General features: G+C 38.4%; 6 protein-coding genes across 6 annotated transcripts; 4 read left to right on the forward strand and 2 right to left on the reverse strand.

Moving 5' to 3' along the window:
- Positions 1-23,426: 23,426 nt before the first annotated feature.
- Positions 23,427-62,333, forward strand: LOC306771625 (A-type voltage-gated potassium channel KCND2-like; the record flags this gene model as incomplete). Its single annotated transcript, XM_079260875.1, has 6 exons — positions 23,427-24,538; positions 57,281-57,443; positions 57,914-58,012; positions 58,946-59,044; positions 60,142-60,362; positions 62,159-62,333. 6 exons carry the CDS (start codon positions 23,427-23,429, stop codon positions 62,331-62,333), a joined length of 1,869 nt encoding a protein of 622 aa, XP_079117001.1.
- A 6,456-nt stretch (positions 62,334-68,789) lies between these two features.
- Positions 68,790-70,552, reverse strand: parietopsin (the record flags this gene model as incomplete). Its single annotated transcript, XM_079257126.1, is given in 6 exon segments — positions 68,790-68,913; positions 68,915-68,937; positions 69,044-69,289; positions 69,429-69,757; positions 70,038-70,410; positions 70,499-70,552. Coding segments are annotated over 6 exon segments (1,149 nt in total).
- A 733-nt stretch (positions 70,553-71,285) lies between these two features.
- Positions 71,286-79,346, reverse strand: nt5dc3 (5'-nucleotidase domain containing 3). The gene is made up of 14 exons (XM_079260210.1): positions 78,993-79,346; positions 78,034-78,206; positions 77,660-77,734; positions 77,497-77,552; positions 77,205-77,295; positions 76,962-77,099; positions 76,161-76,221; positions 75,863-75,965; positions 74,877-74,978; positions 74,604-74,685; positions 74,394-74,480; positions 72,696-72,836; positions 72,479-72,543; positions 71,286-72,376 (listed from the first exon to the last, which is right to left on the reverse strand). The coding sequence occupies exons 1-14, from the start codon at positions 79,270-79,272 to the stop codon at positions 72,118-72,120; spliced, it is 1,713 nt and encodes a 570-aa protein (XP_079116336.1). The 5' UTR covers positions 79,273-79,346; the 3' UTR covers positions 71,286-72,117.
- Positions 79,347-82,267: 2,921 nt separating this feature from the next.
- Positions 82,268-88,179, forward strand: hsp90b1 (heat shock protein 90, beta (grp94), member 1). The gene is made up of 18 exons (XM_079249728.1): positions 82,268-82,407; positions 82,883-82,985; positions 83,230-83,371; positions 83,477-83,593; positions 83,695-84,026; positions 84,638-84,749; positions 84,862-84,987; positions 85,176-85,292; positions 85,407-85,544; positions 85,668-85,745; positions 85,849-85,914; positions 86,182-86,451; positions 86,543-86,788; positions 86,936-87,072; positions 87,178-87,256; positions 87,356-87,511; positions 87,678-87,788; positions 87,885-88,179. Exons 1-18 carry the CDS (start codon positions 82,359-82,361, stop codon positions 87,909-87,911), a joined length of 2,406 nt encoding a protein of 801 aa, XP_079105854.1. The 5' UTR covers positions 82,268-82,358; the 3' UTR covers positions 87,912-88,179.
- Positions 88,180-91,143: 2,964 nt separating this feature from the next.
- prkar2b (protein kinase cAMP-dependent type II regulatory subunit beta) lies at positions 91,144-98,871 on the forward strand (the record flags this gene model as incomplete). The annotated part of the gene is given in 12 exon segments (XM_079255391.1): positions 91,144-91,283; positions 91,285-91,631; positions 92,629-92,664; positions 93,967-94,019; positions 94,165-94,248; positions 94,448-94,554; positions 94,662-94,815; positions 96,689-96,790; positions 96,879-96,953; positions 97,046-97,114; positions 97,246-97,381; positions 98,738-98,871. Coding segments are annotated over 12 exon segments (1,437 nt in total).
- A 1,688-nt stretch (positions 98,872-100,559) lies between these two features.
- hbp1 (HMG-box transcription factor 1) lies at positions 100,560-107,256 on the forward strand. The gene is made up of 11 exons (XM_079254945.1): positions 100,560-100,598; positions 101,861-102,017; positions 102,118-102,295; positions 102,706-102,826; positions 102,946-103,060; positions 103,503-103,621; positions 103,930-104,086; positions 104,295-104,439; positions 104,662-104,949; positions 106,190-106,331; positions 106,427-107,256. Exons 2-11 carry the CDS (start codon positions 101,945-101,947, stop codon positions 106,442-106,444), a joined length of 1,356 nt encoding a protein of 451 aa, XP_079111071.1. The 5' UTR covers positions 100,560-100,598; positions 101,861-101,944; the 3' UTR covers positions 106,445-107,256.
- The last annotated feature ends 33,611 nt before the right edge of the window (positions 107,257-140,867 follow it).

Raw genomic sequence — 140,867 nt, forward strand, 5'->3', positions numbered from 1 at the left:
TAATCCTGTAGGATCAGGCAGGGAATACAAGTGGTTTCTGTTGCGGCACCCTCACAGGGAGGGGTGGGACCCTGCTGAGGAACAAACCAACCAGGAGGAAGGGCGGTTCAAGCCCTCGCTCATGTGCGTTCCCATGCATATGTGTGTGTAATCACATCGTGACCTGTGTGTGCATTGTGGTGATGTGCAAGCCTCAGAATGAGCCAACCATCCAGTCTCCACACACTGACACACTCCACCAGCACTAGTTCCATTCTTCACAGAGAGGAGCCTATAATTAGGTGCTAATTTTCTCTAGTTCCACTGTGACACGATGCTGGGGGCCATGGTGAGGCAAGACAGAGCGAGAGGGTGCATCTGATGAACAGAGATGAGAGCTCAACTCCTGACCATCTGGCCAAGTGGCTGGAGCGGCCCGCTGCTGTCTGTGCTGGCGTTGGGACCGGGACAGGGCCCACCCACGTCAGTCTGTCCTCCCCATCCTGCTCCTCCGGACCGGGACTCAGGCGTCTGTCCACCACAACATGTTTATCTCGAGTGGCTGCCAAACAAATCATGGAAGATATAGTTCCTCCCCATGCAGGCAGCACTGATCAAGCAGGCGAGATAGAGAAGAAGAAGGGAGGAGGCGGGAGGAGAGGGCAAAGAGAGTGTGGGAGGAAGAGAGTGAGAAAGATGGATTAGAGGAAGAGAATGGGATTTAAAGATGCTGGATGAGAAAATGGGAGGCAGACCTACACACACGTGCGCGCACACAAACACAACTGAGACAACCTGACAAACAGTCTGCAAATGAATCAATCACTGCCCCAAATTCATTTAAAAAATGCGAAGAAGTTAACCTTCAAAGCTATCTTTAATGTTGGAGCTAGTGAAATAGATGATGAGTCATTAATTTTGTTATAAATGGATATGCTTTTGTTTCCCACGTCTCTCTTATCCCTGTCCTCACTCTGTCCCTTTGTCCCACACACATGCGTGCACACAAACTCACATGCATGCACACAGACACACACTAAGAAATAGGGATTATATTAAGAGTAAAATTGTGTAAAAGCATGGCCCCATAAGCTTTTGAAGGTTGTGCTCTCAGGGCAAAAATCTCATTCTCTTGCTTGCCCCTATCATGCTGACTCCTGCTCTCCATCCACTCTGATCCAGCCTCTCCTCCTTCCTTCCCGCCTTCTCTTCCCCCAATTTAATTTTTCCCTCCCTCTCTTTAAACTCCAATCAATCTAAGCCTCTGTAGATCCAATGCTGGGTTTTTTCATGTCTCATGTCTTCTGATGCCACAAGCTTTTCTCCAGAGCTCGCTTCTTCCACCTCTGACCTTTATATGGTAACGCAGCCTGTTTGCTCAGCTCATATGGAAATGCTTATAGATTGTGTCACAAGACTTTGACATCTGCTGAGGAGGGTAAAAAAAAAAAGAAAGAAAAACTTTAATGGCTGAACAAACAGACAAACAAACACGCTAAACCAATATTTACACAAACTAATGGCAGCTTGGCTGGGTTAATGAAGGGATGTGTAGAAGGAGTGAAAGGAGGGATTGTTGGACTGTAGGAATTTATCCATTCAATTTCAATCCACGCCTGAGGGCTCTGGTGTGTAATTGCTTCATGCATAGTTGATACACTGCATAATCAACTAAACACATTAGATTTTTCTGTGTTTTTGCAGAAACCTGCACAATGAAGGCCAATGGTAAAGTTGGATTGAGTGTCAGGTAGTGGAAAAACTCATTCATATCTTAGTGTTCATCTCTTTCCTTTGAAATAGGCAGATTCATATGGGACAAGTGAATGGTATTCTGTCCTGTGGTTTAAATGGGACCATGTTGTGTTTTATTCATATAGAACATAGATTAAAAATTTATGTCATGGTGTTTTTGCTGTATGCTTTCTTTTGTGTTTCCCGCTTCCCATGTACTCTGTCCTGATTAAAAATCAGATGGTCAATGGTCGCAAATTGGTTCCTTTCATGCAGACATGTAAAAAAAAAAAAAAAAACACAATGCAAATGGATGAATGGAACTCCCACTGGGCTCCAGCAGATTGTGTTCATGCAGCATGCAAATGCATGAAGCATGAAGCTGATCCAATGTACCTCACCTCAGTTGCTAAACATACTTCTCTATAGAGAGGGATGGATTTCTGTTGATGGAAGCTTCGGACGAGAGATGCATGCCAAAGACCTCCGACCAAAGACAGCACTTTCACACAAACATTTTTTTCAATACAAACACACACGTGCATATAAGCTTGACTGGCCAATCCTGCTTACAGGCTTGCACAGCCAGGGAACACCACACATGAAAAGAAACAGCATGATGTGAAATGGTATGGTTTCATGAGGTGAATGAGTCGCAACAGCCTGAGGCAGGAGAATTGACAGCAAGGAAAGTTGTCCTTCTATATGAGAAAGGTACGTTCACGCTTCTTTTGTGGAGCAGCAGGGACCTGTCAGGGGCAAAGTCCCCATGTTTCCTTCTTTAATTGGAGCATGTCCCTCTGCCCTGTCCCTAACACGCTATGGTAGAAGCAGGATGCTGTTCTAATGGATGGCCCCCATGTGGAGCGCTTGTCCTTGATGTAGTCGGTTGATGGCAGCCCATGGTGAGTGTAGACTACAGATTAGAGGCAAATCAGAAGATTTGTTTGTCCTCTCCAAGCGGGGTGGGACATTCAAGGAGAGAAACCGGCCATGTGCTATGATGGAGTGGCTCAGACCGCAACGACAGATGTGTGCTCGAGTGACTGATGCGTTCTGGGTGAGCAGGCTGTGCTGGGTCACCGACACCTGGAGAACGAACATTAGCCCTTCCAAGATATGGCTGAGCATACTGATGCTGTGTTTGTTTTGATCAATATCCAAATAGTGAACAACTGAGCCAAAGGCAGCTTTTTTTGTGATAACACGTCTGGTGAAGATTTAGGAGGAGATAACGATGTTGTAATTACCTGTGCTAAATCGGAACTGTGGATGCTCAATGAGCTATAAACAAGGTTGCTCTGTGCCCCTTGGGGTAATTGTTTCTGGGGCCCACAACAGCCTGGTCCAGTGCTGGTGAGATTGGAAGGGGTGGTATCCTGTAATTTCTCAGACCACTGAAGCATGACTTGTGCGGGGGCTGAAACTCAGGCTGATTTGAAATGGAAGCATAAGTTTTTGTTCCCTGTTGCTGTACGCTTCAAAGTCACCAGTCTCAATCAGCTTTTAGCCTCAGGGTGATATGTGGACCTGTGGGTTATTGGGTACCACTTGCATGGCTTTTTCATATTTCAGTGAGTGGGCCAGTTCCAATTACCTAATATTAATTTGGTCACAGCCACAGAGCTCAAGTGAAATATGTAAGAATATGCATACAGGTGGTTTATCTGTGTTTCACTGTACAAAAATAGCCCACATGAGCAGAATTACAACCTTTCTGATGCTCCTTGCAGATGGGCCGTCTGTTCAAATTAGCATAATGGAATTCAGGTCACACTCACAGAAACTCACTAATTCATCACAGCATCAGGCCAAGCTAAATAATGCTATGGCCCTTGAGCTTTGAAAGGGCGATGCAATTCCAAATATACAAGCAGACTGACTGTGTACAGCCTAAACAAGATGAGAACATAATGGCTGACCGTTGATGCAAGCAGGAAGCATTGCGTGGTGGTACAGTGTGTCCACCGATGCAGGACTGACCAGAAAAAAGGCTACAAAACAACAGGTTATCCTTCTGATCTTTCTGGCTTACTCCTCCTTCCACATCCTGACATGAAAGGGAAGTTCAAATCTTCGGTCCTAATGCTGTGATTCACAACCCTACATTGCATTTTGTCATCTGTATCTGACTGACTGGCAGGGGTTCTTTAACAGATAAGCCACAGGTTTTTTTTGTTTTTTTTTGTTTTTTTTTAGCAGGGTTTGATAATGACACAGCCACCCCATTTTTGAGTGTAGCAGAGGAACACTGAAGTGTTTTTAAAATCAAAAAATGAAAGTGAATAACAGGAAATGTGCCACAGCGAGTGGATGCTGGGAATGTCATTACTGACTCATGAATGACAGAATGTAATATAACACATTACTGCGGTGTGTGAAAGTCACAAAGTGTACATAGATTGAAATGCCCACACAGATGGACATGCACACACAAATGGTTTCATCAGGATTATTTTAAAATGCATGCATCACAGACATTATGTCTCCTCAGCATGCTCCCATCTGTGTTTAATAAGTTAGTGCCTACATTAATAAAATATTTAGCTATTTTCAAATGCTTATCTGCAAAAGTTTATCTCTGGTTATATTTTTCATATTGATGTTATATTCCAAGAGACAAAAACTAGAAGTTGGACTTTATGTTTGTGCAGAGACAGGTGAAGGAAGCGGTGAGGGTTGTTTATGTGTGAGTAGTAGTAGTAGTAACTTTATTTCGAGCAGATGAACAAAACCAATACCAAGATGTACATATACATAACCAAAAAAAAAAAATATATATATAAGCTCGAAAAGGAGTGGGAAGAAGAAAAACTTATTAAATCCCACCCCTAGATAACACAAATCAAAACCTTACAATACAAAGGATGCACGACACAATACCAACAATGGTCATGAGTAATACCAAACAATAGTAACGACATGGCTTAATACCAACATTAGTTAAGAAGACTTAATACCAACAATGTTAAGTTCACTATTACCAACAATGGTAAGGGACAATAATAAATAACTTAGTATTGTTATAACTCATCTTCACTCAAAAACAATATGTAAATAGACTGTAATATAAATAGACTGTAATACAATCATAAAGATTGTATTAAGCAATTTCTCTAAGTGGTGTTTATGTTAATAACAAATTCATTAACTTGTGTGTATTGTCCCTTAAAAAGGTTGGCTATTAATATGAACCTGCTGTTATTGGAGACAGCTCCCAACAACAGGAACACGCTCTGTTTTTGAGTCTATACTGTGCATTAAAATAACAAGGTTTTGGTGAGTCAGCTGCCAGTAGGGGGCGCCCTCTGGACAACCGATCCACTACTTGCCAGCCCTGATCTGATATTTAAAATGTGCATGACCATTCATGTATGGAAATGTAACTATTAACATCATCACCACTACATACATAATCACAACAATACTGTAGTCTTGAATGAATGAAAGAATACTTGAGCATCACACTTATAACAACATTATACTTATAAATAACCCTACATATATTCCTCTGCATTATATTTCATCAATACCATTGCTTTATACTTAGCTTTAAATTGATAAATAGAAGAGCATTGCTTAAGTTCTCTCCCCAACCCGTTCCAGAGTCTAACCCCGCAGACAGTCACACACATACTCTTTCTGGTGGTTCTAACAGGTGGATATTTGAAATTATTACATTCTCGTAAATTATGTTCTCCTTCTCTTACTTTGAACATAATTTTTGCATGAAACCATGTGCTTCAATGTAAACATAAGCTTCTGTGGGAGAAGACTAGTGACCTCTTTACAAGCAGCACCAGCATCACTTTATTCATAAGTTCAGATGCAGCCAGTTTAGATTTAATTAGGATAATGAAGCCACGGTATTGGACTGCCAGTGCAAGGCCACTGGGGATGCAATGATGTAACACTTGGCTATCTATGATAACATTCAGTGATATGATGACATGCACATGTATGTGACTTGATTTGTTGAGCAGTTTCCTTCTTGTATTGCTCTCCTCTATATCTCAGCTTGCCACCATCTTCTCATTCTTCCTTTGGTTTTTATGGCAGGTGGCATACAATGTTTTGATTTATTACAACCACCATCTGATCTGGTGTGTGTATCAGGATACCTAGCTACTACTAACTAGCTACATTATTCAAAAATGGAGAAACTCAATTCAGACCCTCTACATCAACCTTGTTCTTTTTCTACTACCCATGTAGCAGCTGACCAATATAACTTTATGGGTGGCGAACAGATGTAATTATAATAATCATCATCATGAAACACCTGTGAAGTTATGAACTTACAGACTCACAAGCCTTGATCCATTCGCCAAGACCTGTGTATTTTGACCATCTCAGATTTTTAAATATATTTGCAGCTTTTGCACTTATGCAATATTTAGATATTGCAAAAACTAAAATTTAGAAAAAAATTCTGGATGAATACTCTAGGATAGTCTAACATGCTCAAACAAAATGAATGGCTCATCAATAGGCTTGCAAAAAACCTGATGAGGGAGTTAATTAATCTGAATCAGGTGTGTGGAAGTAGGAACACATCTATAACATGCAGGGCTGTGGGTTCTGAGCACCTGGACCGAGAAACTCTGCCTTAACTAATTCAAAAACAGAAAAACAAACAAACAGGCAAAAACCTCTTTGGTTACATATTCTACAAGATAAGTTATTATCTCTTAATAATGAATGATTTCAGTCTCCATTTCAAGTTACTGCCATTCATATTTAAACAGATGACCACATCAGCCACAGCAGCGTGTTTAAACAAACATTTACTCGATCCCCTTCTTCATGCAGAAACAAGTGCATTGCATCCAGCCATGGACAGCAGTAGAACTAGAAGGTTTACTGTGTGCTAAAGTGTTAGCAGGAGATCCTTTATTGGCTATGTGTAAAGCTTTTATGGATCAGGCTCACTGATCCATAGCAAGGTGTTTCAGCACCTTGTACAGATCCTTGTTTGGAGGCCACCTTGAACTCTTTGTTCCTTAAATCACAGAACAACATTTGAACTATTTCTACAATGTGGCAGTGTTCTTTACTCAAAAGAGGACATTGCATTAAATGTGGGGGACTTTATGTGGTGTGCTTTTTAACTACAAGGTACACATTAAAGTAAGTTTATTAAAGAAATGTCTCCATAGGAATATGCAAGATCTCTAGGCAAAGAACAATTATTGTTATTATTATTTTTACCAGCAGTATAATCTCCTGGAAACCAAGGAGTATTTGTTTACTGTACTTGAGCAGATGCTTGACACATTTACCCCAATAAATAATCACGAGTTTTTATAGGTTTTTTTTTCTCTTTATCCCTTTAAACAATAAATAGAAAAGAATCACTTCTTTCAGTATGTGTTTGGATAGCTTGTATTGCTGTTGCACCCAAAGTGAAAGTCATCACACTATTGTGGGTACGTTTCCAAACTGGTGTTAAAACATTCACAAGGATAAGACTAAGACTATCCAGCACAGAACTTCCCAGTTTGCATCCCAAAGTCTGTCGTGCTAACGTCTCTTTCAAATGTAAATGATGCAGGCACACAGACAAGTCCACTTGATATGAAAATAATCTGCAATTATCAGACAAGGCCACTCTCTTCCATTTCTCCATGGTCAGATTTTCACACTCCTGTGCTGTTTCACAGTTTCTGTGGTTGACAGTGTCCATGTGGGTGCGCTGACTGTTTGCAGCAACAGCTCTGTACACGGTGAGCTGCAGTGAACCATGTGTTCTGACGGCTTTCTATTACAAATAGCATCAAGGTTTTCAGCTGCAGTAGCCCTTTTGTGGAATCAAACTACTAAGGTCTTTTTCTCATGGCCTTGGTGCCATAAACCTTGAAAAAATATAGAACCATCATTATTTACATGTAAAAATAAATCATAGATGTGACACAAACTATTTCATTTAACAGCTAAATTTTCATATTTCTAAAAGAGACCTTGAAATAAATAGATGATTTTTTTTGGTATATAATTAAAAGATTAATTGGAGGAAAATCATAGAAGAATTCAATTATTGATAAAAATATTTCTGATTATCTCTGAACATTACTTTACCCAAACATTCACAAGTCCATTGCTGCTTCTCTTTGTGCTACTGTGACCTTGTGTTTATCTGTTTAGTGTCTAAACAGATGCTTTATGTTTACATTTCTGTCAGCTAGTTTCTTACATCTCTGTCACTCACTCTGGTTCTTTTTGTCACCCATTTGTTCTCTATTTCTTCTTTTTGCAGTTTCTGGGATATTCCTTTGAGGGTTTCACCCTGATACCTTAATGCCTTCCTTGGTTGACCTGCAAGTTTCCCTATTGCAACTTTTTCATTTTGTTTCTACTTGCCCCAAATGGGAGAGTTAGCTGAAAATGAGCATCTTTTGCAACAGACCCTTGTTGAATTACCTTGTGGAAAAAGATTTTTAATCCTTTCCATTTTGAAAAACCTCACGGCTCTCTTGTTGCAGCCACATTTCCTGCCAATCGGTCAGGTGCAACAGCTTGTTTTAGATTTGTAAGCACGAAAAACTGCAGAATCATTTGCATATTTTGACAAGTGTAAGTATTTGCTTTCAAAATAAAAATATCATGGTGATTCCTAAAGACAGAAATCTTCAACAACAATAATTTAAATGATTTCTTCTCTTTAAATTAAAGCAGCTAAATCAGCATCCTTCTGTAATAAAAATGTAGGCCCTCTATTTAAGCCTTCCTAATCCAGATCTTTTGGCTGACACATGCTCCATTGAAAATGGGTCTTCTCAATTGGTCTTTTGTTGATTTATTAGGCAACATATTTACATGTCCCAAACCACAAGAGATCCACTACAAGATTAACCTGCTAGGTTAATCTCTGACACAAGTCAACACAGTCAGAAAAAGAGAGATCTGTTTTCTTGCCAAAAGACACCAAATCAAACTCCTTCCTGCCCTGATGCAGTCTCCCATAAACCTTATTAAAGGTTCATTCTCTCATTATTTGTCCTTCTACTTTTACCAGAGACAGATATGAGACAACACAAATCAAATATTGTTACTAAAGTGATAATAACATGGCATATAGTAACTCACAAAAATATCACTGAGACAAACTCTTTTAAATGTTACAAAATAATTAAATTATGATCAAATTCAAACAGAATCAATAAACAACTGAAATTATTCCAAAGTACACTGGTGATACACATAGCTGTGGAGGAATAAGAGTGCCAATATTCAATAATTAAATACATCATGAAATAATGACTTAAATGTGAATTTACTTAATTCAATAATTAAATCTATCATTAAATAATTACTTACATTGGAATTATATGTATCAATAAATAGTTAAATGTGTCATTTATTAAGATAATCATTAAATATAAAGGCAAATATTGACTTCAGTACTGCATTAATTCATTCAAATTAGAATTACATGTATGGATGTTATTAAATGTGTCTCTAATCTATGAAAGACTATTGTATCTAAAATGTCAAAATTATTTCACCATTAATTTATTTCATGATCAAATCCATTCCATGGCTTTTGGTGGAGACAAATAATTATTTAATGATTGAATAAATAATGTCACATTTAAGTGAAAATTTCACAACATGTTTAATTATTTAATAATGGCACTCTTACTCCTCCATACGTAGCAATACAAGTGACTAATGTTTTTTTTTTTCTTTCATTTAACCAGGTATTGTATTATGGATTTATCTTTAATCCTTTGGACTACTTTTTGTCATCATTCTTTAAAATGTTGTTATTTAGTTTTAGTGGTGCTTTGTACTTCTTTTTTCCCTCTTGTCAGGATAGATAATGATGTAACGGATGAAGTTGTAATGTAGGTCAACCTTGAACTTTATTAACAATATCAGATGCTTATTTGTCATATACATATTTTGTCTCCTCTGTCTATAACAGACATTGAGAAAAGCATTTTTTATATTACAAGGGAGGAGTTAGTGAGAGCTTACAATTATGCTATTATTCCCAGTGTGTCCTGTTAGGCTAAATACTTAAAATCCATCAGAGAAGACATAATTAATCTGGTTCGTTTGAATGGGATAATAAACCCTGTGTAATAGGCATTATACGGAGGTGATTGGCAGCCTGTCTTTTGGCCTCCAGGTGAGTGTCAGGAAAAGATGGAAAGCAAGAGAGAAGTATCATATGTGTTTGTGTGGTAATGTGCATGCCGGTGTATGTATGGACTGCACTGGTTGTGTGTTCCTGCTCGTGTTGGGGAGGAGGACAACTGTGGAGGGGTGAGGGGGTGCAATTCAGTTTTGTCTGCTGTGATCCAGTCCCAGCTGTGTCTCATTAACCGCTGTCATTTTAATCCTCTTAGTCAAATCCCATAATTTTGTCCATCAACAAAAACATAAGCAACAGGGCAATGATTAATCTATCCAGTTTCAACCATTCAGGGTGGAGGAAGTCAAGACAGATTCAACATCAGCATAGTTGCATCAACCCTCATGTTATGTAAAACAATCTAAAGGTCTTTGAACTACGTGATGCGAAGCTGCAGTTAATCTGTTTGGACTCTGCAGATTTCTAGGAACTGAAAGGATTTGTTGTTTCTAGCTTTACTGTGTTCATCTGCAGATTCTCTGGGGATGATGAGCAGTTCGATTATATTATGCCACTCTGGATTCCTGCAGTCAAATTCAGGTTTAGAGACGTGAATTTTCTTGAAAATCTATGTCTGATTTTTGTCTCAGCCTCTCCATGGCCCAGCAGTCCTCTCCCCTTCGTGATGAAAGCTATTTTCTTCTCTTTCCTTACACTGACAGCTGGTGTGTGCTCTTCACCAGCAACACTTCAGCTCAGACCAGCTCTAAGTATAGATCGCTCTCATTGAAAAAACCTATTTCAGTAGCTGTTGCTGCCATGAATAAATGCGCAAAATTATGCTGTGCTTTATTTCCAACGCATTTGCCTCCTCCCCAAATTAGTCCAATAATGCTGCAGTGCACAAGATCCTTGGGGCACATGAGATTGGACTTTCTTAGTGATGAGAAACTCGACATGATTGTCCAAATGTCAAGCTGTTCCCTGAGAGGAATTGCAACACACACAGAGCTTGTGGTTGGTTTTAATTGTGACATTTATGAGATATATGAGAACAACATTTGTTCTCCCGCTTTCCTGTGCCAAATCTTGCCAGAGGATTTCTTTCTTTCTTTCTTTTCCTTTTTTTTTTTTTACCCATGAGAGCGAGTTATCCATTAATTGTCGGTACAACTGGTGAATCGATCTGTCAGGTAGTATTTTCAAAAGCTGCAAATTACTTTCCCTGCAAGCTGTTGGACTAACTGGGAGACAGTTGCAGAATGTCTGTGCCCAGTTTATGGTAATTCCTCACTGTGTTGCCATAGCTTCTCATGATGACAATAAAGTTCAAATAAACACATTGCAATTACCATCTATTCCGCAGTGTATGGTTGCCTGTAGTGTCTGTCTCCACCAGGAGAGTTAGGACAAGCTTCACTGCTTTATTCTTTCTTATGTCATTCTGGGCTAAAAACAAGATTAAATTGGTTCTGCTCAACTATTTGCTGTCAGCTAAAAGTAGATGCTTCCGCCTCAGAGAAAAAGGTACTATGCAACCAAACAGTCACTTGGACAGACAATAGAAATGTGTGGCTACACATACACTTATGGTGGTAGGTGCACATTCATGCATGCATATACTAAAAAAGCAAAGCCAGAATGCAAAAAAAGGAAAAAGAAAACAAGTAAGAGAAAAAAAAAAAGAAAAGCTTGCATGTTTATGAAAACACACACGGTAAAACACACAGACCACACAGTCAAACATTAGTGGAGTGTCAGAAGTCTGTCATTACTCGTTTGGAAGATGTGAAGGCATAGGTCGGATATGTGACCTTTGTTGTGACTGTGAGGCGTGTTTCTCCCTCTTTGGAGAAGATGATTAATTTCTGTTATTTACATTACTGCCCTGAAGGCTTCTCAGTAGGCCTCACACATTTGTCATTTCCACTGCGCTGTTTTTCAAATGAAAATGAAATAGAATGTGCAGCCTCCTGGGTCTGCCTCGCTGAGACTCTTTAAAGTAGAGAAGATGCAGGGAAAAAAAAACTATTTGCTCATAATAAAACGGCCGTGTCAACATGGCGCCGCAGCACACACGCACGCAGCAGTCTTTCGGCTCTAGTAAACAACACACTCTCTCTATTCCCCCACTCCTCTTGCTTAATTAGTGCTCTGATTGGATGGGCACAGTCCATAAACCGACTGTAACTCTGGCAAAATTCAGCTGCGGATGCATGCACTGCTTCTTAAGATTGGTTAATGGTCTGCAGGATGCAGAGCAACCTCAGATGTCTGTCTGTGTATTCCCACACATGCAGCTAACAAACACACAACTTAGCAGAAAAAAACCCTGTGAATTTCTTTTCACTCTCGCTTGTTCTCGCTTCCTCCTCCTCCTCTAGTCCTACAGTTCAGGGCTCATTTGTTTCACCTCCTGGGAGAGTGGCAATGGAGTAAAAGAGAAGTGAAAGAGAGGAGCACGGAGTTAAAGAGAAAGTGAGAAAGACTTGAAGGTGTCCTGAGAGCACAGCTAATCCTCCGAGTGTCCCTTTTCGCATCCTAAGTAAGAATATCCTTTGTACACTAAGTAGAGACATTTCCCATGAGAAGACTAGTTGGACTCTTCATCCCACCCCATCCACAATCACTCACACAGCCCTGCAAAAAATACCAACAATCCACTGCACTGGGTTTCCCTAAAATGGTATGATTGGAAAACAGCAGCCTCTGATGAGCCATAAATGAGTTATGGTCATTTATGCTAATCGAAGCAATGCATACCTCGCTCCATGTTAAACAAACACTTTATTTTCCCAATGAGACTGGCTGGCATTTGCTCCCCTGGGTTGTATCACTACAGCTGGTCTATAGCTATGATCATAAGTTAGCATCTCCATAATGGGCTTGGCCCTCTAAGCAAGCTGACCGGTTAGGCCTGGGACTGCTTGACAGCAGTAATTACACACGTGAGCCATTCAAATGAGCATGATTAGCTAGTAACGAGATGGAGGAGTGAAAGGGGGTGATCAGACAACTGCAGGCTGATTCACCTGCCAGAGGGAAAAAACAGGTGAATATTTGAGTTGCTTGCTGCAGTAATAGTTGCTCTAAAATATATATCCTTGTAGTGGTAAGCACAACCATAATTAGGATCTGAAATTGCAATAAAATTGCTATTCTAATCTAGAGAGACAGCCCATCAAAGAAAAGAGAAAAGAGACATTTTTTTTTATTACAGTGTGTCTGCTATGGCAAATGAGATATTTAGAGATTGATTTAATTGCATTGGATGAGTTTGGGTCACTCACCTAGTGTTTATTTCAGTCTTGTGTTTAATTTAACCACATGCTTGTGTTGTCAGCAAAGCCCCCAGGCTCCTCTCAAAGCCCCAGGATTGCCCTCTGGCACTTCTTCCCTTTGCAGATAAAGAAGCACATGGCTTTGCATTTAAAAACACTGCAGTTTTAGATGGCAGGCTTATGCATAGAATGAAGGATTTATAATTATTTTAGTATCAAAAGACACACTTTCCATTAACTTGCAAAACTGCCATCATAGTATCCAACAAACAGCCCCAGGCATTTCTATATGCACAGCAGGCCAGACTCCAGGTCTGACAGTGTTTTTAAGGAGATGTCAGCGATGCTCCCTCTCCAAATGTTGTTACATTCAGATAGTCACGACTGAAACCAAAGCCCTTTGCAGTGACTTTTTTCAGCCGCTGCTGTAGCTTCTGTGGGTGTACAAATACTTAATCGCCTGTGAAACACACATTAAACATTTATTGACAAACTTCGTCAGGTTTCGTGTGATTGGGATATCTAAATAGAGGCAAGTGCATCATGGCAGCTGAGAAGTAACCCTGTTACGCCTTTAATGTTCCCGATGACTGACCTGTGACCCTCTGGGTGTGACTAACACTTTCCTGCAGAAAAGCAGATACAATCAGATGCAAGCGGAACATGACTCAGTGATTAGTGGCCTCAAAGGCTGGCAGTGAAGCAGGGCACAACTTGATGCTGATACTAAAACACACATTTGATAATGATCTTTCATTCAACTCCTGAAACTTTTACAGCAGGCTGCTTCTAGAAACTACAGTCATTAATGACTTATTAATGATGTACAGTATGCCTGCTTTGAAATTCAAATATTTTTGCAAGGGTTCAATTTGAAATCCATCACAAGTGTGGGGCTCATTACTAGAATGTAGGAGATGAATTATCGGAACAAGGCCCTTCGCCGCCTGTCTGTCATTACAACTGTGTCAGATGTGCTTTTTTGGAAGGGGTTGGGGGGCTCTTAAAGGGAGCACGGGGACTTATCTGCTCAGCTGTAAAATGATTTTCTGTCTCTTCAAAAGATATTGTAAGTGTGTGCGGGGGGTATCAGTGATCTGGGTGTAATTAAGATATGGGCTCACATCACACAGGGGCTTTGCACGTGGGAGACAAGCAGATAAAATTGAATGTGAAATAGTTGAGCTTAAAGGGGGACTTTGATTAATTACAAAACTCTCAGCGGACGAGCTCCCCCCTCTCATGCCGAGCTGCCATCCAATAGGAGCTACTCTGGAGCTGATGACCTCAACACCTCCGCTTTATCTTTAATAGGCAGGTTATCTCATTATTTGTCGCGACTCAGCTGTTCACTTGTAGCATTGCTCTTTCTGCAAGACTCAAACCCATTATTCTATTGGTATCAAGCCGCTCCATGTAAAGATTTTCTTTCAAAGGTAAGACAGTCATGTCCTCAATGGAATTTCTATTGAGTTTATGACTCACACCTACTTTCGCTTCATACAGTCTCATTGCTGAAGATGCTCGTTAAAAGGCTCTTTTACTGATGTATGACTGAAAATAACTTTGTATCAGTCTAAGACTGCAAGAATAGAGTAAGATAAATTTGCAATTAACATTTAGGTACAAACACAATTTTCAGTCAATCAGAGTGTTGAATGATAGGATCAATACTATTCAGCACATTTCCATGGACATTTAATTCCAGTTTTGGTTATAACTCAACTAGTCCATTTAATTGGTGCACTGTCCTTCTCGCAGTATACATGCTTGGATGAGAATCCATATATTGATTAAAGTATATCTGACTCTTCCACAGTAGGTGGCGATATACTTCCTCTGAGCTTATTGCATCATAGAGTTGAATAATTAGGAAAAAATTAAGCTACCAGCAAACTAGCACCATAATGAGTGGCGAACATTTCTCCGTACATGTATATGTACTCTGAGCTTTGCAAGTACATATACTATGAAAAGCCCCCCTTGTGGTTATTCTCTGTTGTGAATGGATTTTTGTTTTTATTCTCTTCCTTTCTACGTCTGTTTCCTAGTCAAAGCCTGCCAAGGGGAACTATGGAGCATGCACATGATTCCACATTAATACATGCTCAACTCCAATGTGAATTTCCCAGATGTGGGTTAATTCCAGTCCAAGAAAATAATTTTAGCATGATTCGATAGTTTTCATATAGAACAAACTCCATAGATTCTGTGACCCTGCATTGGAATTAAGAGGTATAAACAATGGATTGATGGATGAACATTTACCTACACACGTTTTTAAGTCTTATTTATGTAAGGATACTAACCTTTGTGAACCCAACAGCTCATTAATTGAAGTTATAAAAAAAAAAAGCCCAAAACAGAAAATAAAATGGTTGCACAGATTGCTTTTAATGACAGATAAGTTGTTTTACATAAGCTTTGTTCCATAAAGGGATATTGAATTGTATTTATGTGATTTTAAATACTTCAGAATTGTCTGTGCATAAAATGATGTGAAACTCAATCAGATGTCCCAATAACAGAAAAAAGCAACCCCATCAAGTAAACAGGACAATACACACTCACTCATTTTATATTGAGGAAAACCATTCAATATGACTTTTCCTTAAGTTGCTATAGTAACGGCTTTGCTTTCAGTTCTCGGTGAGTGGACTTGTGTAGCATTAAACGCTACTGTCTCAAGTAACTGTATCAGTCATGCACTTCCTCTTGGAGGAGTTTTTTTGTCCAGTTCCACAAACCACCTTCATCTGGAGGATGATGTCTTTCTCAGAGGAAACAACATAACTGAAGGATATATATCAGAAATGTTCACAGGAAACTTTTCCCCATTGACAAAAGACTTTTGCAGGCTCCTTTTTCTAACATTAACTTGACAAGTGTTAATCTATAACCTTTTGCTACACACTGAAATAATTAACAATCCTGCTCAATAAAGAGGTGGCCAAAAGTAAGAGTGTCCCTCATTTGTTTAATATGGTTAACTTGATCTACTTTTCGCACTATGCACATTTTTAAAGATTGTAGTCATGCAGGGAAATGGCAAATTCAAAAAGGTTCACAAACTTTGAAGCATTGCGGTTCTGTGTTGAGCAGAGCTTGTTACGCATTGAGTGAGAGATCTTTTGCTACAACCTCTCAGTTTCCAGTGTACATATAACTCTTCTCTCAGTTTGTGCAGTTCATAACCTCGTATTAAAAAGAATTGTACCATTTCTTTTTTATTACAGTATATTCTCTTTATGTCTCTTTTCCAAAATATCAAACCACTCCTTCAGCTGTTGCTGGAACAGCAAACAACCCCCCCCCCCCCCCCCCCCCCCCCTTTTTGACGCCAAATGCATTAATTTAGTCAAATTCTAAAATGCTTTCCAAACACCCCATGGAGAATTATTGTTTAATTAATAGTTTATAGTCTGGCAAGTTACATGACAAGCAGTGGAGAGACTGAAAAAATATTGAAATATGTTGAGAGAAGAAGCTTGTGGATTGATAAGCATGTGCATTATCTGTCAACACCTGCCTGCCTGCCTGTCTGTCTGTCTGTCTCGCTTCCAGCGACTCTGTGGCTTGTGTGGTTTAAAGTGAAGCAGAAATCATTTCACAAAAGCAGCTCAAAAAAGCTTCAGATTAGTGTGCTGATGCTTATCACAGTTTACTGTTCCTTCATTTCTTCCTCCGAGCCATGATGCTTATGATTGATAAGGCTTTCAAAAATGGTAAATTGATTTGCCTCCTCCTGTCAGGTTAATAGGCCATGCTCATATACATTCAACAGCAACCGTCAAGAGCTCAGTCTGCCTTTCAACATCTGCCTCCCTTGGCTTAATCACAAGATACCTGATTCAATGAAAAATCCCTGCTCCCTGGTTGTTGCTGTTCCCAGATGACAGATGACTCCTTCATCTGGGACAAAGGCCCAGATAGCAAGGAAATGGAGGGATATAAGACAGTGAGGGAAAGAGGAACAAATTTTGCAGTCCACATGTGCGTAACAGAGCTCACGGCTCTGCCTTCATGATGATATTTCACCCTGAACAAACAAGATGAGCCTCACAGAGAGAGGAAGGCATCGATCTACCCTGCTCCAATCATAATACATCTACTTTTCTCCAAGTTTACTTTTTGGCTTTCTATCAGGACTTTATAAATTATTTCAGGTGATAAATCGATGGACTGCTTTGCTCCTCTCCCTCTGCTGAGTGAAGGGAAACTTGATGGTGAGTGCGTGGATACATTCGTGTGCGTATTTGTGTGTCGTCTGCTTCAGAGGCATCATCTGCCATCTGGCCTCAAAGTAGAGGGGCCACATGGTGGGAAAGCAAATGTCACCGGTCAGGCCAGCCAATGCCAAGTCCCGACAAATGACGTCAGGAAAGGCCTACACTCTCACTGCCCAAACAAACAACTTTGCCAATGAGCTTGATCCCTTTGTGACCTTTTCTTTACCTTGTGTGTTGACTGCTTGTGATTATACCAACAATAATCTTGGAATTGTAGCTTATACAGTGTTGGATCACTGTGATGGTGAACCGGGAATTGACGGCATTGCTAAAAAAAAACAAGGAAAAATTCTCTTTAGGGAGCACAGAGACTTTAAGACTACAGCTGTGAGATTATCTAAAGAGACAACAGAAAGCAGATCCCAAATCCAGATTGAATAACTACTATATGTCTGTGCCAACAGTATTAAAGCCAAAGATATTTAAGTATCAGTCAGTTGAAATGGCAATGAAATTCAGATCATGATTCAGTGAAATGTTAGCTCACACTGGCCAAAAAAAATATTATTTTAAAGTAGATTAGATCATATTTTTTTTCTAATATCTTGGACTCCATCCCTTGCACTTCAGCATCAGTGTTGTAGAGATTTATGCGCAATGTCGATGAATGATGAACTCTGGATGTGCTGGTTAATGTCTGATCTGATTTCAAGCTGAACTCAATAGCCAACCTCTGTCTTAATCTTAATCATCATTTCATGACACGGAGGCAGCTGCTGCATAAAGGTTTTCCTACTTGTCACGTGTGAAGCATGCTTTATCTCAGTTTGGGATTTCAGCTGCACAGTCAGTACAAACCTGCTAAACAGCCTTGTGTTTAGATGCTCACACAGCATCTGCTCAGCACCTCTGCCATGAAAAGTGCATTCAACAGATGTAAACGATGTGATGTCCCTGCAAAGAATTACTATTTCAGCATGGCTTTGCCAATTGGGGCGCCATGCTGCCTGTAGCTTTTAATTACACACTGCAACAAACACACACACTGTGTTTTTCTGCACTGCAGCAAGGCCATAGGAAATAAAACAGACAAGGGAGAGAAAGTTGGGTTTAATGGCCTTGCTTTAGATTTCCCAGCTCACGCGCCCTTGTGCAGCCGTAGCTGAGGGACTCACTGCATATTGTGTAGTGTGTGTCTCAAATCACCGCATGCTGCAGTGTATGTGCTATAGGCACAAACACTCAGTGTCAGACACCTCCTTCTCCTTTCCACACCTCTTCACCAGATGACAAGAGTGACTTCTCTACAGACACATTGCGAGAGATAATTAAAAAAGCGCTAGTGGGTGGAACAATTAACCCATATCATCCTTTCCCAGAAAGCACAAGCAGAAAGATGGGCATAGTTTCTAATGGTAGTTATTGCTTCTGGTGCCACTACAGATTAATATGCTTTTAATGGCAAAAATGAATGCATACATAAAAAATAAATACATTCATAAAAGAATGGGGTGCCTTACAAATATCATAAACCATATACACTCATATTCCTATTTGCAGCCATATTTCAATTACACATTATCCAAACAGTCCAAACAAGGATGAAACTGGTCGCAGACTACTTAAGCACCAGCCTACCGCTCCGGGAGACTCCCCTTCTTTGCAGCACATAGCACATGAACACACATATAAATAGCTTTACACATAAGTGCATGCGTGTGTACACACTCACACACATGCAGACACAAACACACCAGCTGCTGTGTGCAATAAAGAACCATGAAGACATACTCTATTTTACACATCCGCAGGGGGTCAATAACTCATTAGAGCCGAGGAGAGGCTGAGGCAACTGAGGGAGATGACGTGGTGGGAGGTGGGCTGGATGTCTTTAGGCCATTCACCTGCGGATATCAGCGTGTCATTGTGCCCAGAGGTCACAGGGATGGTCCATGACTTCATTAGCAGCATTTCATAAAACACACCAAGGTGACTAGAAGGCTAACATGGGGTACTGCATATACTTTGCTGGTTTTATTCTGCTGTGGCATTTTTTTTCTCCTTAAATTCTGGGATTTTTATCACTCATCCTATTGGCTTTTTATTTCTTATCCTTTAATCGCCTGTCATGAACTTGCATCTTGTTGAAAAGCTCCATAAAAACAAAAAGTTTATTATGAGGTTAAAATAAACCCCTTCTAGCAACCCACAGCATTACAGAGCAGTGGCCTCCTGGATTATCTCTAAATACATTGTAGGCATTGAAGCAAGTACTGTGTATATATATGTATATATATATATATATATTGTCAATGATTCATGCTCATGTTATTTCTGGCTAAAACCTTTGAGATTGCTTCAGTCATTTAAACAAATTTGAGTTTCTCTATCGATGACCCGAATGAAATGGCGGCTGCCCCTTCGCTTCTTCCTTAACAAACCCTGGCACATCTCCAGTGAAGAGGACTCATTTGTTTAATCATCTCAATCACTGAGCAGGGCCTCACTAAATATAGAATACAGAAAACAGACTGCAGTGTGGGATGCATTAGTGTATGCGGTGGACAGTCTGCTACTGTCAACAGATCAAGTGCAAAAAAATATGGCTCTGTGTGAGCTCACATGAATGTCTAAAGGTTTATCAGACACACAGTGTGCATGCGTGCGTGTTTGTTTGTTTGTTTTGGGTGCTTGCCTTTGCGTTACAACACTGAGTACACTTAAGGACCTGTTTATAAAATTCATCCCCTTACACAACCAAATCCCAAAGGCTTCAGAGTCGGTTCATTGGTCAAGTTCAACATGCAAGCAATCACTATCTGGATGGACAGATCCAGAGCCTGATTGTATCATTATTATAACTACAAGCCGCTGCACAGTTTTTTTTTTTCTTTTTGAGATTTAAGCTTTAATGTTTGACCCGAGATCAACCTCTTCTACATCTGAGCGGATGTCCAGACAACATACCAGAGAAATGCCCAGATGAGGTGTTCAACCTTGGTAAGGACACACGCTAATTACTTGATCCAAAGACTAAATCCATAAACACACAGACGATGTAATTAAATCATCTGCACAGCTCTGCATCAACACCAATCATCTGAAATGACCTTGGAGAATTCCTTGAAAATTTGTGTTCACAAAGGATGTCAGTGATTCACATGATATCATATTATCCAACCCATCAGATCCCCGACCAGCAAACACAGGATAAAACTGTGTTTTTTCTTTTCACTTTAGCTTGACTGAAAATCTCATAGTCCAATACATTAGAAACAAAATATACAGCTGTGTACTCACTCCATTAAGCACATTTACTCACTTTACAAAGCATCACCCTACTTAAGCAGAAATAACATATTTTGACAAATTATTTAATTGAAAATGACATGACATGTAAAAATACTAAACAAGCCATCTCCTACCTTTTAAATGAAAGTACACCGGCTAGCTGTGGCCTGAAAAGCTTGCAGCTGGACTGCCATCCAGCTCAGCAGGCATGCTTATGTTTGGTGCCATTTGGCAACCGCTGGAATATTTAAATGCCCTGATGAATACATCGCCCCTGGGCCTGACTGCTCAAACTGAACACTGAGTGTGCTCTGACATGCTCAGCATACACTAATGGGACTTCTGACAGTGTTGTGCATTCATCCTACAAAAACACAGCAGCGTGCCAAAAGGGACCTAAAGCTGGGTGTGAATTTAGTGAACTGGCTGAAGATCTGCAGTGCAAAATCATCAATCAATCAATACTTTATTAGGTCCCCGAAGGGCAATTTGTGTGCAGCCGGTAGCATAAAAGTGCAATCAGTCAACAACAACAAACAATAAAAATAGTAAAATAATAAAATAAAAATAGTAAAATAATAAAATAATAATAAAATAATATAATAAAATAATAAAAGGCAAGTTAAATAACAGTGGAAACATGGTAAGATGAGAACATCACAGCACATAAAGCGACGCTAAAAGTAGCAAATTAACAACTATGATTTATTTAAAAATCCAATGGCTCTTGGGATGAAGGAGTTTCTGACTCTATTGGTTTTAAACTTAGGCACGCAATATCTCCTGCCTGAGCGCAATGGCTGAAACTGCCTGTGCAGAGGATGGGCAGGATCTGCAAGGATTTTCTTTGCCTTGCATACAGCCCTGCATTTGTAAAGGTCCCACAAATCACTTAACTGACAGCCAGTAATTTTACTGCACTCTTTAACTATGCTTTGTAAGCGGTTTCGATTTTTAAGATTTAACATGCCAAACCAGCAAAGAAAAGCAAAGGTAAGAGTTGACTCCACAAAACAGGAATAAAACATTTTCATAAAAACATTGTCGGCAAAGGTCTGACTGGTGCAGCATCTAATGTGTCCATCAGCAGCCACTTATACTGTCAAACTGTCCTTGGGCAAAACAGGGAGCCCATTCCAACTCATTTGTTGTAAATTACAGTACTTTAAATAAGAACAACAGCTGCAGCTCATTTTCCACACCTCGTCTTGACTAAGCATCCATTTTCACAAGGCTGAGAGGATGTGCGTGCTTGAGCACGACTGCGAAAGCGTGTGAGTTAAGCTGGAGCTCCAGTGTTGCATGTTTGGAATCTGTGGCCAGACGCGCTCAGAGGAGCCAGAAGCTGACTGATGCTGCAGTGCTGAAAGCTCAGGAGCTGTCCGTGGTGCTGAAAACCTAAAGTGGTTAAAATGGGACCTTAAGCTGTCTGTTATGTGGAGCTGAAGCCAAATATGCCTGCGTGCAGCAAACACATGCTTCACAGTGGTCACAGCTGTCTGAGATCCCCTCGGAGATGCCCGTGCTGTTACGTTATACAGAGCTCACGCGTTTCATTGATTATGGTTATGTTGGAAAATGTCAGTAGAGCTGTGTAACCCAATGATGCTGACCTTTTGTAGCCGTTCAACAGGATTACAGAACAACGACCTTCAAAAGAATAACAATAACAATAATGTTGGAAAAAAATATGCTGTAGATTATGTTTTTTGTTTAGAAAAAAAAAACATACACAGAGTTATGGTCGTTTTAACAAACGTGGCTTTTAAAAAAAACAAAAAAAAAAAACAAAACAAAACAAAAAAAAACTAGTTAGCGAGATTAAGGACAACTTAGATGGACTTCATTGACTTCCTGTGCCAAATCCAGTACTATCCCCATATGAAGAAACAAGCTCCCTCATTTCAGATGTCTTATGAAATGCTATCTGAGGCACCGTGCAGCTGTGTTGATTTATGCCGTGCGACAGGAGAAAACACACAAACATAACAGTGAAGTTAAGGTTGTGGCGATCCAGCCTACTTAGACTGCCTTTACGCATTGAGTAGTTCCCCCCACAGTGAAGCAGCAGAGGAATTTCTGGGTGCAGATAAGACCACTCCTCTCTCTGCATACGGTTTTCTCTCTCGTCTCTCCACAGTCGGAGCTTGGTGGTAGTGTAGGGGGAGGGTGGTCTTGCAGTCGACGAGAGGAACAAGAGTTTATTGAGGAGTAGCTGCAACGGGAGGGAAAAACCTATGCACGTGAGCCCTGCGGATGGTAAGAGGAGAGAGAAAGAAAGGCTTGAGCTTGAACAGATGACCGCTCTCTGCCGAGAGACCACCGCTTGAATTGTTTAACTTGTTGATGCACCGTTTTTCCCCCCCTCTCTGCCGTCTGGCTGCAGTGACAAATAGATGGAAGGCGGAATCGCAAGTGCTCTCCTCCGAGGATAGGTCTTCTATTGAACTCTCCGTGGATGCAGTTTAATGAGCAACCTTCTCTAAGGTGGGTGCTTTATTGTGCTTCGATTTTTTTTCTTCCTTAATCAAGGAAAATTCGGGGTGAATGTTAGGCTGAGGTTTGGAAATCTCATTGATATTCTGCCGCAAAGTAGGTTACAATAATTGAACAGTGGCATTGTTGGAAACGACTCGAGTGGTACTCACTAGAGCATTGTGCTGTATGAGGGGTTTGTGCGGGGTTTTTTTTTCTTAAAACTGAGTCAGTTGAACGAAGAAGCCTCTACAAATCAGTGTCTCTATCTGCTGTTCTTCCTGCAGATGCAATTCATCTCTGAGCCTTAGCACTGTGACAACCGGAGCAGGGTCTTATTAAACACTACAGGTCAGCATGGCAGCAGGTGTAGCGGCATGGCTTCCTTTCGCCCGAGCGGCAGCCATAGGATGGATGCCCGTGGCGAGCACCCCGATGCCCATCCCTCCTCAAGACAAGAGGAAAGCCCAGGACGGACTCATCATCCTCAACGTGAGTGGGACTAAGTTTCAGACGTGGCGAACCACTTTGGAGAGGTACCCGGACACTTTGCTGGGCAGCACGGAGAGAGACTTCTTTTTCCACGAGGAAACAAACGAATACTTTTTCGACCGCGACCCTGACATCTTCAGACACATCCTGAATTTCTACCGCACGGGGAAACTGCACTATCCGCGCCAAGAATGCATCTCTGCGTACGACGAGGAGCTCGCTTTCTTTGGCATCATCCCCGAGATTATTGGTGACTGCTGCTATGAGGAGTACAAAGACCGGAGGCGCGAAAATGCGGAGAGGCTTCAGGATGACGAGGAAATGGACATGAACAATGACGTCACGCCTGTGAATCTGACGTACCGGGAGTACCTGTGGCGGGCGTTTGAAAATCCTCACACCAGCACCTTAGCTCTGGTCTTTTACTATGTCACAGGATTCTTCATTGCCATATCAGTGATGGCCAACGTGGTGGAGACGGTTCCCTGTGGCACTTTGCCCAACAGGTCAAAGGAGGTTTCCTGTGGAGACCGTTACGCGCTGGCCTTCTTTTGTTTAGACACTGCGTGCGTCATGATTTTCACTTTTGAGTATCTCCTCCGTCTGATCGCAGCGCCCAGCCGCTACAAGTTTATGAAAAGTGTGATGAGCGTCATTGATGTGGTCGCCATCATGCCTTACTACATCGGCCTGGTCATGACCGACAATGACCAGGTGAGTGGAGCTTTCGTCACACTGAGAGTCTTCCGGGTGTTTCGGATTTTCAAGTTCTCCAGGCATTCCGCTGGGCTGCGCATTCTGGGCTACACCTTGAAGAGCTGCGCCTCCGAGCTGGGCTTCCTCCTTTTTTCGCTCACTATGGCCATCATTATCTTTGCTACGGTCATGTTTTATGCAGAGAAAGGCTCCCCATCAAGCAAGTTCACCAGCATCCCAGCAGCGTTTTGGTACACCATTGTCACCATGACAACACTGGGGTAGGTGGCAGCATAAGTCCCTGAAAACCCTTTAGGCTCCATAAACATTCAAATCACTGATACAGCCTCATCACTGTCTCATTGTGGCATATATATATATAAAATACACTTTCATTATGACTGTGATCCCTACAATTGTTTCCCCAAATTATATTAATGAGCAATCTGCCACAGGTGTGTCTTTACGTTAATGGGGCTCATAATCGACCTCGAGCGCCTTTCAGCCAATCAGAGGCCAGCTGCAGAGGCCTCTGTAGGCATCAATGAACCTATTCCTCCTCTTATTATGTTGAAGGTCAGACCTAGTACCTGTCCGTTTCCAAGGGTCTTCAGTGGATAGTTTGGAAAGGTTACAGAAATAAGCGGCACAAGTGTGTGTGTGAATGTGTGTGTGTGTGTGTGTGTGTGTGTGTGTGTGTGTGTGTGTGTGTGTGTGTGTGTGTGTGTGTATGTTGGGGGGTGGGATCAAAGGAAACAGTCCAACATCCCACATGCCGCATTTGACCACACTGCCAAACAGAGGCAAGTGCAGAGGTTTAATTAAAAGCAAACTTCAACGCTATAAACTGCAAATGCACACACACATAAGCGCGCGCGCGCACGCCCCCCTCAATCTCATTCATTTTCCTCTCTGCTCATCTTCATTTCAACGAGGTACAGTAAATATTTGAATGCTAATTTCATGCCTATGAATACCGTCAGCTGTTCCATGTGCTGATGTGGCATAAAATAATTAAACAGTGTTAAGAAGATTACATCACATTAATTCGTATTGATGAGCGCACTCAAGCGCTCAGCAGCTCGGTGTGGGTATTATTACTACCGCCGGGCTGTTATTACCATTATTCACTTCAGCGCAGCGCTCCGGAACGACACGTTTTCCAAGGTGCTGAGAAGTTTTTGTCATTGGAAGCATTTAGTTTTTTTTCATCAGCTCATATAAATAAACAGAAGACGGAGATTAAACGAGTCGAAGTCATGATCAGAAGGGTCCTGATTTCTTTTGAAATATTGGCTGTTTGCGTCTCTACTCACTGCTGCAACTGTAAACTGCGCACAGACGCTTTGTGTTTAGTGTAAACTCCCCTCCATTCTGACGGTGACACAGAAATGAGGTCTTGTTGAAATGATGTTTTAGCACCAAAAATCAAACATGCAAAACAAACTGCCACTGGCTCTGTGTGCATATCCTTAGCAATGTTTGACTTCAGGTGTGTGTACATGTGGCAAATGTGTGCTTGAGATGGGTGCAGCCAAATACTGTTCATGTAAATCTTTTCTTTAATCTGAGGTTAAACTGATCTTCACAAAGCAGAACAACAGATCCTGCATCCTTTTCTTGTTTTTGTCAGTCCTCACATCTGCATTGACGCAACTCAGCTCCTTTCAACTCTGCAGGCAACGTTTGCAGTTCTTGATTTTTATCACCATAATCATTCTTTTTATCAGGAATGTTCACTTTCACACCACAAATTCTCTGTCTGCTCTCATGCAGCCAGTGACAATGACTTGGTGGCTGTCCTGTCCTCTTAATGCTGCTCACTCAGTACCAGTCCAACGACAGCTCACCCTGGATATGACTAGTGAGAGCAGTACTAATAATATGCACGACCTGATGGCTGTAGCTTCCATCTTAATCCAGCTCTGGCCATGCTTTCTATTTAAATTAAAAGATAAAAGATGTTATAATATTTATCTTTTGGGTGCAAATAAATATTGCAGGATTCAGCTCCCCTTTGTGCTGGTTCAGATGGATTTGAAAAAGATGTTTTGTGTGGGAGAACAAAAGTGAAATGTCCTCGGTAATGGGGACGTCTCTGTCACTCCATTGTGAGCCATGACAGCCCGGCTGACAGATTTGCAACATGAACTGAAGCCTTCCAGTTGTGCAGAATGCTGCATAGTGGACCACCGGTGGAGAGGCAGAAAAGTCATCACAAAGAGGCAAAGTCAACCCTTTCTCATGATTCATCATCGTGTTTAAGTGTGCCTTTAAAGGATCATATCTCATTCAACCTGTGGAGCTGAAATAAAGGTTGCCATTGTCTGTAATAACAATGGTATGAGGAAAACATCTGTTGGACTTTCCTCCTGTAACCCTCAAATGCTGATTAGATCAGAGGAAATTAGCTATTTTGTTTGTTTTAGGGTCCTGAATGAAGGGAAAAAAGGACCCACGTCTAGCAAACAGTTATTTAGATAAGTACAAATTATTTGGCCTTTTTATTTAGTGGCAAATATGCTGTCAATAAACTAACAGGGGCGATGATGACTTAAACCTACATTTGAAAGCAAAGTGTTTGATCTTATTCTACAGCCTATCATGCTATATAGCTGTGTGCTATCATGATGCCTTTCCACTACATATATTTTCAATTTCCCCGGCTCAAACCTTGTGGAAGTAAAGACAGTGGCGGGCGTTTTCTCCCCTGCTGATGGCCCATTGATTGTGCTTAAGCAGACGTGCAGACATTGGTAGAGCAGGGGCTCCTGTTCAGAGACTCTTGGCAGGCAGCCTGAAAGAAAGGGAAGAGGGTGCCTGGTGACCAGTGGAGAATCAATAGCTCTGTGCAGCTGCGTGTCATGCCTCTGTGTCTTCTGCTCTACGCCACCAAACACGGGACAAGACCCACTTATCCCTCCCTATTTATCGAGCTTAATCTCTGTGGTTGCCTTTGGATGTCTAACAAAGAAAAATCTGCATCTGTTGAAATGGATCTGCATTCCCAAAATTGGCTGACTGGAAATAAAATGAGAGATATTTATCTGCGGCATGGCGGTCTGCTGTATCATTGAAAAACAGTGGTAAAGTATAATTTTGAGACTTGCTGCCCAATTAAAGAAGCAATAGATTTTAATTCAGAGACAATAGTGCACTTTGTTAAGGTGGAATCCAATGTTGCAGTGTTGTCCTCTTATTTTCTCTCGATGATCCACGCGGTCAGGGTGAATTAGCTGCAGAGGGAGTTTTTGGTGCTTCAGATCTTTTAAGTGATTTAAGGTGTAATGGAGTGCACTGCTGAGAGCAGCTGTGAAAACGGTGGAAGTCAAGCGCAACCCACTAGGGAAGAAGAGTGGGGAGGACAGGGTTTAGTCTGGAACAGACATACATTCGTTTCTCAAGACACAGACAAACATTAGGGTTGATAGACACGATGGGCCTCAGTTTCTGACAAGAACATCCTCAGTTTAAATGCTCACACTCGCCCCATCTATCCTTCATTTTCCTCATCCTTACTTTATTTCCACTGTAAAATTGCAGTGATTAACTGGCAGCTTTACTTTCTTATGATGTTTTCCCATCACATTTTCCTCTTTTTGCACTGCAGACAGTATCCCCCTGATAGAGGTGGGATCAGCTGTTTATCATCACATCATGTTTGAAGCTGTGGTGACACAACATGTGTGTGTGTGTGTTTATGACATATTTACTGAGCAGACACTTCTAATCAAAGCAAATTACAGTTGAGGAATATACTTTAAAGGTTTAGCATGGTTGTCACAACAAGCTTGCAAAAGATTTTTTAGTTCAAAAAGGTTTAAATATTTTTTGGGAGTGGTCATAATAACATAGTATTACAGACCTCAACTCTAGTCAGCGGTTGACCCGTAAAACCTAAATTCACATGCACATATATTCTTCATGCAGTCACTGCTCTTGAATACCGTATACGATCCCATGTGCACATATCTGTGACTCATTTTTTGAATTGTGTGGCAGACTTTCAAACCACTTCGTGGATCAAGGAAGTGTGTTGTGTGTGCTGCTGGAAGGCAAGGCAAGACAAGTGTATCTGTAGCCTATAGCACATTTCATGAACAAGACAATTCAAAGGGCTTCACTTAAAACATTAAAAGCAAAACAGCAGAGTGTAGGGGAAATATTAAAATGTACCTTAAGAACAAACTTTAAAAAGAGATAAAAAAAATAAATAAATAAAGACAAAAAGAGCTAAAATAGAAAAAGATAAAATGCAAGGAATGAAAGTGAATAGTGCCGTAGGGATCTAGTTGTTTGCATCCACAACACAGTTGATTATTCCCTCTGACCACTCACAGCATTCTGCAGTGTTTCCACATCACTTTAAAGGTCTTTAAAAAAAAAACTGGTCTGAGTTGATACAAAAAAAGAAAAAAAAGAAAAAAACATTTGTAACTGTTCAGTGCCATGTCCTTCAACTGATGCCACTGCTACTAATGGGAATAAACAATAACAACTGGGAACCATTGCCTTATCCTTGTCATCAGAAGTGCAGTATTATACAACGTGGGCATAAAAAACAGCTAAAAACAGAGAAATTTGCACATTTGCTCAATGAAGCATGCGGATATCTTTTGATCGGCAGTGACAGCCTGAGCAGTCCCAGAAAACATCATACAGAAGAGACGATTCTGACTTACCACTTGCTGGTTAGCTTCAAGACCAAGCTTTTATGCAAGTTACATAATCAGACTTTTTCATGAGAATAAACACTTACTCTTATTCAATTTACTTTAAAAACAAAGATTCTGTGCTTCTGCCCCCTCTCCACACAATGCTTCAGTAAATTCCTACAAATTATGGCATCTGCTTTTACTGTAACATATTTTGAGCCCCTCCCAGACTGTATTAAAGTTTATGATGTGACAATAACACAGCTGAAGACTTCAAATGTCCCTGTAAATTTACATACGTTATTTTTTTTATACTGTAGCGATAATGCCAAGAGGAGATATCATTGTAATTGCTGATTTGTTGTGACATTTACTGTGTGCATTGTCCTAAAGTGCAACAAACATGCCTGTACATGGCAGTCACTCATCAGAGGCTGAATTTATCACTAAGTCGTCTGTGCTGCAGCTCCGCCCACCAAATACAACTAGAAAGGCTTGACAAGTGAGCCCTATAAAACTCTCAGGATATGATATATTGAACATAGGAAGCAAGGTTAACACACAAGAGGGTCACAGAAGGATCCATAAACAACCACAAGTATAACCATTATCATGCTTGCCAGTTTTGACACCTCATCGTCATGGCAATCAAAGCCAAGAATCCAAAGTGCTAACTTGATAGTTCAGTTTGGTGCCAAGTTTTTTTTTGAACTAGCTCTTCACTTCATGTCAAAAATAATTGAAATGTACAGGAACAATCTGGAGGGCCTTTTACTGTTTCTGTACCCAAGAGATAAACGCATTCTTGATTTAGTTCTCATGTGGTTGGATAAGTTACTGTGCCCCTGGCAGGCAATGCAGAGAATTTTCACCCCTTTTTTTTTATTCTTGCAAAACACGACAGTCAGCGAGAACATTTGGTGTGTTTGATTATGTAGCGCAATGGGTGTAATTTTCACGTACAGTGGAATACATTACATCGCTTGGCATTGTGCACATTATACACACTTTGAAAATCAGCAATCCATTATGAGTGATGCGGTGTACTATGGTGTAAAACACAAGTGGTTGATGTGAGATGTGTAGGCTGCATTTTGCCTGTAGGCTCATGCTGCTCCCTCCCTCCCGCCACCCCACCAGGTGCTTTACTGGGGACAAGAGGTGATGCTAATGTGAGGATGGCATAATGGTCCTGAAGTGACAGGTGATTTAATGAGAGGAACTGAGATGTGTTCTGTACCAGCTCTTTTCTGTCCATGCAAATGACTGCGAAATGGAGGAGTGAGAGCGAGGGGCGGAAACAGGCAGCCATCCTCAGAGGAGATTAAGATCATTGCAAAAGACAGAATCTGGAAAAGAGAAAAGACACAGAGCTTCTGTTTTTCTGTTTAATTGAAAATACCAAGCGCCTGCATCGCTTTCATCCTCTCTGCTTGCTGGAACAGTTTTGCAGAAGCAGTCAGACATTGAAAAGGCTGTTATGGAGGTGTGGGTTGAATGATTGATTAATATTTTATGGCCAGTCATCTATTACAGATTTATTACATCATATGTTATAGGCAGAAACTTCAAAGATGTTCATTTGCTCCTTAAATTTGTTTTTAATGACATTATCTCTGTACGTTTTCTTTCTTTCTTTCTTTCTTTTTTTTAACTGAAGCATAATGTCTGCTAGAATGTGTGTTTGTGGTCAGTCAACCCTAAACTGAAAAACAGATTATAGCCTGGTGGTAGGTTGATGTGAGGTTGCTGTGTATGTGAACTGACTTTAAAAGCAGGCATGCATCACTGCGGATGGTCAGATTGATAAATAATCTATATGGCAAGGACAAAATGGCTGTCCTCCCATTTGATTCGATTTCTTTGACAACCTGTCTTCGAGGCGGCACCAGTAACACACACTCCACGTGTGGGATTTTCATTAATTCACTTCGAAAGTGCTGCATTATGCAGAGAAATAGACTAGCATGTTGTGCACATGGGCCTTGGTAGCGTGGTGTGAGGATGTAAAATATGGCATCAGTGTTTTTTTCCATAGCTCAGCATTTTTATATTCTTCTTTGTATTGCAAGCAATGTTGAAGATTAATGGAATTTTCCAGAACAAGATTAAAGTTACACCAAATGAATGCAGCATCACTGCATTAGGAAATGAGGAGATATGTGAGAAAACACATCACCTCGATTTCATTGTTGTTAGAAAGCATTTGCTCTGCTTGGCTCCACTTCCATCCAATCTAACAGCCTTGAAACCCTGACCCAGCTCGAGTGAATGGATGAAAAGGGGAAATATTACTTATTATGGGGCTGTGTCCCATCCTCAAAGTTGATGTGTTGTAAAAGATATCAGATGCAAAGTGTGTGGCACGAGATCAGTGGATCAAATTGCGTGCAGGTGATAAATCCAAGCCCAAGAGCTGTCTCCTCCTCTAGTGCCGCATGGCTTATTTACATACTCAGCATTTACATACAGATGAAAATGGCTTGTCTGGTCATGGAGATTGGTATGCAGACTCACATAATGCCTCATCATCACTTTGTTGAAATGTGCAAGAGCATTGCTAAATGGATTCTCTTCAGCTTTAGACTGCTGGTTTTCACTGTGCTTAGCACTCAATCAATTGAGTTATCATGTCAGGATCAATAAAGATGTCTTCTGCAAAGATATATATAAGTGACCAAAGATGCACTCAGAGAATTCAATACCACACATTTTAGTTTTAAACTGACACTGTTTAACACCAAGAGCAGGATTCATACAGTATAAGACTAAGACCTTTTATTAAAAGATAGCGGTATGAGGAGAGTTCTTGTAACGCAGCACACAGCATGAACCATGATTTATGAGTTTAATAGATTTGTGAATATATTCTCTATCACCGGCGTGATACATCTTTTTTCATGCCTTTCATAAACTACATTCATGTTCAAGTAAAAGACTGTTTTTAGAGGTAGAAAGCAAAACAATTTGTGACAAAGAGGTTACAAACATAACCACAGCAAAGAAGCAAAGTCTTTGTAATGACTAAATCATTCAGTTATTGTATTGATCCACTGATTAGTGATATGTAATACCACATCTTTTTTAAAATTATCCTGATCCAATATCAAGTAAAATTCAAGCCAGTACTGGCGATACCAACTTTTTACCAATACTTTGTACAAAAAGTCAATGTGTTTGGATCACTTTCAAATCAGGTTACACTGAAGGAAATAAAAAGACCAATTACCAGGAAAATGCTCACTTAAAATAGAAATGCCACAATATTTACATGTTTGTCAACCACTACATATTAAAGTGTTCAGTCATCTGTTAAATGAGAATGACTGATGGTGTTATCTATCAATGGTATCTATTAATTATTTTTCAGCTGTATTTTCATTTTATAAATCCCGATTATGGCTGTTTTACTGAGTATTTAATGAACCCCAGCCTCTGCAGGCATCCTTATCAACCAAATCCAGGCCTATTGCATTGATGTGAGCTGATCTCAAGGATACATATCGCTCCAAGCAGAAGTCATATAGCCATTTATTGTAGAGATTTCTTTCGAAATCATATTTAATAACGTTCATAACAAAACAGGATGCTTTAAGGCCCATTTATGCTCAACGCAGAAGACTGATATGCAGACAGGTTGACAATTTTTTCTCCCTTCAGTATTGGTTACTCAAGTAATTTGGTCTATTTTTTAAGGGGCTCAGTGTCCACCGCTTGACGCAGAAAACAGAGCAATACCAGAAGAACTCATGGAGGTAGTGTTGAGTTGCATAGCTATGTAACCAGAACAGCAACAAACTTTGTAGTTTTCTTCTTCAACTTCTTCTGGTGTTTTTGGATGGTTGGAAAAAGTTTAAAATGTGGTAGCGAAGAGCATTACCCACTTCTGGTTGAATTGACTGAAACCCTTTGCATAAACACTCTAAGTGTCCTGGCTGCGACCCAATGACTTGTCAAGGGATAACTATTGCAACGTAAAAGACACATGGAAGTATGAAGGCTGCGACGCATGACAAAGTTTGTAACTACAAAAGTTTAGTGTAATATTTTATTGTAAAAACACAAAACTTATTACATTATAATCTGACAGGTTTTGTGAAAACCTGGATTATGAAACAATTACGTTTTTGAATGAGGAAACTGTGCTTAGACAGAAAACAAACAAACAAAAAAATTAGATAGAAACTGTGCGTAGATGAGAGAAATCTCATGTACCAAGTAGGATTAAGTTTTACTTGATGGGAGAGACTGTGATGGTGAAGCTTGGAGGATGCTGTGATAAACCAAACAGGATACATCTTCTTGTTAGCAGCTTAACGCTCCGAGTATAGCAATGTATATAGCCTTTATAATTCAGTTTAAGTTTTCAGAAAACAGCAAGGCCATAGACGTAACCACTGAACATGTTGACCAAAACCAACACATTTAACAAATGTGTACAAATCTGAGTACAACAATGAATCCTTGACAAACCAACCGAAATGTTTCTATTTGACAAAAATTATTTACATAAAATGTATATCGCTCCAAATGTTTTTGTTCACCGTATCTGCATGCAGTACTCTGTGTTTCATGTTCCTACAATAAAACTTATTCCATTATAAATGATACATTTCACATTATTACAATCAAACTATCATGTCACAATATGATAAGTTTATTGTTTTCATAACATTTTAAACATGATAAGGTCCCAATTCTTCTTTTACTGTGGTCACTGCTCCACGTTTCCGTGTGAAACTGGCGACGCCTCCATATAAGTACGCAAAAGAGCATAAATTAACAATGATGAAGACTCTCGTTAAAATATTAACACAAAAACCTGATCCCGTCAAACAGATAAAAATCCCTTTCTGAACATTCAGCATCAGTTCCACACAACTCCACGTTGTCCCCCTCAATGCCTGGTTAGTGATTTGTACCTGAAAGTATCTGCCCGCTGCATCCAAAGGATCCTGTCTCAGCCTTACAGCACCTGTCCCTCTCCTCCTCTTCCTCTTTATAATTTCATTGTATGAAATTACACTACACTGTGCCTCAATTTACTTATTACAATAACAGGCGGAAGGGAACGGAGTTCCCATCAACTGGATGTATTTTAGACAAGATCCTAATATTTGAGTTACATTTTGTATTTAAGTTCATGATGAACTAAATGTTTACCTCAGATTGCAAAAATATTGATATTCTAACATAAAAATCAATTCTAAAGCATAAAGATCCGGTATCTGGAGTCTCAATATTTCAGTATTAATCCCTACATTAATGATACAAGTATTGATATTATTATATTGTTGATGAGCACAGAACATATTTTTATATATATATATATATATATATATATATATATATATATATATATATATATATATATATATATACTCCTGATGGTTATAAATATTATGTTTTTTTTTTTTAGATTATCCTTTTTTGGCTTCCATCAGTATTTTCACCACTCATGCTTGTTCTCACAGAAAACCTGAAATACTTCAGAGACAGAACATTTTGTATTCGTGCTGATGAACAGGAATGCTGTGTTTATGTTCACTAATCCAAACCAAAGAGTTTATAATGTGTAAAACAGTGACAAAACAGCAGCTGAAAAGTGCACACAAACTGCAATAAAATCCAAAGAACTCCTCAACATAAAGTCACTGAAATGAGGCTCAAAATTGATTGTTCTGCTGAACAGTCACAAGTAACTCCATGCTCACGACCTCTTCATGCTCCAAATGCAAGCTTTCTTTTCCTAAATGGGATGCCAAAATTGTTCCCTGGCTGTTTCATTTTATGCAGTGATGCCATGTTCATAAATTAGTTTAATTCAGTTACTATCAAAAAATAACAAAGGATCAGTAGACAACTAAATAAAAACAAATAAATAAAAATTTTTTGACAATGTTGTGAGACAGAGTTGTGGTTCTTGTTCAAATCCTTTCCTGATAAATCACAATGTGTTTACAGAAATCATGGTTTTAATACTAAAACAGATATGTTTTAATATTTCCATATATGATGTATTTTTAATAAGTCTAACTGTAAGGAGAGCCTTGCATGGAGTCATAACATGAATGTGACTATGAAAGATTTTATCAAGCTTATAACTTTCTTGTGCCCCACTTCCAGAAACGTTGAGGAATCTCTTCTGTAAAAGGAAACAAAGAGTAAAAACGTGAAGCACAATGCATTAAAAGTTAAAATGGAAACATTTCTTTCTCTTTGAAAAAAACATGATCATAATCTCTACACGTTTACGTTGTAACAGAAGAAGCAAAAGGCTAAAAAGTTACATAATAAACAGCAGTAAAAGAAATACAATTTTTTATATAACTAAACAGATTAATCGACAACAAGACAGTAACATGACTGGGTATGTGAAGAACATCACACAGAGTGGTTTTTCAAGCGTAAAGATGGGGAAGGTTTTCACCACTGTGTGACAAACATGTTTTTCATGTAAATTACAAGAATTTTGAGGCTTTCATCATCTTTCAGTTTGGCTGCTAAAACATGGCCTGCTCACAGTCCAGACCTGCAACCCAATGAAAACATTTGGTGCAATATTACATGCAAATTACAACAAAGAGGTCCCCAAACTGTTGAAAATCTGAAATTTTTTTGCCTCTGTCACTAAGTGCTCACAGCAAGGGAATTTATCTCAATAAAATGCCCTGAGATTATTCTTTTTTTTGCTGTGAATTGGGACTATTTGCATAATACTGAATTGAACTAAAAACCCTTTCAAACAGTATAAATGCAAATGCAAATGCATTTTCTCTTTCAAACAGCAATTGGCCTCCTCAGCTTCCAAAAACTCAAAGTGTTGTTACATTTACATTTCACAGCATTTCAATTCCTTGGGAAAAACTGTACGCGACTCAGCCAACCAGCCACATGATGGTATCCGCCTTCTCATCTGCAACTGTCCTCTTAATAATAAAGAAGGCATTGTGTCATTTCGTAAGAATATGATCAAAAACAGCACTTCATGCCCAAAACACATAATTTTGTCAAATAGCTTTAAACACAGCTTACTACAGGCAAAATGATCTTCCCATCTCATTAAGCGCTTTTGCACACAAATCACAGAACAAACCTTAAGTATTGTCACGTGTTACAGCAGATTTATTCATAAGCACAGAATAAATATTGATGCTGTTCTTTTGAGCTCAAGTGTTGTGAGTACTCATAGCCATCAGAAGTGTTTAGTGTTAAGGGCTTTTTACACACACATGACACACAATATATACACACAATGTATATATATATATATATATATATATTTATATTTATATATATATATATATATATATTTATATATATATATATATATATATATATATATATATATATATATATATATATATATATATATATATATATATATATATATATGTACACATACACACATACAGTATTACTCCACTCCCCAAGATGGCATGTAATGAGTGCCAGTTGAGAGAGAAGTAGTTCTTTCATTTTTAGATGCTGCTGTCATTACACTGAACCAGTGATCATTCTTATGCATCTGTCAAAGCTGAACCAGCCTTCCTGCCTCCTCTTTTACCTCAAAGTGCAGCTTTGCAGCACAGATGTGGGGCTAAAACTTGTGATAATCTCACCCATCACTGCGAAGAGTTTGGGAGGGGTGCATCTCTGTTTGCAACGATTATGTCTCTCATGCGCATGGGACAGCATAGCAAACACAATCTCTTGAAATGGTGCCAGCTTTTATAATACCAGAGTGTGAATATCCCACCCCCTGACGTTTGTCTCTTTATCAAAAACACCCCTCAGCCAACACATCAACATCTGTGATCAGCTGAGATTCAACGATTGTAGCTAACAGCTCTCATCATCATGTACTGTGTGAATGACAGAAAGAAAAGAGTTATGCAACTCATGCCTCTCTGACACTTCATCTGAAGAGTGACAAGATATCACCATAGGTGAGGATTTAAAAAGAAAATCATGTTGATTTTTAAAGCCTCCCAGCAAACATTGAGGTGAATTTGTTCATGCTAATATTGCATTTTTAATGATTCACTATTAATCCTGCTGCATCAATTCATTTTTTGCAAGGTAACATTTTTCTGTCTTGCGTCCTCTGAGTGCTGAAATCAATCTGAACTTTTATGTCCTGCAGGCAAACAATGTATTTCTTGTCATCGTGTTTCACAGAGAACAATGATACTTTGATGCCAACTCATTACCTGAAACTTTGTTCACAGTCATTCATGTTACTTAAACACAAGCAGGCTCGTGGTGAAGTCATTCATATTGATTCAGCCTTTTTGCAAACTTAAAACCCTGTTTTACTTGTTTGTTGTTTCATTTTTTGTGTCTAAACTGAGGAAATGTGTGCCAGTTTGCAGCACCAGCATGCCACAAAAACACCTCTTATGATCAATACTAGTCCCATTTGAATGAAACCTCACTTAAGAAGAAAGGATAGAGAGTTGTTGAAACTGCCAAACTGTGGGCTTTGGATCAAGCTGCCCACACGAGCCACACTTAACCCAATTTCCTTGTTGGGCCTTTGCCACAGGCTCCATATATCATTAGTTTTCTGTATGCTACATGAATGATAAGAGACCATGTCCCATTTCAGTTTAGGTAAAAGAGCTTCCTCCTGTCTGCCTGGCAGGGAGGTCCTGCTGAGATGAGGGATGTCAGGCTGTCACCCTGACGCATGGCAGCTGTTTCCTGCCTGCCCTAGCTTCTATAAATAGCAAAATATATCACCTAATGTAGGCCATTTGGTCAAACAGAAACTAAACAGGGCATGTGCTGGAGGCTATATTTCTCTTTCACCTCCATCTAATTCCTCATGTACAGGTGTATCACCCTCACAGCCTCAACTTCTAATTTTTTCTTCTTTAACTGTCTCATATTGATTAATGACATATTAAGTGGTAATTCTATAGTATCATTATTTTATGTCAGGTTCCGAAATTTCAACACCTTCAGCTGAGTTAAAGTCAATGTGAGATTCTGTAATGATAATAAAAATAAAATCAGACTCTCTGTCTACTTACTTTAGGCTGCTGGTTTTGACCCTGTTACATCCACATACTTGCGACCGTTTCATTGTATGTTTTGTTTTTATCTTGTTTTTCGATATATTTGTTTGTGTCTCGGATAAAACCATGATACTATCAAATAACCACAAACTGTATTAAAAAAAAAGAAAAAACACCAAACTATTGAAACAACACTTCACATGTGTCGAGAACTAAGTGTTAAATCCTCACAAACGGAAATTGTGATGATTATTTTTATTGTTCCCACACAGTAAATGCAGTGCAATTATGTGACAGGTGGAAAGTAGCACTTATTGGTAGTAGTCTTTCTTTTGAGTGTGTTTAAGTATAATTTAGTGTCCCACTGTGATGAACCAATGTGAGTTTTCTTATAAACACCTCACGGCAGGCTTTTTTAGAGATACTTCACTTAACAGCTTTGTGAATGGCAGCATGGGTCTGTCTGTCAGACCAGCAGTTTGGTTTGATTGAATTATCAAAACAAGTGCAGGTGGATTGCTGTGAAATTTTGTACAAGTGGTAAGTGTCTCATTTATCCATTTATTTTTTTAAGTGAGGTGAAGTAAAGTCTGTTCACATGAGAGTTCAACACACTCCCACTCCTGCTCACACTGTGTCTGGTTGAGTATATTGTCTTCCACTGTTTTGGAGTATTTATTACAAATAGTTTGTTTTGTTTTTTTGTATTTGCTGAGCTCTGAAATAAATTACCACTTTTTGGAACCATGTATGAAATGGACAATGACCAAGGTTGGATATGGGCAGGCTTGTGTTTTAAGGACTCTGCACTGGTTTGCATAGTGATGGTTGAATATTATTTTAAATTAACATGATGTTTAAATAAAAGTGCACAGAGACATGCCCATGGCTGCAGACTGCTTTAAAATCTTTGCGCTTGTGCAATTAGATTATATCATATGGTAGTGTTGCTCTACGTTACATAACTGCTGTAATATCACACTGACTGACTTTGATTGCATTGCTAAAGGACACATCATTAGACTAGTATGTTCTTTTCTCAAACAGCCTGACTCGCATTTTTCTTTTTCACAGAAAATCTACATTTGGGGTAACTTTGTTCAAAGTATAAGCATTGGATGAAGTTGCTGCCCTGCTAATGAGTTCCTCGTGACACTCACCATGCCGCAGGAGGGGCAGCGTTGGGTCAGGACAATTTGCAATAACTGTCCTGTGGCTGCACATGACAAATCTAGTCACAAGTTCTTTATACCTGAGACATTATTTCTTTTCATGCAGCTTAATTTCACAGCTCTGCAGCCAATAATTGATTTGATCGAGTGAAGTATATAACACAGGATAAATTAAGAATAATAAAAAAAAAATAAAAAAAAACTTTAGTAACCTTGAAAATAATAGGCTAATGCAGATTATAGGGAAAAAAACTCAAATACAGCTGTTATAAACTAAAATATATAAATAAATGGATATATTTCTCTACTGAAGTAAAGAGAGTGATTATTGTGCTGACCAGAAGCTCACAAGCCTTTGATCTAATAATAATGTTGAAATTCAGTAAAATTTCATTTGCAGTATATCCAGTTTATGTAATTTTTTATAAGCCTGCGTGAAGGTGAAAACATTGTCCCAGAGGGCGGAAGTTAGGTTAAAAACTACCAAGACCACGCTCGGTAAGCTCATTAAAATTGAAAGTAAAAAAAATGCAAACAAAATAAATCCTGTTCGTGTTTTGTAAGAGTCGTCAAACACAGAACAATTAGAATATCATTGATTCAAAATGGCAGTAATTTAAATTCTTCACTTGAAAGAAAGACAGCAGCCAATGCAGATTGAAATGTTTGTCTGGCTGCATTGTGGTGTGAATTCATCTCCCATCTACAGGATTTCCTGCCTGTGTGTCTCACTGCAGGTGTCCTACACAGGGTATCTCAACTGCTGAAGGATTGCATTTCCATTTGTGGATTTTTGTGTTTTTTTTCCTCAAGGTATTAGTGAAAAACTGTAAACAGTTGATGATTATTTGTATTTTTCCCCTCAGCCAATTGTCTATAATCCCTGTGAAGAAGCTTATGAGTTTGATTTCTGGCATACATGGCCTTATCTTGACTGAGCGGCCACAGGCAAATGGAATCTGTCTCGTTTAGTCTTCGGCCAACAGGCAAAGTCACGCAAGTGAGCCAAGCTGAGAAAAAGCTGTTCAGACAGTGAACAGTAATAAAATCAGACACTGCAATCAATTTCCAACCCAGCTCAGTCTCATTTACTTGCACATGCAGACCCACTGTAACATCCATAGACACACTGATGACACACAAATCATTTGCATTTCAAATGTATCTGCTGAACTCACATGTGGCAACATCAGAAGCTCCAGTGTTGTCCCTGTCCTCTGGGAGGGCACAAGATCACTTCAGCGTTTCTAGGGAGATACCGACTTTGTATTAAGCCTCACCTCTGATGTGAAATTCACTTAGCTCTAAACATTCAGCTGATCATTTGGACCAACAAAACTAATCTTGCATGAACTTCTCCACTTCACACACGATCTTGTGTACACATGTCGGTGACAGAAAACAAGTGCTGCAGTCGTTGTTCCAACTCCCATCGTCTTCCATGAAATGGCATCCATCAAAGTTAATGAGCTATAATCATCACCACAAATACTCTGTCACACATCCCACTGCTCGCTCCAGAGTACTCAACTCCCAGTCAATGGGATGTAAAGAGTGACAAGTGTGAGGAACATAGTTTTCCGTACCCTTTAGAGCTCCATGTAAAAATTGGAAAAAATCCAGGAAGTTAGCAATTTTTCTTGATCCTAATTCTCTTTGCTTAACAGTTTGGGTACTGCAGAGGAGAAGCATTTATTAGACGTGCATGGGACATGCAGTCGATACTAGTGACACTGTGTTTCACGCACCCATCAACGTTGTCACCTTGAGAAATATTTCTTATTAAAGTATGCCACTCACTAACGACGGATTTGCTGTGTGGTAGATAGATTTATTCCCAAGCTGCCAGTTCTGCTGGCTTCAAATCATATCGATGTGTATCTTGTGTGTCGACTCATCTCCAGACTGCATGCTGCTGCTGGTTCTCTGATTATACTCTACATCACACAGGTGCACACTCACACAAACACACGAGTCCTGTATCAGTGACTTCAGTGGACATAATACTACCTCCTCTCTCGTGCTCCATGTGAACTACCTAATTTTACCCATCATTGTTTATTTAAGTGTCCAATGTACTTTTTGGACCTTTTTTTTGTCTTTTAGATGCAGTGTAGCAGTGATTTGTGACTCTTTCACATGATTAGTAATGTTTTGTCACTAAAGAGTTATTTTTTTCATATCGTCAATGCATAAAGTGTTTAGGACTATGTGTTAGCATGAAAATTGATTTCAAGACATGCTCAAACCAATAAATGTATTGTTTTTTCAGTTTTCAATAAGGCAGAGCATGTGTATTTATATAGGACAATTCAACAACAGGGTGACTCAAAGTATGTCATAGAAACCGAAAATGAGAAACATAATTTAATATTAAAAAGATAGAATAAAAAGAACATTTAGCTGAGGTTAATTTTGTAAACTCCAATTTATTCCTTTAATTATAAATGTTACTGGTCTAAGATGAGGCTAAATCCACTTCTGAGAACCAAACTCCAATTATAACTGGTTTAGTGTACATAGAGTTAATAAACTGCTTTTATTTCCAACACAAATGACGAGCAAATAGATCATAATCAAGGTGCAGCTGTACACCTTGCTAGCTGGCTAGCAATTAGTCATGAATGGAGACTGAATATAATTACACAGCCTACTTGACTGGCAACAAGTTAAATATGCAGCTTAATTATGTGACCATCCATAAATATATCAGTCGGATGGGCTTTGTTTAATTGCATTGATCACTATATTGCATAAACTTGCATGTAAATGTTTCCTTACACGTGACATCAGGCATTTAAGTGTTCATTGTCACAAAAGCAGTGGAGATGTGGTGTGGACCCAATTGCAGAGATGAGGGAAGCCGGTACGCAGAACTCAGACAGATTTATTTTCCTCAGAGGAACCCAGGGAACTCAGAACAGACAAACCAAACTGAGGTACAAAATGATCCAGCAAACAATGAGTGAACATGAGTGGTATAAATACAGAGGAAAAACCGAACGAGAAACTGGTGAAACAAATGAACTAAATGAACCCAGGTGAACCAAATCAATGAACAGGAAATCTGAGAAGCTAACCAAGAACCAAGACAGGAAAAACTACAAAATAAAACAGGAAGCCCAAAAACAAAGCACAGAAAAACCCAAATCATGACAGTAGCAAATACATTCATATCCAGCTATCTGTCTACCTACCTGCTTTGGCTTTATTGTCCAACTGCTATTGTGACAGACCTACAGCTGCATTGAGCTATAATGCATTAATTTGACTTGGAATAGAAATCAAATTATATAATATTTGCCTAAAAATAGGATTGTTTACAACCAAAGCAGTCCAAAGTATTTCAACACAGTGACAACACCTTGAAAACCGAACCTGATGTTGCTGCACACAAAACATGATTTGCTCCATCCGGTCATCCCATCACAGTCAGATACATATTTTCTTTTCTCAGTGAGTGTGGCAAAATGCTGTTACATTTAACTATTTACTCCCAAGCTGTGTGAACACATTAAGGTCCCCACAACACGAGTGCTACATGGAATACACACTCACTCACAAACACACAGTAACACAGATTATTCTTTCAGTGCCAGGTATGGCAGAGCTCCAAGGAGTGTCCCTAATGTATTTGTGTGTTTGATAGGATGTTTTAGCTGTAGCATCCCCAGAAGACAATTTGTAGACCTCAACAGATGGAGAAGTCCAATTAGAAAGTGGGCAAATGAAATGGGGAAAAATAGGAGACAAACATTCCAATGCTTTGTCTCCCCCTAAGGACTTACAGCTAATGTTAGAATACCGCCACAAAACCCACATCACATTATCTGAAGGGGAAAACATAAAAACAAGAGAAAAAAAGTCTAATCTACTTGATATGACACAACTGGCTCAATCCACACAGTTCTTCGAAGGTATATGTCCCGCAAAGCAATTTCTTCACCATTAGCTCGGACCAAAAATGCAGAAGGAATGAAAAAGTGCTCAATTATAACAACCCTGTGGGATAATAGAAAGGAGGGTGTGCAAAAGTGTGATTAAACTGAATAACCTTTGTTCAGTCACAACTATTAATGGTGCATGTGAATGTCCTTTTACCCTGCCTGTCCTCGAAGTTTGAACACCATTATTCATCTGAAGGCCTGTCTTCTGAGGTGATAGAGATGTTGAAGTTATAAATAATGGGAATTGTGTTATTAAGTATGTTGACCCTGGGTTACTTTAATTTTAGCCTCAGCCTCCTGCTGTGGAAACAGACACTGCTATAAACCCTTTGATGACTAATAGATTACATGGATGCAAGACCAATTTTCACACACAAAGTGACCTTTTGGTTGCGCTGTTGTTGTTCTGACCATGGCCTTAAGTTATTATTTTCCATGTCCCTCTTTGATTAGACAAGAGAAGTCTTATGGAGTGAAATGGAAAAAAGTAATGATGTTCCCATGTGCATGAAGTGGCGTGGCGCAGGTGGGGTGGTAGTGGTGAATGTGGTAGCAGCTCTACCCCAGGGGCCATTCAGCAGCTGTTACCGGAGATGGAGCTCCCCCCAATTCTTCCCTACAGGTTCTTGCTGGTTCCTTACACTCTCTGTTATCTGGGCACGCTGCTGTCACCACTCTGGCTGCTGTCCACACTCTCTGAGAGAGTGCTGAGGACATTTTTATGCTTCGCCACTCTTTCTGTCTTTTTCCCCTCAGTTTCACCATGTGTCCCTTTAAACTCGCTGCTATCTTATTTTCTTAAACGGCTGGAAGCTTGATGTTTGTTTCATAGACTCTCTCAAAGGAATTTTTTTAAAAAATGCACTGGTGTAACAATTATTCTGCAAAGGATTCTGTCTCTACATAGTATTCAACACAAAATATACTGAATGTGAAGGTAGTATTTCTATGTTCAAGAAGTGAACCTGAAAACCAGGAACTGCAGTTCTTTGGCGTAAAAAGCTGATCTAAACAGTTTAAAGTTGCAGCTCAAACAGAATGGAAAAGTTTTCAGTAGTTGAGCATGAGAAAAAAATTTTCTTTACCCCAACATGCGGTATATCATCTTGAGACTTGCAGCTTTCTCCAGATACTGCACTACTTTAGATTCTTCCTCTGTCTTAACAGTGGAAATTTTAAAAATCAAATCAAATAACTAGACGCACATTGATGCTTAAATAATTAGACTGTTATATTATTTCATTGTTGACTTTAGAAATAGTCAGTTCACAAAACAATCTACAGACAGCTTTCCCGACCTAACCTAGCAAAAATATGCCCAAATAACAGCTTCCTCTAAAGCCCCATATTACACAATAATGGCACATAGTGCAGTTTAATGCAAATGCTGAATTTCTCCATTCAGTGGGGATTCAAATGGATCCATATTCATATGAATAACACACATAAACAAAAGATGGATGATATGTTTTTGTGTGGAGTAATCAGTTGATTTATTCAGTATTTTTAGACTTTCTATTTTAACTTGAAGTCACAGTTGGTTATGTTTAATCTAAAAAAAATAAAAAATTTAGAAATCATTGACTTTAACTGAAAAAAAAAGAAATTTCTCATCATAACAGTATTTATAATACATGATTTCCCAGACAATGACATTCATAGAGATTTAGTTGTTTCACATAACTTCCATATTCAAGCATAGCATAAGCATCTTTTATTCTCGTATTGTATTCTAAACAAGTATTTCCAGCATCAGTGATGTAGTGGATTCATTCATCCCTTCATGCACACGTCGGTCTGCCTCCACAGCTGAGCTGACCCCAGGCAATACCTCAAAGAGAGGAGGATTATAAACACAGCGCAAGGTCAAATAATCAAGGAAATTGTTCTACATCCTTTAAAAAAAAAAAATCCATGACCCAGACCTAAGACCAATGAGTTCATAGAAGATGAAGAGTTGAACGTGTAATGACTTTGGAAAATTTAACCTCACTGCTGAAGAATCCAAATCCACTTAGATTCTGCTGGGATGAAAAATCAGCTGCTGCCAATAAGTAACACAAAAGCACACTTAGATTCTTGGCCTGTGCAAAATGGAGATTACTTAAATGTAGACCATCCAATGATAATATTCTATATTCCCAATGTTTAAAATGTAAAACGTAAATAAATCAAAGAAAAGTCTTCCTCAGTGAAAATATGTAGTTAACACACAGAGAGTGGTGGTTCACACTTTATGGCCTGTTTTTATGTTTGTCTTCAGGAATTCCATTTAGTAAGACTGCATGGATTTAAATGAGCTGCTAATATACTTCTGGACCATTTCACTCAGAAGCCATCAAAGTGAGGAAGACTACTTGACGAGCTCATAGAAGAAATCCAATTCAGTAATGCATCTGTTAACTAGATTAACACATTACAAAAGGTATTAAACCATAAAAAACATTCAAATTTCGAATTAGTGTGTCGAAAGAGCTGATTCAGGAGGAAATGTATATTTAGATTGGTCCATATCAAACACTGCAGCTTTACAATACTGCATCAAAATTTGTACTAACACTTTTTCCTGGAATGCATGTTTTGTCGCATTTGTAATTGTGTGTTCAACTTAGATGACACTGTCACAATAACGTGATGACGGCGGCTCCTATAGCAAGGGTTGTCTCTGCTGACCTCTTCAAAACAGAGTAGGAGGGGATTTGGCTCTAATTTGTGAACTTTCATCCTGCAGATTGCTTGTTTGACTTGTTTTCCACTATTCCTTTGCTTTTCCTCCACCTCTCTCACTCTTGATACATTATTTTTCTATTTGCTTTCAGTGGTCATGGTAAGATGTTACATGATTAGTGTATTTGTTGGATATACACATTACAGCTCACACACTAAGGGGTAAAATAATGGTTCTTGTTGCAACTCGAAGCCAAAATGATGACATGATGGTAACATGACTAAAAGCAGAAAAATGTAGAAAAAGACTGGGCTGTGACTGTACAGCTGTAGGTGCCTAAAACTTAATGAGGAAGAAAAAAACAAGATAAAAACCACCAAAAAATATTCAAATAAAGTGAAGTCTTACAAATGAGAGGGATCAGAGGAGAGACTAACCTGGAGACTGAAGGTCCAAATACGGACTTTTCACCTGAGTACACCTCTTTCATGATAACGTCATGAAACATCTTGAAGCTGTTCTTTTTTGTGACATTTTCCTAAACTTTATGTTAAAGAAAGGTCAAGTTTTACATGTTTCTGTATGACAGTTCTTTTTCTTTTACTTGACGTAAACTTGGAATAGTTGTCACATTTTTATATGAAAACATTTGCATAGTTTAGCTTTTGAATGTGCTGCCTGTCTTTGTCTTCTGTAATAGGAAATTAGGAAGCAGTTCATGGTTGCAAAGATGAAGACATCATGTCCAGCCTTGTTAACCCTTTATGGGGCAAGAAATTATTTTTGATCACTTTGTTTTCTTTCATATTCAGCATGAAACTTTTTTTTTTTTGTTAATGTAACAACAGAATAGAGGAAGGACAATATTAGGTTAAATTTTCTAATTTCATGGTGTTTCATTGAGTGCCCTATAAAGGGTTAAACGGTGATAGGCTGCTGCAATTATTTTTTTTACATTTACATTTGATTTCTGAAACTGTTGATAAATAAAAGGGGTTTTGTATTTTGCAATACATTTTCATACAATTTTGAAACTTGCAACAGAAAGATTGAAAAAAAAGATCAAATTTGCCTGATTTACAACTCAAGAAAATGCAACTTGAAAGCCTCTTTCATTAATCCCTCTCTGGTAAATTCCTGCTTCTTTCAAACCTCACATTTCCAGGCTTTATCTTATAAATTTAAAGTCTTCTAGCCTGAGCACAGATAACCCTGATGACAACTCTGACATAATCTGGGGTAGTACTTCATAAAGCTCCTCAGGATCAACAGTAGACGTTGCGCAGATGTCTTTACGAATTATATGTAAGTAGCTCTCCTCTTTATAAGGAAACTGATCTTCATCTGTAAAGTTGGTGGAATGAAAATAACTCACACTGACCTAGATGACAAACAGCCATTAAATGGTATACTTGGGTTAAAAACCTTGTAAATGTTCTTTATGGTAGGTGTGGGTTGTCATGCTAACTGATGGGCTGTAACCGGCCAGACTGTAGTCTGCTATTTAAAAAAGCAGGTTTCCAGATACTGCAGCTCATGAATGCACATGCTGCAGACTCAGAGTTAAGGGGCCATTTGGTCGAGGAAGCTGATATCCAGTGGCTGCTCTGTGTGGAATCACACATCAAAGTTAATCTTGCACCGTCTGTTCTGGTGCTGCAAAGCACTAATCTGCTGTCAGTGTGATGAGGCTCCTGGACCAGTTCCCCTTTCCAGCACAGAACCTCTAATCCTCAAGACCTTTCACATGTTTTCACTTTTCCCAACAACTTCAGCCACGAGGTTGACCTTGAATACTCATCTGGTCAGTAATAGCCGAGCATTAGAACAACTTCTTTTGTGCATTATGCATCTGTCACTTTGTTTGCTTGAGTGACCATGGCAACCGCTCCTATTACATTACATTTCTTTTAGCCAGTGATCAACTCAAAAATTCAGTTTTCACCTTTGACTCAGCTTTGGGCCTTTACATTTCAGAGGTGAGGCAAGTGACTTCCTGCTAAATCAAAGCTTTCTGTGTTCAAGAAAATGTCATTGCTCTCTCGCTTGCGTGGCGATTAACCTATGATGAATACATAATGACTTCATTAGCATAATCGCTTCAGTGTCTGATGATTATATTTTATTATCATGTTCTGGTATAATCCATAGCTTCGGCACCCCTTCATGCTTCCATTTCCTCTTTCATGTTCCTTTACCCTTCCCATTCAGCCACACAGTGCTGTAATTGCATTATCAAAGTATTATACCAATGTTATGGGAGTGTATTTTTAGCCCTTGGCTTTCTGTATTAATGTAAGCAGGATGGACAGAACTCTAAGTATAGACTGCCAAACTGGACTCAAAGCAACATTTGAGCCAGTTGTTTCATCACACATCACTGATGACTTGCATCCAGACTTCTCTCTCACTCATATAGATGATTTTTCTCCATTTGGTTGTGTGCTGCTTAACACGCTATTTTCTCCGTCTGTGCAGACACTTAACACCTGCAAACCCTCTAATAACACAGAACAGCCATTCATCCAGTGATTAAAAAAGTACCACAAGGAATTGCTTGTAATCATGATGACAAGAAGATGAAGTAAAGGTGACTTAGAATCTTATAGCAGGGGAATGGAGTGGGATTTTTAGGATTTTTTTTTTTTTTGTATTTTTGCATAGGACAGCAGTTGTTTCCCAAGTGTCAGCAGGTGTAGCCTCAGAGACTGGAGAGCAGCAGAAAGAAAAGAAAAATGTCAAGCAGGGATGTGCTAGCTGTGCATGATAATAGAAAAGAGGATAGTTTAAAAAAAAAAAAGAAAAGAAATGAAAAAGAATGAAGCGTTTCATCTCCAGCTCGTCGTTAGAGGCAAGCAGGTCCAGGCAGAGGAAGGGTGAGTCAAAGTCAGGAACGGAAGAGCGCTGGAGAGGAAAGGCTTTTTATCATCCCTGACTCTTAAGAAGATCTCCCAAATGAGAACGGGCGTGCATGCTAATGTCAAGGCTGCGATGATAACTAGCCGCCTGGTTTTGCAGGGTTAGGGTTAAGCTGGGATTTGGAGGGCTGAGGGGAATATATGTTTGAAATGTGAGCGGAAGCTGAGGTGCTTTTGCCTGAGCTATACGTGCTGGATTATTCTATATGATTTATCTGTGTCTGCCCGGATAAACGAGAGTAATTTTACCAGTCTTTATTGAGTCTGTGTGGTTCCTAAGATGCCTGTGTGAACGGTAAGCCAGGAGATCAAAGCTTCATTGACAGTACTCCACCACAAAGTCTTCATTTACTTTTCATTTAGATGCACTGCCACTGACTGGCGAGAGCTCCGTGGCTGTTTCCATGGACCCCACATGCCAACCCTCAACTGCACCCATCCCCTATCATAAATCTACAGAGACTGGATCTCAGCTGGATTGTGAGAAGCAAAGTAAAAAAAACCCCACACATCTCTCACATCTGTTCCACATTGTTTTACTGCAGTTTAACATCCAATCAGAGCAACAAGCCCTTTTGCCCACAGAGACTGTGATGCTCACCTATCTCAAGGTTGTCCTCCCCTCCAGCTATTGTTCACAGTCACTCACACTCCAGTGCTCTGTTTTTCCGACCGCACGCATTACAACAGCCAATGCGCCCCTTTGGCTCTCTCCTATCTCTGCTCTCCCATCTCCCTATTATGTTGTGTAGTTCTGCCAGCCTCTCCTTCTCTCCCTTATCACCTACAGTGAAAATCTAGCGGGCTAATCCCAGCGCCCGTGGGATTCCCCTCTCTATAATGATGTGGTATATCTGAGGGATAGCATCAGAGCAACGTCCTATCAGCCCACAAACTCTTAATCCCATCAGTCTTTGGTGTCCAAACCCAAGAGAAGCAGCATTTTGGATGTTGTGCTCCTGGCCTAAAGCCAGAGATGCAGAGCAGAACATCAAGGATGATATTTTGTTTGGGGATCATGTTGGAGATCATGCTCATTTATTGTGTTTCAGTCTGCTGAAGCCTTGTGGTCGATCTCGCAGCATTGCAGTGCTATATACTGTACTCTGGCTGGGCCGCTGCACTGAAAAAATTTTGCAGGGTACTTGCACTCTGGTATTACAAAGATTTTATGTGCACTTTTTTACAGTCTGTTCACCGCAGGGATAGATAAAGACAGAATGTGCTTAATATTTCAACATACTGATCATTATACAGAGCAGATTTGTTACATTAATAAAACAAAAAGATAATTCACGATAGCGCTTTTCTTAGTTTTCCCTCACCCTTGTTTATCTGCAAGTGCAGACGTTCATCCTGCACTTTCCTCACTCGATGGTCAGACTCGCTGACTGTTGGCATTCAGCCTTTTCCTCATGTTTTTCTGAACTGAAATTTTTATGAAGGTTCTTAATATGACAAAACCACACTCACAACCTCTCGTGTAGCGCTCCATAAATCTTGCAGTCTTCCCAAATACAACCGCAGAAAATTTATATCTTCTTGTCATTCATGTTTGTACGCCTCTATGGCAAGAGGGCGGTATAATCCATTTTCCTCAAATTCTGAATTCATAGTTCATAGCATGATGGAGTTCAGAGGGAAAATTACTTTTTTTGGTTCCATCTATTATTTAACTGTCAGCACGGATGAATATTGTGCTCTTTCAGCCTTACGGAGAAGGTAGAGGGAATCAGATTGCTGTGCAGCACTGCTCCATGTGCTCCTTGTCATGAATTAGAAAAAAAGGGGCATTTCCCTGTTGGTCAGTGTGTCACTACAAGGGTCTGTGTTAAATATGTTGGAAAAATGCTAATATATGTCCGCTCTAACACTCTTTGATCTCTTGCAGCAGCTTTACATAACATCTCTTCAAGGGTATGCCACCCTTTTCAGCCTGCACTACTATCACTGAACAGTTTTAACACCTCTCTTTGTCGTCATCAACTTCTGGTACAGTCAGAGACAGTATCAGAGCTCCAGAATAATTGACAGGTTTTGGGTCTCACAGGTTTAGAGGGCTTGTCTGTGCTGGTGAAGCTACTGAGCTGTGAAACTGGGCTAGAGAATTACCTCAGGAAGGATGATAGGGAGGCGTGTGCAATGGGATGGCTGGTGAAGGTCAAACAGAAAATCATGTGTTCACAGAATTATCAAAGACACACTGAGGACACTTGACATAGACAGGCATTTAGTGCTCTCAAGTTTTTGAAAGATAAAAATGAAAAAGAAGATTTAAAATGGTCAAAATGTTTGGCATGGATGTATTTTCTTCATGAAGTACTCTTTAATATAGATGTCTTTTTTTTGTAGTATAGAGTTCACTGTGACTCAACAAATGCAACATATGCACTTCTGCACAGTTATCTGGGAAAAATGCTAAGGAGACTGGAGTTAAATTGATGGAAGAAGGTGAAATTGAAATTAATTTGAGATTCAGATGATTAAGATTTCAGACCTCAGTAATTACTGCAATGAAACAACATGCTTAGATGGTGTATAAGATAGGACACTGTGCCCAATTCATCTTCATTCTAATCAGCTGATTGATGAAAAAAGTTAATGTATTAATTAAACAAGTTTCATCCCACTGCTTCTCACTGAAATATGAAAGTGGGGTAGATCAAAATGTAGTTTTGATAAAAGAGATATTCACTATCATTACTTTGATGGATTTAATTGGATGTCCCGCACACTCTAGTGGCTTTGGTGTCTTTATCACGATACATTTAGCTCTATATAGTTTTTTTTATTTGTATTTGAATACCTTGTACTTGTTAATTTGGCAGTGATGCATGCTCTAATACTAAAAAGTTTTTACTGCAGTGAGAGGCAAAATATAGCAGTAAAACAAAAAAAAAATGCACAAAGAAAAGGGGAAAAAACATCATGTCACAAATTAAAAAAATTCAGAAAACGTGTCAGTATTTGATGCACTCCGTGGCTAAAAAAAAATGCCTTCAGGTTTGCTCTGTCAATTCTCAACATAAAATGTAGAGATATGCAGCACACATGCACTCAAAAGGTCCAATAGGAACAATGATACAATTGATATATTAGCTGTCTTTTCTAAAATCTTTTTTAGATTCCTATTTGATGTACGGAATAAAGAAAGCAGACATCAGAATTTCACGCTGCCCGTTACACCATATAAGCCACCCAGTGCCCTTATCACAAGTTGTTTACAGCGGGAAAAACTTAAACTGCTGAAGTTTAGGCTCCAGTGGGAGTTCACTTATGAGTTCATCCTCCCTCTGCTGGGATGAGAGAAGTGTCACAAAAGAATACATTTGTGAAATAACTGAGGAAAAACAAAGAAAATAATATAAAGAATTAATGAGAGACTAAATGTAAAATATAAAGAGAAATTTCAAGAGTGAGAAAATCTGAAAATATTTATTTTTGCATAATTTACTATATTGCTTTATTTTCTTATGTTTTATTACTTTATTTTGTTTTGTTCATTTTTCAATTTCTATGCTTTCACTACTATGCCTTTACTCCTTCCATGTTGCTTGTTTTATGTTTCTCTTGCTTTTGTGGTTTCACATTTTCTGTTACTTTTGCTAGTTCCTTACGGCGTTGGTTGAAGTCTGTGAAGCTAACCACTAAGCGATGCCTACCATCGACTTGTTAGTCCACGGATCAGTTTTGAATCCTTGTGCGCAACGCTTCTTTATGTGTGCATTCAGGGTTTAGGTCTTTCATGTTGCTGCAACATTGCATGCTGATACCACTGCACACGAGGCCAATTCCACAGACTTCACATGTTGTCTCCAATTTTACATGCTTCCAAATTCTTGGCAAAGGAAAGGAAGAATTAACATGCATCATGGGATGAATGTTAAACATCTAGTAGAAAATTTTTTTAGAAAAAATTTTTACTTGCTGCAGTTATAACCCCATGCAGTGGGAAACAAATCAGCAATTTAGTGGTCAGAAGAAGGAAAGTAATGAGAAATTAAATAAATGTAAAAAAAAAAAAAAAAAGGGAATAATTGAAAGCAAACAGTGTTTAAATAAGAAATGTCTTAATTTCTCATTATATTTCTCACATTTATTGTTTTCTCTGTGAACAAATATATTCTTACCTGTGGCACTCCTATCATTTTATACACTCCACTTTTTAGTTCAAATTTACATAAGTGGCCTTTTTTTTTATTGCAATTCAATCCCAAATAAAAAATATGGTCTCCCTCCTTTTGAAAGAGTTGTGTTTTCTATAAAATCTTTCACCTCAGCCACTATACCTCTAAATGTTAACCACCCCTTTTTTTTTTTTTTTTTTTTAGTAATGCACATTATGGTCACCTCTACTGGAGGTGAGCTGGTTACACAGTAAAAAAAAAAAAAAAAAAAAAAAACTATATAGAAAAAAAAGGATGTGGGAGCTGGATGTATGACAGAGGTGCCAGAGGATGATTGGATTTTAATGCTCCTGACAAAACCCTCTCAGCTGAAAGATCAGCCACAATCCTTTTGTCAGCATTTCTAAGCTGCCGCAATGATCACAACTGGAATGTGAGTTAGTGGTGTAGCAGAACTTACTCTAGACCTCTTTTATCAGCAGCACAAGTCTGTGTGATGCACCAGCCGACACTTTATTTATATGTAGAGGACAAAGCCAGCACATCAAATCACCAGAAAATTGTCAGCTAATTTTACCTGCAAAGGTTTCATTTAATTTAATTTGATTTTTCAAAATACAAAAAAATTTTAAAAAAACAAAACCCTGCTCTGTCTTGGAGGGGAGAAATAAACAAACGTCGTGTTTGTAAAAACATCCATATCTTCTTTCATTATTTTTTTCTTCACTTCCCACTAACCAGATGGCAGTCAGATTTCAGACACAGGGTTCTGGAAGACAATCAAAGAACAAGATTGCTTTTTTAGAAAGGGGGGGATTGGTTTAACTAGATGTCAAATTACAGGCCTTCTCACAGAAACAGGTGCATGTTCTCGTGACTGCCTATGTGTGTTCCTGTGTGTTCAGGCGTGTCCATGTTTTTGAGGTGTTAGCGGCACTCGCTGTGAGGCGGTGAGGTCATGAAAAGAAATCTGTCTCAGAACACCCCTGATGGAGGTCAGGCGCACAAACCCCGCCACGCAGGTTGATACTGGGACTCATGAATGTTTGATTGGACTATTATCCCCGTTGGGTGGGGACATTCATCCCCTGCTTCTGGAATTCAAATATTCCTTTTACTCTGACATTTCCCTCACACCTTCAGGGGCAAATCCCCAGTTTGACTCCCTCACGGTGTCGGGCTTCATCTGCAATGCTGTCATCTGGCTGTAGGACAATCGTACAGAAAGCGCTGTTTTCAGACCGGTGTGAATGTGAGCACAGTATGGTTTCAGGTGGGTGGAACTGGGGAATTGATACTTAGTCATTCCGACATTCCTCTTCCTCCTCTGCAGTGAGGATAAAAATCTGGTCATCCATCTTTGTGTCTCACCCATCTCAGCTTGTGGTAGCAAGCGTGGCTACCTGGCAGTCAGAGACAACAAGAACAAAGCAGGAACATTACTTTCATCTGTCGCTGCTGTTAATTCCTACCTCTGCCATCATCCGGGAGGCACAGCTTTGTGTATCTCAGCTTCCCCCTTATGAACAATCCATCACTGTTAGTGCCCCTCTCCAGAGTGCGCTTGCTCCTTTCTTTTCTCACCTGCTCACTACTATGCTTTGCTTTCAAGAGACGATGCTCACTGAGAAGACTGGAAGACATTGTATTCCACAGCTAAGGTGGCTTCATCTTCCTGCTCCTCCCACTAGAATATAACATATATAAGCAGCAAGACTCATGTGAGGCAACGCTGTCCTGCATTTTATATGCAATCCTTTAATGGGCTTTTAACAGTACATCCAAAATCTGTAATTTGACACCTGCTGTCAGGCATCGTCTGCGATTATATAGGAAAAGGACTTGACCTGTAATGAACTGTAAAACTAATGACATCTGTGTAAAATTAGTCAACTCGAAAGCAAACTGTTGTACATGAAGACCCATCAAGCGTGATATTAAAATGTCCAGTTTTACATCTTTCCGCCCAATCTCTGTTAAAGCCCAGGCTGTTGGGCCCAACGTGATGGAAACCTGAAGCTAATGACTCAAGCAGACGGCTGTGGGCATTAGACAACTTCATTTATGAAATAGTCAACCTCCCGTGTAGCGATACATTCACATTACCCTGCCTCACTTGAGAGACGCACTGCTGTCACAGACACTGAGCAATGCTGATGTCCCTTCCTACCTGCATTCATCTTACTCCCAGGAGGTAATGGTCTCCTCAGGTCATTTGCACATTAGGATCTCGATCATTCATCTCACCCACCTGCAATCCTGCAAACTGCTGGTCCTCCGCATGGAAAGATGTTTAGAAGACAAGGAAACATATACACTGAATCATTCATGTGCACTTCACTTAGATATCAGTGTTGCCTCTGGCCTAGGATGTCAGCAGAGGGCTACTTGTGAATATGCAACATGTTGAAATGATTTCTATGAAGAATCTCTTGGTCTGTGTCGGACTTAGTAATTTGCCCTGGAGGAATCTGGGTTTTCTGCTTGTGTAATGATGCTGAACGCAGTAGTGGCTGGTGTTTGAAGCAGAGTATGAAACATAAAATAATAAACCAGAATAAACAAGAGTGTTGGGCTGATGCTCCCTGAGAATAAAATGAAAAAAAAGAAAAAAAGCCAGAACACTTTAACAGAGAGTTCTTGTGAATTCGATGTGAAGACATCGACAGACTGCCCTGACAGAGTTACACTATCACTTTGGTGTGATTGTGTTTATTTGGAGAATTTTTTAAGCCAACAGATTCCTTTTCTCGAAGATTCTGAATCACTGACAGAGAAAATAATGTGCAAATTAAAAATCTGCGGTTCAGCACAGCACACGCTGCACTGAACTGCTGCGTCTCAGCTGCATGTTTGTATTCACACCAACAACCTTTCTGCTTCTGCTGCCCAGCAACTGCCTGCACAATCATTTTTAACGCAGCATGCCTTTGGTAATGGCCATAAATACAGACTTTTGTGTAATCCATGGCTGATATGACTGGAGAAATGAAGACATTAAGAGTTCTGTAACTTCAGAACTGTCACAGTCAGTTGGTAAAATTACCTGAAAATGACCAAACCTCATCATAATCAGGAAGGCGTATTTTTTTAAGTGTCTTTGACTTGTTGCTGAGACAGTGTAACTTTGGTGTAAGATAAATCTTTGTTGATATAAGCTCAAAATGATTACTATCTAATGTTTTTAGCTAATACTTTGCTAAAAGACCACTTCCACTGTGCAAACCTCACAAGGAACAATAGTTACTACTCTGAAACCCCAGAGACTCAAGAAATAATTAGTTGCTGTGCACGTACATCGCATTAAATTTATGTGGATTCTCTAATCTGTGAACATGGAAGCTGAAAAGAAAATCATTGCATTCCACACACATGGCACACATGTGATGCTCTCAATATGAAGCTGTTGTTCCATCAGTTAACCCTTTGCATATTTCCCTTGCCACTGGAAGATAAGGATATAAAATCAGGAGCTGATCTGTAAAAAGAAATTGATCACTACAAATCAAATTCCTTGAACATAGAAGAACAATTTACTTATGGCATGTGGGTGCTTCTATTTGTACAGCTTAGTTTGTTTTGGGTTTTTTTTTTACAGAAACCATCAACATGACTGATGTGTGTTAAATTTTGTGGAAGTCTTTTTTTTTTTTTTTTTTTAGTTTTTTTTTTCTTTTTAATCAGGCACTGTTTCATCTGCTTAAATGGATAATTCACATCTAGGTAATGCTGAAAAAAAATAGAGGTCAGGTTGAGTTTTGATCCTACCTTGAGTGCAGACACGTCTGACTTACTCACAGAGGACAGACACATTAATGTGCAGGGATGACTTGGTCCCATCTGACATGTCTGCTTTGATTAAATGCAGCCTGTCTGTGTTAAAGTCACACCATCAAATTAGTACTTTTGTGCAGTTCAATTTTATTTTTTCTCTTTGTGGATTTACTACCTTCCACATTCAATGCCTATTTATATGTGACAAAAAGAAAAAAAATCTCACTGCTGGCTGTTGCTGAGGTCTACAATCTTAAGCAATCTCTCTGGGGTTAAGCATCACACTGTGCCTCCTCCCTTCTTCCCGTTCTCTCAATGTGAAACAGCTCCCTGTATCTTTCACAAGCTGTTTAGCTAACAGAGGTCATGCAGGATGTGTGGCGCATTTGGTCACGACGTGAAAGCATTGGCTGCTGCCAGCAGGTGTGTAATTATATATGAAACATGCTTTTAAAAGAGGAACATCTCAATGGCATGTAGAAAGTAGGCCAATAAGCTGAGTCTTCAGAGAAGTCCTATTTATTCCTCACCTACTTCAAATGTACAACTTCTTATTTGAAGTTGAGAAATAATCCAAGGTCAGTGTAACTATTTCAAGATGATTAAAAATAACATTAAACCTAGAACAGTTTAACTTGCTAAAACAAACCTAGAGTTCAGATTCTTTAAAAGGAGTGTTGTTTTTGTTTTTTTCCCGCTCACTGTAACTCACCGTTGTCTGTTTGTTTCTGTGTTTCAGGTACGGAGACATGGTGCCAAAAACGATTGTGGGGAAGGTGTTTGGGTCCATATGCTCTCTGAGTGGGGTGCTGGTTATTGCCTTGCCTGTCCCTGTCATAGTGTCAAACTTCAGCCGTATCTACCACCAAAGCCAGCGGGCGGAGAAACGACGAGCTCAGAGGGTACTTATTCCCCACCTTTATTTTTTTCCTCTTTATTTCACTTCTCTTTGCCCTTTTTTTTTCTCTGTCGCTGCCTTATCCACACGTAACAGAGTGGCAGGGTAAACACTATCTTCCAGAATATTAATCTTTTATTATGCTTGTGTTTGTAGGTGTGTATGTGTGTGTGTGTATGTACATATTGTGTGGTTTAAACTTATTTGAGTATATTTCCGAGGGAGAAAGAAAGGGATTGACAAAAACTGAGCAAATGATCTTCAAAGTTTTGTGTCAGCAGATTTTCAATAGCAAAAATGTGCTTCTGTTTTTATGATTATTCTTTCTAAGTGATTGCTAGGGCAGATTTTCTTTATCGTAGATTTAAGCGTAATTTCTCCCTACTAAATACTGTGGCTGCCAGAGAGACAGAGGCAATTAGTGTGAGACACAAATCGTCAGAGGCTAAAACAGAGGTCTGTTTGTTCAAACAGAAAACTCGTCTTGCTAGAATCCGTGCTGCGAAGATTCGAGGCACTAATGCCTATATGCGCTACAAACAAAACGGGCTCCTGATCGACTCACTGGAGGAGGTAACGGGGCCAAGCAGCGGCTTGGGGGCTGACTGACCTGGGCCTCGCTGACGCTTGCATGCAGCTCTGCTCTGGGGGCCATGCCGCAACACACACGGGAGGTGGAGGGTGGGCTCTTCTCATGCAGTAACGTGGGGGGCTGCTGTCATTCCAGTGCTTCAGTGTGATCGTCCTTTCTCCTACATCACACCTCTCAACTGCAGCATTGACATGCTTCGTCAACACTCTCTCTCTGTTCATACAGCAGGAGGGCCAGGCAGGCACACTTGCCTTCTGGTGGAGCAAAGCCATTACAGTCACACTGACTCATGACCGAGCTATGCATGTCTGTCCAACAGGGTTTGGAGGGGAAGGAGGGATCCAAAGGCTTACTGCTGGAGAGGAGCTGTCTGCTCAGCCTGCATCTCCTCTAAACTCTGTGTTTGATCTGCTGTGTGTTTTTGTGTGTAATTTCTCGAGCATCCAGGTTGTCGTGCAGACTAATACAACATACCTTTCATCCCAGAGCCGTGCAGAGCCTCCATCAAGTGTGTATGTGTGTTAAGTGTGCTGTGTCGTTCTGGTCTTGAATCTGTACTGTGTTTGGTACAATTTGTTCGATCTGTGTCCAGGTGTGCCACTGCTGTTGCACTGAAATGAGCTTAGCTTGAATTAGACTTTCCTGGTCCTTCACACCAAAACAGTGAACAAGTGGCTAAACCGATTCTAGCAGTCAAACATGTTGTAGTCTCTAAAACATCCCCATCTCACTGGATTCAGTAGATTGGCTGCCGAGCTACAGATCAGCATTCAAACTTAGTGCTTTGCCTTCTCTCCGCCACATCACCGAGCTCCTAGTTGCCTGAGATTGTTTCTGTTCAGAGTCTGAGGCTGCTCATCTACACTGGAGCTTTTCTTCTTTTCTTTGTCTGTTTTAACTTTGTGTTTTCCAAGGCCTCCAAGGAGGCAGGACAAGCCCTGGTGGGGAAGGCCGCCAGCCCTCCTTTCGAGAGCCAACATCATCATCTACTGCACTGCTTGGAGAAAACCACGGTAAATCCATTTATTTTTTTTGCTTTGCATCCCAGAACTTACAAGCTAGACAAAGCCACACTTTAGAACCTTTCATTTTTACTATCTTTGTTTAAAATAGTCCCCTGAGAAAAAACAATATTCAAATAAAACAATCAAAAAAACAAACAAAAAAACCCCCCTCCTTTTTATATACAATCGCATCATTCTTGCAGTCTCCACTGCATCATCAGCAGTGCCAACCTGTTACTGTAAATTGCAAATAGAAACAAATTGAGTTGGTTTTTTTTTTTAACCATGCTCAAACTGTGGAATCTATTTTATATGCAGCCTGAGTTAAAAATAGCTGTAAATGGGGTTGGGAAATGTTGAGTTCCCTTGCCAGCAACATGCTAAAGATAACATGACTCTGCCTGCCAGCGACATTATTTTTTCCAAACAAACCAGCCCACTTCATTTTACTCTATCTATAATTTAGAGATGTAAGAGCCTTTTTAATGCTAGGCTGTGACATGATTTTTACACTCCCAGCTCTAAACCCTGTGCAGAGACATGGAGAGACGGTAAATCAGTGTGGCTCCGCACACATGATCCTACTACCGGTAAAAAGCTTGCTTCTTGTCTGGAAAAAGCTCCATAAAGGTTACATACCATTCAGATTGGGGTGAAAATGTTTACATTAGGCCTCTCATTATGTGTGCGTGATAGATAGCGGACAGAGGGAAGAGGAGTGACAAAAGGGGGGGGGGGGGGGGGGGGGCATAATTCAACAGAGGCATAATTCAAACTGTGCTATCAGATTCTGCACGGTGACACTCTGCCACCTGCTGGTGGGGCCTGAAACACACTTAAAGCCTGACCTTCAAGTCATGCTCATTTGTCACAGGGATAACAGTTGTGTTTTCACAGATGGCACTTAATATGGACATCTGGGCCAATATACTTCTATTCCCTTGATGATTCATTTTCCAATTATCAAACAATTTTCCTAGGGGTTCTGTTCAGTCTGCTTAGGGTTCGCTGTGAAACATCTTTACTCATTATTTAGCCAATCACTGATGTAAAAAAGTGAGTCAGAAGTAATGCTCAGTCTAAATTTCTGCTCTTGTCCTCTACAGAATCATGAGTTTGTGGACGAGCAGACATTTCAGGCCAACTGCATGGAGATCTCTGTGGTGAACAAGTCAGGCTCACGCACTTCCTCTTTGTCCTCGTCTCCACATGGCCTCAGCTCTTGTTGCTCTCGACGCCACAGGAAGAAGAGCAGTTTTAGCCTGCCCAGCACAAACAACCAGGAGCTCAGCACCATCCAGATAAGAGAGAGGCCGGTGGCCAACAGGTAGCCCGTCTGAGTTTTTGCTTTATCTCTGTTTTTCTTGACACACTTCAAATAAACACATACAGGCAGCAAATGCTGTAGGCCTCTTGGATAAGATAAACCTCATTGATTTCACACTGGAAAATGAAATGATTGATTTATTGTGACAGATCCGCAGATAGTTTTGGTTTGATTTGTGCGTATTTGACCCTATCTGTGTTCTATTACTGAAAAGTTGAAATTGAAAAATAACATTTCGATAAACCACACGTTACAGAAAAGGGAAAGATACCCAGAATGTAAATAAGAACAGACTTCAAATAACAGAAAAAATTACTTTTTAAGTCTTATTTAATGAATGCAAAACATTTACAATGCAGAACCTGAGAAATTTGACTGCTTTTCATAATTGCTGATTTGAATTTGATGTTGCCATTGCTTTATATTTTGGGACCAACCACATAATATCATTAGAGTCAGATAGATTATGCTTTTTTTTTTTTTTTTTTTAACCAAAAACAATTCATTGAATTTTTTTTTTCAATGCAGGCATACCTGTTAATTGAGGTGAATAAATCTTTTTCCGATTGCCCGTCCTACCTACCCCATGTGCATGCATACTGTACCACAACCTGTCCAGAGTCAAGCTTGTATGGTCCAATGGCATCAGCTGATTGTATTACATTGTATCCTGCAGGTTGTGTTGCAAAACAGCCTCTTGTAATTACAACTGTCTGAGATAATTAGACTTAAGGTTTATTATTTTTGACTGGAATGTGGCCTCAAGCCCCACACAGCAGGACTGAAAACGAGCTACTAGCTGACTTGCAGAGTGGTGAAATCGATCAGACTAATTTCTTTTTGCCCCTGAGTTGTTGCTTCTACTTTTTTGTCTCCTTGTGAGATGTAATCAGTAAATGTGTCTAACTATTAAAAAGTGAGTCATGCCCACTCTTGAAGCCTTAAGTGAGGAAAATTAATTGGTTCAAGTGGGCGTTGTCTTCCTATCAATGCTGATTGTTTCTGGAGAACATAAATACCTGCCATCATTACATTCTAATTTAACATTGGATTGAATTCTGATTAGACACTTACCAGCTCTTTTCACTTGCATAAAAAAACAAAGAAAGAAATGCATAAGTCAACGGGGTCAAGAGTGCTGAAAACCTATAATTAACACTGAATTAAAGCAGACATGATTCTGCAGGTGAGATGATTTTATGGACTCAGGAACGTACCTTTGCAATATATATTTTTGGACCAAAATTCATTGCTGCAACTACAAATACAATCGTACCATGCAAAAAACATGACAATAAATGCATGTACAGCTACACAACACATTTCTATCCAAAAATCATCAAACACCTGTTATTCTCTTTTCCTGAAGAAAAGGGTTGTAAAAGCAGAGGTGACAGCAAAAAAAAAAAAAAAGAAAAAGTATATAAATGTTATATCTCACTATATTTCACAGAAACAAGGCCCAGCAAGATGTATGATAAATCAGATTTCACACATATTAAGTGTGAAACGTACTTAAAATAAAGGTGTTTTACAGCACAAGCCATGAATAAAATGGCTCTGATTAGAGCTGCAGTTTATTCTGTCTTAGCCTCTGCTTTTGTATCTCTTATCATATAGTGAACTTTCTATAGACTGATAAAAGCTACTCAAAGAACAAATGTTTCTTTGAATATTACTTGAAAGAGCCTTTTGAACTTTCAGAAAAGTTGGCTTCTGAGTGTTATATGAGCTTTGTGTAATACATTTATAAGATTAGACCTCTCCTTCACTCTCATTCTGATTGTCTTTCACAGTCGCTCCAGCCTGAATGCCAAACTCGATGAGACTGTGCCCTTGAAATGTGATGAACCTTACATCACCCCCTCCATGGTCAGTCTATCTGCCCCGGTGGTGACCTCATCAGACGAGCACGGCTCCACCACCACAACATACTCTCAGAGCAACATTGTCCGAGTATCTGCCTTGTAGATGTCATGCCTACCTGATCTGATCAGCTAACTGGTCTCAAGAAGCACCAGATGTTGAGGAGAGGGACCACCGAGCATCAACCTGCCATAATCTTGAGGGATTATAAAATAACCAGAGGCTGGGGGTTTTTTTGAAGTAGTGATCTCATCTGATGTCAAACTCTGCATGGTACTAAAGTGATGTGGACAGCTGCCCTGGACGTTGAAACAAACCAGCAGATTTTGCGTCATTAAGCACAGCAGCGCAAGGAGGTGTTGGGAATGCAAGGTTGTTGTTGTTGCCTAAATATGTTGAGAAAAAAAAAACTTTATTTTTGAAAATGTAATGTAGTTGTATTTGTTGTCTCTGATTCGAAGGAGGAAAGAAAGATTGTTTGAGGTCATTCTCAATGACCTCTGGTGATAAAGCACACATATTCATGACCCGAAGGCCATCTTTGTGAATATTAAATCAATCTGTTTGACATTCATCTCACTCACCACCCTGTTCCTTGGATTGCTTTGAAACCCCTCCATTTAAATACTTTCTCAGCTTCCCTCACTATTGTAAATTCTGAAAACTTTGAACCACTGCAATGGATAACTGCTGTGAATATTCATTGACTGACTCATTAACTGGTCGATATCATCGCTTGATGAGTGAAATATACTTCGCATCTGACATGTTTGTGAAATGTGCAAGTGAAAGTCAAATGACAAAACCTGTGTTAGCTTACATATCTGGCATTCTGGGTCTATGAAAGGCACTGTTGCTAATTAACAACTGTTATTGAGAACTAAACAGGGTATATTAGTTAGGGCACAAGGTAGAAGTGTAAGTGAATGTTCTCAGCAACATTTAATTAAAACTAACCCTAATGTGGACACATACTGTAGTATTGGCCAGGGAAACTTCCCGAAAGAGTGTTCAACATAAATTACATGGCTTCTTCCTAAAAAGCAAGACTCAGCAGACCTCGTTGTGTTAAAAGCTCATTTTGTATATTTTTCATACTGTAAATATCTCAGTTAGGACTTTATCAAATGCATTTGAAGTTGGCTTCTCTTCTTTCTAGATTTAGTTGAACAGTTTGTTGGCAAAATATTTCTGTCTGTTAACTGGTTGAATTAAGGATTTGCATGCTGTCATTGCCAAATTCTGTTTTATTAAAGTATGTCTCTGCTTCTTGTTGGAGGTTTGTCAATTAAAAAAAAAAAAAAAAAAAAAAAAAAAAACAGATTACTGAAGGTAAATACAACAAGGCTGATGTGTTCTGATGTAAATTCTGCAACACTGATTTTAATAAAGTATAAATTTTTGTCAAGGACTGCATATATAAGGGTAAGGAAAAGGGTAAAATGATCACACATTGTGCATTTGGTGCAGTGGATAGAATAAACAGCGTAGCTCTACTGAAGCAACCATGAAACGACCCATGTCTTTTTTTTTTTTTTCCTATACTGAAAGTAAGAGGTTTCATAATGTTTTTCCTCATTAGTCAAAGAGCATCACTTATAGCGGGATTGGATAGTAAGGATGTGCTGCTGCAGAACATGTAAGGACCTGACTGGCCCAGCGGTGGGCCACAGCAGCAGGATCTCTGGAGATGGACAAGCTGGCCTCGGTGACTGTTTGACAGAGAGCTTCATAGCGTCCCTCCTGCTGGGCTGATTGTGTTGGTCCAGGCAGCTCTTCACAGCATGCATTGCCTTTCCTCAGCAGTGTTTAGCAACTGCTGAGAAGTCAGTCTGTGTAAAATCTAAGATGACACAGCAGCGTTTAAAATAATAAGCTTCTTGCAAACAAATGACAAAATTACACTTTATTATGAGGTTTAGATCAGTTTATATTTGGATATGGTTTTCATCACATTATTCAGTTACACACTTAATGCAAATGTGTTCATTGAGTGTAGATTTATCCAAAAGTAGCCATGGAGACGTCAGTTCTTGCTGAATCTCGATTTGATCCAACTTCTTAGCTTGTAAAACTCTGAACGAAACTGAGGGTTCACTGCAGCGTATATAATCGGGTCACTCAACGATGTGATGCAGGCAACAGATACCGTCAGGATTTCCAGGTCCTGAATAATAGATTTCTGAAATAAATAAGAAAGAATTTACAGAAGTAGATAACTTAAGATAAGTCTTGGATAACTAGATCTAGTTTTCAACCATGGATCTGGATAACACACGGAGCCTCTTGATCTACAACCTGGCATTCTGAAATCTTGATAATGTTATGTATTGGCATAAAAACAAAACTCACCTGTATATTATTATTTTTGTAAAGAAGAAAATTCACGAGAATAGTTGTGATCAGTGGCATCCAGAATAAAAGGAAGGTTACGATAATGTAGCCAGCACGCTTGGCCATTTTACTTTCTTTCTTTTTTCTTGCTCTTTCTTTACTTGCTTTGGAAGGCATCATGCAAACAGCTCCGTCTAACTCCACATTTTGGCCCGTGGCTGGGGGTGCTGAAGACCCTTGATCTTGTGCAGCAACAGACTGTGACTCATCTCCTTTGCTGTTCTGAGCTGGTTTAAGATCAGTCAGTAATACAGAAGTAGATTGAGGACCCTCTAACTGGATAGACGACACAACGAAGGGGCTGGCCGTTTTGCCTGTTTTCTCAGTTTTCAGTCCTTCTCTTGGGTCCCTGTCAGTGTTAGAATTACTCATCACTTTCTGCATCACGGTGTTTGAGGTCTCATCATTAGCAACAGGACCTCGCTTCAGTGCTTTCACCTCAATTTTCATGGAAGAGGGGCTGCATTGCTCTGTTGTTAAAGTTTCCTCCAAAGACTGCACTGCAGCATGCACTGCAAAAGCATGAGCTGGGTCTGTTTCCAAGTGACTCATCTTTGTATTTTTAAACTCTTCTTTGTTCTCGGATCTGATGGAGACCCTTTGTGGAGCCTCTTCTGAGGTCAGCATAGCATTTTCCTTGAATGGATTCGGTTCAGCCTGTGATTGAGCAATGCTTATGCTTAGGATCTGCTCTTGGTCAGATTTCCCATGCCCATTTTCCACAACGGTGAGGTCTTCTCTCTTCTCCTTATCTTTTGTTGAGCCTTTATTCGGAAGAGAGGTACCTTCATCAAAAATTTTGCGATTGTGTGATCTCAGAAGAGCAAATATGCCAGCATAAAATCCAATGATAACGCCAAAACACACAACCCACAATGGGAGCAGCATGTAAAATCCGTTGGTGTCATACGATGTCATTCCTGCCTGCATTCCCTGGCATCTCACATAAACAGGGGAGTCTTTCAAAAAAATAAGACAAAGAACAGTCACCAGAATAGCCAAGGTCCACGTGAGAGGGATGGTTACCATAATCCGTCTTTTTCGTTGACTGACTTTAAATGGTTGTGATATTGCCTGGTACCTCTCTCCACTTATGCACGCTAGAGTCAACAACTGAACACAGCAGCTGAAAGAGAATGAAGCAACTTGTGCCTCACAGATCAGACTGTCCGCATGTCCCCGTTGATGTACAATCATGATAACGGTTAGTAGAATGGGACAGTCAATTATACAACGCAGAGAGTCTATGACAGCAAGATTCACCACCAGTGCATTAACAGAAGTTTGAAGTGACTTTTGGTGATACACCGCCAGTATGACAAAAATATTTGATGAAACCCCCACAAGAGAAATGATTAACAGAACCAAGCTGTTTGTCACTACAAGGGTGGTGCTGACGTATTCCTCCCAAATGGTGATGTTCCCAAAGTCCCATGCAGGTGTAGACTCTCCTCTCATCTCCAAGTTCAAAGAGTCAGCATTCTCAGTTGTCTCGCTTCACTGTGTCTACTTAGACTGAGAAAACATGAAGTCTGCTTCTATTGTCGCTGTGCACCATCAGTAAATGAAGAATGGGTAAAGCTGCAGCTTGGACAAGTGACGCCTAAGTACCCGCCTTTTTCATTATCACTCTACAGCACTAGTGGGTCACCTGGGAGTCCTCACTGTTCACATTCATTAAAAAATCAGCAATGTATTCACAGCAGAGACAACTGGGAGAACAAAAGAAGGTTGTTAATTGAATAGCAGTTATGTCACTATTGCCTATGCCCTGAAAAACGAGACTTTATAAAAAACCAACCAGAGATTTTAGGAGTGAAAGGCAATACTGATGGCAGCATGGCACTGTGATGCTTATGGACAGGGGCCTGTTTCATTTAATACTGCACCTTAGAAAAGGTTGAAAACTTGGCATTGGGATGCCAGATGGATGAGTTAGGAATTCTTGTATTGGCTCAGGAAATGATGGGAGCGGTGCAGTAGGATTATGGTATGACATTGTGTAATCCTGTTTGGAGATAAAGTGTGAAATGCTCTTTGCCTCAAATGTGGAAGCTTATGGACTATGCCAAATCTGGGATTAGATCAACACAATAAATTGTACTCCTGACCATTCTACAAATTAGACTGAGGGAACATCTTTCAAAAATGTGGAGATAAAATAGGAAATCCTGCAAAAGAAATAGCTGACATTCTTCACTGTTCCCCTCTGTTTTCATCTCAGTTGGCTCTCTGGACTGATTCTGTAGCATAGGCAACGTTCACTGCAACATCAGGACAACACAAATCAAGAGTTATGCAGCTTAATATGACTAAAACTTTATTTAGAAGGAGATTCCCATTTACAAACATTTCCAGAAAGTGTGACTAACAGGAGAGAAGCAACGTTAGCAAAAAGCCAACACAAATAAACCAGCTTTGACCTAACAATCCCGAATCAATCAAAAAGGGCTAACATAGTTATGAAAAAGTGAAATGAAAATGTTTCCATGCAGACCCCGAGCTGAGAGCAAGGTATTTGTCCAGACTTATCTACTAACACTCTAATCATGCATTAGTCAAATTGGACTACAAAGGGGATGCAAGCTTTTCCTTGGCGCTTACAGCCCTCCCTCCTGCCTGAAAAATGAACAGTTATGTTTAATGTGCACATTAAGGACAGATCTTATATTTGCAAAAGACAAAGGTCAGAAAGAAAAAACATGAAACTCATTAAATCACCTATAAATAAACCTGGACTGTCAGATGAATTTAATCACGTTTTGTCCCAATTATTTCCAGCAACTCAAGAACGAAAAAACATTTTTTTTTTTTCAAATGAGTTTTTTCAGCTCATCTTAACTCAGTGATGCTTTAATCTTCATGAGTCACTGTGGATTCTGCTGTGTGTCACCTAAGGTGACATTTTCTGTGTTTGAATCAAGCCCAGAGTTGTTGTTTTTGAAGTGCCTGCCACCCCCTTTAACTGCGTATGAAGATGAGAAATGCAAAATAGTAGCATTAAAAATTACCCACCAGAGAGGTCTTACCCAGAAAAATGACTCTTTTCCTGCTTGACTGAATCCTCAATGTAAAAACAAGTCCAAGGTGAGTGGTACAGCAGATTTGTATAACAAGTGCACTTATATTTGTAGCTTCTTTCTAATGTGATTTTTATGAAAGTGAGGAACTGATTTAAGCATATCATGCTGTGTTTGCAGTTTCTCTGCACACAAAAACATAATTGAACTGAGTGTATTGCTTATCCACAGGGGAGCCCAAAATTATACCTAGTGTATATACACTAGGTATATAAACAAGCAGTGTTTTGTTCCATAGACACCTGGAGTGTGTGCAAGCTGAGAAAAGGTTGGACTTATTGCATAATCCACAACAAATCCAATGACTGGGCTTGCTGTCAGTATTGATTGGTTGATTAAGCCAGCTCCCGCTGACTTTAATTAAATTTCTAAAAAATAATATTAAATAGAAAGACATGCTGCTCAATGTATCTCATAAAATCATAACACTTCTTGTCCCCTCTAAATAGCTTTGTAATGAATAACAATAAAAGTGAGAGGTTGCATTACATATATATATATATATATATATATATATATATATATATATATATATATATATATATATATATATATATATATATATATATATATATATATATATATATATATATATATATATATATATGTGTGTGTGTGTGTGTGTGTGTGTGTATATAAAAAATCAAAATGAAAAATACAAATTAACAGTTGACAGACTCAAAACAAAGCACATATATAAAATAATTTAATTAATTTTAATTAATTTAATTGTCTTATTGTTACAGGACAAAATTAGTGGATGACAAAAACAACTCAACAACATATTTTTTTTCGAATAAATACCAAAACAAGCTAGTTTTAAAAAAGGTAGAAAACAAAAAACTGAACAAAACAGATTTTTTTTATGTGACTGTTTTACATAAATATTTACACATTTCCTAAAACTTTGCCATAATTTCCTCCATCTTTATGAATACCGACAAGCAGTCTCTGAGCCAACACTGTTTGTGATAGGAAACAGTGAAGACCTCTGTGTAAGACACAGGCCTGCTGCTCAAATTTGTGTCCTTTATGAGTCTCCAATAAACAACAACCATGTCACCTTGTTTGCTTTGCCTGGAAAATCTCACACAGGCAGCACCTTGCTGTTTGTGTTGCCGCTTCTGCTTATGGAAGAGAGACAGCTACCCCTGTTCAAGGAGCACATGGGGATGCTGATGCTGGTTGGTCCAAGGGGGATGTAGCGCCCAAACCTCCAGGGTGCAGTCACGAAACTGGTGGATGTGAAAACACACAATAAGGGAAATCTGTAGGTTACTGAAAAAGGCATTTCTCCTTTTTCTGCCGCCACATTCCACGGTAAACATTCTGGTTGCCTACCTGTTTGTTGGACAGGAAGTAGATTATAGGGTTATAGACAGGACTGGTCTTGGCAAAGTACATGGGCAATGTGGCCACCAGCGGAGGGATGTACAGCTCTGGATCCACCACTACAACCACTGACAACACAGTGTAGGGCAGCCAGCAAACAAAAAATGCTACAATCATTGCCAGGACCATAATGACAGCATGATCGTTCTCATTCTGCCTGGAATGCCCGCCCTGCAGCTCGATGCTCCTGTTCAGCTGGAGGAAAGAAAATTTGAGCCACATTAGGAGCTAATGCATTCTTGTGGTACGGATGTGATATACTGGAATCAAATAGAGACAAAGGAGGAAATGCAAGCTGTGCTGTAAATATGTACAACAAGCACCACAAGCTCACCTTATTTAGGGATTTCAGCACTTTGAAGTAGCAGAAGATGATGATTACAACTGGGAGAATGAAGCAGAGGAGTGTGTAGAGGATCAGGTAGCTATAGTTGCTCCATGATCGCTCCTCCCATGCCAGAGAGCAGGACGTCTGGACCCCCTCTGGTCCATAAGAGCTCCAGCCAAATAATGGAGTAACAGCCCAAAACAAGCAGAAGATCCAGACAAACAGCAATCCAATAATGCTTCTCCGCATGCTCAGCCTAAAACCATCTTTCGGGTTACACACCATGTTGTACCGCTCATAAGCAAGGAGAGTTAGAGTGCAGAGAGACACCAAACCTAAAAAAGAGAACAATGTATTTAAGCTTACAGCTACAAATCAAATGAAATTTGATGCTACAGCTTTGAGAAACATACATCCATGTAGAGGAAATAACAACAAACTGTCGAACAAACATTACAAGAAAGCAACAAAACATATTTGCTATTCTTCAAGGACTGTAACCAGGAGATAAAAGTAGAAGTGATGAGCTGAAGGACGAGCTCACTTTTATTTACCATGTCTCACTTTTGCAGAACTACAACAACAAAAGAAGTGCCACTTTGCAGCTACACTTACCAAAATAATTCACTGAAAATCCTTGAAACACACAGGCTCCATGGCCAATGAAATATGATCCCTGGTAGTTTGTGATGGTGGCGACCAGCGAGCCACACAGAGCGATCATGAGGTCCGACACAGCCAGGCTAAGGATGAAAATGTTCATAGGCTGAAGGAGGGATAGATTCCTTAGCATCACAATTATAACAAGCGTGTTGTTAAAAACGGACAGCACCGTGTTGATGAACATAAGGAAAGAAAGTATACTATAGCCCACCCGAGGGAAGATGGTGGGTGCTGCGGTCACCATCACCTCAGAGTGGTTGTATGCAGGAGGAGAGCAGGAGCTCCACAGTGAACTGTTGCTGTCCATGGTGCGCAAATGGTCCAGCTTCAAGTGAAGGTCAGATAGTCATCCTCTAGTTTCTGAGCTCAGCATTGGGGGCTTTATCACTTCTGATCCCTAATGACTCTCCTACTGTCCAAGATCTCAGATTGTGCACCTGTCTGATTAAGAAGGCTACAAAAGTCATATGGGGAATTGGTTGGTAACACGATTTGTAGGGATTAGCCCTATAAACCCACAACTGTAATTGTGATTGGAAAGTTGAGTTTGAGGGCTGCATGGTGGCATTGTGGCTAGCACTGTGGTCTCACAGCAAGAAGGTTGCTGGTTTGATCCTTGGCTAGGGCAAGGTTTCGTCAGTGGCCTTTCTGTGTGGAGTTTGCATGTTCTCCCTGTGTATGCGTGGGTTCTCTCCAGGAACTCCGGCTTCCTCCCACTGTCCAAAGCCATACATGTTAGGCTAATTAGTTACTCTAAATTGCCCCTAGGAGTGAGTGTGAGTGGTTGTGTGGCCCTGCGATGGACTGGTGAGCTGTCCAGGGTGTACCCTGCCTTTCACCCAAAAGACAGCTGTGATAGGCTCCAGCTTCCAGATTAAGCGGTTTGGAAAATGAAAATTGAGTTTGACTAAATCAGTCTTAAAATTAATTTCCCAAACCTGAAACCTTCTATTGTACACTAGCAACATAACAAAAACATAGCCAGCCAAAAGAGTGCTCAATAAACACTCCTTCCAAATCTAAGTCCACTAACTATCAAGCTCCTTCACATAATAACAAAAGCATGTGGAGAGTATCGGGCCGTTCATGTTTAATCGTGAAACAACGCATAAAAATACACTTCAACATATTTCAGACTACAGAAACAAACTATGAGGTTTTTGTTGTAGCAGACCCCCCCCCCCCCCCCCCCCAATACATTCCCTGTTTTTCTTATGACGTGTCAAAGATATTCTTCGCAAGTGTTCATGTGAGTCCATGGGAAAACATTTCACCCATTCCCTGCGAAACTGTCAAAACCTAAGAGCCTCAAAGTGTCTTCTTTCTCAGATCAAATAGCAGCCTTCACACCAAATATAGCAGTGACACTTCCTGAGAAATATCACCATTTATCATCTGCTAAAATGAGATGTACAGGCTGCGTTGTGTGGAAATGACTTGAACTACGAAGCACAAAGCTCTTAGAACATCAAAGTGCAATGTGTGCTATTTTGAAGCACATAATAAAGTTAACCAAGATGCTGCCTGGCAAAATTTTAAAATGGTTCACTGCCACAAATTGTATCAGCCTATTGCAGAAATATACACCCCGCAGTAATGTGAACAGATTAAGGCAACAGATTACGCAGTGTGAATGTAAAATTCTAATTTCACCAGCAGATGCAAAAGACACAAAGGCAAACAGAGAAACGCATGTAAAACCAAGTGCAGGCCTGCCCCCTACTGTTCAGACTATGAAAAACACATTGAATAAGTGACTTTTTATTCTGTCTCAGTGAGACAAGATGTACACTTTGGCTGAAATAGCATTAAATCCAGTGTTCCTCTTATAAGACTGAAATATTTTACAGAATAGACATAAATAAATGGTTTAAATGATTACAAACAACAGTTTTCAAGACTGTTACCACATAAAGTATACTTGATTTAGTTGTTTTTTTTCTTTTCAATACACTAAAACATAACAGTTCAGCAAATCAGCAACACTGTGTGTCCTGTTTCCACTTGGTAACTTTTTTCTGTCTTTCTCTAATCAGACTCTGCTTTGGCCCTGTGGAGCCGGAGAAGAAACCCCCAAGCCAGGACTGTGTTCAGGCCAGAACGGGGACTCGTGCTGCAGAGGAGTGCGGCGAGGGAAAAAGGTGTGCTGGAGGTCATAGTTGAGCAGACAGCTGATGGAGGCCATGTAGATGTCAGCAAAGCGTGAGAGTCGGCGTGAGAAGTAGGTGGGGTTGTGGTATGTGCGGAAGAGGCTCCCGAACTGAGCGTTGAAGATGTCCTTTGTGTGCGGCCTATCACATGAATACATTTTGAGATCCGGCTGGATTAGCACTTAATGAATGAAATATATTATCCACATTGCTTTTTATTTTCAAATAACTTAGGCTCACAACCTCATGGCTTCTCTTTCTCTGATCCACTCTTCGACAACAGCTTGAGATGCTGCATCTCTGTGTACCTGTATGAAGGTCACACATAGGAGGTAAGCACAAAGGTGTCATGATCAAATCAAATCAAAGATACTTTATTCATCCCTGAGGGGAAATTCAGAGATAAAGGGGAAAAAAAAATCTCATATAAAAGAAATACATATGTTTGATATAGTCAGACCTGCATCTGTTCAATAAGCCCAGTTAGTGCTTGTAACCAGGTCATCATGTGCATGTATTGCTGTGTGTTCATGATTTTAATCTCCTTCCGCAGCTCAGGGATGATGGCGCCCGTCCTCCAACCATGTTTCAGTGTTAGATCCTGGTAAAAGAGGGGGGAAAAAAAGGATCAGAAAGTTCATTTTGAACCAAACTACCATGTCAAGCATGATTTGTTGATCATTAATGGATTTATCTGTTTGGCCAGTGGAATATAGCAATAATAAATACAAAGAAGTGGCCTACTGTAGTAATGTTACACTACACTTTCATTATTGTCAGCACTTAGAAGCACAACAGCACTATGGTACTAGATCTGTATAGTTGCCGTGACATTTAACAGCCCAGCAGAGACTCATTGTAGTTGCACAAATGAGGTGTAAGAAAATGTGCCCGAAGCTTTAAATCCCAAGGTTGTAGCTATGTAACTAAAGCCTCAGTTACACCGGCTCTGAGACACAAAATGCCATAACAAAACGAGATACATGATAACATTTCTGAAAACAAAGCAAAACAGAAAAATACTTTCCTCAGACCTGATGGCAATGTTTTAAAAAGCATATAAAAGTATTTCATGTTGTGTTTTCTGTTCTCTTTTTCTGGATATCTGTTTGGGTTTTCTGTTATCTGTTTCACTGTATTTGTACTTTGACAAAAGTTGTTTGAGTTGCAGTTTTTCTTCTTTTATTGTTTTTTTTTTCATATTTTATGTGATTTCTTTTCATTTTTGTTTTTATTTTTTGTATCTTTTTTTGAAACATCCCAACATTTGTTTGTTCTTTTGATTTCTATTATTTTTCAAAAAGGCTGCATTTTTAGTTTCCTTGTTAGACAACACCAACAACAATTTAAGTACTTTCATCAGATCACTGTGAGACAGACTCCTGAAAAGCTGATCTGAAACACACCTGGGATTCCAAGAACTTGTATCTGGACTTTGTGTAATTGAATGAACTCTTCAGTAACCCACAGATGCTTCAGCTCTGTGCCTTCTCACAGCCATGATCTTATTTCACAGAGTCTGACGGTAAGCTGTGGCTGGCATCAACCACAAATGCCAAGTTCCATCTCTCTAAACAAACAAGGCAGCATAATTGACTTGTGGCCGCTTGCCATCAACCAGGCATACTGCCAGAGATGTGCGTTCCAGCTTTCAGTATCCCTTTTTACAGCTGATGAAGTATATCTAGACATACATCTAGATCACTTCAACACTGGTGCAATAAAACACAGGGATGTTGGTCAGTTCTCGTGGCGCAGATGAAAGACAACTGCTGTTAGAGATAAAAAAGTAAATTAGTAGCAATGATCCTCTTCATTGTAGATGTGAGACAGTACCTGTGATATATACAGAGAAGCCCATTACAAGGTCTGCCTAACTTACCCTACCTGAGCTTTAATGCATTAAGAATGACATTCTCAACTCAGTTATTATAGTATCCATTATTCTATTTCTATAAGTCTCACTTCGTACATCTTCGAGCACAGCAGGAAGATTTAGACTGCTGTGAAGATTAATCCAATCAGGATCAGCTCTTTGAGTTCAGGGTAGATACTTTTTGTCACAGCAAGGGTTCCCTCTCTTTCATTACCACAACACATAACTCATAGTAGCTCTAATGAATCCCTTTTTTCGTAAATATGCATGAAAACTGCTTACTGCCAAGTCACTGTAGATGTGATCTCCAAAGTACAGCACTTTGGACCCCCTCCAGCCGGTGAGTCTGAGGAACTCATAGAGGTTTCCCTGCAGATCAAACCCACATATCAAAAGACGATGAATCACAAGGCTGGATCACGAGGTGTATCCACAGTAATTTGTTAAACAAGCTGAACTGCTTTTTGTCATATTTAATTCTTGGTGCAACACCTGCTTGTAGATCTGCCCTTTCTCCAGCCTGTGAATTCTGTCCCACAGCAATGCACCTTTGTCTGTCACCCGTCTGAAAGGTCTGCAACAAAATACGAGTCGCAAATCTTAACAGTCTTGTACTGCTGGCAGATCAAACATACAGCTACAGTACAAATATGTGCCTTACTACACAAGGCCTACAGCTAAGTAATAGTAGTGTAACCCCCGAGCATGTGTTTCTTAAGCTCCTGGCTGGATAAATAAGTATGAGCTGAATGCAAATATTCTTACTTTCTTCTATCGTTGAAGAAGCCAGGTTTGTCAGCCTGGACGATCACAACATCAAACAAGTCTCTCCAGTCCTTTCCAACAATGTAGCTCATTCCACGGTCGCTGAGGAGGACAAAGACGTTACCTGACAAAAATCCTGAAATGAGCATGCAGCAGACCACTATGCGAATGTGATAACAAAACCAATCAGAACTGCCATGCTCTTCACCCTGGCTGCTTTAAATCAGTTTGTAAAAAGAGTGGAAAGGTGGGGAGAAACTGAATAAACAATTAACCACATTTTCATAGCATTTCCCAGTCTTACTATGCACTTTACAGTTCTATTCTCCCACCTTTTATTTAAAAAAAACAAAACAAAAAAAAAACTGTACAAACACATTTTTCATACACTCACACACTGATGATACATTGGGAAGCAATTAGTGTCTCACTGTCTTGCCCAAGGACACTTTGACATGCAGACATGGAAAAGCTGCGATCAAACCACAGACCTTCCAATTAGTGGACAAACTGCTCTATTTCCTGAGCCATAGCTGCCCCAACCGAAATGTCTGCAAATTAACTCCTTTCCCAGTACACATTTCAATTTTAAATCATGAAAACACTTTGACATATAGCATTAATAAAAAAGGAGATGGAGGATTATTTACATTTGCAAATACACACAGCCCCTCCTTATTGGTGTGATATCTCAAGTGGTTCAAAATATCATAACAAGGACATCATTTCAGGGCTTTTCAGCACTGGGAAATCTTTTGAAGCTGGTAATGCCTGGCTGGTCAATTTGTACAAACAGCCCTGACTTCAAAAGACTTCAGAGTCAATGACTTACAGGACTGAATTGCAAGCACGAACCTGCTGATGTGTGTTTGCTCATCTATAAAAGCTCGGGCATTATACAGTGGTACCAATTTAACTTTGGTACATAATAAACATGACATTTTTTAATTAATCTGAACAAATAAACATGATTTTCTCTAACTTACACAAAGTCAAAAGGGCTATTGGTGATAAGGAACATCTTTTTTCCATGTGCTGACAACTTCTTCAGCACAGCATGGCTTTGCTCACCATAGCAAATGTATTTCTCTGGAAGGAGAAGAAACAGGATAAAAAGGTTACCGGTTGGCAGGCAGTATACCAATAATGCGCTTTCTACTTGTATCTCATGACCTCTAGAACCTAAAATATGTAACTGATTTCCAGAGAGATATGGTCGCAGATATAGTTTAAGTAACTTATTCATTAAGTTGAGAGATAAAATAAAATAAAATAAACCTTTACCAATATCTGCCTCCACGGCTCGATACATAATGCCCTTGACATGAACATCTCTGATAGCTTCCTATGAAAGAGGAAAAAAAACGTCTTTAGCTAAAAAGTCACAACATCAGTGGCAAAAGATTAGCATTCAACTCTGAAGGTAACTTTGTTCTGTGTATAAACACTTCACTTGGAAGCACAAAGGAACTCCATGCCTGAATACAAATGACTCAAACAAAGCAGAAAAATAGTCACTTTGTTGATCAGTGTGAATACTTCATTGACAAGTTTCTGAATAGACTTCCCTCTGAAAACCTGCACATTTAAGGGCAAACTTTGCACAATCATCACACACAAAGCTCATCTAATTCACAGACACTCCAAAGATTAATAAAACGGTTTAAAAACTGTTAAGTTAAACTCTAAAAAATAAAGCAGGCAATGCAAAAAGATTAAAGAAGATGCCCTTGAGAGGATAATAGAGGCGTTTTTCAAACAGAGCACGTGTGAGGGCTTTTAAAAGACAGCTATGTGTCAAAAATGCTACAGCGTCATGCAGAACAGACAGGAGCAGCATGACAGCTGGCCTCAAAGAGAGAACGCAGTGCTTATTTCTCGTCGCTCTTCCTGTGAAGTTGAGGAACCACATGGCTGCAGGCGAGCCTGCTCGACTAAAATTAGACACTGCTTTTCAGAGCTAAAATTAAGATGGCAGTGAATGGCTGGAGTGTGACAGCACACTACAAACATGTAAATACATTATCATGCACACACACGGCACAATTTTATTTAATCACGCAAGCTGACCCTGGGCAACCTCACCTTTACATCTTTGTAGAGATGGACAGGCTCATAGTCGATATTGTGCTTCATGAAGAAGTCGTTGACACATGACAGGAGTGTCATCTCAGGCAGAGAGAATATGTCCATGAACTGTTTCATAGTGTGACCATGGGAACTCTGCAGGACAGTGATAAATGTTTTATAAATATTTATGGGGGTTTTTTTTGTGCCTGCATCTGCACTTTCTGAATTAAAACAGATAAGTTTGAGCGGGACAGTCACCTTGCCATAGAAGTCGCTCATGATCTCTAGAGGTACATGACAGCCTTCATACATGGCAATTACTTCTTCATCAGAAACTGGATGAAGACCTCTGTATCAGAATGAGAAAATATTACAAATCCAAAGATAACAATGTGATTTACAGCATGTCGTTTGAAGGAGTTGCAGCTCCCCAACAGTGATGCTAATGCAGAAAAATATTTGAATATATTGTGCGTTATAATATCTTGCTATACTGACATAATTGAGTTAATATCACTATTTTCTACTACAAGTGACAGTGCTCATATACCTGTAAACAGTTCCCAACTGAATGTAGTGAAAGGCATCGATCTTCATCAGCAGCGCCTTTTGCACATCAGAAAATATTTAATTGAAAATGCAACAGTTATTTTATATGAAAACATGTATAAAATGTTGTCCTAACAGCTAAAAACAAGAAAAGCTCTTCTCACCTTCTGCACATCATAGTGAAGTCCTCTTACAGCAAAATTCGGAATATACTCATACTTCCGCAGGCCCTCTGGATACTGCATGAAGTAAAACAAAAGACTAGTTTGACATTGTATTAAGAACATAGGTATTTCATCTAATGGATACCAAAATTAAAAACAACCCTATCAAACAGATATGAACAAAAAAGTAAATCCAGAATCCATGTATGCAGATTAAAACAATCAAATCTGAAAATAGTCATACCCCACTTTGATATCAAAGTGTGGCACAACTAAGCAGCCAATAATTATTTAAAAAAAAAACAAAAAAAAAAAACACACACACACACACATATTGCAGATCTGAATTATAAAGAGTCACACACTGCCCCCACCCGGTGGTTGGTGATGAGGATGTCTCGTGCTATGTTGAAGATGAGAGTGTGGAGATGACTAGAGTAGAATGCCAGGGTGTAGTCATAGTCGAACCCATAGATTTCTATGTCTCGCAGGCTCATCTCGTTGTTGGCAAAAATGGTGTCGGGGTCAACGGAGCTCATGGATGTGACTGGGATCAAATAAGAGAAGAAGGCAAAACATCAGTGGCATCTTGTTTAATTGGGGTATTTTATATGTTGCTTTAATAGAAGAGCTTTTCCATACAAAGAAATCCACAACAGCCGACTTTATTGAAGGCTATGGAAAAACTAATCTTTTGATTAGGTACTTGAATATAGCCAGTACTTAGCTGCAGGAAATGCATTTATATTACTTACAACATGTTTCATTTCTGTCACTCAGCAACATAGACTGTATATGGTAGCACTGCCACTTTATAATAAATACAACACCCTTTTATAGCACTCGATTAAGAAAGTTGACAATTTGAACCTAGCAGACCTACTTTATAACTCATACTTCAATTTAACATATCATGTTAATAACTATCAATATTTATCATGTTAATAATAGAAATTGGTCAATTCTGCTTTGAAATCAGACATTCTTGGCTAAACCTGTGGCATATACTTTGGACATTAGGTTAGCTGCCGTGCTGATGTATGTAATCTTTGAAATTGAAATCCAAACACTAAATTTAAGTGAGTAAAGCCTTAAAAAAACAGTCATCCTACAATCAAAATATTTACCACTAAAAGCTGTTTTAGCATTGGAAGATATGATATAATTTTACAATGTTCTACCCTTAGGTAGAGTTCAGTTTGCAGGGTTATGAAGGTGACGCTGTGCGAAATGGTGCATTAGTCAGATGAGACATTGTTCGGTCATAAAATAACACGTTTTCTTTCTTTCTTTCTAGTAAGGCCTGTAGTCTTAACAATAAACGCGCTCATACCCTCTGTCTGCCTCTTGGTGTCATTGTAAACAGACCACAGCTTCTCTGTCACCTCCGATGAACTGCTGCATACAGATGCTGCGTAGTTTTTGGCTCCAGACTGGTTTTGGGACAGTAGCTGACTGACTCCACGGGAGACAGCCATGAAATTCCGTTTCCACATGCGAGACCTGGGAGTGCGATGGTGGAAACCCTGGAAAACATTACGGAAAACAGTCGCCCTCTGCAGAGAGTCCGCGTGTTTTAAAAAGGACGAAAGGGGCCACGAGAACGGCGTCATTTCTCTGTTCTTGGCGTTGGGGCCCGTGTGGAGGTCGCAGTGGACTCCCAGTCGACAGCATGCGGGAACAAGCTCCTCTGACAATAACGAAACTGTCACTGTATGTTTGACCTACGTCACTTCCGTGTTTGGGAAGGTTCCAGCCAATCACAAACCGATGCGTCTGTGTTTCTGTCTCTGCCTGCTTTTCATCTGCTGGCCTGGCACCAGTCTGTATCGCTAAATATCTTCGCTAAATACATATATATATATATACACATATATATATATATATATATATATATATATATATATATATATATATATATATATATATATATATATATATATATATATATATATATACATATATATATATAAATACATATATATATATACATATATATATATATATATATATATATATATATATATATATATATATATATATATATATATATATATATATATATATATGTATATATATATATGTATATATATATATATATATATATATATATATATATATATATATATATATATATATATATACATATATATATATAAATACATATATATATATATATATATATACATATATATATATAAATACATATATATATATACATATATATATATATATATATATATATATATATATATATACATATATATATATATATATATATATATATATATATATATATATATATATATATATATACATATACATATACATACGTATATATATATATATATATATATATATATATATATATATATATATATATATATATAAAAAGAAAATAAATAAAATATATATATATATATATATATATATATATATATATATATATATATATATATATATATATATATATATATATATATATATATACACACATATATATATGTATATATATATATACATATATATTTTTTTTATTTATTTTCTTTTTTAATCATTCCCCGGCAGGGTCGCTGTAAATTACGTGTGTGTAGCTTTAACTTATGATAAAATATTTTTATCCTGTGGTTGAGGTCTTTTCTGAGAGTACAATGCCCTTATCCTTATAAACCAGGGGTCAGTGAATGGTATGATATCTCAGCCATGACTCCATAGTCATTTGAAAGATTTTTTTTCCACCCCTGCTGCAGAACCCAGGCACATTCAGCCAAGATTTTAACTAGCATACATGCTAAACTATTAGCAAACAAAAAAGGTTTAATTGAAAACACATAGCAAATGTATGTCATTATAAACAATCTAACCACAATGTCAAAACTTTGTTCATAGATTTTCCCCACAATGTGGTCTCTCAAATTAAGATATACAAAAATATGTGATGACAAAAAGTATACCATAAATATGTAATAATCAATATAAATGTAGGAAATCCTAGTTACAATAAAGAATTTGGGGGATTTGTGGTTTGATTTATTTTCTGTTTTATTAATGGGGATGATAATCTAAATCTAGATTTTAAACTGGCTTCCCCATAATAAAATAAAATATTTGAAACAGTGTCCCCAAATCTCTATTAGTATTTGATTTTTCATGTCAAATTAAGAGCCACTGGTTGGCTGATTTACAATGTTGCCACAAAGCACATAAGATTAAGGTACAAACTTGCTGACCTGGTCCCTTCTGGATAACTATCATATTATTTCCAGTATAAATATTTCAACTGTTCTGTTTCTGCCCTCATTTTAAAGGCATATATATTAAATGTAAAGCTGTGTAAACATCCAGCTCTCTCTGTGTCAGCCTGTTCAATGAGCAGCAACCTGTCCAGACCAAATCCTGTCTCTCATTCATTTTCAGCTGGGATAAGCTCTGGCTCCCTACAAACTTGGACAAGTTAAAAAAAAAAAAAAAAAAAAAAGAGGAAAAGATACAGAGAATGAATGGATTCGTAAAATAACTTTTTCATTTAAATTGACATGCCTGATAAATTTGTGGAACTGATGCCAATTTTATAACATAAAACTGTTTGGAGCAAATGTCCTGTCACACTGATTGTAATATGGTTTTGTGGTTTTATTGTTATGTTTTACATTTTCTAGTATTTTTACTAGAACACACAGATCACAAGAACTAAAACATAAAATGTGAAATCTGGTCTATGGCCCACATGACCAGGAAAACACTTGTAAAAAGTTTTATGCAAACACAGAAAATATTTGGAGATTTGTGTGACAACCACACATGTATTCATAAAGTTTTCTATTGTGTTGGGTCAAAATGAAAATGGGTTGCCACTGATTGCACGTGTCACATCAGTTACTGAATAGTGCCCTCTTCTGGGGTAAAAGAGCGGCGCACTTAAGATATAAGCCATTTATTCATTTTACTCTCTTTGAGTGGCTGATGATCGCTGAGAGTCATAGCCCATTCATTCTGGCAGTGGGCAAGAAATAGGGTACACCCTGCACATATCACCAGTCTATCACACCTGGCTTAAAAAGAAATAGAGACAAAATGCACTCTTAGAGACGCATGGTGCTTTACATTGCGGATTTCACATACTTTCATGTGATTGTTATACCAACCAGTACTTACCATACACAATGTGAATTCTGAATGTAACATACTGCAAATACTCAGGGAAGTGTTGCAACATGTAAAATGACATCGGCAAATATATCACGACAGTTAAAAAAAAAACAAAAAACAACAAAAAAAAAAAACGTCCGTTACATTTGCTTTCATCAAGCTTCGGTAGTATTGCATAAGACAGTCAAACTTTAACCAACGTGTAGACTGAGATTTTTTTTTTTCGCCCTACAGTGCAAGTAAAATTTTAGGAAGCGGTATGCTGATTATTCATTTTTGGCCAATAGTGTCCAGCCACGATTTTCGGGTATAGACTTATGTTGAAGAATCTGATTGGACAACATGTAACATGGGCTCTACTGTGATTGGTCAAAGGTTGTGCGTGGTGCACAGCCATTGGTTGCTAGTTAGGCGTTTAACAGAGTGGGATCGTTTGGTAGAGAAGTAGGTGGACAGTCTTCGTTGTAAAAGCCAGTGCTGCATGTGCTGCTCCGCCGGCTTTTGTTTCAGTAGCTGAGGACTCACAGCGTCATTAAAACAGTTTCTCAAAATGAAACGAGTCTGGGTGATAGGTCTTCTATTTGCACTTCTAGCATTTGGTGAGTAGTTTAAAGATGTGCTGTTTTATTTTACTTTTTTTTTTTTTTAACCATCCAACATTTAAGCTATTATTAGCTTGTAAGCTAGCGTTAACTAACTTGTATTTGAGCTATTTTCTGTGAATGAATCAACCCAACTCCTATAGTTGTACAGTTTTTAAGAATCGCTGAAGGCTTTTTTTAAACGATAGACAGCGTGGTTAAGTTTCTCAGGGCAGTGCTAGATATGTATTATTTGCCTTTCGAGAAGTTTCCAGCACAATCATGATATATAAGCTGCCTCGTGTTTGATAATATATTTTAAATAGAAAACATCTATGTCCACATTTTAGCAAGGAAAAAGGCAAATCAACTTCACATAACAGCTTCTTTTATGACAAAAAATATCACTAACTGTAACTTTGTGAAAGATAAGACCAGGAATCTGTAAATTTTATGCAATATACCAATGAAATAACTTGTGTTCGCTTGGCAGCTGCTGTAAGAGCTGAGGATGAACTTGATGTAGACGGTACAGTGGAGGAAGATCTGGGAAAAAGCAGAGATGGCTCCAGAACAGATGATGAAGTGGTGCAGAGGTGGGTGTGACTTACTTGCCAAGAATTGTGAAGAAACTGTCATTAGAGTCACCTAAACCTTAAACTAACAATGGAAGGTCATCATGACCAATCTTGTTTACACAAATGGTCAGGGCAACTCTGAAATTTTAGTTGGTGCAAGCCTATGAAGAGTCTTCTGAGTCTTCATGGTGTCAGCAGAACATATGCTTGACAGCTGCATGGACTCTGTCTTACCTGTATTTGTGCATCTGTGTGCTCTTAGAGAGGAGGAGGCGATCCAGTTGGATGGTTTAAATGCAGCTCAGATTAAGGAACTCAGGGAAAAGTCTGAAAAGCATGCTTTCCAAGCTGAAGTCAATCGTATGATGAAACTCATTATCAACTCTCTCTACAAGAACAAGGAGGTGAGCAAGAATAAAGCTTATTGATGTACAGTGGGTAGTAATGTTTCTTTTTTTCCTAATGTACTTCATTGGGACTATTCAGCATCTCCTGGTTATTTGTTGCAGATCTTCCTTAGGGAGTTGATTTCTAATGCCTCAGATGCTCTGGACAAGATCCGCTTGTTGTCTCTGACCAATGAGGAAGCATTGGCCACCAACGAAGAGCTTACCATCAAAATCAAAGTAGGCAAATTAAATAGCAGGGTGTGAAAATGTCACACTTTTTACTTTTATTGCTCATTGCCTTTATTTGCTTGCATTTTAATTTTCATTATTATTCCCAGTCTGATAAAGAGAAGAACATGTTGCACATCACTGATACTGGTATTGGAATGACCAAAGAAGAGCTGGTAAAGAACTTGGGTACCATCGCTAAGTCTGGCACCAGCGAGTTCCTCAACAAGATGACAGAGATGCAGTCGGAGGGGCAGTCTACCTCAGAGCTGATTGGACAGTTTGGTGTGGGTTTCTACTCTGCTTTCCTTGTTGCTGATAAGGTCATTGTAACATCCAAGCACAACAATGACACTCAGCACATCTGGGAGTCCGACTCAAACCAGTTCTCTGTTATTGAGGACCCACGTGGGGACACACTGGGCAGAGGAACCACCATTACGTAAGTTTTTTTTAAATTTTTTTTTATATATATATATATATATAATATATATATATAATATATATATATATATGTATGTATGTATGTATGTATGTATGTATGTATGTATGTATGTATGTATGTATGTATGTATGTATGTATGTATGTATGTATGTATATGTATGTATGTATATATATATGTATATGTATGTATATATATATGTATATGTATGTATATATATATATGTATATGTATGTATATATATATATGTATATGTATGTATATATATATATGTATGTATATATGTATATGTATGTATATGTATGTATATATTATATAGTGTATATGTATGTATATATATATATATATATATATATATATAGTGTATATGTATATACCCAAAAGTGATCATATTTGCAGTGAGATAATTTTCCATAAATCATTAACTTGAACTTTTGTAGCTTCTTAACAATAACATGTATTGTCTACTTGCATACAGTTGTAAAGCACACTGATTTGTCTTGTACATGATATGTGCTATCCAAATATACTTGCCTTGCCCAAATTTCCTGGTAAATTCAGCAAGAGCTGTGACTAATGTCAAACCATAATCTTTTGTGTTAAATCTCAGACTGGTTCTCAAGGAAGAAGCCTCAGACTATCTGGAGCTGGAGACCATCAAGAACCTTGTCAAGAAGTATTCTCAGTTCATCAATTTCCCCATCTACATTTGGGCCAGCAAGGTGATTTTTACTTTCGGACAATTTCGTCCAGATTTTTGCTCATATTTGATTCTTGTACATTTATTTTATGAAACAAATATTGAAATGTTTTCATCATATCCTACCATGCAAGACTGAGACAGTGGAAGAGCCTATTGAGGAAGATGCAGAGGCAGAAGAAACGGAGAAAGAGACCCCTGAAGATGAAGCTGAAGTAGAGGAAGAGGAGGAGGATAAAGACAAGCCAAAGACAAAGAAGGTAGTGTATTGATATGGAAGTGACCTGTACAAATTATATTTACCTCTGTATCCGAAATGGCGAGTCAAAATGAAGTTCTCTTGGACAATACACAGGACAATACTATAGTATAAAATCTATAAGGATGAACGAGTCATGCATTACCCTGAGAAGTTTGTGTTTGACATCCATTTTGGTGTATTTTGTAGGTTGAGAAAACTGTGTGGGACTGGGAACTGATGAATGACATCAAGCCCATCTGGCAGAGACCAGCTAAGGAGGTTGAGGAGGATGAGTACACGGCTTTCTACAAGACCTTCTCAAAGGTATCTACATGAATTATAAAGATGCCAGATGGCATTGTGGTGTGTGGTGGGTTTTTTTTTTTTTTTTTTTTTTTTTTTTTTTTTTTTAAATTTAATTCTAATATTGTCCTACAGGAAAGCGACGACCCTCTGGCTCACATCCACTTCACAGCTGAGGGTGAGGTTACTTTCAAATCCATCCTGTTTGTGCCCAAATCTGCTCCTCGTGGCCTCTTTGATGAGTATGGCTCCAAGAAGAATGATTACATTAAGGTTTGTGCTCTAAGCAGTATTATCTAATTTGAAGGACTGCTTGTGCTTTCAGAGAAAAGGGTATTTATAAACTGCTTAGGAATTTATTTAAAAGCTTTTTCTCCCTCTCTCTCTCACACACAGCTGTTTGTTAGGAGAGTTTTCATCACAGATGACTTCAATGATATGATGCCCAAATATCTGAACTTCATCAAGGGAGTGGTAAGTTAATAACATCAGTTTAAATGTGTGTAAGCTGATGTTGATCTGCTATTGGTATCTCCTGGCCTGAGATTAAGCAAACTATGTTTTTGTGTGTTTTTAGGTTGATTCAGATGACCTTCCTCTTAATGTGTCCCGAGAGACTCTGCAGCAGCACAAACTTCTCAAAGTATGTTCAACATTTGGTGCTTATGCACAACAATGCTAAGATTACATTTCTCTTAAAAGTAAAGTTGTAGCTCTTTTAGATTGACTCAATGTGATAATGGTTAATGTGTTCCATGCAGTTATTTGATGCGAGGAAAGAAGGAAAACGGTTTTACTCTTTCAGAAAAGTGGAATGGAGGAAATGATGAACAAAGATGCAGTTATGATGACTGCATTAAAATGAAAAGGAATATTGTGAGACTTAGTCTCTTGTAATGTCACTGTGCAGGTAATCCGTAAGAAGCTGGTGCGTAAGACTTTGGACATGATCAAGAAGATTGCAGAAGAGCAATACAATGATAAATTCTGGAAGGAGTTTGGAACAAACATCAAGCTGGGTGTCATTGAGGATCACTCCAACAGGACTCGTCTTGCCAAGCTGCTGCGCTTCCAGACCTCCAACAGTGAAACAGACCTTGCAAGCCTGGAGCAGTATGTGGAGCGCATGAAGGAAAAGCAGGACAAGATCTACTTCATGGCAGGCACCAGCAGGAAGGAGGTGTGTTAGCATGTTTGTGGTGCTTACTTTAGTGTCAAATTATAATCATGGTGAAAAATGAGCTTAACATAATTTTTTCCCCCCTCTGTAGGCTGAGTCTTCTCCCTTCGTAGAGAGGCTTCTGAAGAAGGGCTACGAGGTGATTTACCTGACAGAGCCTGTGGATGAGTACTGCATCCAGGCACTGCCTGAGTTTGATGGAAAACGCTTCCAGAATGTGGCTAAAGAGGGTGTCAAATTTGATGAGAGTGAGAAGGCCAAGGAGAAGAGGGAGGCTCTGGAGAAGGAGTATGAACCTCTCACCACTTGGCTAAAAGACAAGGCTCTAAAGGACAAGGTAATGGACCAGTTGTGGTGTTTATGCTAAGGGAACTGACTGCCCTCGCTTCCTGTGCAACTTCTGAATTTTGTTTAGTTGCTCAGTAATATCTTTTTTGCTACATTCATACTATATCCTGCTGTGTTCTGTTTTCTCCATAAACAGATTGAGAAGGCAGTTCTCTCTCAGAGGTTAACCAATTCACCTTGCGCCTTGGTTGCCAGTCAGTATGGTTGGTCTGGAAACATGGAGAGAATCATGAAGGCACAAGCTTACCAGACAGGAAAAGATATTTCCACAAGGTAAGTGGAAAATCTGTTCTCCAGAAATGTGTATGTTCGTAAACACGGCCCCCCCCTGTTAATTTCATCACTTTCGGCTTATGCCAATACTCCTCTTTTTCTCAGTTATTATGCCAGCCAGAAGAAAACACTAGAAATCAACCCCAAACATCCACTTATCAAGCAGATGCTCAGCCGAGTCAATGTAAGTTTCACCTATTCAATTTTTGTACTATGTTTAATGGAATATTTGTGATAAGAGACCGCCCTGAGCAAAAACCTGAAATGTTTCCCTTTTCTGCAGTCTGATGCTGAGGACCAGACTGCATCAGATCTGGCGGTGGTTCTGTTTGAGACGGCCACACTGCGCTCAGGGTACCAGCTGGCTGACACAAAAGCATATGGTGACAGAATAGAGCGCATGCTCCGACTCAGCATGGATGTTCCCCTGGATGAACAGGCAAGTTGATGCCACAGGCTTTAAACTTCAGCTGTTTCTGTGTGCGTGTATTGAGTCATGCGTTGTCCTCAACTTCCTGAATTTGGAAGTAGGTTCACAATATTTGTGTAAATGTGACGGTTGAACTTCAAAAATTATGTTCATTAATAGTCACAACTGTTTATAGATTGAAGAAGAACCTGAAGAGGAGCCAGAGGAGGCAGCTGAGGATAACTCTGAAGATAAAGAGGAAGTAGTAGATGATGATGATGATGATGATGATGATGGCGACGAAACGGTGAGAGCAATGATAATTGAGTATACCAAATCAGATGCTGCAACTTTGACTTTCTGGCTCTTAATTCATTATTTATCTTTCCCATTTTGTTCACAGACAAAAACAGACAAAGATGAACTGTGAAGCACTGAATGGGAGAGCATGTGACACTGGCTCTGGAAACTGGATACAATCTTGTTCCAGTACCACTGTGGTCTGTTATCCTGAGTGGGGTCCCTGGGTTGGGGTTTTTTAAAGCGAGCGAGCATTGTTTGCATTTTTTTTGTTTTGTTGTGTTTTTTTTTTTTTTCTACATTCCTCATGACTGTAAATTTGTTAATATTTAACTGACCTGTTTATGGATAAATGCGATCCTGTCTATTGATCAAATAAATGTTTCCTCGAAAAATGACAGGCATTTTTGTCATGTATTGTTAAACTGGGAAGCTTTTTCTTTACCAGACGAAATGAAAAGAAGTTGATTTAACTCAGGAGTACATAAGGAGAATTTGTAAGCATTGATTAATGAGAAACATTGAGGCAGTAATTGTGGATCTTGGATAAACAGATTTTGGGAATGTGTGAATAACAAGTAACATGTGGAATGGCCTTAAGTTGACTCAGAATTTAGCATCTAGTTTACTAGAGAAATGAAAACAACTAATCAGATGTACTTGAAATAAATTCAATAAGAACTTCAATCCACCAGAAATGTATTGTAGCCGAGTTGCATGAAGATTTAACAAAATCTCCATAACTGACTTGTGTAAAAAGTTAAATTTGTCTTTTACCAAGTTTGGTCTTTTGCAGTTAGTTTAGATCACATTTTCTTTTATTAATCAGGTTTGAGGAAATTAAATTCACTGTATATCTACTAAGTCTAACTAAACTTATCAGACTTCCCAGAATGTTATTTTAGTGAAAATCATCTGGTTGTAATTAAGAATGGGATTACAATGTGTCCTAACTTCTCCCACAGTGCGTTTAGCATCACTACTCTTCAACTCCACAGTTTTGGTGGGTGCATGTCTGGGTGAAGCAAGTATTTTAATGTTATGGTAATGAACGTCCCCTGCCTTTTGCAGGAAGACTGCTGGGATAGGCTCCAGCTTCCCTGCGACCCTTAATTGGACTAAGCGGTTAGGATAGTAAATGAATGAACGGTGATAGATGTAGATTAGTGTGTCTCAGTGGCGAGTTCACGTTTGACCACTTATTTAATAATTAAAACTTTACAATTATGTTTTGCGACATTGACCATTAATCCTTTTTGTATGGCTGTTAAATATTTAGTTTTTACAAACAACAGAATCACTGGGGAAAGTTGCCCTAAATACTTGAAATCCCTCACACTTCATTAAATAGACCAGTCTGCTGCCGTTTTCTCTGCATCATTACTAAAGATAAGGTGTCATGGGACGAGACATGCTGTGCCGCTTTTCTTTCATTTGCAATACTTTGTAGTACTCCTTCCCCTCGTCCCTTACAACGAAAGTTTGATGGGATAAGTGTAAAAACCTGGTAAACATTCCTCTACAAAATGAGACAACCATATTTTACCCATCATTACCGTTATGCAAGTCGTCGCATTTGCTACGTCAAACGAGGCGACAAGTATCTATGACAACCGAATAATAAAAAAAAAAAAAAAGCTGACGACAAACGGGAATGTCGTGATAGCGGGTATAAAAAAAAAAAGGAAATTCAGTATTTTTATTTTCTGAAAATAATTTAAATAATATTTTCATTTAAAATCTTATAACCTGAAAAGTAAATAATATTGAATGTACATGAACTATATTGACACATTGTACTACAACACATTTTCCGATAGATGGCAGTCTTGGCAAGATTTTGGAATGAAAACACAGTCGCCGTGTTTTTTACTCAGCCTATGTCAGATCCATATTTGTGCTCATTCTTTTAAGCCTGATATCTCAATTTATTGTTTGAAACACCCAAGGTTGATATCTTAACTTCAAAAGTTATTGAAGCAGAGATGTGAAATATTTAAAAAGATAAATTACTTCAGATGATCATCTGCAGATATGTTTCCTATCAGTTCTTGATTTAACAGTCAGTAGATGATTCTTTGGTTGTTCAGCAGAAACAATCATCAGGATGGTTCAGAGAGCAGGTTTGAGATTGAAAGCTTGCAGATAACAGGCAGCAGTGCTCAACATGCTCCCTTATGTTTTCTAAAGCAAGAAACTGGTGTGGCTTCTTAATAAATGGTGACAGATATGGAGCACAGGAGGAGGAGGGGTCTCATGGTAGAGCCACACAAGACTGGTTATAGATAATGGTTTTGCTGCTTTAGTGTTTATCTCCAACCAATCTTTCTTCTGCCGTCTGCTTTAATTTCCATGCCAATCTGGTTGACATTGTACATGTCAGAGTTTGACTGTCTTAGGCCTTATAATTTCACAGCTTTTTTTCTTTTCTTTTCTTTTTTTTTTTTTTTTTTTTTTTTACTTTTGTGGTCATTCCTGATCTTTTTATTTTTGTGTTGTGTGTGTGTAAAGTCATTTGAACACTTTCAATCAGCTGTGTTTCCTTAAAAGTTCTACACATTATAACTACATTAACTGGGCCTTGAGATAAAGTTAAGTTAAAGGTTTTTTTTTCCGAGTTTTTATCTGTAGTTTGAAAATATAAATAAGGGCTATACTCTAACAGATCCTTTACACATCAAAATTCAGAATATGCATGGAGTGTTAAACAGTTTCAGACAAAAACAACTTCTGTCAGTGTTTCGTGATGAAACTCTGACAGCACCAGCCAGAGAGCCACAATGATCTGAGAAATCCCAATGTGCCAAAGATTGATTCATTTCTGTCCCTATGGTGCAGGACATTAGCCCCAAACTCTCTGCTATTAAAGGGACGGGCACTTTATAATGAATTGACTCATTTTAGTTAAAAAAAACAAACAAACAAACAAAAAAACAAACTATAAAATTAATACTTTTAATTAGCTGGTTGTAAAATATGATAGCAGATTTTCAGTAATAATTGTGCACATAATAGTCTCAAGTCTTGACTGGTTTAATGTAATTCAAAAGCATGTTTATCAAGTAGCATGTATGGCTCTGTGGCTGTTTATCAAATCAACATATAGGTGTGTTTTTCCCCACCTTCTTGTAACGTTTTAAATCAGATGTAATACCTTTTGGTCTGCAACGTAGGATCAAATATGGTCTTTTGCTTGAATGTTGTATCTTAGCTTTCCCGGTGAAGCTCGATCTCTGACAGAAAAAGCAACCCGAGGGCTTCTGTTTCCCATAATTTGTATTTTGCGACTGACTGCAGTTTCTGCGCCGCTGCTGCTCATACGCAATCCCTCGATAGGTGGTTGCCATGGATTCCTGGGTCACATGCGTGGGTTTCCTATAGCCAGAAGCAGCAGAAGATGCTCGGACCAAAAATCCAGAGCCATTTTCATTCAAGAAAAACACAGGATCTGCTGTGGACTGCTTGCTGACAAGGTGGCCAGACGACACTCGCACACTCTTAAAAAAAAAAATCGACGTTGTGCTTTTGATTGTGCCGAATTCGCAGCAAACCGGTTTTATCCACATTCATAGACTGAGAACAGGAATGAGTATAGAAATTCCTGAAGGACTGACGGAGCTGTTACAGAGCTTTACCGTGGAAGTGTTAAGGAATCAGCCCAGGGATTTGCTCGAGTTTGCATTACAGTACTTCACCCAGCTGAAGGACCGTGAGACCAAAGAGGCCTCTTTTGGCAATGACCAAAATTCGGCCCCAAGATCCGGAAAAGCGGTCAATTTCATTGACGAAGCAATGCAGATCGATTCTGAGAACGGAGAGGAGGAAGACGACGACGACGAAGAATTTATAGGTGGGTTAACACAGCCTGTTTGTGAGTCAGGTACACAATAATGCATGTGAATGTGAATGACCTTAATGTACTTTGAAATATAAGCATGCATCGCCGCGTGCTCAGCTGCTGTTCGGTGCCGAGAGGATGGAAGCAGAGAGCCGCGCTCGCCACCTTACACTCCACTCTCCTGTCATTTGCCATATATGGTCATGGAGGCTGAAAGATGGCTCGAAACGTGCTCGACTCTTAATGAGCAAACACGCTATTTCTTTGTTATTACGATGTCTTTAAATAACCAGAGCCACAGATTCAATAGAGAGGACTCCATTGTTCGTTGAATAAAAGCCCTGCACCGGTGGATCGTTGGAATAATTTCTTATCCAGGTGCAGGCCCGATGGGCCTATTTACACGGATTAGCCAATACTAAAAAAAAAAAAATGTGACAAAACAGATAACACATCTGTGCTAGTCTAGATTCAGACAATGCACATCATGATTCTGACTCGGTATCTCCTGAAGAGTGAACATATTTAGCACAATGGCCGGTGCAGGATTGCAAGCAGCATCAGCAGCAGCATAGCTCTGACACAGCATCCCAATGAGTAGTGGTCTGCAAGACTGGCTGCAATGGTTACATAAAAGCAGGTATACCACATTCACTTGCTTGATTGTCCTCTTTTTTCAGGTCAGATTTCCGCTTTGATATTTCATTGACTTTCTCTGCAGACTAGCTGGCTGTCAGTGGATGCTCTGTCTAATGTATATTTCATACTGACCTTTTGTGGAGAAGATTGACACCCTTTTGCTGTTTTACATAAAAACATTTTCCCCCATTTTAATTAGATGCAAAGACCTAAATCCACTTCAAAGCAGCTGTCCATATTCAGGTTTCACCCCAATGAATATGGATCCTAGATATGAGATGCTTTGCACACAGCAGTGTAATCCTTCTCAGTAATAATGGTCAGAGATTTAGTTAATGTTAAAATAACATGTAGTTTTCATACTTTTCAGCGCCGGTGATAAACAGATTCATCAGAAGAGCATCAGGTGAGTTAATGTTTGTTCTCTATAAATAGCTTATTTTATAGAAAATAAAATGTCTGGGCAATATCAATTCTGGAAATGTAAACTACTTTTCTGAATTATTGACACTGAGGCTGCTGGAGATTTGCTTCAGTGTGGTGTATTTTTCCATCTGTCTTCTGTTACTGTCTTCCTCTAATAATAATAGGCTTGATTTATTGGAGTCTGAGAGGCCACTTTGACATGAACCTGAGTGACGGGGATAGGGAGGTTACAGCAAGAAGTGCCACTTAGAACCATATTTTGTTCATAATAATAATAAGGCTATATCATAAGTATAATTAGATCCAATTTTTCTTTTGTGCACAGTATGAAAGTTATTCAGTAAATCTATACATATTTTAGTTACCCTTTACAAAACCAGATGAAAAATGAAATCTTACAAAGCATACTACAATGACCTTTAAAAATGGTACCAAGACAACGCTGGGGTGTCGCTGCATAGGACAGAAATGTGACATAGTGTCACCATATAACTCTTCAAACATGGTTCTCTAAAAACCCCATATTTATGGAATTGACAGGCTAATGAAATTATTTCAGGCTGCCATAAATGTAATACTTTTAAACTAGTAATAATACTTTAAATTTCAGTTTTTGTCAAACTATTTCCGCAGTATCTCATCCCCTTTTGTCTGAAATGCTGCAACTGATCTTTTCTACAGGTAGCTATGGGATGTGACTATAAATGTATGAAAATCACAAATTTTTGGACTGACTTTAAGATTTTGGGACATTGCAGACTTTTTTTTTTTACGATTGCTGAAAAACTATGTAAGACACAGAGGCCCAGAGTTAAAACACCAAGTACAATATCAGATAAAATTTAGGAGGAGAAGACTTGTTTTTGTTGACAGATAAATATCAGAATTTAGGTATTAGCAGTCTTGTAAACAAATGATATAAAATGCCTTTTTTTTTTTTTTTTACCCTAAAAGTTGTGATTTAACATGTCTTTACGAGGTTTAAGATGCATAAGTTGCACAGACAGACAGGTGCGCTGCAGAAGTAAACCATGCACAGAAGGTGATGGACACTGCTGCACTTGCAACATCAAGTTTTCTGAAAAGAAAAAAAAAACTCATTTTACATCTTTGAATATAGCAAAAATTTAGTCTTGCAGCAATTAGAAAGGGAAGACACCCTTTAAACTTTCATATGATCATAAATGGATAAAAAAAAAATTCCATAAATTCATACATTCACAGAACACGATATAACCTTGGCAGTCCACGTATAGTTTATTTGTTGTTCCCTTTCATGCAGTGTGTGCTGAGGCATTCAATCCTGATGAAGATGAAGAAGATAAAGAGCCAAGGGTAAACCGTAACACACGCCACTGCTACATATTTGTTTGTTTAGTTTTTACTATTGAGATTTAAGATTTAGTAATCAAATGATAAAATAATGAGTGATAAGACATCTTTTCCATGTTCTTACCAGGCAACGTCTTTTATCTTGTAGGTCACCTACCCCAAAACCGATGAGCAGAGACAAAGACTACAGGAAGCATGTAGGGACATTCTTCTGTTCAAGAATTTGGATCCAGTAAGTTGATTATTCCATAAGCACAAAGCCTTTCTTTTAAGTAGTGCTCGACCCAAGGCCAGGAGCTTTTTACTACTTTCTTAGAGCATTGTGTGCGACTCAAAGAGACTGTTTTCTTTTCTTACAATAGTAAAAGAATTTATTTGACATTTATTTCAATACACAAACTTTCAGTGTTTACTGTTTCTCACACTCTCAGGAAGAGATGTCTCAGGTGTTGGATGCCATGTTTGAGAAGTTCTGCATTGAAGGAGAGCACATCATTGATCAAGATGACGATGGGGACAACTTCTATGTAATTGAAAGGTGCTTTCAATTGGTTCTTTTACTTACACATTGTTTTCCAAATGTGGGCTTTTTTTGTGTTAATATTTGTACTTATGGTTTATTTTTTTGACTGTACTTTCATTCAGCGGGATGTTTAACATCTTTGTAAAAGTTGACGGCATAGAGAAGCTGGTGGGCTGCTATGACAACAGAGGCAGCTTTGGAGAACTTGCGCTGATGTACAACACCCCCAGAGCAGCCACAATAATTGCCAACTCACCTGGAGCCCTTTGGTGCCTGGTGAGTAAACTATTGCATCCTCCTGCAAGAGCACAGCTGGTTCCTCTGGGTTTTATAACACACTGTGCAGTCAGTTGACAAAATTTGAATAAACACACAGGTTGTCTGTGGCATTGTTGCTATTGGGTGCCACAGAGAGAGTTCGCTTCTCCAACTGAGGCGACATGATGTGGAAATCTTCCCTGTGGATTTGATTTTACATATGCCCACATACTCACAAAGCGTTAGAAAATCTTTTCATGAAATTTCAAACCTGTCATAGCTGAACACCTCCGTTGTCATTTTGATCATTCTAAAATGAAAACTTTAGTTAAAAATGATATTTCGATTAAATGTCAGGAAGCATTTTGCAACCAAAATGCTTTTTCCAAGATTCAGTCGCAACTTGATCTCTTCATGTGAAGCAATTTGTTTATTTATGACTCAGTCAGGGTTGTGTCCTCAAGAGGTGGTAACAGCTCCGTTATGTCATCTCTGTGCAGACTACGCAGGTTGCTGCTGTGTCCCCTGCTGACCTGAGTGACTTGAAGTGTATATTTGAGTCTGCGAACAACCAGGAGTCCCTGCTTAATGTGTCACCAGCTCAGGCTGAGAAAAAGCAGATCTGCCAGAGGGCAAACTAAAGATTATACCGGGAACTTTATTCAGTTCAAGTTAGGACTAATTATCTTATTAATAAGTTAAAGCAGGGGTGCCCAAGTCCAGTCCTCAAGGTCTACTGTCCTACAACTTTTAGAGGCAACTCACCTGAATCAAATGAATGGCTCACTATCAGGCTTTTGCAGAGAAAGGATGCATCTAAAAGTTGCAGGATAGCAGATCTGGAGGACCGAACTCGGGCACGTCTGGGTTGAGTCTTTCTTGGTTGTCTTGAGAGAAAAGATTTCCCAGCTGGAGAACGTCCTCTGTAATTACATCTACTTCCTGCAGTGTTGTGTCTACCTCTGCATGTGCTCAACTAACATGTTATCTGGAAATTATTTGTGTTTAGATATTATGTCATTTTGATAAAATATACCACATGAAGATTTAATGTTTGTTTATGAAAGCAGATGGTTGTAATACACGGATGGACTGATAACTGTTTTGTTTATTTTTTACATTTTAAAAACAAAACAAAACATTGTTTTAGTTTGTTTTTCCCTGCAGGAGATATTTAGCTTATTTCTAAAGGAAAAGGTGAATTATGCAGCAATTTGCAAACACAAATTCAACTCAAAATTCTTCACACAGCTAAACAATCAGACAAATAGGGATGTTTATGTGTTTACACTTCTATGTTTGGAGTGACTATTTGGTTTTTAAAATCCCTGCTTTAATGCACTCCATTCAACAAAGATACGACACTGGTCTATATGGAAATGTCAAATACATTTCTGATTTAGAAACAACAAAGCAATAGATAAATTGATAAACCTACAATAAACCTTTATCAATAGTCTCTGAAAGAGCTTTTACATCTCCATGTTCACCAAAGTGAACTTCTTTGAGTGTGTCTTGCATGAAATAAAAATGAAAGAAAAATATGAGTAGCAAGGAATTAAAGGTATGTTTCTATCTAAACTGGCAAATATGTCAACATATTGATGAATTAACAGTGAATTAATCTTCATCAGTTGATGACCAATTATCAAGTAATCACATGAATCATTGTTGAAATTATCAATTAGTTCACGATGGTCAACAGGAATTCACAATAAAGTCTTCATTAACAAATCCGTTAGTTCATGAATTACACATTTCTTAGGTATATAATATGTACTATTATTGTAAAGTCTCATCCATTTTACACCAGGAGAAAAGTGAGTGTATCTGACTGAAAAAGAAGAAACATGTTACACAAACCTTAATATTCTCTGAATGTGTGTTTCAGGATCGTCTGACTTTCAGGAGGATCATAGTGAAGAACAATGCAAAGAAGAGGAAACTGTATGAGGCTTTCATTGAAACACTACCGCTGCTCACATCTTTAGAGGTTAAGATCCTTTTTTTTTTTCCTTCAGTGTTACAGTGCACCATTCATTTGCACTAAAACCCCTGTTGGCTAAAACTTCTTTAATCAGGTGTCGGAGAGAATGAAGGTAGTAGACGTGCTCTCCACCAGGGTGTACAGCGATTCACAGCAGATTATTGCTCAGGTGATGAATGTGTCTTCTTTGCTTTTTAGTTTGTTTTGCATCCATGCTGCTTTTTTTTTTTTCTTTTTACAATTTGTCATTTTACATTGCAGGGTGATTTAGCAGATTGCTTCTACATCGTTGAGAGTGGCCAAGTTAGAATTACCATGAAACGAAGCCGGGTATTTTTGTTTTGTCTCACTTTAAAAAAATATTTTCAGAGTTTAAAAAAGTCAGTTAAAAAAATCTTGTGATTTTTTTAAAGCCATCAAGTTGTTATGATATCTTATTATGTGTATTTCTTTCTAACTAGACAAAAAAAGACCAGGAGGAAGAAGAGACGGAGATCGCCACATGCACAAGGGGCCAGTATTTTGGGGAGTTGGCTCTTGTCACAAACAAGCCCAGAGCTGCATCTGCCTACGCTGTGGGGAGTGTCAAATGTTTAGGTATATTTTGAACATTTCTTTTTGTAGTGACCCATGGTGTTAAACTATCACCTCTTCAGCTTTTGCTTTTTCATTTTCCTTTAAATTATTTCCAGGATAAACCATAATATCTATAGTATAACATCAAGTCATGCTCCCAAATACACTTCTCAAGCATAATTACACAAGTAATAATCTCGTAATCAGTGCTTCGTAATAAAGTGTCTGTTAAGATTAAATTTACATTTTAGATTTTCCAGTTATTTTTAAACTAACATGGCTTTCATTGTTTTAATCTCCATCTTTGCTTAAAATGCTTTGATTTCGGCCTGTTTTGAATTTGAATATTCTATAAACTTAGTTGATCTTAAAATGTTAAGGAAATTTCAAGGTCTTAATCACTTTAATCAATTTTAGAACCCAATCATTTTTACCCTAAAATAGGAGTTTTTTTTCAGAATTTTATATTTCAAGAAGTTGTAATGAATTAGTTGAGATACCAGCCTCATTATTTATGTGAAGGTAGCAGGCTTACAAAAATGCATTGTTCCTTTACCACTAGGGGGCATCATTACGGTATAAAATGTATTTGTACTTAAGGAAAGCTGAACTAGGTGCTGACAATGATATCTTGTTCCCAGAACCGGAATTACTCATTAGCTACTGTCTTGCTGGTGTTAACAAAAGTCTACATGTTGATCCAGTAGTGTGTTATGTTCACTGTCGGACCTTTGGCAGTTTTATGTGTGCAACTGATTTTAAAATATACAAACTGACAAAATAGCTTTTAAAGTGTTTATAAAGTTATTATAGCTTTATTTGCATTAAATAGCCATTTTATTGTAACTCTTTTATTACAATTTTATTACTTTTATTGTTACTATTTTATTGTAACATTTATTGTAACTGGGTACATGGGTTAAACTTTATCATCATAGCTTCTAATCATGACTTATTCTTTGCACGAAACCAAATGTTTTAAATAACATGGACTTGGCTAAATTTCAGTACATTTCAGTCTCCATAATAAATAATAAATATTACATTTTAATAAATGATACATTTTTGAGAGCTGACTCTGGTGAGAAGCTCTTGCTCCGTGATAAAAGTTTTAGGGATAGCCCAAACGTTGCGTTCATATCTGAGTCTTGTCATCTTTCTTTTTTTAAAATTTTATCAGGGAGGTGACAATATGAAAAATGTGACAATGTCTCAGTAGATGAACTGCTGTCGTCTAAGAGCCAGTTTTAGTCTTAACAAATGCTAGTTGTTACATTGTGTAACATTATGTACTTTTCATTTTATGTTCATTTTTATTTCACAGCACTTTCTTTAAATTTTCATTGATGTCAACTTCTCTTTCTCTGTGTTTTTCAGTCATGGACGTTAAAGCCTTCGAGAGGCTGCTTGGCCCATGCATGGACATCATGAAGAGAAACATTGCTAACTATGAGGAGCAACTGGTGACCCTCTTTGGAAGTAGCCCTGAAATTGAGCAACAAAATGCATGAGATCACTTCAATGGACCACAAAGTATTAAATAGGGGGAGAAAATGAGGCTTTTATGGATGTTTTCCTCTTAACCACTCAAACAGCTTTTTTTTCAAAAAAAAAAAAAGAAAAAAAAAAAAAGAAAATATCCATCACACCACAACATTTGTGTGTCAGATATATAAACAAGACTAAGATAAGGCTTATTTTAGTAGAGCGTGCCACAGAACATCATGACTGCAGTAAGCCAAAGCAGAGTTGCTTAAAGCTTGATTCGTTTTTCATTTGACCTTCACCTTTTAAATGTAGGTGTATATTTTACTTGTTGGTGTCAGGTGCATTATTTGTTTGTAAAATGAACACTTTGTTACCTTTCACTTTTTTCCACAGTGTTCAAGCTGCATCTACTATATATTCTTGTTTGTACATTTCTAAATCTTACTGGTTAAAAACCAGAGGCTGAAGCATATTTCTTACTGGATTAATGTGAGCAAGTATATCATCTTCTCCCATCACAGTAGCAAGAGAACTGTCTCAAAATCCCCAATGTGAGAAAAACAAACAGTTGCCAAAAAGCTTTGGTTGGATTTTCATCCTTTACATGTTGACTACAGCTGAATGTGGTTGACATTTTTACAAAATTGCATCTCTGTTACCACCAGATTTAATCCATTAAATCCATGCTCTTAAACTGTTTATCATTGTTGGTAAGTGTTTGTGGCTGTTGCCTATGCCCTGCTTTTGCTAAAAAAAAAAAAAAAAAAAAAGGAAGCAAACTTAAGAGAGATAGCTGATAGTTTTGTAAGAATATACAACACATTGCTGTACAATTTTAAAAAACTGAGTGTTTACTGTTACTATAGACCCACTTCTAACTTAATAAGTTGCCCCTAGACTGTAGTGATTAAAAGCAGTGTCTTAAAACAATGAATTTTTGTTTTTTAATGTAAAATTTAGCTCATACTGTTTGTGTAGGTAAAATATACATTATTAAGACATCCATTATTGCTGTCTACCTCTGCCAACAATTTGTATAAATTCTCACATAGTGGGAATTTAAAGTGGGTCCTCTACTTCTCCTCTCTTTTTAAATCAATATTTGAAGTCTTATGTATACTTTCTGCAGCTGAATTGTTCTAAACTGGTTTTCATGTAAACATACTAATTTTGTTCCTTTCTGGTAGTAGTAGTCATTTTTGAAAGCAAACCACGACAACAGCTCGAGAAGGAAATGTATGTTTCACTTTTCATGTCAATAAAGAACATTTTCTATTGTCGGGTCACCTGGTTATTCGTTACAGCAAATTTGATGCGGTCCAAATGTTTTCATTCAGTAATTATCATTATTAAATCTTTCACCATTCAGTCATGCATTCTTACTGTCGCTAGATTTATATCAAAGAAAGATTTTGGAATCATTTCATTACTTTAGTTATAAAATATTCTGGAAAAAATTGTGCCAGATGCAGCAGCAGCAGTAGCAAGGTGACATAAAAATATCATGTATTGTTCGTGTTATTGCCAATCAGCTGTTACTGGGTAGTAACAGGCATGCACTTTTAGCCAATTATCATCTGATAAACAAATAAAACTCCGCCCCTTTTGTTTTTGTCAGCTTATTTGACCAATAGAATATCTATATTCTTGTGACTGACATTCACAAAGACCAATAGGAGGCTTTCTTATGTACTAGTCATTTCCACCCCTCGACTGAATGCTGCGGAGTTTCTTGATGGCGTTAGAAATGGTAAGTGGGAAGTTGATCACTTTTTTCGAACAAATGAATGGTTTAAACCTATTTTCAATACACTATCTAAGTGAAACACAGCCTTGCATGTCCTAAATGCTGTTTTAGTGTAGCTGTCATGGATTTTTATGATGCTGACAGGAAGGTTTTGTTCGACAATGTTTTTTTTCTTTTTTTTTTTTTTCTTCTTTTTTTTTTTCTCGGAGTGACGCTTGTTGTTTTGGCGATAAGAAACCCACTCGACAGCATTTAATAAATGAAAAAAAAAAAGTCTTACATTTAGAAATGCTTGCTATATTTAATGAGAAAATATGGTTTAGAGGCTTCCAGAGGTTTTCGTGTCATTCATTTTGAACTGAGCACGGGTTGCGTCATGCCTCAACTTGTTGACATTCTTTTGTTTACAGTGTTAGAGTCGACAGGCTCTAAGGTTGAGTGCAGATTACTTCTGCTGCTTTTGAGAAGTGGGGGTAGAGTTGCACTGGCATTCAATCCATCTGTTTGGACAAAATGTTACGCAATAGTATTTTTTAACGACGCAGCTATTTTCACCAAGGTTATGTGTAGAAATTTTTTTTTTGATGTTTTTTCTTTAGCGACTGATGGGTTGTCAGCACACAGCTGATGAGCGTTTCTTCCTTGTTAGCTGAACCATTACGCGTTATCGACTTCCTTTGTATATGCGATTCTATCGAAACGACGAGTTACTGGAGGATATCAATTTATTATAGCAGAAAATATTTCTATTCGTTATTAGTGTAATTACATGTTTCGTCAGCTATTGTGTTTTTAGCTTCCAGTCGCCACTTTTAAAGACAAATTTCTGTTATTTTTCACTTTTCTGTGCAGCGTTGAATGAATGAGCTCTGGTACGCATGCGCCAAACCCATTTAAGTTTATAAACAAGGCCTCCACGCAGCGAGTCACATGACTAGTTATAGAGGTTTTTACTGTGTAAAATCAGACAAAGGATTTCCTACAGCCTCCTGCGTTTTCCTTCATATAAATGCTATGAGTGAACAACAACGATTGCATACTATTTGTAGTGTTTTTATTTTTTAACACAGCATAAAATGTTTGAAAAGCTTCTGTTTGTAAAGTTATTGTTACCTGTAAGTGTTATGCATTTAACAATGACGTTTTTAATGAAGCAACAGTGAGAAGAGTATATTGTTTTAAAAAACATTGTAAATAGATGTAATTAGTTTAACTTTTGATGGCAGGCTTTCTAACTCTTTTCCTTTTGCTTTTTCCTAAATCAGCTGATGTGTCAGAGTCTGACAATGAAAACTGAGTAAGTTGTAGCCTTTGAATAAAGAGAAAGGATATAGTAGATAACTGCAAAAATGGATGAATCATTTGATCCACTCAAGTGTAATGAAGACCTGCCTTCTTCACCTGGATGCCACATGGATTATGGTACGATGTGAAACCAGGACAAATTTATGATCAATGATTTTTTTCTATAAAGGATTCTTTTCTCATATTAGGTGCAATCAATACTTTAATCTTTTCTCAGATGACATGCCTGAGCTGCAGGAGGTGGAGGAGGACCAGAGGTCTCAGGGCTTATTTCATGTGGGAGCCGTGTCTCACCAGGAGCTCAGCTGCTCCCCAAACACCAACTGGCTCGCTGAGTTGGCCAACATTGCCACCAGTCCTCAGAGCCCGCTGCTGAAGGATGCCCCACACAAGAGGTTTGTACAGATATGTAGTATGTTGAAACTCAGCTTAGGCTGCTGTATGCATACATAAGACATGAATGCACACAAAGATTGACGCTTGTAATAACATCAGTACACCTGGGGGGGGTTTCACAAAGCAGGACTGGTAAGTTAGCAGCATAACATAAAGTACATATTGTGAAATATCCCCTGTACCGGTGTTGAGTTATTGCTTCCATTATCTTTCCATAATTACAACTTAGAATTAGCTAAAGTAAATAATAAAAAATACAAAGAAGTAATTTTACAGGATAGCACTAAAGTGTGTAGTTTAATGATTCACTTTATCAATACACAATATCATTGATATGTATTTCTATAATACAGTTCTGGTCAGATGTATCATCTCTGCATAATTACATTCATCATATTGTCATTTTCAGATCATCTCCAGTTCATATTTTTGGCAACAGTAATAGTTTACATTCCTATGCCCGGCCCCCATTAGCCAGCAGCGCACCCAACCCGTCCAGAGGCCACCTCAGGGAGCGCAGGCGTGTCAGGGTAACTTTTCACTCTCAACTCTTTCTTGGAAATCTAAGAATTGTTCAGTTCAGTTTAGTTATGTTCAGTTATGTTTATTTAAATGATGCCATTATAGGAATTATTTGCTTCTTCACCAGGCCAGCAGCGAATCAGAGTCTGGAGTTTTCTCAATGTCTTCATCGTTTTCTGATGATGAAGATATGGCCTGGTCTCACTCTTGGCCCTCCACAGCTTGGCACTGCTTCCTAAAAGGTGTTTACAGGCATCGCCATGTATATATGTATCCATCAAAATACATGCTCACAAAAACATACTAAGAAACACGGAGATTTAAATCAAACAATATGAAGTTAAGTTCAGCCTTACTGAGAAAAATCTAATGATATTGGACTTAAAATTATTACACAAAAATATGCTTTAATCGAAAAGGATTTAATAAAACATATTTTTTCTTGATTATTAGTTTTAACATCTTCTGTGTTTAAACAGAAATTTTGTTTTTAATTAATTAATTAGAAATTAATGCAAGTATGGACAACACCACTTTATAAGCCGTTGTCGCTTGTACAGAAGCTCTCACCTCTGGTGCCCAAACAGCAGTATTGCATCCATTTTCTAGCATTCTCAGTGTTGTAACAGTATAACACACACTTGGTACTTATTCATCATGTTACTTTGTTGTGTTGATATTCAGGAACCCGCCTGCGCTTCCATCGGGGTCCTAATGTGGAGTGGCAGGAAGCTGATGAACTCGGGGATTCAGATGATGACTCGGATGATGAAAACATGATGCCATCCTCATTCTCTCTCAAGGTGAGATGACCAACAGAGACTTTAGCACATTACATTATTCATGTTGATGTTGTCCTGGCTGGTAGGATGTCTGTTTGTGCATTTTTGTGTAAAACTGCAATGGCTTGGAAAGGCCACAAGATGGCAAAGATGCCCACAGTTAAAGTACAGTAATCCTATGAATGTGACTTAAGCAATCACTCTCATTGATACACAGTGATGGTATTTTCACACATAACCAAAACAAAGTTTTCAGGAAGGCGGACACCAACTCCTTACTGGTCATGACTTCAACCGTCCATCTTATTGACTTTATGCTTTATTTACAGAGATATGGCTCAGATGGCCTTAAGTTGGTGAACCACGAAGAGACAATATCCTTTGGCCAGGCAGTTCTTAAGCTGACCTTTGACCCAGGGTCGCCAGATAAGGGCCTTCTAACAGCCGAGTGCCGATTGGATCACCCATTTTTTGTTAAGAACAAAGGTACGACTGTATTTGTTTCCTGGTTTTTGTTGCAGAAGATGTTAAGAAGCTTTGTCTGTATGAGAGCAAGAGAGAGAAAACATCTTTGCCAGCAGAAGCTTTAACTGATCACACAGTGTTGGTTAAATGAAGACCATTCAGGACATTTTTTTTTTTTAGATAAAAATCTTAAAAATCTGATCTGTCATGTATTATTTTTCTTTGTCAGGGTGGTCTTCCTTTTACCCAAGCCTTACTGTGGTGCACCACGGGATTCCTTGCTATGAGATGCATCTGGGAGACGTGTGCCTGCCACCAAACCATCCAGATGCTATTAACTGTGACGACTCAGTTGTCTTTGACACTTTCAGAAGGTGCACACTTTAAATTGTTGTCTTGCTTTGTATAATTCAGAGATCTAAATTGTTAATAAATGTCTATAAATGTATTGTTAAATATTTCATTTGCTGTGGAATTATGACAAAAACAATGGCAACTTTTAATCTTAAACGTTTTTTTATTAGTTGGAGTGTTGATTTAACAATTGTGTTCTCCCAAACTCTCTAAAGTGAGTTGCTTTTCCTTTTTGTCTACAGCTATGACTTCACCCCGCTAGATTCCTCAGCAGTATATGTTCTCAGCAGCATGGCTCGCCAGCGCAGGGCCTCCTTGTCCAGTGGGGGTGCTGTCAGCCCAGACTGTGATAAACTTGAGCATTCATGCTCCCCACAATCCTCTAGTAGCAAATCAAACCGGAGCCACAACTCAGGGACAGCCAGTGGTGCCACGCCTACAAAATGCAAGCGGCCAATGAATGCCTTCATGCTTTTTGCCAAGAAATACAGAGTGGAGTACACGCAGATGTATCCTGGGAAGGACAACAGGTGATCAATAAGATTCAATGCATTTACAAGTGCTTTTATAAAGATATAAATGAAATACTAATCAGTTAGTGTTTCTAATATTTCTGTCACTGGTCATACATGCCGTTTTAAAATCAGTCACTTCAAATTCAGCCCTAAAGTGGGAGATCAAATGTGGGCATTAAAAACCCCCAGGATTACCACAACTAACTTGACAGCAACGTTCTTGAGAGTTGTCTTGCTGTTTAGAATTGTGGATTGTCGTTCATTTCGAGACACAGTGTTCCAACATTTTTCCACATCAGGCTGATGATATAATCAGATGGACGTAAAAACCCTGAAAGTAATTTGTTCTGCTTTGCAAATATGTCTTCAAAAGATAAAACAGGCAAAGGTCAAGGCATTTATAGGTTTACTCAGACTTATCAGGTTGGATATCTTGGTGGCCCCATATCAGAACACATCACATCTACTTCATTCAGTTCAATGCAATTCAGCTTTATTTGTACAGCACCACTTCACAACAATGTCATCTCAGAGCACTTTACAGACACATCCAATCAAGCCAATTCAGAAATAGTTTAGCTAAAAGAAACAAACTGATTGCATCCAATCTTGACTTTGATCCAATCCCCCATCCTGAGCATACATGAGGCAACAGTGGGAAGGAAAACTCCCTTTTAACAGAAAGGCAAAACCTCCAGCAGAACCCGGCTCAGGGAGGGCAGCCATCTGCTTTGACTGGTGTGAATGGAGAGGACAGGAAAGACAGATCAACATCCTTCCTTAGCTTTGGCATCATTGAAGGAACAACTCTTCACCTGCAAAGGACTGATGCATTCTCCAAGATCTGTTCTAGCAAGCATTGAACAAGCATTATTATACTGCAAAACCTTCTCCTGACAGTTATTTCATGCATGATTATGACGTTTCAGTTAGTTGTTGTACAAATACCTTTGATTTGACGCTGTTTATTTATAATGTTTTAAATGAAGTTTTAGTGCTGTCCTGTTTTTCTTGGCTGAAAACTAAAGCGTGATTCGTTTTGCAACTAAAACCATGATCTAAATGTTTGTGCATGCTCCGGGAAAGAAAGCCAATAGTGGAATTAAATCTCAGTTTTAGGCTTTGTTTAATGTTTATCAGCAAGTTTTATATTGTTTGGACAACAATGAAATCAGTGAAATGCAAGAGGCATTAGATTCTAACAAGATAATAATGGAAAAATCCTTTTCTTTCTACTTTTATTCTTTCATTCCAGAGCCATCAGTGTCATCCTGGGTGACAAGTGGAAGAAGATGAAGAGTGAAGAGAGGAGGATGTACACCATGGAGGCCAAGGCTTTGGCTGAAGAGCAGAAAAGACTGAATCCAGACTGCTGGAAACGTAAACGAACCAATTCAGTAAGGGCCGCAACCAATGAACGTTTCAGTCCAGTAGTTTGTTATAAAAACATCCAAGCTGTACACTGACTGAGTTAACCTGCATCTTTCCACAGGGTTCCCAGCAGACCTAGATAATCCCCCCCAGGAGTCCGCAGCTGCTGGTGTTTTCGCATGCAGAGATGCTGAATAGAGTCTGACGGACTGCTTGATGCCTCTTTGCTCTCCTGTATTCTTGAGACTCAACTGTGATGCTGAATTCACTTGCTTTTGTAACCTTAAAATATAGAGGCAAAAAGAATTATAAAGTATATACAAAACTTGTAATCTAGTCACTAACAGCGCATATATTTTATTATATCTTTAACGTCAAAGATGTCTTATTCCCCTTTTAAAAAAAAAACAAACAAACATAAAACCTCTCATACACTTAAGGTGATTTTTTATTCATTGGTGGAGTAAAGATTCAGAGCTTGTGTTATGCTTCAGCATGGAAGGAGCAGCAAGCAGCAGTTTATAATTGTAAAAAGGGGAATTTTTAAACTTTTTTTTTTTTACAACTTTTCATATGGATATTTTTAATATTGCACAGATTGGAAATCCTTTCGTACAGTTTGTATTTCAGAGTATATTCTGACACTGAGCTATGGTCTACAGTCACCCCTCCCCAACCCCACCAAGCACCTCTCACCCTATTTCAGCATGTGGTGGTGGGTTTACAGTCAGTCACGAAGCACTTCATCCCTTTCCTGTAAGTGCTTATACATTCTGCACTTTATATAGATAATGTAATCTAATCATATACAGCCATTGTATACATGGTAAAAACAGTTTGTATAATACATCAAGTATCTTGATAGTTAGCCATTTGACAAGATCATGGCCCAACAGCCAAGCTCTGCTTTCAGGTTGAATTTTAAGTGGTTTGTTTATTGTACAGGTTTCACAGCTCCATCAACCTCTTGCACAGAGTGTCCTTGTATCATATTATAAATAATTTTTTTAAACTTCTTATCCAGGTGTGGTTCTTTCTTTTCATTTTTTTCTCAGCTGTAATAATACCTAAGACATGATGCATGGTTTTGTATTTGAATACACGTTCATACATTTTTTCATGTCTTTTGTCCTTTTATTTAAAAATAACTTTCACACATAAGTGCATGCTTTTTACCCTGAGCGGTGGACCAATTCAGATTATTAATATCCAGCAATACAATCAAACCTGGCATTTCTGTGGGTTTGCCACATAAAAAAACATCATGCACAAATGTTAGCAGTTATATTGCTGCAAAATTACTTCATCTGAGATGGATAAGGACCACAAATATTTTAGCTGATCTCACATTGTGGAATCTCAAAAATCTTAGGAGTAATGTAAATGAGAGCATGTGCTATCTTAAGCTTTTAACTGATTACAGTGCTTCGAAGGCAGACTTGTATGTGTTGAAAATATAATTTGATGTAGTTAAATGTGTGATTTGTTAGAAATCCCCCCTAAATCTTGACTTCACAGGCTAAAATGATTAAACACATATCACCTCTTACCATGAGAAGGAAATCCACTCTCAATTGTAAGCTTTCACATAAGAAATGAAATAAAAAAAAAGTGATCAGGTCTTTAAAAATTATACTATCCACACATAATATATTAAACTGCAGGATTGCTTGTGCCACAAAAACAGACGATGCAGAGGCAGTGTGTAGATAAAGTAAAAGAATCCTCACTGCTTCCAAATACTTAGGATCTCATCATTTTTAAGTGGAAAAACATTATAGACAAGTTGTGAACATTCAAGACGTGTCTTTCTAGGAGTTCAGACCATGAAATGTTTTTTTTTTTTTTTAATGCCGACACAAGCAGAGTTATTTTGGAAAATGTTTAAGTTTGAGTGCAAACAAAAAAAGCATACAGAATGACTGAAATATAGAATAAAGTATACACAGAAGGGGAGGCTGGAGAAAGCCTCTTGTCTTTAAGAGGAATGTGACAGCATGGTATAGGGTTGCAACAGGAACAATATCCTTTGGACAGATTAAACTAAAGCAGAGGGAAAAAAGCACCATATAAGATCAAATACTTAATATCTGATTTCAAACGTGGTTGAGGGCTTATGATTTTAATGGACTTTGCAGCCACTTGGGCGCCCTGAGTTTTAAAGTCAGTCACAAACTCCTCTATATCAAAGTACAAAGCATTGAAGGACAACTCCAGTCCTTGAGGATGCATTTTACAGGCTTTAGATCAAATCAACTTGTCAAGGTGGTCAGGTGGCCAAGCATGCTGACCGATTTATCTGATTCAAGTGTACTGAAGCAGGAAGCATCTAAAATCCACAGGACTGTGGGCCTTAAGGGTCAACTTTGCCCAACGATAGTCCGTCCAACGGCAGCAGCTTCACTCACACTGTCTCATGCGACATGAAAATGCTTCCAAGCACATCTGAAAATCTACAACAGAATGACTAAAACATAAAATGATTCAGTTCAAGGTCCAGGAGTTGAGACCTGACCAGGCCTGGTTGAGATGCTGTGGTGGGACCTTAAGAGAGATGTGCATGAAAACAAAAGTCCTCCACGATAATGTCAGACACTAACAACAGCACTCTGAAATGAGAATCTTAAAGGTGCTATAATATGCAAATAAATCATGCAGCATTCTTAGTTTTTCCTCACAAACCTTCTGCATTTCATCCCAATTTTTATGAAATAAATGATAAAGCATGTGGTGTTATTCATTTTAGGCAATATTTCCCTTGCTATTGGATCTGTATAAGGAAAGACATTATAAACAAAGAAGTGAAACCTTTCAATTTGAAAGATTGTACTTTTATTTTTTTGGTTCTACACAAGTACACAAGTAATACACACTGTTGGAGCCAGGGGGCACCATTGCTCCATTTCCCTTCATTGTTGTGCAGATTTTCTTCAGACATACAGCACAGTTTTCCTTTTCAGTTGTCTCGCTGTAAATGATGATATCATAACAAAGTAGGCAACTCTAATACATAGTCTGCTGATTAAGAAACTACAGTCTTTAAATTTCATAGTAATTTAAATAAACTACAACATGTTGTGGCTGCATGGGAACAGACAATAACTGGTCGTTTACCTCACTGCACTCAAACATAAAAGAAGATTCATTAAAAAAAAAAAAAATCCCTAACATTATTTATGGAGTGAAAAAAAAGTTATTTTCATGTGTAGATTGTTGAGGTTTCTGCTCAGCGTTAAGCAGAAAATGGTCAGTCGAGAAGAGTGAGAAATCATAGCTTTGCATGCCTCATGAAATAACAATGATCAACACCCTGCAATCCTTTCAAGCGCAGGAATCTAATTATAGCATATTCATAACAGGCTGCTCAAAAGAATAGCAGTTAATACTTAAGCATTTCAGGGGGAAATGAAAAGCTGTGCTTGGCATGTGGCTGAATATCACCGTACATTTAATGGAAGGATAAAGAATATTGTAACTGTGGTTGGAAATGAGAAACATCTTTCAGATCTTGTCACAGTCCTGTAAATTAAAACAATATGTCACTGTTACAAGCAGCACATCCCACAAAATAGAAGTACAATTGTCTTTTTTATAAATGTTGCTGTGTCGACACCAAAGAAATTCAATATCTTAAAGTGAAAACACATATTACATGAGTCTTCTTACATTTAATGGTGTTTTGTGAGGCTAAAAAGAGTCAAATTCTTTTCTAACTCAGCCAACATTATCAAAACATACTGAAATGGTTAGAACAAAATCTCATACCGACGACTTGACAAGCACAAAACACTTTTTTAATCAATTCCTCTAAGGTTGCTGGGTGGAATCAACAGACTAAGTCATCCAGGAGAAGCTAACCAACACACTGTTTGCATTTATGCAAGTTATGAAGTCTTGTGACAGATATAAAAAAAACAAAAAGCATGAATATTAAAACGAACAATTAGAACGGCAGAAACCGAGACAGACATCATCACTGCTGGCTTCCTCATAAATCAGAGGCTGCACCTCAATCAAGGGAGTCTAATTAGGGCCAATTAGCTTTAGTAATTCACTGAGAGAGATAGCAGACAGTGTCTTTAAAAGAGCAGAGTATTTATTGTCTGAACACGATGCCTGAAAGGAATTGTGTAATTCATACATTACTGTTTTTTTGCTGGTTTCCACAGTTGTTGCACAAATTTGTAATTTGCCAAACACAAGACAAAATCTGAGAGTTGTAGTTACCGCACCCATCTTCCCTTTTTAATGTCACATTATAAATCACTTGTACACATGCTGCATGCTCATTTGTCATTTATGCCAAATCACTGTGCAATAGTCTTGAATATTTGGTAAAGAGGAGCTGACACCAGGAAGACGACAGCAGGTAAAGAAGATTAGTACTCAACCATCACCAGAGTCTCACTTTTCCCATGAGAGTTGTCTCTTTTCTCTGTCCATGACAAGGAGGATGTGGGAAATAAAGGAGGGAGAAGCTGGGTTCTTTTTACATAGTTTAATGCCACTTATTTCTTAAACTTCTTTCTAATTGACTATTTTAATGCCTGAAATATTTAGTGACTGACTAACTCACATGTGTGTGTTTGTATTTATGATAGTTTTAATGGTCAATTTAAATTTTCTGATGTCAAGTGCCAGGTTTCCTCTTGGAGACCATTGGAAATTTGAACAGAAATAATACAACACTGACACCTCTTTTCTTTTAATCTAAAACAAGTATTATTAATCGTAATTCTGCTGCGGAGTACAAAGATTTGCATCAACTCATGTTGGGAAATATTGATGGACAGCTCAGTACTTGACCCGAAGCAAAAAAAAAAAAACCAAAAAACCCCCTATCTTAATTATTTTAGTTCCATCTTTTAAGAAGCCAGTAAAAAAACAATACAAAACAAAAAAAAAACCCAAAACAAAACAAAAACTAAAACAGTAGCTGTTAACTTGTCATCTTCCATTACTCTGTCGTTTAAAAATCGACTGCAGAGAGAGCAAACACTGTTGGCACTTCTCATAGATGTTGTGTGGGAAGGACTAACACCTATCACAACAAAATCTCTGCACATCGAGGTCAAGCTTCATTCAGGAGGGAGCTGTTGATGCCCTGACAGGATGTTGTCAGAGACCTGACTGGTGGCAAAGTGCAGGCCACAGAAGGGAGGCTGCAGTAAAGTCAGGAAAACAGCTGTCGGCCGAGCTAATCACCTGCTTGTCCTTTACTGCGAACCATTTTCCAGCATTTAGAACTGAATGCATAATGTTTTTTTTCTTAAAAAAAAGAAGGAAAGAAAAAAGAAAGGCATTTTGATTATTGTGTTCTTGTAAAATTTACAGTACATGCGCATCAGTGAATGGAATATGCAGTGGATATTCTGTTTATGATGATGTCAAACATCTTTTGTAAAACTTATTTCTCAATCTTACTGCCTTGCACATATGTGCAGCAAAATTAAATTACCCTGTTAGTTTAGATTTGGGAATATGGACATGGTGCAAGCACACCTGTCATCACTTGGTGAGTCCACATTATACCCTATTCACTCACTCAGCACCTGTCACCGGGTTCTTTTGACATCCTTTTCCCAGTCCTCATTCATGCTCCTTCATCCTTAAAGATGGAGTATGTAAGATTTTCAATATTTTCAAAATAAATTAACTAAAAAAATAACTACAATCATAATTAGATATATATATATTTTTTTTAAACATGTAGGTTCCAGTCTGTCCATATTTGATGTGTTATTAAATTACAAGTTTAATGAATGACAAAGACCCTTAAATGTTTGCCTACCAGTAAAAAAATGTGCTTTTTGTCATTTGTCATTAATTAAACTTGTAATTTAATAACGCATCAAATATGAACAGACTGGAACCTACATGTTCAAAAATCTTTCTAATTATGATTGTAGTTATTTTATTAGTTAATTTATTTTGAAAATATTGAAAATCTTACATACTCCACCTTTAAGTTGACTTGAATCATTGACATCCTAAACCCAGAACCATCACACTTAAGTTTTCTCCTCCCAGGCTTAAATAGTGCCACACCGTCGATGAAAATGTCAGAGAACTTTCCTAATTCTCCATAACTTCATCCTAATTCAGTAAACCCACATCATGGAGGCATGGTCTTTACTAGCAAGCTAATATTGGTCTTTACATGAATTATAGCTCAAGACACTCAGGTGAGATAGTGTTGATTAACAGAGAAAAAACATGAAAATCTTGACAGTAAACTTTGAGAATTTGAGAAGAACACAGATAATAAAGCAGAACTCAGGTTAACAACGCCCTGGATGAATTCCATATATGGACAAGTGCTGGTACCCATATTCTGCTTCACTTGTCTTCCTCTACTGACTATATTCTTCAACCTGTAATACCGCAATGCTTCTTTTGTTCCTTTATAATACCCACATCTCTGCCTGACTTTGCTTTCTTCATCGGTGCCTCAGAGCTTTAATTGGATGGGGAGTGAGCACAGTGGAATAGGAAAAATCATTCCATTTTCTCGTCCGCAGGTTTTAGCCGACGGACGAGAGGGCTGACTTTACTCTTGCTGATAGAATTTGCTCTTTGCTCTGACAGCTGAACAACAGAACGGCTGAAAGGACAGAAATCATACGCGAGTCAAAGAGAGGTCTGGGGGACAAATTCCCTCTTGCTTGCTGATCTTCACTAATTCTAAAAGTCTAGCTGCTGCTCTGGATCACATTCAGTTGTTAATGTTGACCAAATCTAAATGATCCTACCTTTTAAATCTCTGATTTTGTGATTTGACTGAACAGATATATTTACAACTGTATTGCAACCAAACCATCACCAATACCAGATGAAGTGCAGTTGAAATGATAAGAAAACAAGAAAGTTAAGAGAAAATTTATATGTAACATATGACAATATCATTTACAATGAGCCGGTAATAAAGCATGTCTATCTAGATTAAAACTCTTTTAATCAAAGGAATATGTATGTGTCAATTTGTTAAGTCAATTAAAAACCTTTTGAGATGTGACAGCAAAATTAGAAAGAAATCCATTAAATAGCTGGGTGAATTTATGAACATCTGACAAACTGACACACTGATGGAGAAATGGCCGTCCCTGCAGTCACTCCTCACCACAGTAACAATGACAAAGTAACCTAAGCTTTGTGGAGTGTTTTATGAATGACCCTGTCAATAGTATCCTCAGTCAATCTAAGAAATGATCTCATAAGCTTGATGCATCTTTCTTTTGCGGATTTCTCTGATTCTTCCTGGCAAAGATAATCAATTTTTAGCCATGCAGAATGGTGAGAGTCAGGTATTTATAGGATGCTCCTCTACTTAAGTCGAGTTTTCCAGAAGAGATCATCAATACTGTGAAATTTAAAGTCTAATTTCCTCCACAAGTTGTTGCAGATAGTGACTGCAGTGGAGTCATATCAGAGGTTTTGTTGTTTCCAAAAGGTGGGGGCTCCAATGGGAAAGTCGGCTTTCATTTTAACATTAACTGTTAATTATCTGGTAGTTAGCAGGGAACTATCTGCATATTTCAGTGATTGGGAGTGCAAATAGCAGGTTAATAAATCTGAGATATATGTGGGAGCAAGATTGGTGAAGCTTTTAAGATTAAAATTTATTTAAAATCTGGGGATTATGTAGGAATGGTGTTGATAGGTCTACACCTCTTCTGACTTAGAGGGACCGACGCAACTGTGGACTGTAGAACTCTTAAACCTGATTCTCACTTTACATCAAGTTTGAAAAGTTTATTCATTTATTATCCGAACCACTTAATCCAATGAAGGGTTGCGGGGAAGCTGGAGCCTATCCCAGTAGTCTTTGGATGAAAGGCAGGGTACACCCTGGACAGCTTGCCAGTCCATCGCAGGGCCACACAGAGACAAACAACCACTCATTCCTAGGGGGCAATTTAGAGTAACCAGTTGGCCTAACATGCATGTTAGGCCAACTCTCACGCATACACAGTGAGAACATGCAAACTCCACACAGATAGGCCGCTGTCCAAACCATGCCCCAGCCAAGAATTGAACCAGTGACCTTCTTGCTGTGAGGCCACAGTGCACATTGAGAGTGCTCGATAAAATCATGTCTCATAGCCCTTCACAAAGTATTCATGACCTCTTGGCCTCACCTCCATTCTGATTTATACCAATCATCAACCAGAAGATTTCATAAAGCCAACACTGTACTTTCTTAATTTTGCCCAGTGAATTAAATCAGGTTTAATGGCAGTCAGAAGAATGTCAGTTTAACATTATGGCATTGAAGAATTTCTCTGTTTGCTTGATTTGTCATTAAAAGCTGACCAAAAAAGCAACAATTAGTCGGAGCCACAGGAAATAAATGGGAGGAAATTTGAAAGTTAATAAGAAAAAAGCCATAAAGAAAAGATCCACTGAGCTTTTATTACTGTCCAAACATTAATTGATAGATATCTTCAGGACAGTTACACAAGGTTCAGTCATATACTTAACTGTGTTTACCATTCAGACAAAACGGAAAACATGATCAACCTCACATCCTCATTTCCTGTGTTCACAATACTAAACGGTACAACTCAAGCTCTGATAATGTAATTAACGTCTTCTGAAGATCAATAGCCCTCGAGCATACAGCTAATGAGATATCAAGACATGACAGAGAGAGAAACAGAGACAAATGGAGTCAACTGACTCTTCTCACATAATGCTTCGCTAATCTCCTGAATGGGAGACAAGAATACTTGTTTTAGGAGTGTCTGCCATAAATTGCTAGTAGCATCAGATCTCATCAGAATGTTGTTCATTGATGGTTTTCAGAGTGAAATAAATGATCATTTGAGTAATGCTGCCTCATGTTCATCTGGATGTTATTGCTTTTTTATTTGCTCAGAAGTCCCTGCAAGTAGCGCTGGCTGTTTAAACCGAGCTGCAGTGGTGTCAGAAAACTAATAAAAGCTTTGAATTTCTGCAGCTGATTTATCCATAAAAACAAAAAAGCCTCTGAGAGGTTGATGACTTATGTTAGTAAGTGAGCTGCTACCTGACTATACTATGGAGAAGTCAAAACAGTCTGTTCATACAGGTCCAAATCATTTTCACTTCTGATTTAGGGGGCATGTAAGTGTGTGATTTAATATGTTAAATGTCTAAAAGAGAAACCCAGGGATATGCTGATACTACAACACAACTGCTTGGACACAACTAATATTAACTCCTCACAGGTGCCTTCCACACTCCACCAAAAACCTTTTAACATCATAGACAGTTCACAGTTTAATGTCATTATCTTAATTCTAACTTAATCAGGGCAATTTACATATGAATGAAAAAGAGAATGACTGTAGTTATAAGCAGAGCGAGGGGAAGCACACTTTTGCATACTTCAGCAGGCATCATGTCAGCGTTTTAAAATGATATACATGGTAAGGTTTCACAGGATGGACAATGGTGGTCATTGTTGCATGTAGTTGATTGTATAATGTGCGTCAATGTGAAAGCTAATTCAGAGAATAGGAATTTGTGGTACTGGGGTCAGAATGAAAAAGGTGATTTTTGATTTTTTTTTTAAATTTAAAGTTAAAGAAGAACTGACCAAAAGGCTGAGCTAACAATTTGGTATTTCCCTTGTCATGCACTGTAGATGCATTTATCTGCCAACGCCCCACAATGAAGGTTGGAGGGTTCCAGGAACAAGTGAACTCGGGCTGAACTGATTTTGTGCTGACCTTTTGTGATAGAGTTGAGTGTAACCGCTACATCTGCCTCATTTGTCACCTGGTAGTTTTTCTAACTTGCAGCAGGGAAAAATGGACACTGTTGCTAAAATTTATTGTTGCTGGACTGATTCACTTAATCTTCCACTAACCTGCTCACCACAGCAATTTAATTTACACTGTTTAATAATGTTGACAACTTGGTCTACAGACAACCAAAATATCTGCATTTTTATCAGAGATAATCCGAAATCTATCAAAAGTTTTCAAAAGTTTGAAACTACATTCTACTGTATGTACTTGTAATTATTTTTAATAACTCATGCATTGAAGTTAATTTGTGGAATTAATGCGCTGATATGTATTTTTTAAAGCATTATTGCAAGCACTGGTTCACACAATTAAACACTCAGACACCGCATTTGCCATTCTACACACTCCTTGTCAGCTGTGGGTGGTAATGCACCAAATTGTTGTGTGCCCATTGCCACATAAACCCACCAGGTTTATGTGGCATTGGTGTTTAGATGGAAGTTTGAGAATTAAAAAAAATGAAGATGTAACCATTAATAAAAACGTTGCCATATGTAAACAGAGCAAAAAGAAAGTTTCATTTACTTGAAGCACATCTAGCTTCATGTGAAAGATGTTTGCTGAGGCTGCAGTTTAAGTTCAACAACATAACCAGGGTGTGATTTGTTGGGGGGGGGGGGGCGGTTGGATGAGGGGGATTTACTTTTGATGCTTTTGATGCTTTTGATTTTGATTTTTTTTTTCTTTCCCCATACTGGACTGTTCTGCTAAGTTTATAGGTAAGGGCATTAAGAAATAATAAGAAATCTTTTAAATAGGCCAAAATTTTGGGAACATTATACTGACTTTTATTTTTATTTTCCAGATTTTTCTTCCAGTTTGGAATGAGAAAATCCACGTGAAAGATAACAAGTTGCCAGTTATTTTATATATAAAAGATTTTTTAAAATGTCCCCCCCCTCTGGTTTTTTCAGAAATCCCACACTGAACATAACTACAAATGCTATTAATCATACTTATTGCACAGCTATCTTATGATAAAGCTGATTAATAATTGTAATAATTTCACAGGCCTTTTTATCAGTTGTGTCGTGTGATTAGAAGCACATTTTTGTTGAAGACAGAAAAGACATGTTTGTAGTAAAAATCAAGTCTATCATGTTAAAGAGATCGTTCAGTATAAATGAACAACATTCTAGAAAAAAAAGGGGATTGACAGCAGTGTTCTCAGGGCTCTGAATGGTTGCTTTAATGGGTTTATCTAAAATAGATTGCTTTAGTCTACTTTTATTCTCTCTGTTCAGTCAAGTAGAAGTGATATAGAATTTCTCTCATTCAAGTTATTTTTTCACTGAGAAAATGTTACATTATCATTTAAGTGATTGTTTCTGCAGGCATTAAAAAAAAAAAGTGTTTAACACAGTGAAAGTAACAAATTACTGAGTTTGAGCAACCCTTAAGCTTCCCTTTTATTTGGTGTAACAAACAGATTTATTTCTACTTCATGTCATGAATCAGAATACTGTTTATCATGGAACAAATGGCATTAAAAAAATTTACCATAAAATTAATGAAACAACTATTGAGGGAAAAAAACAGATGGCAATCATAAAACTAAACTCATCCAAGCGGTTCTGGCAGCGTTGTGAGGCTGTAATAATTTTATAAAAAGAGATATTCAGCTGCGCACTTGCTCAGCGGTATAGCATGTATAATGATACTTAAATGTTTTAGGATCAGTTCAGCCACAGTGTTAACTTTTTGTTAAACAAAACTAAATAATGAACTGACATCAATTAAATCCTTTCTGCAGATGCAATGTTTGCTCTCAGATCAAAGTTCAGGATGAACTGAAGTGCTAGAGAAAAGCCAGCAGATGGAAAACTTCTGGAAAGTCAGCCTGAGGAAAACTTGTACATACAATACTGGCATATCAAGTCCAACACTTTCTGCAATTTCTTTTGGGATAAGTGTAAAAAACCCTGCAGGTGGTGTTATGGGAAAAGTCATGAAGCATCAAAAACATATGATTTGCCCTCTGGGAACCATGAATTTCTTCAATCTAACCTGGAGTCAATGCGATTTTAGTCTGGATCATGTTACAAGCTGACATTTTAAGCCCCTTTAGGAGCATATCTGAAAATTGGTCCTGCTCAGTAATTAGTTTACAATAAACTCAAAACATTTAGAAACATTAAAAGACAGTTTCCACAAAATTAATAGAGTAGACCTGATGATGGAAAGATTTATGTACCTTATATTGTCTTATAGTTAACCTTAGAACAAAGAACAGTATGGCGATCTTTGTGACCCATAAACCTCTTACAGAGTCTTCCAATGTGACAGGTAAACACTGTAACCTGGCAGTGAGCCTGTGCTTCACACCATATATATGCCACCTTGAATAAGAGTCAGCCTGTGCCAAGGACACAGAGGAAGGGAAGCATGTGTTGCTTTGGATTTGGACGCTTTATCTTTGATTGAATCTGTAGACATCAAACCTAATAAGCTGCTGCTCGAAACCTGCCTGTGGTATGAGCAAATCTTTGATATCTGGTCTCCCCATCACATGTATTACATCCTATACTGGTTGGTATTACAAGAACTGGGCACAGTTTCTTCTCTTTTAATCTTTTTCCTTTACCGTTTCAAATTTCAGACCATCAAATTGGAGTTTTGCAGAAGACTAGCTATCAGTTTGTGAACTTGTGTTTTGAGGCTTCAAGCTATTACCAACATATTCATACCAAGCTGATTCTAGGGTAGATAGGACAGAGAAATGTGAAAACTATGCACACCCACATAGTAGCGACTTGTTTAGGACAAACTAGTGCCTCTTGTATACCCTGCTTTCTTACTGAACATCACAACACACATTACACATGTGACTGAAACCATGAGCTCACTTGAAAATCTTTCACCGGATAACAGATCAAGACAGAGACTGAGGGATCTAAGGACAAAACCAGGAGGTTACATTCCTTGTTTAAAGTAGACCTGGCTTAATCTTTTCAACTCAATTAAGCCTTATCCTGATACCTTTGGATTGGTTTTGGACCCATCATAACTCCATATAGGCTGTAATTATTTCAGAATGAGGGACACCTTTCTTTGATTTTTTTTCCTTCTATTGCCTTCTTCAGAATGAGAATATATTAACTAAATGTCTACTTTCTGGTTAAACTGTCATGTGGGTAGACTGATAGGAGACTCGTGAAATGGATGGATGGATGGATGGATGGATGGGTGGCTGGCTGGCTGGATGGGTTGGTGGGTGGATGGATGGATGGATGGATGGATGAATGGGTTGGTGGGTGGATGGATGGATGGATGGATGGATGGATGGATGGATGGGTTGGTGGGTAGATGGATGGGTGGATGGATGGATGAATGGGTTGGTGGGTGGATGGATGGATGGATGGATGGATGGATGGATGGATGGATGGATGGGTTGGTGGGTAGATGGATGGGTGGATGGATAGATAATTTTTTATTGCCATGCGACTGATAGAATGAGCAACTGAAATACTATGCATTTCTCACTGAGCTCTCATTATAAGAAAATCAGTAATTTGCATCTTCAGAAACTAAGTGCTCATAGTTTAATAGTGGATAAATGAAGCATTTAATTAAGTTACATCTAATTTTCTGTCTCTTGAAAAATGAGTTTTAGCTCAACTTGGAAAACAACCAAAAAGCAGAATAAAGTCTGCTGAATGTCAGGTACTGTGTGGCTCTTGATTTTCTTTTTTATTTTCTTTTTTCTTTTTTTGTGACATATGCACTGATACATCAACAATAGCCAAATTGATCATCTACATCCACACACTCAATGCTGAAGAAGAATGAGATGCACTGCAGCATCCTCTGGAATATTCATCACAGCTTTGGCCGAGGATACTGGTTTTCATTCTTCTGGCATCCAAGCTGGATTTGAAGATGAAATTTAAATGACACAGTCATGTATATAACTTGTGGAATATCGCATCAGATAAAAATGATTGAGAAGCCATCAAATGAGCCCCAAAAAGACAGACTCATGCTGTATTCACAGTATTATGTTAATGTTGGAATGCCTAGTATAAATCCTCTCGGTTCTTCATCTTCACTGTTATTCAGTGAAGAGCTTTTGCAGACCTCAGGTATCATCACTCAAATGTCTTCTCCCTCTTAAACTGAGAACCGTCTCCTGATTATATTGTACTTTCAAACATTAATGGCTGCTATCCTGATTATTAAATATTAAATATTTCACTGTGACAGTGTTTTCATTTTATTACTACATTTGTCAGGGACAGTGACAGAGGAGAGGAGAGAACAATCATTATTTCAATCTGACAAAGTGCGCTTGTAACACACTGGATATAACCAGAATAAATAACACCAGTGCAACATAAAATATTATTATCCAAAGTGGTTTTCTCACCTTTTACTTAAACCTCAGAACATTGATATGCCACAGCACTCTTCTCATGCTTGTCTCTGCTGACCCTCTTCCCCTCATAACCCAGCAAATCAACACATCCTTTCAAATCTATGTAAAAAAAAGACCACGTCACCCCATGGCTCCCAAAACTAAAGGTATCTATCCTCTTCCCAAGGCATTTTGGTTTATGCCAACTCCTTTTACCAGACAACAATCAGCATGTCCACCAATCTGGTTTCAAACCATGCCTCTCATCTGGAACACTGTTTCTCTGGTTTTATACTCACTTACTCCATTATGCTGCGATACATTTAATCATCAAATCCTATACTGCAAAGGCTCTTGGCTTGACCATGGGGTGCGTGGACAATTCAAATATGAACTCCCTCTTGATTTAATTTGTACTCAGTACAGAAACTTCACCACTTAAGCAAATGCCCTAGACTTTAAAGACACATTAGGTAAGTTTCTGACCTGAAAACTCTGTGTCCCAGACTTGTTTGATGACACAGTGACATTTGTCATGTGCATTTCTAGAGCCCCTGCTACCAGCAGCGTCCTGAAGCTGAGACACTGCACAATACAACTTTTACATCCGGGATGCGATGTGACGTTGCAGCACAGTTTTGCTTCACAATAAAATAAGGAATTGGCTGTTCTGAACATTCGATGTTGCTGATTCAGCAAAGAAATGCAAGAACATTAAAAGAGAGGAAGGGGAAAAATACGAGTCATCGTAAGAGTCATCGTTAGATCATCTTTTGCTGGCTGGAGAGAGCTAACAGGTCAGGTAGGACTAAAGATGGATGCTGAATTAGCCGCAAGGTTTCAATTTAAATAAACAAACTCTACAAACATGACAAACCTTTTTGTATTGGCATTTTTCTTTTCTTTTCTCTTTTCGTTCCTTTTGTTGTAGCTTTGAATGTTTTCTAACTGCCGTGTGATGCATCCAGAAAAACCAACCAAACGTTTTGAATACCATATTCACCTGCGTGCAAAGCTCAATGCTGCATCAAGAATAAGTGATAAATGAAACAATAAAAAAAGAAAACTTGCACAATTATTGGATAGTCAGGGACAATTTAGCTTTTCGCAGCTGTTGTGGCTCAAAGGTGTAAAACTGAACATTTTCTGCAGCCCTCTAGGGGACGCTTGCCCATTCTGTCCATGAAAACTGATGCTTTTTTTTGCAGACATCATAAGATGAAGATCAGGGAAACACTCACCTTTGACATCCATGTAGCTCCAACTGCAACGTTTTCTTTGATAGCGAATATTCCTTCCCATCTAGTTTTTGACCTTTCCAACTTTTACAATCTAGTCCTCTTCTGTGGCTGCTGAATGGACTCCTCATTGCTGTTGGGATCCAATTTGCCAGTGGACTTGTTGATAGCGCAACACCAGTGGAAATGAAGTTTTAATCTCATCATCTCCTAAAGGATTTTTCTTTAACTCTCTGCCTTTACTTAACAAGGAGCACTTATCAGATCAGTTTAATAAGAATGGTTTTATCCAGAAACTGGAATTAAAAAAAAACAAACTGGAATTATGTTATATTTGAGTAAAATAATTAAACCATCAGAACTTCAAATGAACCTTGGTATAAATGAACAACAATGCCTTTCCCACAGCTGAACAACACATATGAGCATAAAAAGTTGTAATTTTAATGGAAGCCACTGTATGTGAACTACAACAGACTGCCCAGACAGAAGTCATTACACTTACACTATGAGATGAATGACAGGTGAGACTCTGCAGCAGCTGCTGTTACCTGCAGGTCGCAGTCCACTAAGCAGAGTCTGTAACCAGATCTGACCAAGAAGGATGACATTGTCAGCCCAGCAAGACCACCAACCTCACAGACACATACATAAACACACAAGACATGCAAGCAGAGATGACATATTGGAGGTTAAAAATAGAAAGTGAACACTAGACCCAAATGAGGGCAGTTTGTTTTCTCCTTTATTCAGTTGAGATAGTCACAGACTAAAAAGACAAAGTGTAGTGACACTTGATGTTATTTTTTTAAGGTTCTGTTGTAAGCACTCAGAGCACTATTGAGCACAAAGCAGTGTTTAAACACAGGTGTATTTGAATAACATCATTACATCACAAATAAACACACATTATATAAAGACAAAATATGAATAATAAAATCTAACATCGTTGAAAATAAGTGTGCTTTTTCTCAATCAGTCAGTGGAGCATGTCCTTTGCTTTTTTTTAACCATCTAATTGCATATTTTGTTTGTTTTTATGCCTGAAAATACACAATATAAGAAATTTTGTTCTTTTGTTTTTTTTCTTTTGTAAGCTGATGGTGTTGACTGCTTGTTGATAACAATGTCCCATAATGGTAATGAGTGAAAAGAAGAAATCATTTTTATAAAACTTTATCGTCTTAGTGTTACCTGGAGGCAGCATGTGTTGCCATTTCTTGTGATGCCTGATGCTGACTCTCAACACCTATAACACCCCAGAAAGCAACATTTTACCTCACTTTTCTTACCTCTTCTTTCTAAAAGCACACGATGAGTTTGGGAAATGTGTGATAATTAGCAGAGATTAGAACAAAATTATGATAAATTATAGGATTAAAATATGATAATATTTTTAAATAGTAAATGTAACTAAACACAATACCAAAACTGGCTTACGGCAACACGTGCAATTTCCTATCGTGGTATGTTGTTCCATAGGTTAGTTGAATTTGAACAAGTTTTTAGACGAAGATAGACTTTATTTATACAGCATATTTCTGTCAATAAATGCTGCTTAAAATTCACAAACTAAAATACAACTTAGATAAAGAAAAATGTTCTAATAAAACAAAGCAATTTCTAAATTGCATAATGTAAGTAAGGTGAAGCCATTGTAGATGTGTCCATACTGGGGTTAGATGCTCATTCTGTTTCATACCAGTCAGCAGTCAGCAGACGAGCTGCTGCATCTTGTACCAATTAGAGACAGAGGACCGACCCAAACCCAAGACTTGAAGTAATCCAAAGTGCAAGTAATAAACAGATAAATTGCATGTTCAAATACACAAGCTGAAAGGTGAGGCTTTGTGTTGACTACTATCTCAGATGGATAAAGCGAGGCTGGACGACCACTTTACCTGCCTATACAGTTTGAAAGACCCATCAAGGCTTCTTTACATTTGCCCTACAATAAAAAAGATAAAGCTGAAATGTAGTGGACCAAAAATTGCTATTGCCTGAAGAAAACACAGTGTGATAGAGGGTTAAGGGGGAAAGTTTGTCAGCACTACTAATTAGAATAGGGTTATTTTCTATACAATAGATACAAGATACTGCATAAAATAACCACTTAAGTTGTGACAAAAACTTAAAGTTTTCTAAAATTTAGATTTCTTTCAAAGGTTTTATGATAATTCATGTGTTTTTATTAAATTATTTTTTTTTTTTTTTTTTTTTTTACGTTTCTAGATCCACCCTCAACAATAAACACATAGAAAGAGGATTGGTAGGAGACAGATATTGAGAAAATAAAGAAAAAAGAGAAACAGGGAAAGCTGTCATGGCAACAATCTAAAAATGGCAGAATAGCAGTTAATTACCACCTCCGCCCACAGGTATGATACATAGTGTACATAATGGTGAAGGTGACAGGACACCTGCTACAAAACATCAGCAAGTTATCACCTGCAGATATATCTGGAACACAGCATGTGGAGAAAATACCCCTCCTTCTTTTTTTTTTTAAACAGCTTTAGTACATAAGGAAAAGTGTGAGTGGGAATACCAAGAGATCTACAACTTTATTAGTCATACATACAGCTTGACATGGTCTGCTGGATTTGCCAGAAAGTATTTAGACGCTGCTAGTAGCACAATCCTTACTGAGCGCTAACGTCCAACGTGGAAGATGTCTCCTTCCTGAAGACCTGCTAAAGTAAAGAAGTGATAAAGTAATACTATTCCCTGATACACATGTCTGAGCCTCATTTAGGACTTCAGATTCTTCTGTTTACAACATTTATGTTATGATCAAATCTGTAAACTTAAATCAGAAGATAGACAAGTTAAAGAACTGTGGTAACATTATATTCAGCAGGATGAAAAGGCAAATGACCCGACCCACTAAAAATATATAATGCTGTAAAAATGCAGGCAAAGTAACTACTGGCGAAGTCAAGGAAAATTTGAGATTTAGTTTAACTTAGTGGGCCACAGGCTGGTAGAAATAAGATGCAAAGCAAATGGGTAGTAGCCTACAATTAGACAAAAATCAGTATTATGGATTTTTATGTGTGTTTAGGAGTTATAATGCAAGACTAACATCCTGTATGTTTGAGTTAATTCATCTTTGTTATTTCATAAACTTTGTCTAGGTGAACATGTGCAGAGTGCTTATAAATTTGGACTTCAAAAGAACTGATTATAAAATGTGAGAGTAATTGGAAGTGTTAAAGCAGGAACAAAGAAAAATGCAGATCATCACACTGCAGACTGAGTGTATGTCACATATGTTTGGAAGAGGAATAACTTTAGGTTGAGTTCACAGATGGGGAAATCTATGATATACACTATGAAAAAAAAAAGATTTTGGGATTTATATATTTATTTTACTATCAGCTCAATTCAAAATAAAACTGTGGAGTGCCCAGCATGTGTAACATTTCACTGTAAGCAATCTCATGGTGCTAGACATGAGCAAATTCAGTTAAATTCTGGACCTGCTCTTTGCATTGAAAGGTGGAGGAGTGGACATATTTATCACCATTAAAAGTAGCAAATATATCAGTATGCTCCAGTTCTCTCGCTTCTCTGATGCAATTTACATATTATGTTAATAAGGGAGAGTGTTATGCCACAGTCTGTTGGACATTTCTGCTCTTATTCAACTGTCCACGAGGGAAAAAAAAGAAATAATTGGAAGATTTCAAAGAAAAAAATGTGAGGAAAGCAGCAAAATTGTACTGCTTGAAAAAAATTGAGAACTTCTGGCTAATGAAAAAAAAAAAAACCAGCAAGCGAAAACAGGGCTTAACAAAGCAAATGTGACAGCAGCGTAAAACCAATCTTTCTGCAGTAGTCTGTTAATGTTCATCTTTGGAATGGCCTCTGCTAGGATGTAACTGCACTCTGTCCAAATGCAAACCATGTGGCGTTTGCTCTTGTAGGTTGAAACAGCTTATATTTATGTTTGAAGAAAATCCGAGCTCTAGCCGTCACGATAGCAACGTCATTAAAACTGTGGAAAGTGTATCCATAGAGATAAAGACAATGCCACAATCTCATTTTTAACCCTTTGAGTAATATTTTCATTGTAATGTGTTGTGTTTGCATTTAACCAGATCAACCAGCAAAACAGCATTTTACAAAGAATGGATTTAAGTCTGAACCATTATTGCTTTATAAACCCAACCAAATAGTTTTTATTTTTCTTTCCAACCAGAAAGTCACAAAAGTGTCCATCCATCCATCCCCTATGCATTTATTGAAATGCAGGGTTGAGTGAGGTTTGGAACCTGCATGGAAACCATCTATCAAATTAGTTTGTGAAGAGTGTTGCCTGGAGGCAACATTGGACCATTGAGGAACAACCATTATGAAAAAAAAACAAACAAAGCAAAACAAAAAAAAACAAAACATCAAAAATATTGTCTCAAGCATTTTTCAATAAACTTTCAATGTATCAAAACAAAGGTCACAGGCAATTGCTAAAGAGGAAAAGAAAAACTGGAGTCAAATCTCAGTTTGACCCCAGTTTGATCGTCTTTTCTACAGCTTATCATGGCAAAACCTCAAACATTTCCAGGTCATTTCACTCAGTTTGGAAGGTTTCAAAGCTTAATGCAAATTATACTATCCACCATAATCTTTTAAACTATCACCTAAAGATAAGTTAGAAGCAAAACAAATAAAACAGAAAAAGAAACAAAACAGTCTCTATATTTATCATTAATGAACACAATACTTGAAGGTGATGCTGTTTTGCCATTAAACCCTAAGCCCTACGTTTTTATGGCAACCTTGTGGCTTCTGAAAGGAAACCCGTGAAAGTGATACAATGCGGAGTATTTCATCTGAGTTGTATTTTCCTCTTGACACGCTAAGAAGCAGTAGTTTATAATGTTAAGGGTGTTACAGGATGTGTTTGAAGACAGTGTGTTTTTTATCTGTGAGTGGATGCAATAAACTCAGTTACAGCGATTGTCACACTACAAATAACCTCTTGAATGTTGTATACATGTGTATTGTCTTGCTTTTTGGCAATGTGATGGACAGGGTGTACCCTGCTGTATGCCTGCTACTTGCTGGGATGGGCTCTGGCTTCCCTGCAACCCTGAAATGGATTAAGCAACATAGAAAATGAATGAATAAATGAATGAACAAACCAATTATTTTTGGTGCTTTTTAGGGTGTTAGTTATCAAACAAGCTGCTATTGCTGTTACACCAACTGTTACAGATGCGGGCCCAAGTAAATATAAATGACACATAACACAATAAAAACACAACATTTATGTTAGTATAAGGTTTAAATACCAATAAGAATAGTTGTTAATGATACACACATTTATATATATATATATATATAAAAAAAAAAAATATATATATATATATATATATATATATATATATATATATATATATATATATATATATGTATATATTTCTAAACTGCATACCTCCTTTTAAGGGTATGGAAAAACTTGTATGACTGTTTCAATTGGAAGCAGGAATGCAACGTTTCTGTTTTATTTTCCAGAGGAAAAAATAACAAAATTGAGGTTTGTATTACATGACTGAAAATTTTACACGTATAACACACATGAGGATATTAAATCTCTGAAATGCTGATCATCTCTTAGCTGTGCAGAAAGGGATGAAAGAGGAAACCTTAAAGATTCTCTAAACCAAACTGAGCTTGGTTCACTGGCAACAATTATTCTCAAGGGATGTGGAAGATAGAAGGAAAGATAAACATAGAAGGACCAGAGTCAGACAAGGAGAATGTATCGGCGCCCTTGCTTGTTATCCGATTCTCACCACCACAGTTATCGCTAATAAACAAATAATGTTGCTGTTATTTGTGGAACAGTGGTCATTGATGCTTTTTCTACAAGATAAAATTACTGATACTTCATAACAGTGTCTTCGGTACTCTGAACTCTTCTCCCATTTCACAGCCTGATAAATCACTGCAGTTCGAAGGCTCATCCCTGAACACATTTCTACAGCAGTTGGGAACTCTAACACAAGATTATAATCACCGTTCCCTCCTGACAGATGGAGCGTCATGTCTGGACTTTCACACTTACTATAGGTGACGATCAGTAGAAGTGGTACTTCACACACTCTGACTTTACAAGTGTTTGCTGTGTATGCACAGTCAAAAGCAAACTGCTCTCACCAGAGCAGCAGAGGAAGTCTCCCCAGATGTGTGCACTTTAGAAGTTAATTGTTACAGATAATGAAAATAGAATATCTGCTAGTAGTTTCATAGCTGAAAGCAAAAGGTAAAAGGAGAGCAAAATGTTACGTCTTTGCATGACTTGAGATTAAACCCATTTACTTTAATCTTTCAAGCAAAATTCTGAAATTTTGTAACTTGATACGAGCTGTAATGTTGTTTAATGTAACTCAAGTATCCATCTGAGACAGAAGATCATTTGAAACTAAGATGATTCATCCAAAACTCCCTAAAGGAAAACAAGGCATAATAAAGCTAAGGTCATAATAGGTCTTCTTTCAAAGCACCAAACATTTTGGGAAATCCAGTTACTACTCTGGAAACCATGTTTCCAGAAAAGTTGAAAACTTTTCTCTAATTGAAGCCATTTTTAAACATGTAAAAACACACATAAAACAAAGCAAACAAACAACAAAAACAAGAACCCAAACACAATATGGTCATGTGATTCTGCTCTTCGTGATGTGCTAAGACAGATCTAATGCAGGCGTGTCCAGCTCCGGTCCTCCAGGGCCACAATCCTGCAGGTTTTCCATGTATCCCTGTTCCAACACACCTGACTAAAATTAACCAATAATTGTGCAGAACTTAAGAGGCTGTTGGATCCATCTAATGCAAGTCAGATGTGTTGGAACAGGAATGCATTAAAACTTGCAGGACAGCGACCCCCTAGGACAGACTTTAGACACCTCTGGGGTAATGAAACAGACATAGAAAGGATTGGAAACATGAACTCATCTGACCTAAAAATAAACACCCACTGTCTTTCTTTCAAACTTAAATGAGCTTCAAAAAAGTGTCCAGTGAAGTGACATTGTAGAAAATCCACTAAGGATTTCAGCAATATTGACTCCCCATGCCATTTTCTGGGATCTGTGGTGTGCCAAATTACCTCATTACTGAGCTTTCTAGTCACTGTGGTGGCAAGTGACACATGCTCTTGATTATCACTGAGAAACCCTTCAGCTTCATTTAGAATAACTGACAAAGCTGTATTTGAGTGAATTCTTTATACAGGTCATCCCCATGTGATCCAGTCAGTGTAGGAGATAATGGAGAAAGAAAATGGAGCGTGCAGCGTATCAGAGCAATTACAAAGGAAAACAAATGGGTTTTTTTTTTTTATAAACCGTATTCTCTTCTACAAGGAGCTGGAGATAAGCTTCATTTCTCAAAATCTCTTGCTTTCACTCATTGTTACCTAAGAAGTGGTATGAGTAAGTGCAACTGGTTAAGTCATGTGTGATAAAATATTTATTCACTGCAAATTTATACAGCACCAAAAAGCTGTGCCAAGGACTAAATTTTCAATTTCTGCTAAATGCTTAGCTGATAAGTGGTTTTGGACTGCAGAAATATATTTATTTATCTGACTGACATCATGGGATGCAGAGACTGCCAAGCTCTTGCATGGCAGTTCAGTGTTAATAGTAATAATTAAAAAGAGATAAAATCAATTAAAGAAAGAGACTATTTTCATTCTCTGTATTTCACAATCCAATGTGCTAACACATTGCCAAAAATCATCTAAATATTCATATAAAATAATTTATTTGAGTGTAGCAGCCATATTTCATTTACACCAAATCCTATTTATTGTAACACTACACAACAAGCTATGCATGTTGGCCAGGACCCAGCTAATCTGTTTAGATCTAATTATGATGTGAAGAACACCAGAATAATCGCTGTAACATAAAGCATCATAGAGAAACTACCAACAAATATGAAAAGAAAATCATCTCTGCTATCACACAGAATGAATCAACTCAATAACAATGTTTGCACATAAATAATTGTGCAAACATTGATAATGATTTGTGCAGAGTCCTGCAAAAACAGAATTGAGCAACATCTCGATAAAAAATTGCACTGCCACTTGAAAATCACATTTAAATTGACCTAGCTATCCCTGACAAGGGACTTGGGGCAGTTAAAACTAGCAAGGAATGTCCCAGAAGCAACAGCAGAATGGGTAATGTTACCGTAACTGGATGTTGATTTTACACAGTTGCAGATTATTGCAGTAATGAACTTAAATGGGTGGCCTGTCTTTCTGTGTATATAACCATACATTGCAGACTCCATTGTCTTTTATGGTGCATTAGCTACACTTCCCCTTCCCCTTCCCCTTCCCCTTCCCCCAGGTATTTACAGCTGGGATAATTAATGGCAATTCTACAGCAATACATCACAACAAAACCAAGATGGGGTTGTGGGTTTATAGTGGGTCATTGCCACACTATGTTGCAGCCAGAATTAATGACAACAACTACCTCAAACCTGGGGCACAGTAGGACGATAATGTTTGCCCCATGAAAAATAAGGCATAGAGAAGCTGCCTCTGGACTGATGAGTCCTACAGGTCTAACTGCATCCTGGAGAAATCCAGTGTCTCTGTGGAGACTGGGGGACTGTAATGTGTGCACATTGAGAAGACGACGTTTCGGCCTTGAGCTTAAAAAATTATAGATTACATGAAGAGCCTTAACACTATGATTATATGAGCACAGTTCTGACAGTGGTCACAGAGATACAAAAGTGGTTGAGGGTAAATCTGATAAGCAGGATGTGCAGTGTTAACCCCCCCCCCCCCCCCTCACCACCTTGAATGTATTTGTCAACAGAAGAAAAAGAAGATAATTTAACTTTGCATAAGTAGCTCAGTAGAATGAGAAAAACATTAACAGAGTGTATGGAGAATTTAAATCTCTACTTGATGCTGCACTTTAGAAAAGGATTTGTGCCCACAATTTTATGTTAAGATGAATGAAGCACTGTCAGCATCATTTTATATCTTCTGTCCTTAGTCGCTGTGATAAGTCATCTGCACTTTGTACTTTGCAAAAAACAAACAAAAAAAAAAAAAGATAATAAAAGAACAGAAAAAAACTTATTGTGACCCTCCTATTTATTATGGTATCTGCTTCTTCAGAGTACCCTCTCAGACTGGTAACCAGAGCTGTGAGACTGTTAGCTGGTTTCCACTGCCTCAGGTATGGACAGCATCTTTTCATTACATTTTTCAGCTCCTCTGACAACTGGCTAACTTTAATCATTTTTGCCTTAATCTTGGCCTCAACCTTCTTTTCTTTGGGATACCTTTACACTTAAATTGTTTGTCTTGTTGCCAAGCAACTAAGATTTATCTCCCTTCATTTCCTTTGTGTATGGATGAATATATTATATATCATAAAAATAAACTAGATGTGAATAAAATGAGAACAGAAATAACAGCAAGAAGATCGAAATATACTGGAGAAGCATGGGGGAAAAATGCAACCCATAATAACAATCTTCGATGGATTTGCTGTGATCAGCTGACCACAGCAATATCCCATAACAGGAACCAGGGACGATCACAATTGCAGACACTGAAGAAAAGGGCCTCAGGTATAAAGAGTTGGACTGCACCAGAACTTCTCATATTACACACCCACTCAGTAAAAAAAAAAGTACCTGTAGTACATGAAAGCCTGGCAGCACAAACAAAGCAAAGGTTAAAAACACTTTGTAACACAAAACACCCTGTACCTGTCTTATACACTTTGGAAAATGTTATTACTCTCAGGTTCAGCTCAATATGTGACCTGAGGCAGAGACAGAAATATATACCCAAACAAGTTGTGTGTCAAAGCACTTCCATGGCCAAGAGAAGAGGGAAGTTTTGGACAACCACAAACCTGGGAAGGTAAATACAGAAACTGATCAGAAAGGTATTAGTACTCAGATCTTAACTCGATGGATCAAAGAAACATTTTTTTCTTACCAGCTTCATTGCTTCAAGAAAAAGAGTAAATATGTCCTCCGACACACAAATGCCAGAAGATGCCCACACATTTTGTTCACTTTCCCGGTAAATCTAAGGGGAAAGTGTGTCCAAACATTTGACTGGTTGCCTATAAAGAATTTAATCACCAAACTGCATTAAATCTTAAGATGTCATTGTGAAGGAATTTCACCACAGAGCTCTTCATACTCATACCTCAGGTCTTTTTGGTTTCCAGAGTTTCCAGAAGTATAATGGAGATACATTTGGCTTGCTTTGAGTTCAACAAATAGCATAGTTTTACAAATTACAAAGCTCATAGTTAGGACTGGCTGTGGTGTCCTTCAGCCATCCCTGCTGCTACAGGCCAGGGATGCAAGTTTGTTCAATGCTCTGATGATGCGCTCTTAAATCTTTACTCCATGTCATGTATCCATCATTACTGTCAGTAACTTGTGTTTTTCCTTTTATTCTCCCCAACTATCCCTGGTCTCGTCTTATGGTGCTTGTTGTCTTTCTCCCAGCCTGAACTGGTCAGGCTGGCCAATCTGAGTTTGCTTCTGCTGGACGTTCCAACCTTCTAAAATCCTTTTCCAGCAGATCAGGATTTCCTAATACTCCTGTGTTTTCCTAAAAATGAGAGGACTGAGTTTCTGAAATGTAAAAACATACAAACAAACAACCAACTAAATAAGAAACTAATAAATGAATAAGTAAATAAATAAATAAAACTTGATGTTGCATGGACCATGACTTTGCAACTCATAAGGCAGTGAGTGAGGATCTATGACTCTCCAAATGAACTGCACTCAAGGTCCCATCTTCTTGCTGCTTCCTCAGTCTCATATGAATCAGCAAAACACGCTCTTTTAAGCTCATGTTTTGCATAAAGACAAAAATAATGACATATGTCATTGAGAATCACAAGTGTTTACTATACAAGATCTGGCAACAACTTGTCCCTGGTTTATTTTCAATATCACACTGGAACAGCTGCACAGGTCCTAATGTCTTTCTGTCCAGGTCTCATCATACCAAATGTTGTATAAGTCTCACAATGTGCAGTTGGCTCCCTGAGAAAAGCCTCATACAAAGTAGGGTTTTGAGCTGTTTTATAAAGACTGGTCCTTAAGAAAAGGTGGTCAAGGTCTGCAGCCAGTTTTTGGCTGGTGGTCGCTGCTCGTGACTTTTCCACTGGTGTTGGGTAATGGACAGAGAGAAAACACACTAGAAAGTAGAAAAAAAGAGCTTGGTAACTCCTTTCATAGTTGGTGTCATCGGGATAACTGGCTGGAAAAGGATTAGTCTTCATAATGAGTTTATTGGTAATATCAAAAAGCAGTTCATCAGGCCACAGACCTCTGGCTGGAGTGTTTCTGGTATTCAGTTGGTTATAGTGGTCTTTACTTTATGAATATGACAGTTTTGGTGCACTGTTCTCCCTTGGTTTAGCTACGGGTAGTGAAATATCAGCAGCTGCAGCCGGGAATCTCAGCCAGTGGAAGGCCATCTGTCCTGCTGTCCAGAGAGGAAAGAAATGGACTTCTCATGCTTGCTAATACTTATGCTGTATTTCAGACAAATGGTTGGAAAAGATGCTTATAACTGATTTACACCAGCTATTTATGGTTCAAATGTTTTGTGGGCGAAGAATGAAGACTGCAGGGTTGTGTTTTATTGAGTTACGAGTGGTAGACAGCATGGCTCTTTGGGAAAAAAACATTAAACATTAAACCCTCTAAAATTTGATTTCATGTCTTTAAAATTACAAACAAAACAATTTAGCAACCACAAGAAAGGACACCAACTTGTTTCTCCACCTAGTTTATGTCAGCATCTTCAACAACTTGCTTGAGACACACCCAGCAAAAACACCCCCTTCCAGAAAGTCGTCAGGATTGGCTGCTGTTAGTTCTAAGTACGCTACACAAATAAAGAATGATAGAATGAAATATACACTGGACATTGTTGATTGAGAGTAGAGGTCTGTGGCCTGTTGCCCAAAGCCAGCTGGGATAGGCTCCAGCTTACCCGCAACCCTGAATTGGATTAAGCGGTTCAGAAAATGAATGAATGAATGCATTGTTGATTTTTATTCATGATATGTGACTTTAAACACAAACAGAAAACATGAATATTTGTTGGATTTCTTTGATGAGCAAATTAAGGAACTGGCACAATATTAATGATTATATGCAGACTTAAATTGTAGTATTATAAATTTCACATAAAACGAACAATCTTATCACTCATCCTCATGAGTTACATTTAGGATGAAAATGAGATTGATTGGAAAACAGTTTGTAATCTGAACCGAGCAGTTCTTGTATAAAAATGCACAGAACAAAGTTAAGTTAGATTTGAATTGGGGTAAAAGTTTGCTGTTTTGAATAGGGTTCATATTTCAAATTATAATTCAGCTCAGCACCAGAAAAGTCAAAAGTTGCCCCAATGGGCCAGCAAACCTTCCATGTGTTGGAGTGCCTCTTTTTTCTTGTTCTCCATACCAGTAACCCTGGAGCGCTTGCTGTCACTACTACGCCTCAAAGGGATCTGGAGGCACAGCAAAAACAAATTTGTTCAATATTGGATAAGTTTTAATGGGATTTTAAGACTTTGAAATCAGGCCCTTGTAGAAAATGTCATTTACAGTAAATACTGCTTTGCTTCTATATGTTTCTTTGAAGTAACAAAAAAGAGAAGAAAAAGCAGCAAAAGAAAAATAGTCAGGTAATTTATGGATTATAGAATGAGAGCAATGAAGGCAGTATAGTAAATACACACATCATGACAAACCATACATTGTAAGTCGAGAATGCAATGGACATTTTGGAAAAAAAAAAACCCTTGCTGGTGTACATCCAGACTGAAGCGTCTGAAGTATCTATTCAGTAATCTGAAAGGCAGCAGAGCATCTTTACAGAGCCAGAGCAGACTCCTCCAAGAGCACAAGCAGAATGCTAATGCTCACCTCCGTCCTCTCGCCTTTCTGAAACATACAAGGGCAATGCTGCATTAATCATGGATTCACAACCCTCCTTCACTCTAACCTACCTGCAAACACATGAACCTCTGCTTTTCTGTTGCCTCTCTCTCTCTCTCTCTCTCTCTCTCTGAGACACACTTACGCAAATGCACTGTCTTTTTCATCATGAGCGACATCATTTATTAGACCTTTTTGACACAGTCTGTCAAATTTAAATGTCATTAAACCAAAAAGGCTTGAGATTGTTTAATTCATGCAATTAGAGTATCTTTGATCGATTAATGAATTAATGTCACTGAACCACACAAGACAATACAGCATCTCATGTAATCTAACATATCTTTTCAACAACTCCCACTCCAAATATGCACAAGTATGTACACCCACACTCACGAGCATAAACAGTCCCACACAGTGTGCTGCCATTTTCTGCTCCACTGCTCTGAGTTAAATGAATGGGAAAGAAGAACAGTTTCATCTGTGAATTTAATCTCTAAAACCACTTTGGGAAACACAAAACATTCTAAAAACCCATATATATGCAGACAAAGCTGTGATTCTTACATGTTCAAGTGTTCTGTGAAGACTTTCTTTATGGATTTAGATCATGCTTATTAGTGTCACACGATTCAAAAATATAGTGCCACAGCCCAAAGGGCAGACTGAAATAAAAACATGATGCAATATGAACAGACATTATCAGATCTCATCTTAATCTGTATTAATGGGTATTGCAAAGGGGGAAAAACAGCCCTCTGCCAAGCAATTTGGGCAATTAGCTGTATTAACCCTGAATGACACCGAGAGGACACAGCACAAAAATGAAATAATAAATCAAAGAACTTAACTGAATCTGACACACCTTTTCTTTTTATTCCTAAATGATACAGTAACTTAAGTTGTGAGGGATAATGTTGAGTGGTGTGCACCATGGTCATTTTAAAGTCCTGAGTCATTTACAAACTGGTATTGGGGCAGTTCAAGGTGTCTTTCAGAAGATGAGAAAAAAGCCCCAATTGTTCTTGACTATTTAATTGGGCCACCATCCTTGGGCATAGGAGGGTAATTGAGTTATTGACCGGAGTATGTTCTGATGTCATGATACTAAAGTTGAGAAAATTCTGCTGCTTCTTACTGTCTCTGTAGGAAATTGGACATGTAGGTGTACTCAAATGGACTGCACCTGCATGTTCTCTTCTTAAAATGGTGTTTTTGTCAAATACCAATGCAATTAAACAAATAAACGAATAAATAAAATAACCCAGCTGTTTTTTTAGAACAGCACAACAATTTCCTATAAACGAGTCAAAGTCTTGCATAGTCTCTGCTTTTTGAGGATGAGGTGGTCCTCTTGGCTTCATCTGGCCGTGATCTCCAGCTCTCGCTCGTGTGATTTGCACCCGAGTGTGACGCGGCTGGGATGAGAATCCGCACCTCCAAAACTGAGACCATGGTCCTCAGCCGGAATAGGGTGGATTGCCCTCTCCGGGTCGAGAGTCAGGTCCTGCCTGAAGTGGAGGAGTTTAAACATCTCGGGGTCTTGTTCACGAGTGAGGGAAGGATGGACAGTAAGATCGACAAGCAGATCAATGACAGGTGATGAGTTTCCTCCGCAGGGTGGCTGGGCTCTCCCTTAGAGAAAGGGTGAGGAGCTCGGTCATCCGGGAGGGGCTCAGAGTAGAGCCGCTGCTCCTCCGCATAGAGAGGAGCCACTTGAGGTGGCTCGGGCATCTGGTCAGGATGCCTCCTGGACGTCTCCTTGGTGAGGTGATCCAGGCACGTCCCTGAGGGAGGAGACCCCGGGGACACGATGGAGGGATTATATCTTTTGGCTGGCCTGGGAACGCCTTGGGACCACCCCCGCAGAGTTGGCAGATGTGGCTGGGGAGAGGGAAGTCTGGGCTTCGCTGCTTAGGCTGCTGCCCCCGCGACCTGACCCCGGATAAGCGGCAGAGAATGGATGGATGGATGGATGAATGGATGGAGTATTAGCCTTAATGAGATGGTGTTTGGTCACAGACCTGACTGAAAATTTGGATGTGTCAACATGTTTAAGATTCATGTTTAAAGATGAAACTTTGGAGCACATCTGGGAACAAGCAGGAATAATTCAATCAAGCTATATTATATGGGATTTTTATTCTGGTTGAGTTACTCTTCATTTCAAACTGTCATAAAATTGATTTATTTCAAACTTGAAATAAAATCGATAAATAAATTACCTTCAAATGTCATGGACATTTAAGCACTTCCTAGATGAAGAAAAGGACAATTTGCACCATCATTGGAGCAACCATTTCCAAAACAATTAAGAAACCATTTCCAAAACAATTAAATACATGAAAAACTCAAATCCCGTACTCTTTCACATTTATTATTTGGGCTGGTATAGATATTGATTACTGTCAGAAAAAAGAGGACTGAGGGACTCTGACAATCTGGCTCTGGGAAGAGAAGAAACAGCTGCTTCAATGGAAAGTGACACAGGTGAATAGGATCAGTTATCAGGGCTGAGCCACATAGTAAACAAAGTACTGTCCTAGCAACTGGAAACATAATATAGAAGCAATACATCACCTCAGCAACAACGCACACACACACACACCCACACACACACACAAACACACTTGCATGTGCCGATAAAAATAGACATGTCAAATGTAAAGGATGATCAATAGCTCTTTATTGCCATAGCAGGTTAAAAGTGGTGGTCCATGTCAAGATAGTGATGCACTCATTACTCTGATCAATACAGAAAGCTGCTCATTTGAATAGAGGTGAAAGAGGAGAAATATGATGCCCTTGTTTTAGATTCTTTGCAGCATTCGACGTGAGCAAATGCAGTCAGAACATCAATATTATCACATAAATGGTCATTTTGGCTGGTGAATAATTTGGCAGCAAAAATGTTTGATCAATAATAAAATACAGTAGATGATATTAGTGGTGACGCTGTCCTTCAGTCAGGTCAGAGAAAGAAAAGCTTTTAAAAAGGCGCTCATGGGCTTGGAAATGACAAGTGGGCTCCAAAAAGAGAACACTGTGTGGGAATGATAATGGAAAGTGCAAAATGGACCTCAGGAGAAAGATATTGGAAGGAAGATTGAAGCTGGGTAAGAGTCCAGGCAGTGTGCAGGCTGGAGAGAGATATGTCGCGCGCACGAATGAAAAGCTTTAAGGTAAATGAAAAAAGGAAGAAGGGACATTTTAATGCACTAATGTAGTTTCAACAACAAAAAAATTTGTCTATAAATTTGCAAAAAAGTCATTCCTTTGGTCTGTGTTGACAATAAGAGAAAATGACACCCATTCACACTCCCACACACACACACACACACATTATACACACGCGCTAATCATATAATTGGTCGAAAAACCTTTGACTAGATACTGAAACTTTGTGTTGAAACCTGAAAGCTAAACACGTGCCTACAAAGCCATGAATATTGGATTATACCACTTTGTAACAAAACACCATTTTAAAATGTATATTTAGAGTGTTGATGAATTTTTTATGCCAACTGCAAACAAATGGAGTCGAACAGAGGTACATTCTGGACAACACTGATCAACAGCTGCCTTTGCTATGGTAAGCTGAAAAAAAATAGACCCAACAGTAGAGATTTGTGTCCTGTCCTCTTTGTCTCCATTTAACCTCCACAAACAGGTATACTACCTGTGGAGACTCAATTAGAAAGCCATTAGTTGCTGACAGACTGGGAGCTAATTGCTGCCACAGGGGATTGCAAATATGAAAGCATGCAATGTACAAGGACAAGAAAACCCTATGAAATCCATCAAGTTACAGTACAAGGACAAGAAGCTGTCTTACATTTCACTGAGCAGACATGTCTGACTTGTTTTTTTATTTATTTATTTTTTTTTCCTTTAGCAGCAGCAGAAGGTTCTGCATTGAGTCCAATTTAAGTCTTGTAGGTAGGAGAGCAGCATTTTTAGAGGAAAATGCGATTGTAGCTCGCAGTCTACCTTGCTCTGATTATGGTGTTGTGTCGGTTTTGTAGAAGTAATGTTCCGTTGATGAGTTATTAATTTGTAAAAGCTGAATCTGTGAATATTTGACTAACTTTACCAAAGTCTCCTGGTCTGCCATGTTCCCATTTTGACAAGAAGAGCGGGTCAGGTTCAGATATCCCGCTACTTTCCTCATCAAAGATAACCAATAATGAGCTGAGAATTTAGTTTTGCATCCGTTTCAATCAAACTGTCTTACACATACAACTATTCTCATTCACACATCCCATCATTCCCTTTTGCATTCACAGTCATATTGCCACTTCCACATGATTATTTTGAATTAAATAGAAGTATTTGTAAAAAAAGGATGTCAGTAAATATGAGAATGTATGATCATGTATGCAAGAGACTATACAGGTATCAGTGAAGGGGTATACTATTGTATGAATATCCCTCTAAGAGAGTACAGAAGTATTTGTGAGAGAGTATACTATTGTTTGAGTGTGAGTATGATGGTATGTATAAAACCAAGTTTAAATTGTCTCTCAAGTGGCCTCTCATAATGTTGAATTACTTTGACAAGCTCTACTAAGCTCCTCAGCGTTGTCACTAACTCGTTGCTCTTTTGCTCAAAAATCTAATTAATTTCCTAATTTCCGCTGTTTTCCTATATTTATATGCTCATAAAATCTGCATGTGGGTTACCAACTGAAAATCCAATAACAATGTCTCAAACAAACAAAGTCTCTAACTCTAGACTGTATGAGTTAGTGGTTTTGGCATGAGTATGATACCAGGAAAGAGCACCTAATTGCTGGTAAAATAAAAAATTTAAATAAAAATAAATGAATGATCAAATAAAATAAAAAGGGGAAACTTAAAATATCTTAGAGGATTGCAGTTCTGGAACAAGATGAATGAATTTGAAACTAGTGAAGTCAATCTCCACCTTAAAAAAAAGCTCAAATTTAAGTGGTTTAATTGTATTCTTATATGTAGATTTGCAACAACAGGATAATAGATTGATAGATAACTGAATGTAAATTCTATTGCTGTGTCATTGATTGATAAACAAGTGAATGCGGTCATGATTACCAGAGGAAATGGTCAGTGATGATGAAAATTCTACTAGTTGCTACATATACTCTATACTTAATGATACCTAATTACTCTCATGTAATATCCTGCATTCACAAGTTCAGAGAAAGCTTCTGTTGGTATACTCTATACTTAATGATACTTAATGAGTGGGGGCAATAACCTCTGTGGTTATTTAATTTCTGGTATTTTTTGTTTTTTTGGTGATGTATTGTTTTGTTTGTTTGTACTGCATTGTTTTGTTTCTTTGTATGCAGCTTCTATCAATAAGCTTTAAAGGGACATTGTGTAAGAATTATTCCCATTTGATTGTAGCAAGAGGAACATTTCATTCTTCCTGTTGTTCCAATACAGCTGCTGTCACTAACAGCATGTAGGGGTGAGCCAATTAAAAGGAGATTGCTGCTGCAGGTTCTGTATGCAGACTGTCATGGTGCTTCCCTACCGGCTTACCCACAGTGTATATAAACATATTTAAAATTCCTCACTTTGGAGAATCTGTCAGATTGTTAGTGGAGGTCATAAGACACCAATGATAAAATGTATATAAATATAAAATTTGATTCTGGGTGGTTAACTACAGAAAATTTTACACAATGTCCCTCAGTGATTTATTAAAAGTAATACTAAAGCAGGCAAGGAGGAGGCCTGTCTGACATGTAGAGGCAAGTTGTTTCACAATCTCCAACCAGCAACAACAAAATCAAAATCTCCATGTAGCTTCTGTTTCATTCTCAGTACCATCAGCTGATCTACTGATTTTAGAGTCTGTAGATGCGTAAGGGTTAAGGAGCCCAGTAATGTAGGGTATTGCAAGACTGTGTAGAGACTTAAAAACAAATACAGTTATTTTAAACTGAATTCTAAAATGATCTGGCAGCCAACAGAGAAATGTTTTCATATTTACATCTACCTACGGGACACCCTGTTAACCTGAGCAGCTCCATGCCCCTGCTCAATGGTGCTGGGGTCATCAGTTAGGGTCAGGATCTGGCTGCAAAAGGGAGTCAATCCCCATGAACTCCCATGCTAAAAAGGTCAACTTCAAAACAGAAGTAAACATGTTTACAGCCTGGTTGATCAACAAAACAAGACTAAATTTTAGGTTTATTTGGTCAGGTTT

This window comes from Telmatherina bonti (genome assembly GCF_933228915.1).
Source record: "Telmatherina bonti genome assembly, chromosome: 2".
Lineage (NCBI taxonomy): Eukaryota > Metazoa > Chordata > Actinopteri > Atheriniformes > Telmatherinidae > Telmatherina > Telmatherina bonti.

Coding starts and splice junctions, on each gene's coding strand:
- nt5dc3 (XM_079260210.1), bottom strand. CDS start 79,272: ATGACGCCGTTCTCGTGGCCCCTTTCGTCCTTTTTAAAACACGCGGAC. Junction 74,979..75,862: donor AATAGCCCTTTTGACTTTGT/GTAAGTTAGAGA, acceptor TGTCCTCCTCAG/CGACCGTGGAATGAGCTACA. Junction 74,686..74,876: donor TTCTTCAACGATAGAAGAAA/GTAAGAATATTT, acceptor ATTTTGTTGCAG/ACCTTTCAGACGGGTGACAG.
- hsp90b1 (XM_079249728.1), top strand. CDS start 82,359: ATGAAACGAGTCTGGGTGATAGGTCTTCTATTTGCACTTCTAGCATTT. Junction 87,257..87,355: donor AGATGCTCAGCCGAGTCAAT/GTAAGTTTCACC, acceptor CCTTTTCTGCAG/TCTGATGCTGAGGACCAGAC. Junction 87,789..87,884: donor ATGATGATGGCGACGAAACG/GTGAGAGCAATG, acceptor TTTTGTTCACAG/ACAAAAACAGACAAAGATGA.
- hbp1 (XM_079254945.1), top strand. CDS start 101,945: ATGGATGAATCATTTGATCCACTCAAGTGTAATGAAGACCTGCCTTCT. Junction 104,087..104,294: donor ATTTTTTGTTAAGAACAAAG/GTACGACTGTAT, acceptor TTTCTTTGTCAG/GGTGGTCTTCCTTTTACCCA. Junction 104,950..106,189: donor TATCCTGGGAAGGACAACAG/GTGATCAATAAG, acceptor CTTTCATTCCAG/AGCCATCAGTGTCATCCTGG.